Below are 138,697 nucleotides of genomic sequence, written 5' to 3'. Positions count from 1 at the left end.
ACTTCTGTAAATATTAACAGATATTATATTGACTTGATATTCTTATACTAGTGGAAATTAATTCATGTGCACTATAAAAAAACATCAGAATAACATGAACATGTATTTTTTTTACAGAATCATGTAGAATACTCAAATGATTACCAATGATGATCCTGAAATTGCACGTGCATCCATTGCATGCATACAATTCCATGAGAAAGAAGTCCGTCACACATTCACAATGCACTGGTACAAATTCAAACACAGAGAGGAAATCGTTGGTAGTGTTTTACATGTGAAAAACAACTTTGTTGACGGCCAAACCTCGTCAACATAATGTCGCACCTATCTGGAAATGAGGGGCTGCGTGCAGTTGGAATGTTTGAAACTGGAATCGTACAATGCGTTATTACTAGGCCTTTTGGTGATCATCGTTAAACCACGCCAGTCACTCTGGGGTCGGTACCATCACACTGGCAACACCAGGGACCGACCACGTTCTGGATGTCCACAGTAACGTCACGTCGGCAAGACATCCGTCTGGCTCTCCCATGAAATCGGATGTCACACTGCAACTCTGAAAGCCCGATTCCCTTGCTTACGTCCGATTAGTGCAAGGACTGTGAGGAATCGGTGACGAGAGCATAACATCCGACCACGACGTCCAGCCGTACGTCCACGTTTTCTGCTACGTCATTGAACTGGTTACATGACTGGAGCTGAGTCCTTCTCACAGATTTTATATTGACAGCAGTGACGGCCGTCAGTGTGTATATCTTGACAGCAGTGACGGCCGTCAGCGTGTATATCTTGACAGCAGTGACGGCCGTCAGCGTGTTAATCTTGACAGCAGTGACGGTTGTCAGCGTGCTTATCTTGGCAGAAGTGACGGTTGTCAGCGTGTATATCTTGACAGCAGTGACGGTCGTCATCGTGCTTATCTTGGCTGAAGTGACGGTTGTCATCGTGCTTATCTTGACAGCAGTGACGGTCGTCATCGTGTATATCTTGACAGCAGTGACGGTCGTCATCGTGTTTCTCTTGACAGCAGTGACGGTCGTCATCGTGCTTATCTTGACAGCAGTGACGGTTGTCAGCGTGTATATCTTGACAGCAGTGACGGCCGTCATCGTGTTTCTCTTGACAGCAGTGACGGTCGTCATCGTGCTTATCTTGACAGCTGCGGCGGTCGTCATCGTGTATATCTTGACAGCAGTGACGGTCGTCATCGTGCTTATCTTGACAGCAGTGACGGTTGTCAGCGTGTATATCTTGACAGCAGTGACGGCCGTCATCGTGTTTCTCTTGACAGCAGTGACGGTCGTCATCGTGTTTATCTTGACAGCAGTGACGGTCGTCAGCGTGTTTATCTTGACAGCAGTGACGGTCGTCATCGTGCTTATCTTGACAGCAGTGACGGTCGTCATCGTGTTTATCTTGACAGCAGTGACGGTCGTCAGCGTGTTTATCGATGTCTGATTGAACGTTACGCTGACGTGTTTTTTTATTAAGTTCTGCATTCGGTTGAGAAGAGCGGTGTATGGCATGGGAAGGCAATACTGTACAAACCTGACTTGTAAACTGCCATTTGACCCCACTCCACTTTCAACCTTTAAGCAGAGCTTGACAGTGTCCTCATGAATTCATGTTTCATGGACATCAATATATTGTTATGTTGCCAAATTGTTCTATGTTAGCTTTTATTTATTACCTCCCATGAAAATGATGCACAGGAGCTAGTATTTATATACTGGTATTAATTTCAATGTCGTAAATTGACAATTAAGATGTCATTGGAGTACAATATTCATCACGTATGACAGTGAGTGAGTTGGGTTTAACGCCACTTTTAACAGTATTCTAGTTATATCATGGTGTGTCAGCTTAATGTGGGAGGGAAGCCTGACGTGATGCAGGTCTCAGACAGTAACCACTTCGGTGAAACCCACGAGCACGGGCGGGTATGGTGCTGACCAACCTAGAAACATAATCGGGACGAACCGGGATTCGAACCCACAATGATAGGTTTCTGGTGGGCCCAAGGGACGCAACTCTGCACAGCGAATCGCAGCGCCTTAGACGACAGGGCCACCCGTGCCCCCTTACGTATAACATGTATGACGGATCAATAGGTAGAGCTGTTAAAAATAATGCCCCTCCGAGAATGGCTTCAATTACGTATCAGATACGTTTTACCCAATGATGTTTTTCTGCAAGCTCCAACTGCTCTGAGTGGTGCTATCACAAGCTTGTAAACGTAGCAGCGTGTGTCATACAACACTTTCATTGGTGTGCTTTATTACGGGATTAGGCGACCTCGAGTCACCTCCCTTGAAGGGGGATAACTCGAGATGATAGCCTGTGACCCCCCTGTTGTTGCTGAGATAACTCACATTCCTTTGTCTCTAATTGGCTTGAACCCTGACCCGCGCTCCAACACATGTCGGGATGTGGAAGCTGTGAGAACACCAATAACGCAACCTGCAGCTGTAATACAATAGCTGTTTCTATCAGAATGTCCTTGCTGCAAGGTTGTACTGAATGATAAGTCCATGGATGTAGAGTAATTCTATCCTGATAATCAGACAAGTGAAACTTGTTCTTATGATTTATTTATTCCCTTTAAAGTACGTTGCTATATAAGTGAAACAATCTTGAACGTGACGTAAAACCTCACCTTATCTAATTTCTGTCAGAATCTTATAATTTTTAGTTGTTTTTGTGAAGAGTTTCGTGCGTACAGAGACCTACACTTGTTATAAATGTAACAATCCCTGGCTTACATGTGATGTACAGTGTATACATAATCATTTTACAAACTTTGAAAAATTTTAACATGCAAAGATGTTTATCTACAGTGATTTGATATATATGAGATCAGTTTGAATTTTGTCCACACACACATTTATTTCGTGAAAGGCCCCTGTGGCCACGGCATTCACGACCGACTCGTGCCAGTCCGGCACAAGCCGAATGGAGATTCCACACCCTCGAAGAAATCCATATTGGCATATGAACATGAATACTACCATTTGTGACCAACTTGTGCCATTCCGGAAAGATGTGACCTTGAGTTCATGCTTTGTGTGTTTGGTGTGCTCGGCATCATGTGGTGGCGGTTCCATTTCGAATTTTGGAAAAGGCCCCAGCAAAGTTTAAAAGGCCCCTTTTGGGTCAGGAAGGAGATTTTAGTTTGGATTCGGGAATTAACTGTGTAATTTGGATGTCTGTTGTGTTGTGTTGTGAAATTCGTTTGGTTTGAAGGGAAAGAAGGTGTGTTTGATAAGAAGAAGATAGCAATGGTAGTGGGCCATGTGGACAAGGGGGTGAGGGGATGGCTGGGCTAGATGGTAGCCTAATTTCGTACGTGTGGAGTCAATACTCAGTTGCAAAGGGTACAGGAGTTGATTTAAACCCCATTATTTAGTCACTGGATCAGTGTTTCAGGCAGGGCAGGATGAACAAATACCAGAATAATTACCTGCAGTGGTTGGTACAGAATACAATCACGCATATCATTCTCGAAGGCAAGGCCAGTTATATCTTCTTCTTGAACATCTGTATAGGTGGTAAAAAATTCATCTTTTTCACTACAGTCAATGATTGGGCTAAGGTTAGGGAACTTACGTTCTTTTCTGCCAAGTCTTGATCATTAAGTCATCGGGCCTGGAGGAGGCAGACCCGATTTGCAGATAATATCTACAGATATAGAGGATAATATGCCATCTCTGGAGATGTCTTCAGGTGAAACACTCTGTGAATCAAGCATGGAATTGTCAGTGACTGAGTATGAGGTTTTGTGGAAGGAAAGAGTCTTGAGGAGATGTGCTTCATTTGGCCGTTGAGGAAGAAAACTTCTGTTGGCTGGGGGGAGGGGACAAAATCGTTGACCGTTTTGTTTAGTGTGGACTATGTTGTCGGAGGCTGTGGTGGCAAGTGATGTGAGATTTAGGCTGTCGAGAGTGAAGACCTTATTTTGCCTGCTTTTGAATGAGCATGTTGGTGAGTGGAGGCATTGACATAATTGACATAATGCCGGGAAGGGTGTAGACCTCATGTTGCCTACTGTGAAAAAGAGGCAGTCGAGAATGAATACCTCAAGTGACCATGGTGAAGAGGCATGACACTTTGGGGTTGCTTGATGGTGATATAAAATGTGAAAGTGAAATGGGTTAAAGTGGGGATGAAGCAGTAGCAGGTGTCTGTACAGAAGATGATCTACATGCAAGGTTTACCCTGAAGTTTTTGATATCTTCGAGTACAGCCAGGCATTCTTTTCAGCAGTATAGAGAGAGCGGCCACCATTACATATCTCAAGTTCTCTCCTATGAGAATCACGTTGCCGAAAGTGTACCCTTTTGCACTTGAAGATGCATCGGTTGTGACGATTTTAACAGTATTCCCAAGAATAAACGATTATATGTGTCATATTGAAGTAGAACAATCCATCAATGTTTTTACCTTTCACACACAGGTTGCCATGGTACCGAGGTCGGGTTTGGCTACTCGGGAACCTTGGATCTACATTACCAGAATCTGAAGAATCGGTACCAGGACTGCACGTATGTCCATGGTAACCTGGAAATCACCAATCTAGACGATCCCCAAATAGAGTATGACCTCAGTTTCCTGTCCAAGATCCGCTACGTCAGTGGGTATATTCTGATTGGCTTGGTGACGGAGATCGCGAGGATACCCTTGACGTCCCTGGAGGTTGTCAGGGGCAACAACACATACCGTGTGAGAGGGGAGGAGTACAGTCTCATCGTGGCTCTGACGTCACGATTCCCTGATGTCAACGTTGGTCTGAAGGAGCTGCATATGCCGTCCCTGAAAGGTCTGTGGTTGAACTGGTTAAGATGTGTGTCTGTGCTGGTTTAGATTTGCCTGCACAGATTGACGTAGGAATGAAGCTCTATGCTATATTTCACTATGGGATGTTTAGATACATGATCGGTACTCCACGTTGAGATGTTTAGATTCATGACCGGTACTCCACGTTGAGATGTTTAGATACATGACCGGTACTCCACGTTGAGATGTTTAGATACATGACCGGTACTCCACGTTGAGATGTTTAGATACATGACCGGTACTCCACGTTGAGATGTTTAGATACATGACCGGTACTCCTCGTTGAGATGTTTAGATACATGACGGGTACTCCTCGTTGAGATGTTTAGATACATGACGGGTACTCCACGTTGAGATGTTTAGATACATGACCGGTACTCCACGTTGAGATGTTTAGATACATGACCGGTACTCCACGTTGAGATATTTAGATACATGACCGGTACTCCACGTTGGGATGTTTATATATATATATATGATCTATACTCCACATTGGTATTACCTGTACTCAACGTTTGGATATATGAGCTATACTTCACATTGGGATCTTTAGATATATGACCTGTATTCTGCTTTGTGATGTTTAGATATACGACCTGTACTCTATGTTCGGGTGTTTAGATATATGATCTGTACCCCACGTTGGGGTGTTTAGATATGTGACCTGTACTCCATGTTGGGGTGTTTAGATATATGACCTGTACTCCACGTTGGAAGTTTGGAAATATGACCTGTACTCCATGTTGGGATGTTTAGATATATGACATGTACTACTTTGGAAGTTTGGAAATATGACCTGTACTCCATGTTGGGGTGTTTAGATATATGACCTGTACTCTACGTTGGAAGTTTGGAAATATGAGTTGTACTCCATGTTGGGGTGTTTAGATATACGACATGTACTCAACGTTGGAAGTTTGGAAATATGAGTTGTACTCCATGTTGGGGTGTTTAGATATACGACATGTACTCAACGTTGGAAGTTTGGAAATATGACCTGTACTCCATGTTGGGGTGTTTGGATATACGACATGTACTCTACGTTGGAAGTTTGGAAATATGACCTGTACTCCATGTTGGGGTGTTTAGATATACGACATGTACTCTACGTTGGAAGTTTGGAAATATGACCTGTACTCCATGTTGGGGTGTTTGATATACGACATGTACTCTACGTTGGAAGTTTGGAAATATGACCTGTACTCAACGTTTGGAAATATGACCTGTACTCCATGTTGGGGTGTTTAGATATACGACATGTACTCAACGTTGGAAGTTTGGGTATATGACCTGTACTCCATGTTAGGGTGTTTAGATATACGACATGTGCTCTACGTTGGAAGTTTGGGTATATGACCTGTACTCCATGTTAGGGTGTTTAGATATACGACATGTACTCTACGTTGGAAGTTTGGAAATATGACCTGTACTCAACGTTTGGATATATGAGCTATACTTCAAATTGGGATCTTTAGATATATGACCTGTATTCTGCGTTGTGATGTTGAGATATATGACCTGTACTCTATGTTCGGGTGTTTAGATATATGATCTGTACCCCACGTTGGGGTGTTTAGATATGTGACCTGTACTCCATGTTGGGGTGTTTAGATATATGACCTGTACTCCATGTTGGAAGTTTGGAAATATGACCTGTACTCCATGTTTTGGTGTTTAGATATACGACATGTGCTCTACGTTGGAAGTTTGGGTATATGACCTGTACTCCATGTTGGGATGTGTAGATAAATGACCTGTACTCTACGTTGGAAGTTTGGAAATATGACCTGTACTCCATGTTGGGATATTTAGATATATGACCTATTCTCAATTTCCATATCATAAACCCTAGATATCCTTTCTGAAAGTGACTCCAGTTCTTCCGCACCATGTTGTTTCCATACACAGTGGCAATGATTCTCTGAAATTATAAAGAAATTAATTCTTATTTAGACGGGTTTTTTATCATTTATGATAGACGAGAATGGTCTGCTGTCTTGTATCTGTGAAGGTATGTGTGCGTCTGTGTGTGGACGGATATTATGGTTGGATGTAAACTATGATCCAGTACACCAATACACAAATGCTATAAATGCCGATTCCTGTGTTGACAGAGGTGACTATGGGGAAAGTGTTGTTTTCCCAGAACCCCGCGCTCTGCTACGTCGACACCATCGACTGGGACACCATCACCCACGGCAGAAACAACTCCATCAACTTCGGGGAGCTGGCCTCTTCAGAAACATGTGAGTAGCTGTTAAAGCCTGATTCTATCCCATTCTTCAAGCTCTTGCCATTAATTGTCAATAAACAAGCTATAAGCGGCGTCAAACTTTACATCACGCGAACAACTACATCTTCGTTGTGGGGGCCGTAAAATCGTCTTCGGAGCAAGGAGGATTCAAGTCCATGCATTATGCATGTCGACCCATTTCGGAGTCTCTGGATCACCATGACAGAACATTGTAGACATGCTGTATGCACCTTATTGTATATTTCACTTGTCGTAAGAGTCGACAATGCTTGTCGTAAGAGGCGACTAATTGGATCGGGTGGACAGGCTCGCTGACTTGGTTGATGCATGCCATTGTATCCCAATTGCGATCGATGCTCATGATGTATATCACTGTATTGTCTGGTCCAGACTCGATTATTTACAGACCGCCGTCAAATAGCTGGAATATTCCTGAGTGCGTTGTTAACAAACAATCCTACACCATCTTTCATAACATGATGCTACGCGACGGTGAGTGCATGCTGTGTGGTGTGCGGTCACGACGATCAATAAGTATTCCAGAAGGGACTGAGGGTTGGTTGTATGAACAAAGATCCAATAGCATTCAACCATCACACGATGATGACTACCTGATCCGTCGAATCCGACTCTTCATCATTTTGTCCAAAGAAAATCCACAAGGATAAGGACAGAAAGAGTAAGTGAGTGAGTTAGTTTAACGCCTCTTTGAACAGTAGTTCAGTCATGATACGGCTTGACGATCCAATGTAGGCGAATAGCCATAAGTTCTTCTGATCCTTGACTATTCCAAGTGAAACCTACGAGGCATGGTTATACCAAGTCAAGGATAATCGAGCGAATCTGAATGGCATTGGCAACTCTAAGCCAGAAAGAGGCATACATGTCTCCGATCAAAATGACACATGTATGTGTTTGTTTGTTTGTATTTATAGTTTGGTATACGACATGCATATGTATTAGCACTGCACAAGGTCCAAAATGGTTAAAATGTATGCTGTGGTCGGGTAACGTGTGAATGGGTAAGCGTATGTTGTTTAACGCCGCAGTCACCAATATTCCAACTGTATCTCGGCTGTTAATCATCGTGTTTGAACCACACAAACCAGGGGTTGATATTATGAGCAATACATGATGTGGAAGGATGCCACGCAGTCAACAAAGTCACTGAGTCTGACCACCCGATCCGCTTATTATGAACTACGGATATAACGAACTAATCTCAATCTCGGGAGTTCGTTATAAGCATGTTCTTGCAGAAGTTACATTTACATTCTTACGTTCTTACTCTTAAACCCGGGATCATTCATTTCCTGTCTGGCACATCCAACATGACCAGAAATAGAACTTATTAAAAGAAATCACACACAATCGCCCTACCCTGCGGCAATATATCAGATAGCAATCATTTCGAGATAGGAAGTCATAATTGGCAAATTCTCACTGCTCGTATACAGTCCTGAACGTTTCAGTTTTGATAACATTGTTGACTTTATCACAACGGTCAATCAACATCTCACTCCGATAGATCGATTCGGTTGTGTGCGTCGTGTGGTAGCCATTTTATATCGAACAAACATTGAAGAATATCTGATTTACACAGAGATCGTTAAGTTTCAAAGCGAGATTTCAAAACACATCAATACCATCTCTACGAGTTTCGCAGAAAGACATTGAACACTTTGAGGGGTATACTAGGAAACCCAATTCGAAGTCGGTTGTCATGGCCGAGATTGATAATCGATGACTCGCCTCGTGAAGTTGTCTCCCTTTGTCCTAATGCTGATTAGAATCACCAGAGATCTTAGTGCTACTACTGTCGTAAGTCGATGTTGAAATATTCAGAACAAAGATTGCTTTCCGGAACGTGATTTTTTCACCTTGATATTTTGTTAGTGTCTTAACTTGGATCGGTGATATAATATCACGGAGTGTTACAGAGACGTCCCTGGTTTACGGCATTGCTGGGCTCGTGGTGGGGAAGTTATCAAGGCTCGGTGGCACTGTTGAATAATGATTTCATCAACCGAATGTCTGTGTTCGGATATGAGTTTATGGCAGTCGTGGCATAAATATGGTTAAATATGGTTTTGTGGCTATTGGTCATAGGAGCTGTAACCGCGTGGTTTGATTCATTGCCGAGTCAGGAGCACTTCCACTCGCATTCAATAATACTCCTCCTGCCACAAAGGCTGGACTAGTCAATCCGGTGTTTGATTTTCTCCATGCCAATATTTCCGAAACCCTGTAGCCCAGACAAAATTATTGAGCACAACAAATCGTAATAAATATTGTACAATGTCAACACAGATATACTGAGAGCAGACAGATCCGATGTTCTGTATTAAGAATATATATATGTTTTTTTAAAATACGATAAATAAGAATATAAGAAATATATCTATTTTATTATTTACTGAGCGGAACAACACGACACGTGTTTCTGTAGAGAGGAGTGTTTGATAGTAATTACCAATTACATTAATCAATTAATTTTATTCGAACTTCGGATCCTGACCTGCGCTAGGCTTGGCAACATATGACTGTGTAATTCATACGCTTGTAGCATAAAAACATGTATGTCATACCCCAGACATAAGTATGCAAATTTCATACCGGGCAAAGGCCCGTTTGACGCTGTGCAGAGTTTCAACCCATAGGCGTGCCAGAAACCTATGATCGTGGGTTCGAATCCTAGATCCGACCCTATGTCGACCCTACCGATGTAAAAAAATGTATCACTTCGATCTTTCCACCTTTTTCCTGTTGTTCAAAGTGGCGATAGACCAAATTCACTCACTCACAGCACAGAAACACATCGGGTCAAAAACCAAATATTGTTTGGTGGCAAAATATACCATTAGCCTTAGCATGCTGAGAGGAGACAAAAATGGTTGATTGGATGCTGGACCTATCTGATTTGGTATACAAAGTCCTGGATGGTCACTTATGCTATACATCACTTGGACCCAGACAAGGTGCGATTAAGTTGGTTACAAGTATCCGTAAAATATGTGTGACATGGCTAACTGCGGCGTAAAATGACATTAAACCAGAACTTTCTAGAGAAGAACTCGGAATACAGTCCATATATAAATGGCGTTTCTTGGGAAATTGGTAGCCTGCATGCTAGTGTGACTGGTCCAGTCTCGCCTCTGTATCCTCCTTTTCTCCAGTGGTATTACTCACATTGATGGCGTTGTGCTGTCCTTCACAGGTGACAACTGCTCTGACGAGTGTGACGTGGACGGCATCCGGCGGTGCTGGTCGTACGACATCTGTCAGGAGGGTGAGCCTTGTTCATGTCACTTTACTTGTGGATTTCAGTATACCTGGATATGAGAAACGACCGCAAGTGATGAGATTTAATATAGGGTATTGTATATGGGAGAACACCATACCAATTATAGCAAGTCATTCCTGGTGTAAACTGCAGGGCAAAAGAAAGTATACATCCATGTTTGATAGTAGCTAAAATTGAAACAAACAAGAAATGGTTGTTCGATGGTGATGTATTTGATTCGGGGATTAGAGTAGCGTTTTGGACTGTTTTCAGCCTGGTAACGTTTTGATAATGTTTGTAATTGTTTATTATATTCTATTTTAGTTCTATCTATCTATCTATCTATCTATCTATCTATGCTTTCTTTTTCCCTGCAGTTTACTTTAATAGGTGTATTTAACGCGTACTGTACAGAGTACTGCCTGGATTTGCATTTACAAATATAAGTCCATTATTGATAATTTTAGTCACTCCTTAGATTAGTAACATTTCTCTGTGTATTGTACAATTGCAAGGGTGTTTTAGAGTTGTTCTGTGGTCTGCAATAATGCACGCATATTTGCAGGATTTTGACACTCAGTCCTCTGACTCCCGCTGCCAATATTTGAAGAAAATCCGAACATGTGTTCTTCAGTTTTAGGCCAAAACATAATATTACCACACACAGATATTGAACGAAGCGTTGTAGAATATGCCATAGGCGAAATTTAGTTAGAAAATCCTCTGGACTTTGAGGTTTTCGCTTGAAACAAATACAGAGACCTTTGGGTCAATGATTGTTTAAATATCGTCTTATTGTCCATGCAGTGAACACCGAGAGATGTGAGGAGTCCTGCCCCTACCGCTGCTTCGGGCCTGAGGTGGGGCAGTGTTGTCACGCCACCTGTGCTGTCGGCTGCACGGGACCCACGGAGCGTGACTGTCTGGTAAGTGAGACTTACTTAGTAATTAGTGTGTGAGTTCGAATTGACCCGGCTTTTCACAAAATGTTCCTTACATGACGACGTGTCAGCTTGCTTTAGAAGGAAATCCCCCAAAGTGTCAGATGTTTGCCTTTATGGAGAAATCATTCGATTTGACGACCTGGGAACTAAGGGGCATAACTCTGTGAAGCAAGCTGTTTGCCTATCATGGCGGGTATCTTGGAACCGCATTTCTGTTGCATCACGTGATGTCGGACGAATGTCTGAAGTGATGCCGATCGTACCACATTGGTGCATCTCGCGATCACTGGTGTGGTGCAGCCGAACCTAGACTCATAATCAGGACGAGTCCCGGGTTCGAACCCACGATCATGGTTTTCTGGCACGCCTACGTATTTAAACTTTGCACAGAGAGTTGCGTTGCCTTAGATGCCCAACCATGGCAACAACGATAAGAGTCCTTCATCATTTTGAGAACCATCATCGAGGATTCAGTGTATTGGGTGTCCATATCTTTACAATAAATACCCTTGGCCCATTCATTGACACAGCTTCGTTGTGAGCCCGATTTGAATGTCTCGACGATGAAAATAGCCGTCCGGTCAAAATAACTCTCCTGTGCGAGAGAAATCCTGTTACCGATAGGAAAGAGGGAGATAATGACGTCACTTCCGAAACGAAATAGGTCCAGGGTATTTACGGTAATAGAATGGAGATATTATACTCAGGATAATTAAGGATGACAACCAAACACACTCTTGTAGGGCTGCCTTTAGGATGTGTGAGTAAGAATGAGAAAATGTTCAACAAGAAAAGGAATCTAAATGTTGATTCTGTTCGCAATCCTGATCGATATCGATGATGATTATGGCAATGTGGTTAACGAAAATCGTTATGTTTTTATTTCTCTCTCAGGCCTGTAAAGACTACCACTACAATGACCACTGTACATCCCACTGTCCTGACAAGAGCTACCCTCGCAACCAAGAGTGTATACCCTTCTGAGGGCAATGGTTGCAACAATTATCAATCAACAGCCTTTAGGTAGCAGTGAATTCTCAAATGTCATGAAAATCAAGACGAAAAATGAAATGACCACTTACTGCATCCATCGTAAAGAATATCGACCAACGTTAAAGGGAGTCATCGTGAGATACCCAAAGACTGGAAGATCTAAAGTAACACGTGACAAGAATACGTCACAATATTAATCTTTTTTTTACACCAGTCTTATCACAACCACTATCTTTATTGAACGTATCCCGTGAAACAACGATTATGCTAAAAATAATGGAAAATATAAGACTTGCTTGGGGATTGAGCAGCGCTTGGAATAAGCGCTCGATGTCTACCTTTAAAGTAGAACTAAGCTCCACGGCCTGCTGGTGCGAGATTTCCTAGTCTTGGTCATATAACATAACGTTGTAAATGTAACGCTGGAAGATTGTCATAGTGTCATGGAAATGACTGACTTACTGGTTACTATATAGCACAATGTGTGAGATTGCAGACAAAGAAAAGGGTGTTTTAGCGACTTGAATCAAAGGTGGCGATGGGATAAGACCCTTTTCCCAGTGGAAATGTCCACTAAAATTTTAAAGTTGCGGAAAACAAAGATATGTGGGTGTGAAAATTATCAAATGAACTATCCATTGCAAACAAATCGTATTGTACGTACTGACAGAACTAAAATTCTGGTATTTTTTACAACGTAGTAATGCATTTATATAATTTTAAGAAATCATATGTGTGACAGTTGTTATATTAATTACATATATTGAACATCATTTAATCAACTCTTCATCCTGCAAGTGTCTATGCAATTATTGTTGTAATCGTTGTCTGTATGTTGTAATTATTTGTTTTGATGTTGTATTCGTGCACAGTTTGAATAATGAATATATTATGGGTGAATTTCTGTATTGAAGAACGAATCAATTCAACGCATTTGTTACCATGTTTATTTTCTTACCACGCCTATTTATGAATTATCAGTTATAAGGATGGACACAGCCCTCTTTGTTGTAGGATGTCCCCAGAGCAGCGGTGTTAAACACGATGTTTAGGTACAAGCGTGCTATTGTAACTCAGACTTTTTTAATATTTCTTTTGTTTTTTGTATATATTAGTTTGACTGTTTTCAACACAATTCTAACACGAATGGGTTATTAAATTCACCCGGAGTAAAATGAATAGAAGTTTTCAGTCAGTGTTTATCTTTTCATAATTCAAATGGAACGACATTATTTTCATAAAATATTGTGTTTCAGGTACCGTTATGTGTTCATCATTTAAGGTAATTCAATTTAAATTTAATCGATTTGGGAATAGTCGATGAAACGGTTTCGAATTTATGCGTTCTTGTTCTCAAGTTTAAGTATTCTTAGTTTGAGTCCACTGACAGTAGAGGCATCTATGTTAAAGTTATTTTCTGATTGTGTTGACAAAACTTGTTGGAAGTGATGTTCAACCCAGGGCCCTGTTTCACAAGCGGTCGTATCGTTAAGAACTGTCGCGAGTCTATGTTGAACTATTGGAACTGGGGCCGAGTGTTGTGTGGGCCAAAATAAACTACCTGTTAAAGAAAGATGAAAAACAGTAATATTATTGAAAACAAATATTGTCGGTTTTGTTGAGGATTCGAACGCAATGAAAGTCCTTAGATTTATTTAAACGTCCTCCCTAACCAAAGGATTAATCATCAATAATGTGAACGTATTGTGTTGTTTATCGAGTTACAGGTGTAAACTTCACACGCACGTATCCAGACATTTTTCCATATGTACGAACCCAACACACCATGTTGTTGTTCTGTAATTCATAAGATTACTTTTGACTCAATAAACATTGATTTTACTTCTCTTGGGCGTTCTATTAAATGTCTAACCGCATGTTACGTAAATACATATTACACGAGTCACGAATCGATACGGGCCACAACGGAATTACTCACGCTTTGACAAAAACCAATAATGAAATATGCATGTTCATTTTATTGACACCCAACCTTACATGAAATCTACAAGCTGCGTCATTCAAGGCTAAAACACATCAAAGAATCTATTTCAATGATGTCATCAATGACGAATGATCGATAGATATCAATCACCTGAATGTCACCATCTTTATTGCTTCCAAAGCGGAGCCAAGATTGTTTCGCTATGCAAATCGAATCGTAATTTAATTGACAGTGGATTAGTGATCTAAAGCAACCGAAATTACAGGTTTGTGTTGTTACGATCAGGATCCGTGTTCGACGATTTTATTGACAAAAGATCAAGGTTAGGTTACTCATCAAGAAGAAGATAATTTGTGCTATGCTGCCAAACACCTGATGATGAAATTGACGCATGGCGCCTGTCAATCAGATGTAGCTTGGATTGGCGTGTGGCGATGCAACTGACAAGTGATGTCAGCGTCCTTTGAAATTCATCACACACGTGTAAGCGATGTATGATTAAAACGCAGAGATGAAACAAATTAGGAACTGGCACGAAACTATCTTGTTAATTTCTGGATTTGTCACTTTCATGCTATTGACAGATTACAAATGAAACATGTGCAAATATTGCCCAAGTTCTTATCATACACCCACGTGCACGCTTCCCTTCAGAGCGCGTTCTTTATCGTTGTGATGTTGACTGTTATTGTATAAAATAGTTCATATTTTCTGAAAATAGTTATATTTTTTATTGATTTTTGTATGCCAGTTCCATGAGATATAGAAAAAGAAGTTTATTTCGAAAAGGTAGTTATTTTATATAGAGAGTAAATATTCGATGTTTACAAATGTAAAATAAGACTTGGATCTCAATTTACAAGTATCAAATTGTCAAGTTGTAGAGTATTTGTCCACAATAGTGCTGACACCTGCACGCTGGACTTGGTATGACGTATGCAACGGCATATCAGAGAGAATACCGCAGATCTTGCATTTTGACAACGGCGATTGCACAAATATGATCACCTAGCATAGGACACAATTAAATATATTTCTATTCTTTGCTGATGAAAAGACATAAGATACACTAGATAAAAGCGACAAAACCATTTCCATATTCATAAGACATTTCTACCAAAAACGGGTTTTTTCGACTATATCATGAGCATGTGTTTATGAACCACTATCAAATAGTGATGATACCAGGTGTTCGCGAAACTGGGAGCGTATCCTGTTCCACCGGCGGATCTCGTCACAAACACATGCAAAGGCAAGTCAATTGTTAACCTAAAAACAAGGGAACATATGGTACAAAGATACGAAGATCATATTAACATCATTTTGAAAGAACAATTATGATGGTATGGGCCGTATGGTTTTACGGATTGATAAATCTTTAACTTGTTTGCTCGTCACGCCGAAGGCCAGTGGTCGAATCCCCACATGGGTACAGTGTGAGAAGTCAATCTTTGCTATCCCCGGGCTATATTGCTGAAATATTGCTAAAAGCGGCGTAAAACCAAACTCACTCAGCACTCTGTATCCCACTCGTCAAGATGTACACCCGACTAGCCTGTGTCCAAGCGTGTAAGATAGGGTCAAAAGAAAGCCACAACCCAGAGTTGCCTTGCTTTTCTGAACTGTTGTAGCCTTGCACTACTAACAAGACGTTTCAATTTGAAACTTTGAGTTGTCCAAATTCTGATTTATAATGTTCAAAATCTTTTGAGGGTATGAAATCGAAGACTCTATAAACCTTCAAAGAAAAAGAGAGGAGTTTCGTGTCACGTGCTTCTAACAAAATCTCAGTTTGATGTTAAGACCATATATAGTTTTGCCGTTAAGTACATGAAGACAGCTGCGACGCAGTGTAGTAATGAGAAGGTTGTACACTGCTTCTAGCAGTACTTCAGTAAAATCACGGCGTGACTACTGTACATGTGGGCGCAAATCCTGAAGTGACACAAGATGGTTGACATTTATAACTCAAGAGGAAGGGTTTCATTCAGACCAAAGATACCATTCCTGGCGAATCTTGGTTCGACCACAAAATCCCGTAGATCCTGAAACGACTAAGACGTGTAACGCCTACGACCAATGGCCTTGGATCATCAGTTAAGTCATCAACTATAAACACATTAAAAAAATAAGCACATTATCAAAAACAAAACAAAACATGAAAACATGAAAAACGTCACTTGAAAGGAAGCCTTGATATATCTCTAACGTACATTGACATACGATGACGAATGTAAAGAAACAACTGATGCAATCAGTGATGACATTGATTAGCCACCCACGTCACGTCGCATCCTTATGAATATTTTACAGTAATGTAATTGAACCAGAGAACGATGGTTGTATTGATCAGCTTCGCGAAGACCTTTCAACACGCAACTTTGTTTATATGTGAGAAACTGACATTCAGAGACACAAGTGAGTTTGTACAGATGTCATAATTAAATAACGTCCTGGTACTTCAGCCGATTGTCTATATAGTTTATGCATTTTGGGTGAATTGTTTCAGTAAACGCCTGTTGAGGTGTCGTTTTGTCTTAAACTCTCCCAGAAGTTTTTGCCGATATTGGGGGTTTAGTGAGGATTGGCTATGCACTGAGACAACACGTTGGGATGTCATACACTGAGATGAAGACCGCTCATCGACCTGAAGACTGTATAATGCAGGCCATCCCTGCAGGTCACCTGTCATGAGCTATTGTACGTCATCCTGTTAATACATCACTCGCGGTCTTGGTTGGGGAATCACTTTTCTATTTGATTTAGTGCATGTTGTTGAAGTGAGTGAGTAAGTTGGGTTAAACACCGCTTTGAACAGTATTCCAGTTATAATTGGGCGTTTCCGCTAGGTGTGGGAGCATGTACTTTGAGGCCACAGAAAACAAATTTGCTATATGACGTCGGTCTGTGACTATTCGACTGTTGGTCAACAAACCAGTGGTTGACTAGTTCAGGTGAGGTGAAATGCGGTTTAACGTCGTGTCCAAGATTATTGCATTTATATAACGACATGCATACACGTGTGTGTATGGCTGCTTGTACTAGTCCAGACTTATGCCGATTTTATCATGCTAGCCCACTGAGATACCAGTTTAACAGGAATACCCCAGTATACACAGTATACTATCTCCGATCCGACCAGTCCTTGTTTTAGCCCCTTAATGTTATGCCGAGCGTCAGGCAGAGTAACAGTACTATCTTACAACAACGTCTTTTGGTTAAGACGCAGCCGGGGATCGAACCCCGAACCTTCCGCTCTCCGGGCGAACGCTGTACCACCAGACCACGGAGGCGATGACAAGTTCAGCATCCGTTCATGCTGTAGGGGGCATGCATGGTGACACAATCAGCCAAACAAGTCAGCCACTGTACCCTCCCGATCCCCTTTAGTCGGCACTATACGATAAGAATAGGGCCCTCGGCCTCCGTGCCGCAGTGTCCCCAGAGGAGTTTAACATGCCCCTGGTATAGCAGGTACAGAAGCTCACCTCTATACAGTGATATCACATTAAAGCTGTGAGGACGTGCCAACCTAAACTCCCGGGCAAAGGAAATATACACCCATGTTTGACGGTTGCTAAAATGAAAACAAACAAGAAATGGTTAATCGATGGGGATGTTTTTGACAAAGATATCATAGTTGTGTTTTGGATCTCTAGTTTGCAGTGTTTCGGCGACTGTTTTCAGCCTAGTAACGTTTTGATAACGTTTGTAATTTTTTGGTCAAATCCAATTTTCAAGTGCATACTTTCTTTTGTCCGATAGTTTAGTTATGTTTGTAAGCAAGACATAATGCACAATAATTGGATACACTGGTTTGCTATAGATCCTCCGAAGATGTTGTGATAAACCTCATACTTTGTTGTATATTCTGTGAGAAGATTAATGTCCACAAGTCATTCTCCACAGTCTTATTTCCCTGATATGATTCCAGGGAAACTCATGTAAAACAGAGTCAGAGGTATTGCTGGATACTGACAAGGAACATTATTATGTACATATATATGTACCTGTAAGAACAACAAAAGTAATAAGTAAAGAAAAGTGGAAACTTAGCAAGGTGACGTTCTTACATATATATATATATATAATATATACAATATCTGCCTCTTCGCTTCATTCCACATGATGAAGGAGTATGTATAAACACCGAAACGTTGTGTTCCTCTGACATCCACAAATTCTCTTCCTATGTGTTTCACTTCCAAAATCCGGTTGCTCATGTTCAAATAGTATTTAGACACGTTTCTTCTGATAACGAGCAGTTGCGCTCCCTTCATTGCAAGGTTGGGTTCAGTTTGACGAGGTGTCGATTTCCATGGGGAGAATGATGGATGGGGTGTGTGTGGTTGGTTGGTGTGTGTGTGTGTGTGTGTGTGTGTGTGTGTGTGTGAGAGAGAGAGAGAGAGAGAGGGGGCGGGGGTGCTCTGGGGTAGATTATGATCACCTGTAGCAGTAACTACATGCTACAGTATGCAAGAAGTAACCAACTTCTCCCGTTACACTTGACCGCCAGATGACCACAAGTGATTAGCGGTGCCTTGTGTCAACTGACCATCGGTTGCCTATTTCATCCAATTTCAAGCGTGAAAATATGGCTCAGAATGATACTCAAAACCTGTCTTTATGGATGTGAATTACTCTATGACATCAAGGGTCAACATGCCGCTCTGTTGGAAGGCACGCAAACATATTTTGCACGCATTGTACAGGGTCTTGATAAAAGATCTCCTTCAGAATCCACTATTGCGAAACTTGGACTTTGGACAATTACTGCATATATTGATAAATGAAAACTTTTATTTCTTGGTCGTTTAAGCAATCTGAACTGTAATAACTTTGCAAAAAATATTTTTTGTGCGTCCATTGCAAGCCCTGTCAATTCAAAGACAATGTGTGGAGAACTTAAATCAACACTTGATAAATACAATCTGGTTACCTACCTTAGTAAATATACTCGGTATGGTACTTCCCCCCCCCCCCCCCCCCCCCCCCCCGAAATTGAAATGGAGAAATCATGTTAATGAAACCAAATGCAAATACGAAGAACAATTATGGCTCACAAATGTATCAAATAACGCAAACATGTCCCGTTATAAGAGAATTCATACGAAATCAACATACCATGTACTTTGACAATTAGCTTTTCTGTACCCGGAATATCTACCTGCTTTACAACTTTGTGTGAAAGTGAATGCAAGCTCTGTAATAGGAATGCTTTCGACTCTGACAGCCAGATTATTTTACATTGTGAAGCGCTTATATCAGAAGGAAATGCGTTTTTCTCTTCTCCCATTAATTTACGTTACGTTAAAAAATATGTTGATTTTGAAATGCAAGACGAAACAGATATGTTATCATTCTTATTTGGGGCTGAAACCAAATTTACTCTCAATCTGGATCAACACATCTGGGAAACTATTATACTACAATACTATATTACAAACTAAGGCATCTTTTGATACATACCTTTTAGTATCTATCTATCTCTCTCTCTCTCTCTCTCTCTCTCTCTCTCTCTCTCTCTCTCTCTCTCTCTCTCTCTCTATTTCTCTCTCTCTCTCTCTTTCTCCACACTTAGAACATATCTCTTTCGTTTTCACAATAATTAGGTTTAAACTTTAATTAAGTAAAAATTGAAAATTGGACGTTACTGAAACGTTACTAGGCTGGAAACAGTCGCCGAAGGACTTCAGCTTCAAAACACAACTATGATACCTGTATTAAATGCATCATCATCGAATGACCACTTTTTTGTTTGTTTGAGGTTTGGCCATCAAACATGGTTATGTACGTCCTTTAGCCCAGCAGTTTATACTAACACGTCACCCATGCCGCAACAGTGTAGAATAGTCCACAACTTAATATCCATGTGTATAAAAACAGATTTGACTGGCATGTATGGTACATTATACGATTTATGTGGCAGATACAACTTAAAGGAAGGAATCGACCCATATCCACGTCTGGGAGACTTAATGTGCCACATGATCTGAATATGTCACAACGTAATTCCCTTTTCTGTAGATGACACCAGTTAGAACTACCGGTAAGAAAAAACGGACGCTACGATAACTTAAGCCTCCATATTGGTTTCAGCATAAAGCTGCGCTTGAATTTAGCACTCGATAGTCACCTTAAATTCTTAAGGGTGAAATTACAATGGCAGTAATTTGGGATAAATTTGACGTGTCGCACAGATACAATATATGACCTGATCGGCTGATTATTCGTCATGCCACGACGGCGTGCGTCGGCGTTCATTATGTTTACCACTGGTTTACCGGGACCAATAAGTGGCCGACGTTATAGAGATAAATATTACTGAGTGCAGCGTAAAATAACAGTCACTCACTCATAAACGTATTTTCATAAGCCAATTCCGTAGCATCCTCTCCCATCCAAAACATAAATCTTGTAGATTTGGCCGATTTTCTATCATAAGAACCCATGGAGGTATCAGACATATGAAGTTATCATAAGTTAAAAATTAGATGTATGACCAACTATCAACACTCGCACGAAGTTTAAAAGTAGGAAATTGACATTTCACAATACCAGAATATTTTAAAAGAGATTAAAAGAGTATTAAAATCTGTTGTGTCACCAGAACACTGGTGTATTTTTGCGTTCAAAATTATTTCATGTCAAACAGTTTATCAAAGCTTACTGCACTTCGAAATAGTCTTGCGTCTATATTTCACCTTCAGTCCACAGCCCGTATACTCCCAGAAAGTGTTTCGTTCAAGGAGGAAGTCTCGCTTTGTTTCATGAACCTGTGCTGTCCAGTTCGGAGTGGAGATGTGCGTACACCTAATTAGCTAACAATGTAAGTAATTTATATGTACTTCCAAGTACCATGTTTTTGTGAATGTAAGTACTAACATATCGACCTGCGATTAATCAATGCATGGTGTCGGAGGTGATTCAGGGGACGGTTGGTACACGCACAATGAATCACTGAGCGGATTCTAAAGGGAAGATGGTGATGATGATAATGATAATGATGATGGTGATGGTGATGATGACAGATGATGATGAAGATGATGATGATGATTATGATGCCATGACCATGATGATCAAGACGTTGTTGTTGTTCTGAAAAGAATTTACTAGGCATAACGAAAAAATGGCAAAGGTAACTTGGTTTAAAAACTTGCTCCGTGCAGGTCTGCAGCTTATATTCATATTGAAGAACCCCGATAAAACGACTGGGCAACACTACATGAAACATCACGCGCATGAAGCGATAACGTCAGAATCACGACATATACAACCTGCCAATCACGACAGCGAATACCTGTCAATCATTCGCTATCAGTTTACCACCTAAGATATACCTCACCACTAACCACTATAATTTTTGTATTTCGTTACCACGGTTACCCATTGTAACAAAGCATGACAAACGTCAATGATGTCACGACCACGTGACAAGTCTGAGGCGTCATGAATAATAATTAATTAATAAGCACTTTAGTAGATATTTAAAAGCAGCCAAACTTTGTTCGCGTCACACATCCCGGTCCCAGGCAATGGCTCTACCTGCACGCAGCGATCGAAGCCAACAGAGAACTGTTTACAACGCTCGAAGTTCGCGCTCCTGTGATCACTGATTGATTTGTCTCGGCACAACAGATCGAACACTCCTTAATCATCAACAGCACACACATTTATAGTAGAATTGGGATTTCTAAGCTTGGAGAACCCAGCTTGAATATATTTTGGTCAGAAATATTCTATTCTACATATTTTGTTCAGTGCAAAGGAACACTTATTATCTAAGATGACACAAGTTGCTTTACTGAGCGCGTTGTGTTTGGGTACAGCCTTTGGTATCATCATTCAACCAGACATCGATCTACCCAAATTAACACTGGAGAAAGGTAAGCTATGATTCCATTTTGAATTATTACATTGTTTTCAAAATTACATTGTAGTAGACTTTCGTCATATTTCTTAACTTTAGTTCAAAGCAATTGGATCTCTTATCAGAAGGATGAACATTCAGTCAATTAAAGAACATTTAAACAAATGAGAATACAATAAATATTAATTGAAAGTGGGATTATCTGGATGCAATAATGTCTAAGGCGACATGCGACATGTCGTTATGCAGAGTTGCGTCCCTTAGACGTGACAGGATCCTATGATCGTGGGTTCGAAATCAAGATTTGCCCTGACTATGATGCTTCGTATAATACCTGTGCTTGTGGGTTTCATCAAAGTTTCATCAACATCTAAGACCTGCCCGCTTTCTCAGACAAACAGCTGATATGCCATGATATTGCTGACATAATGTTCAACCGACGTTAAAACAACTCCCTGACTCATTCGCATTTCCCCAACCTTACATATTATCAGTTTTTATTCAAGGGTTTTGTTCAGTTACATATGTTATTATACCTTTCATCAACATGTATGTTCAAATGTCAAAAACTCTTCTTTTATTAATTTTCTACTTATTGTGGTTATAACCACAGAGTTTTGTAGCACAGGAATTATCCGCTAATTCCTTATTACTAAAGAAGGCACAGGTGGCCCAGTCGTCTACGGCGCCGCGATTGTCTGTGCAGAGATGCGTCCCGTGGACACGCCATATACATCTTGCTGCTATTATTTGCGTTACAAGCCCCTGTAGTTCAACCAGTGTCGTCATCATCGTAATCATTATCAGCATCAGACCTCTGAATAACGATGGAGTTGATCACTCTCTCGCGGCTTTACAAATAACTATGTATCTATATCTTTTGCGATGATACAGTCAAATAATTCAACTATTTTGGTTGGGAAAAACAAGCAATTATCCATTTACTCACCATTACTATTTACACAATAGCCTGCCTTTTTTTTATCAACTTAACATTAAAAAAATCATGTATTTTTTTATTTTTTTTCTACTTTCCTTGGTTCTTTTGCTATATTTAATCCTAAACATAATAACCCAGGTTCGTCCTGATTATGTTTCTTCAAGTACATGTGGACGTCCAAGACCTGACTCACTTCGGGTTTTATCAAAATGAAGTCGTGATATTACTGGAATACTGTTCAAAATGTGCTTATCCACTCACTCAGAATACTAGATAAATTTGGTCTAGCCTACATATGACCAAATACATTACCTAGGTCATTCATATATTTATATTTTTCATCGTAACCATCATCAGCATTTGAAATCGATGGAGTCGTAGCGTTATAACCTACAAATAACTAAGCATAAAAATATTGGTGTCATACAGTCAAATGTCTGACACCTAACGCGCCTCATACGACAAGTACATCTTTCTGGGGTTCTGTTTTACGCCGGAACCCCCGCGGAGTCATTAAGAAACATACATGACGCAACATTCCTTATCCGATCCGTCCACATCAACAAACAACACAGAAACCAGAAAGACAAATACTGTCAATCCACACAATGTACGCCTACTGATATTTGTCAAATCGATGTATGTTTCTGTGCGATCAAACACACATATCATGACAGACATCAGATCATTTGATGTGCTTGAAAGAATACTTCCCAACATCGATTTCCTGAAATAAACAAATGTAACCAAGTGCTACTTGTTTTAAAAAATAAAACAGAAACTTTTTACTGTCCATAAAGTTTGTAACTTTCACTATTGCTATCTGTCAAATCGATATTGACAACGGTCACTTCCTGGTTGTCTATTTCAGTTTGGAGAATGCACCCTTATAACGCTCTTAAGATGTTGACAGGATAATCATATCTGTTGGGTTTTAATCTATAATAGCTACAAATATCTACCGAAATAGAATAAATGGATTAACTTTGTATGTCGTCCCTGTTTAAAAACCCTTGCTTATGTCGTCGTGTTGGGAAAGTCGCTTAAAGCTGTTGATCCCTTACTCACTTGTGACGAAAGAATTGATTTATTGTCGTGAAGTTTGTCAGTATGATCACGTGACGTTGAAAGCCAACACGTTTACAGGTAATTGATCAATATAATTCATTGCGTGAAGGAGATAACTGTCATATAATGCTTTCTTTGGCGTGTATAATTCGATAGAAACACTCAAATGAATGCATCACGGGTTTTACTTGCGTAAGACGGTAAGATCAATTTAATTGACAGTAGCATTAAGTTAAGTTAAGCTATATCAAAGTTGAATGCTTGAAACAATAACATAATACACCTACATCAACACTCACTCACCTACACCTACATCCATCCATCTTTATTCACCCATTCATTTATCATCCACCCATCCATCTTTATTCAATCATTCATCCATCCATCTCCATTCACCCATCATCCATCTTCATTCATTCATCCATCCATCTTCATTCATCCATCATCCACCTATCCATCTTCAGTCATTCATCCATCTTTATTCACCATCCGTCCATCCATCTTTATTCATTCATCCACCATCCATTCATCTTTATTCACCCATCCATCTTTATTCATTCATTCATCCATCCATCTTTCTTCACCAATCCATTTATTATCCACCATCCATCTTTATTCATCCATCATCCATCCATCTTTATTCATTTATCCATTCATGATCTTCATTCATTCATCCATCGATCCATCTCCATTCATTCATTCATTTACGGCCATTCAGTAAGATACGCTAAGGAGTATTTATAAAACAAACAGTGACAGTGACGTATGGTTTGGGAGGGCCATCTGGATGTGCACTGTATGGCAGTTGATCAGATGGTCTTTGAATGAACCAACGTACCAGACCATCCTGGTTGTGGTTGTGTCTCACAGGACATAAACGTGTTATCAGACACTGGTATCATTGATCATGATCCATTTCATGTCTTCAGCAACCCATGCTTACCGTAAAAGGCGACTATGCTTGTCGCAAGAGGTAGTCAGGCTCGCTCACTTGGTTGATGCATGTCATCGTACCCCAATTGCGTGGATTGATGTGCATGATTTCATCACTCAGTTGTCTTGTCTTTTACTTTGTCTTTGGTTCAATTATTCATAGTTACAAGCGGTTACAGTGTGTGGCCTAGATGATAGAGTGTCATCATACCCTTCTCCATACTTTTGTAGAAAGTTGTCAACCCATGCACTTTACCTGGATGAGATTAGTCTATTCACTGGCTGCCGTGTATTAATGTAATGTCGCTAGCTGGGGGAAATGAACTCACACATACACATGTCATCTTTACGTAAAATTCTTTCTTTTCCGGGTAAGCATGGTTGGCAATGAGGGGCTTGAAAATGTTAAACAAGCCATCCTTTTTCCTCAACTAAATTAAATAACCACACTGACGGAAATGCTTTGTTAGGTTTACTAACTTAGTGAATTTCATAGTCAACTCAGACACTAACATTTTAGTAGATTTTACTAATCAGTTAGTATTTTTTAACCCGGTGGCCTATCGTTACTAACTACAAAAGGTTAAGTAGTAATACGATATTCTTTCATTGTCAGCTTCCTGTATGAGAGAAATATTATTATGCATATAGCAACAGCACACTGAAGGACACATAGATTTTTAAACCTCGGATGGATTTGAAACTGCAACAACCTGTAGGTTTGATAGTCCGTCACGCTACCACATATGCTATAGAGACTGTTGTCGCCACAAGTGTAACTTTTCCTTGTCACCATTCGCTTGGTTTGTTCGTACATGTATATGTAAATATTGTACCAAGTTCGTTGTAAGTCCTAGTGGTATCTGTGTTATGCAAGTGCCTGTGAAGCTGATTTGCACAGCTACTTTCAATATATATCATACACTCATCTATATTAGACTCATCGACTGATGATATGCACTTTATTTAACACTGTTTAACATGTCTAAATTCTAAACATATTTAAAAATGTTTAAATTCTATTGGAATGTTGTGTTAATATATAAGGTGATGTTTAGCTAAGAGGCGATAGCTCATTTCATGTGTTTGTTGAACGTGTTCAGATAGAACACACCAAAATGTGCATACCGTTTAGGATTGAAAAACATTCCTAAACATGTCTTCTATGCCTTGTCACATTCTTAACACAATTTTACAGTGTAGATTTTACTTATAAGATAAGTGATATTTACTTATCTTCAGCATCTTTGTGAAATCTGTAAAGCAGGATAGCAAATTCGCTGTTTACTAACCTCCTGGTCGCTAGTTACTAATTAAGTTAGTATAAATCACTAGGCTTTTTTGCTCAGTGCAGTTCAAAACGAACGAATGAGTTAGTGCTGACAAACCTGGAAGCATAATCGGGACGAACCGGAATTCAAACCCATGACAATAGGTTTCTGCCATTCCCAAGGGACGCAAACGCACTTCAAATTGCTGCGCCACTCATTACAAACGAGCCATGTAAGAACCGTTATGAATATTCAATATGAAAACAATATCACAATGGAGACCAGCTTCACCATTTTCAGTCTAGACGTTGTACATTGTCAAATTAAAACATGTACCTAGTCTTCAACACTTCTCTATCTGTTTGCAGCCTGCCCCGGTACCCACATGGGCTTCAGCTATTCCGGGTCTCTCCGACGTCACTACCGGTACATGCAACGGCGTTACACCGGCTGCACATACGTGCAGGGGAATCTCGAGATCACGCACCTGCGTCACAAAAACATCAACTACGACCTCAGTTTCCTCCGCTCCATCCGTTACGTCAGCGGCTATGTGCTCATTGGCCTGGTAACGCGGGTTCGGGAGATACCCCTGACGAGTCTAGAGGTCATCAGAGGTAACCAGACACTTGAACTCTTCGGGAGACAGTTTGGACTTGCCGTAACCTTGACCTCCAGGTCGTATGGATCGAGGAGAGGTTTGCAAGAGCTCCAACTGCCGAAATTGAGAGGTAATAGGTATATGTTTACAGTCCATGATTTCATCTCCAGCATACTGTATTATACTACTTACTGGTTGAGAGGGATGTTGCTCTATAAGTCATGGATGAAGACAGATGACTTATTATATGTATATACATCTTCCCGAAGCAAGGGAGTTAACTGACTTTAAAAGTCCAGTTTCCACCCTTGCCGAACTAGGCTTGAATTCCCTGACTCGATCGTAGCGCCACCAGTGGTTATTATCTCGTATCACTTGCATTTGTTTCAGACAAAATGACGGCGCCCAGTCAAGACAATCTGATCGATAATCAAGACCTATATTGTGATAAAACAGGTCTTAAATCGCGAAGTGCATCAAATCACATGAGCACATTGATAAAAAACATGAAAGACTTCGAAAATATCTGTTGACAACGAGTTGGCGGTGCACATGTTTTGCAAATCCTGCAATCGACCGAAATCTGCACCACAGTTTACGAACGAGATTTCGATTTCGTTGTGCGATTTTGATTTGACTATGCATAGACTCGTTAGTCCAGCCAAACTGTAACTCCATAATACCAGTCTAATTCGGCAAGGGTGGAAACTGGATTTTTATAGTCAGTTAATTCTGTTGCCTCGGGAAGATGATCTATAGACAAATAGTATGAAATATCTAAATTTCCCTATTAACAGATAAGTATATAGTATACACATGACTATATATTGGATTGTTCCACCGTTCCTTAAAACAAATAGTATTCAATAGTAGAGTTCAACATAAATATAATCTATGTTTGATAAAGGTATGCTTTTGGCAAAATGGATAGTTCTACAAGCGCTATTTCTTCACATTGTAGCATTGATACATGTTTTCTACTTTGATCGTTTCATGCATGATAAAGTTATGAAATCCGACATCTTCTCGAAGTATATAGACACATGTTATTTACCCACAGAGATTTCTGGGGGCGATGTGCTGTTTGCAAACAACCCCGGACTGTGTTACGTCCAGACCATCCTCTGGGAGGCCATCATCAACGGTGGGAGGAAGGCCATGCTCAAAGGAGACCAACCACTCGCTAAACGATGTGAGGATGTAGTAGTTTTCTAATGTTTTGACCCCACCCACCACCTTTCAGAAATCTTATTTATCAACCCGCCAGTGTGTTTTCTCCTTGGTTACTTGTAACCTCCTTTTTCAAACCGTTTTTGGTCGTAAGAGGCGACAAACATCTTGGTTTCAGGCTCGATCTACGATACTCATGATGTCAATCACTGTATTCTCTGGTCAAGACTCGATTATTTACAGACCGCCGTCATGAGTGCGGCGCTAAACAATAAACCAGCAAACTGTCAAAAAATCTGGCCTTGTTGCAAGGATCGAAATTATCACTCATTCGTTTTTAATTAAAGCTTAGTTTGTAACATGCATAAGTTGTGTTATCATATCAACTCATTTATGGAAAGTTATCCCTGGGGCGGTGTAGTAGTAAGGCAGTGAATGCGTTCTCCCGCACTAGTATTATTTAAGAAGTTCATTTAGGGTATCGCCGCGGCAATTTTCTTCCCTCTGCATCGTCAAGACCAAACAGGCCCATCGGTTAAGTTTTACTCCAACGTATATTGTTAGACTTGTAAGCTTTGTCATGTGATGTCCGCATCAACAAGCTGAGTGCGTGTGTCTCTCTGCCCAGGTTTGCCGTGCTCCAGTCACTGTCAACAGCAAGGTACCAGGCGGTGCTGGGGAAGGGGGAAGCAACTCTGTCAGAAAAGTAAGTAACAGGGTCAAGGGCATCTTCCCGATGCAAGGAGTTAATTGACTATAAAAGTCCAGTTTCCACCCTTGCCGAACTAGGCTGGTATAATGGAGTTACATTTTGGCTGGACTAACGAGTCTATGCATAGTCCAATAAAAATCGCGCAACGAAATCGAAATCGGTTTGTAAACTGTCGTGCAGATTTTGGTCGATTGCAGGATTGCAGGATTGGCAAAGCATGTGCAGCGCCAACTCGTTGGCAGCAGATATTTTCTAAATCTGTTCATGTTATTAATCAAAGTGCTCACGTGATTTGATGCATTTCGCGATGTAAGACCCGTTTTAACACAATGTAGATCTTGATTATCGATCCGATCGTCCTCACTGGGCGTCGCAATTTTGTTTGAAACTAATGCAAGTGATACGAGAGGCTGAATCTGATTGGTCAGTAGGAGAGGCTTAGAAGGTAAATAACAGGTAATAACCACTGGTGGCGCTACGATCGAGCTCAGTAATTCCAGCTTAGTTCGGCAAGGGTGGAAACTGGACTTTTAAAGTTAGATAACTCCCTTGCTTCGGGAACATGGGTCATGGGATGTTTGCGCATAAAGGTCTCTATATGTCCCATGTTTGCCCTAACTTCTACTACTACTACTACTACTACTACTACTACTACTACTACTACTACTACTACTACTACCACCACTACTACTACTGCTATGCTACAAAACAACATTGACATAATCTCGTGGCCAGGCACCCTACTACTACTTCTACTACTACTACTACTACTATTACTACTACTACTACCACCACCACAACTACTACTGCTATGCTACAAAACAACAATCTCGTGGCCAGGCACCTCCTCCTACTACTACTACTACTACTACTACTACTACCACCACTACTACTACTGCTATGCTACAAAACAACATTGACATAATCTCGTGGCCAGGCACCCTACTACTACTTCTACTACTACTACTACTACTACTACTACTACTACTATTACTACTACTACTACCACCACCACAACTACTACTGCTATGCTACAAAACAACAATCTCGTGGCCAGGCACCTCCTACTACTACTACTACTACTACTACCACCACTACTACTACTGCTATGCTACAAAACAACATTGACATAATCTCGTGGCCAGGCACCTACTACTACTACTACTACTACTACTACAACTACTACTACTACTACCACCACTACTACTACTGCTATGCTACAAAACAACAATCTCGTGGCCAGGCACCCTACTACTACTTCTACTACTACTACTACTACTACTACTACTACTATTACTACTACTACTACCACCACCACAACTACTACTGCTATGCTACAAAACAACAATCTCGTGGCCAGGCACCTCCTACTACTACTACTACTACTACTACTACCACCACTACTACTACTGCTATGCTACAAAACAACATTGACATAATCTCGTGGCCAGGCACCTACTACTACTACTACTACTACTACTACTTCTACTACTACTACAACTACTACTACTACTACCACCACTACTACTACTGCTATGCTACAAAACAACAATCTCGTGGCCAGGCACCTCCTCCTACTACTACTACTACTACTACTACTACCACCACTACTACTACTGCTATGCTACAAAACAACATTGACATAATCTCGTGGCCAGGCACCCTACTACTACTTCTACTACTACTACTACTACTACTACTACTACTACTACTACTACTACTACTATTACTACTACTACTACCACCACCACAACTACTACTGCTATGCTACAAAACAACAATCTCGTGGCCAGGCACCTCCTACTACTACTACTACTACTACTACCACCACTACTACTACTGCTATGCTACAAAACAACATTGACATAATCTCGTGGCCAGGCACCTACTACTACTACTACTACTACTACTACTACTACTACTACTACAACTACTACTACTACTACTACTACCACCACTACTACTACTGCTATGCTACAAAACAACAATCTCGTGGCCAGGCACCCTACTACTACTTCTACTACTACTACTACTACTACTACTACTACTACTACTACTACTACTACTACTACTATTACTACTACTACTACCACCACCACAACTACTACTGCTATGCTACAAAACAACAATCTCGTGGCCAGGCACCTCCTACTACTACTACTACTACTACTACTACCACCACTACTACTACTGCTATGCTACAAAACAACATTGACATAATCTCGTGGCCAGGCACCTACTACTACTACTACTACTACTACTACTACTTCTACTACTACTACAACTACTACTACTACTACTACCACCACTACTACTACTGCTATGCTACAAAACAACAATCTCGTGGCCAGGCACCTACTACTACTACTACTACTACTACTACTACTACTACCACCACTACTACTACTGCTATGCTACAAAACAACAATCTCGTGGCCAGGCACCTCCTACTACTACTACTACTACTACTACCACCACTACTACTACTGCTATGCTACAAAACAACATTGACATAATCTCGTGGCCAGGCACCTACTACTACTTCTACTACTACTACTACTACTACTACTACTACTACTATTACTACTACTACTACCACCACCACAACTACTACTGCTATGCTACAAAACAACAATCTCGTGGCCAGGCACCTCCTACTACTACTACTACTACTACTACCACCACTACTACTACTGCTATGCTACAAAACAACATTGACATAATCTCGTGGCCAGGCACCTACTACTACTACTACTACTACTACTACAACTACTACTACTACTACCACCACTACTACTACTGCTATGCTACAAAACAACAATCTCGTGGCCAGGCACCCTACTACTACTTCTACTACTACTACTACTACTACTACTACTACTATTACTACTACTACTACCACCACCACAACTACTACTGCTATGCTACAAAACAACAATCTCGTGGCCAGGCACCTCCTACTACTACTACTACTACTACTACCACCACTACTACTACTGCTATGCTACAAAACAACATTGACATAATCTCGTGGCCAGGCACCTACTACTACTACTACTACTACTACTACTACTTCTACTACTACTACAACTACTACTACTACTACCACCACTACTACTACTGCTATGCTACAAAACAACAATCTCGTGGCCAGGCACCTCCTCCTACTACTACTACTACTACTACTACTACTACCACCACTACTACTACTGCTATGCTACAAAACAACATTGACATAATCTCGTGGCCAGGCACCCTACTACTACTTCTACTACTACTACTACTACTACTACTACTACTACTACTACTACTACTACTACTACTACTATTACTACTACTACTACCACCACCACAACTACTACTGCTATGCTACAAAACAACAATCTCGTGGCCAGGCACCTCCTACTACTACTACTACTACTACTACCACCACTACTACTACTGCTATGCTACAAAACAACATTGACATAATCTCGTGGCCAGGCACCTACTACTACTACTACTACTACTACTACTACTACTACTACTACTACTACTACTACAACTACTACTACTACTACCACCACTACTACTACTGCTATGCTACAAAACAACAATCTCGTGGCCAGGCACCCTACTACTACTTCTACTACTACTACTACTACTACTACTACTACCATTACTACTACTACTACCACCACCACAACTACTACTGCTATGCTACAAAACAACAATCTCGTGGCCAGGCACCTCCTACTACTACTACTACTACTACTACTACTACCACCACTACTACTACTGCTATGCTACAAAACAACATTGACATAATCTCGTGGCCAGGCACCTACTACTACTACTACTACTACTACTACTACTACTACTACTACTACTACTACAACTACTACTACTACTACCACCACTACTACTACTGCTATGCTACAAAACAACAATCTCGTGGCCAGGCACCTCCTCCTACTACTACTACTACTACTACCACCACTACTACTACTGCTATGCTACAAAACAACAATCTCGTGGCCAGGCACCTACTACTACTACTACTACTACTACTACTACTACTACTACTACCACCACTACTACTACTGCTATGCTACAAAACAACAATCTCGTGGCCAGGCACCTCCTACTACTACTACTACTACTACTACCACCACTACTACTACTGCTATGCTACAAAACAACATTGACATAATCTCGTGGCCAGGCACCTACTACTACTACTACTACTACTACTACTACTACTACTACTACTACTACTACTACTACTACTACTACTACAACTACTACTACTACCACCACCACTACTACTACTGCTAGGCTACAAAACAACAATCTCGTGGCCAGGCACCTACTACTACTACTACTACTACTACTACTACTTCTTCTTCTATTACCGCCACCACCACTACTACTACTATGTTACAGACAACATTGACATAATCTCGTAGCAAGGCACCATACATTTTGACGCAGGCGCCACTCATTTATTTGTCAAATGACTGTCGGAAATAAAGCATTGAAACTTTTACACGAATTACAGTTTTTAATAAGTGTTAAATTCTTCACCAACTGTGGAGGTTCCCGAAAGTTTCTGGTAATGATCGCTCACATTACCCATGAAGGAAGTATACACGTGTGACACCAGTGTATAGGAAAGGAGCTATGTTAAGAAGCATGCGATGTTTTCCTTTGTTCTGGCTTTGCAGATTAACACTGGTTAATGCCCCTCTTAACAAATTAAACTGTTTGGTTTATCTCATATTTATACACAATATAAACAAAATGGATTACCCCAAACATTCCAGTTTTGTCATAAGTATTATTACATAGATACAGAAAACACTTATTACATTTGATGGCCGGTGGAGTAGTTTAGTGGTTAAAGCGTTCGCTCGTCACACCTAAGACCCGGGTTCGATGCCCCACATGGGTAAAATGTGCGAAACCCATTTCTGGTGTCCCCTGCCGTGATATTGCTGGAATTTTGCTAAAAGCGGCGTAAAAGAATACTCACTCACTCGCTTATTACGTGTGATGTTCAGCTGTCATCATGAGTTGGCCACGTCACATACCGGCCACAAAACCCACCACCACAGATCTGGTACCGAGACGTCAACTCAGGTACAAAGACATATAACCGTTGCACCAGCAGCTGTAGGGAGTCTGACAAACGCACAACACGTGTACCCAATAAAATGAGAGAACTTGTCCTGTTCCAGTCGAGCCCTTGACCTGTGACCCCTCGTGTCCGTACCGGTGCTTCGGACCTGGGAAGGAGGGATGCTGTCACAGCCAGTGCGCCGCCGGATGTTGGGACGAGACCGAGGCTGACTGTGAGGTGAGAGTGAGGTTCAGACGTAACGATATCAGATTCATAGACGTCACTAATCTTGATGTCCACAACCACTGTAAAGTACATATGCTACCGCATAAATGTCTTTACTCTTGACAAACAAGAGATCATCATCACAATTATAATTTAAATTCTGAAAAAAGCTGCTTTCTAATTGGCTGATGTTGACTTCTTGTTAGTTGTTTCAGTGGTCGGTCAAAGTTCGCGAAAGGCCGTTCTGATGTGAACCGTAATGGGATGTCCTCTGATTTTAATGATATTGCTTTTAACTTCTTACCCCGGGACCCCAAAGTTGTAAATGTCACGAATGCCGTGAATGGTCAGGAATGGTGTAGTGTAGTTTAGTGTAGCGTATTGTAGTGGTGACGTTTCGTGACCACTTCGGACAAACAACTTCGTTTTAAACTTCGTTTTAAACAAAGATTACAAGAAAAACGCCTCGTCAACTAGCGAGGATTCCAGGATTCAATGATCCTGGGTTCGAATCCAAGTTTCGCCCTGATTATGATCCTCTTTCCTGTTGTTCAGGAAAACAGTAATAGTCTACGGCTTGCATCAGCTTTATTCTCGTATGTGGCTGACCCGATGTCGTCCAACAGAACTATTGTCCAAAGCGGTGAATAACTCAAGTGACGTGGTAAACGTCTTGGCATGCGTCTTTTTGGACATTACCAACTATCTTAGTCAATCAGCTTCAAAGTAAGCCTGGGATTCCAGGTTAGTGGTCAGACTTGATGACTTTGTTGTGTCATCGAACACCGACGATGTTCATAATATCAATCACCGGTTTGTCTGATGTATGATTTTGATTTGTAGACCGCCGTGATGAAAGTGCGCGGAGTGTTCCTGAATGCACCTTATAACAAACATAACGATTATCTACAAGTATGCAAATAAAATACCATTTACATTTGTTATATATCTCGTTTCAGATATGTAAAAACTACTACTACCAGGGCCGCTGTGTGGGCTGGTGTCCATACGCTCCCAACACGTATGCTTTCGGCTCGATGTGCCTTAAGTTTTAAATATGTGTCACCTCGGATAATCTCCCTCTGTATCATTCAAGGATCGATGTTCACGGAAATGATCGATGACTCATGCCTAAACCCGGATACCTCATGGACTTTGATCACAGAGGCATGACATTAAATGACATTTACTATCGTCGCCGTGCTCGTTTTACCCTATCAGATCAATAGTGACATATAAGATTGAAGTAACTGCACTTTTCGGGGAGTAGCATTTGCAGCCATTAGACAATGAGAGGAAACTATATTCCAAGTCGAATGTAAGTTGTACCAAAGAGCCTATGTATGTTTAAAGACCACGTAGGTACAAGAGGACCACGTGTAGGGACAAGACGACCAGCCGGTGCAATTCTGTCTATCTGGTGCACGGAAATGGGGCTTTCCAGGTGTATTGATATTACTAGATAGGGTAAAGGTTAATGATCATGCGGGCTAAGCTCTGGATAACCAAATCGCTTTTTCTGGACAGGAAAGACATCAAACCATTGGTGCCTGCTTCTCGAAAGGTCACATTGAAAAATACGCTTATGCACTCCAGTGCTGTTCATTGGTAATTTTGGATGAAAAGGCATGACGGACTTTGACGAAATTTCTATAACAGTAGTAAGATATCATATAAAGACCCGCCTATTGTCACTTAGAATCTATCATTACAAAACTGTTACACACATACTCAATGATGAACATCCGGGCATCTTAGGGTTCAACCATTTAATATTCTTGATTTTATAGAGACAGAATATTTTGTCGTCACTGGTACAAGATATACTATCAGTTTTCTCTGAAGAAGGATCCAGTTTGGGACATGGAGTGAACAATTATTTGTACATAAAAACGTAAAAAGCAAATTTGTTTGGGGGGCAGTATTTTCTTCAACCAATTTTTTCAAACAATGCTAATCGTAATAACTGTCTTTTGTGTATGAATTTCCAGGGACGCTTCCAGGGTCTCTCTTCCTATGTGATTGTCTCACGGGACAAATGTTTTCGATACCAGGATGAATACAATGAGAAACTGTGGGCAAATTTGATTTTAAAAGATCTACTCAGTTTTCGAAGTTGTCGGTTAAGCAATACCTATCTTGCGCATCTGTTCCTCATCATTGGTGGTGGTACGGCATATGTGAAGTTTATTCAGTACTTTAGTGTCGCTCTCCTGGTGTGTGCTTGCGTGCGTGCGTGCGCGCGGGGGATGTCGGGTTGCCCATCCGTTTTGTTCGCTCGTCAGTCAAGGTCCGGTTTCGATTCAAACACTGGTGAAATGTCCAAATCCCAAGGTGGCTTTAAACCATACTCTCTCACTCTGAAAGGGGGTCGCTGAACACCGGCTAAGGAATATTTGTGTAGGCATAACACAATCCAATGATACTCAACACCTTAATCATACAATAATAACAAACATTATGAGACTCGATGAGAATTAAGGATAGAAAATAAAATATCTGTTCAGTACATGGAATTGGGAATTGATAGGTATTGCTTCAGCTGTATTTATGAACTATGACACAGGTAGTTCGGGGAATGCTATCACGAGAAGAACTTCAGTTACATTGGATGTCGCTTTCAATAGTATCCGTGTATCTAAGAACAGCATAGTGTGCACTGTTTGCAGTACGCTGAGATACACCCTTAGTCCAAGTCGCTTGCCAATGATCTTTTTCACTTTTATTTTTTCAAAACGACCGCCGTACATGAGCTGAGAATATGCTTTCTTCAGGCCCACTTAGATATTTTATTGTTAGCATTTATCAAAGCACACTTAAAACTAGTCGATACCTCAAAGATGACATTTAACGCATATAATACGCTATTTTGTTCTTAGTTTTGCTCCAGTACACCAGTCATTGTCTCCATATCATGGTACAGATCGTTACATCTGGTAACTGGTGCCTCCACATGGATGCAGTTTATGTTGAAAGACAAAATGGATTTCAATAAATAAGTGTGTGAAAAGCAATCTTATCGTTTTGCATTTCTTTGTCCGGCCAACTGGGTGAGCTGGGTTTAAGGCTGCTTTGAGAAGTATCCCAGGTATATCACTGTCAGCTGAAAGTGGGAGGAAAGCCTGAAGCGATGCAGGTCTTAATCATTCACAAGTTTGTTGAAACCAACGGTCACTGGTATGGTGCTGACAAACCTTGAAACATATTTGGTGGGAACCAGGATTCGAAGCTACAATGATAGGTTTCCTGTGTGCCCAAGGGATGCAGGCTGCCATTGAATTGCAGTGCCTTAGACTGGTATACCTGGTGGCATGTTTTCAGCACCACTAGATATCCACCAGGACCAATAGATTTTTTTCTACCTACAAGAGCATTCCTTTGGACTACCAGCTAATTCCGATCAATGTCAAACACTGAAATGCCCCCATGACATGACTGCAATCATCACTTCATGTGGTAAGGGTAGGAGGTGAGGTGAAATGGGGTTTAACGTCGCGTCCAAGATGATTGCACTTATATAGCGACGTGCATGTACGTGTGTGTGTTTGTGTGGCTGCTTGTACTAGTCTGGACTGATGCCGATTTTTAGTGCTAGCTCACTGACATACCATGCCGCAGTTTAACATGAATACCAAACTCAGACACAGTATACTGACCTTGAGCCGACAGTCCTTGTTTTAGCCCCTTAATGCCGAGCGCCAGACAGGGTAACAACAAGTACTATCTTTTAAGGTCTTTTGGTATGACGCGGTCGGGGATCGAACCCCTGACATTCCACTCTCCGGGTGGACGCTCTACCACTAGACCACGGAGGCGGTCGGTAAGGGTAGGATGACACACTAAGGCAACTGTTTGTCTTCTGTAATCTAGCTATTACTCATGAAGATCCAGGTTAGGATTGATCTTCAGCAACCCATGTTTGTCAAAAGAGGCAACTAACAGATACGGTAGTCAGACTCAGTGACTCGTTGATGCATATCATGTTATTTTAATTGTGTAGGAAGATGCTCATGATGTCAATAACTGGGCTGTGTTGTCCAGACTCAATTATTAACAGAGGGCCGTCATATAGCTGGAAGATTGCTGAGTGTGGTGTTAAAAAATAAACAAATGTAATCCAGGAACAACATCACTGATATATGTGGTTGCTTTATTTTAGCAAACAATCAAGACAAGATGTTTACACTTGTGTGAAGATTTTAATCAACCTGTAAAGCAATGCTGTTTCTCTCCTTCAATACAAGGTCTGTGAAGCAGGAATGAGTGGGAATGGATAACAGGGGGACAACATACTGAAAATATAGCCATCCCTGTTCCAGGCGTAGGAACAGGACAGTTTGTTAACAACCACATACAGTCAGTATACAAGAAATATATATCAAAAGTGGAGAAATATAGGAAAATGTTTGTCACTTTTCAAACTGAAAATCCAACCTGCATATTAATATGTGAGTGAGTGAGTTGGGTTTAACGCTGCTTTTAACAGTAGTCCAGTTATATCACGGCGTGTCAGCTTAATGTGGGAGGAAAGCCCGAAGTGATGCAGGTCTAAGACGTTTACCTCTTCGATGAAACCCATGAGCACGGGTATGGTGCTGACAAACCTAGAAACATAATCAGGGCGAACCGGGATTCGAACCCACAATCATAGGTTTCTGGCGTGCCCAAGGGACGCAACTCTGCACAGCGAATCGCAGCGCCTTAGACGACTGGGCCACCCGTGCCCCCGCATATTAATATGTTATGCATGCATAGAGATATAGTTCACAATAATGTTTTTATTTGCTCCCCTGTTTCTGTTTCTAATTTAGTCTTATAATCTCCATTGTGTTATGAAAAATACACTGAACCCATTCACTACAATAGCTTCGTTTAGAGCCTGATTCAAATTACATGATGCTAAAAAACACCATCCAGTCAAATTACACTCATGTACTAAGTTTTTTTTGAAGTTGAGATGGTGACATCACTTCAGAGACTATGGTCTTGTGGCAAAACAGTCCAGGGTATTTATCACAACAGAAAGAGATATAATACACTGGGTAATTGGGCACTGTAAGCACGGTGAAAAGATCTACATCAAAACATTGTCAAATGCAATAAACATGAAGTTGTTATCCACAAAGTTGTACATTTTCTTACTCACCAACATCTAGAATGCCAATCAAACAATAAGAAGTTTGTCAGGTCTGGTCACAGACATTACTGATTCCCCTGTCAAAGTTGTTTGTCAGTGTTAATCTTACTGTTAGTGCCAGAAAAAAATATTGTTTGGTCTATTCATTCTTTCATGTTACTGTTTAAGTGTTTGCCCTCGTGTTGAACACATTGATGTCACCATCACTCTCTCCTCACTTGTTCCTCTTATAAAACACAGCCTTAGTAACCTTCAACACTTCAAAGTACCAGGAGTGGCTCTCACACTCATATGACATGATTTCAATGAGATTGGTTGTCTGGCTTTAAAACTTCACATCAGGAAAATCAAATCCAAAGTAAAACTACTGTTCACACGACACTGTGAGGTAGACGTGGAGTCAAACATGCACCCACCCCACTAGACTAACTATCTCCCATCACGGCACACCATAACTATCCAACAAGATTAGGCCCTGAGCAGAAACTGGAAAATAGTATTTGCAATACAGGAGATATATATATATATCCTTTGTAAGTACAAGCATATGTATATATACATAAAGTTTATAAAATTCAACTATCAGGTCATATTTAAACATAAATAAAAACTTGGGGAGTATATTTTATCCATTCACTAGGAGCACTTTCAGCTCATATGAGCCTCTTTAGCCACATACATTTAATCTGTTCACTGTTGTGCGCTTTTTGCGTAAATAACTAGATCAGTAAATGGCAATACGGCCAAAAGAAGTTTGTTTGAGCTAAAAGCATGGGCCAGTAAATCGATTCCAATTTCTTATTTGTACTTATTTAGTTATAAATATATATATGATGATGATGATGTTTCAACAGTAGTGAATGAGAGAGTTAAAACTGTGTGTTGTATCTGCATTCTTTCAGCCTCAAAGTTACAATGGTAACATTCAAAAAGACCATCAGAATCAACAACACAAAATGACATAATTATTTACCTAACATTCAGATCTGGAATCACAGGGGATTGATTACCTTGCTAAATAAAAGGTATAGAAACAGAAAAACAGCAACACGACACTAACAAAAACACAATGTCACAACACATGCTACACAGTAATAGAGATGTGACTGTTCCAGGACATAACTAAAACATCAGTTACTTTCCACACAACCCACATGGTCCTTACAATGGGCAGACTGTCATTTGTCCACATCATTACATCCTATCCAACAATCCATGTTAGAACCAAAGCAGGGCCCCAATGGCAAAAAGTGATCTCAGCACTAAAACTATTGTAAGAGTATGTCAAAGCATTGTAGTTACAATAGTGATAGTGTGCTGTGCAAAGTGGCCCAATTGATTACCTACTGTCCTACTTCTAAGTAATGGGGGGCACGGTTGGCCCAGTCGTCTAAGGCACCGCGATTCACTGTGCAGAGTTGCTTCCCTTGGGCACGTCAGAAACCTATGATTGTGGGTTCGAATCCCGGTTCGCCCCAATTATGTTTCTAGGTTTGTCAGCACCATACCGTGCTTGTGGGTTTCACCAAAGTGGTAAACGTCAGAGACCTGCATCACTTTGGACTTTCCTCCCACATTAAGCTGACACTTGGCGACATAACTGGAATACTGTTAAAAGCTGTGTTAAACCCAACTCACTCATTCACTCTAGGTAGTGTTTACCTTTACTTTGGCAGCATGCTGCCCCACCATCAAGACCTGCTTCTTTTGGAGCAGCAACTGTAGCACCGAAATTCACACCTCAGAGTGTCCAGTGTATGACAGATCCAGTCTGTTATAATAAATACCCTGGACTCATGTATCAATCACCAGACCTGTTTCCAGTCTGATTTTAATGACACAATGGTAAAAATAGACATCCAATCAAATAACAGCGTTCTTTAATGAATGAAACAAGTGATGACGTCACAAGTACTTGGCTCAACTGTTGCCTCACCTTGCCATTACATGTGTTGTAGAGTAAGAACTTCCCTCATCTGCCTAAGTACTCATCAAAGCATCTTTCATAGCTAAGATTTCTTTTGTAATGGGATCGTGTTCAAATTAAAATATTGAAAGCTTGCTCAGACCAGATTTTGAATGTAGATCTATACTGAAAAAATGTTTTGATTTCAAGATCATTAGCCAGATAAATTCTGCAGGTGACAAGAGAGATGGGGCTTGTGACGTCACCTCGGAAATGAAGCCATTGTGGAGAATGGATCCATGATATCTATTATAATAGATTGGAGATATGATACAATGGATAATCGAGATGTTCAGTTCAATATTTGTAAACAGTCTTATTCCACATGGCTAAAACTGTCAACAAATAACAAGATATTACATGATAATCAGCAGCGTGTAATGTTGTAAGTGTAAATGTTGACTAGTTCGGTGAGAAGATGTGGAATAATGGTCACCTACTGCTACAGTGTTGGGGCACGACACATCAAGCACAGACCTCACAACAGAGGGAACTGCAGCATCTACTCACACAATATTGTCATAGTCCTACCACCTTGCAACAGCCATTGCAAAGCTGGTGTAAATCTTACATTTGACTGAAGTGAAAGTTGCAGATTGCCAGTGAGTACAAAACATTGGTATACACTCCCTTTCAAAGTAAATGTCAGCCCTATAACATCTTGTGTTCAACATATTGCCTTATGCACCATAGTTGCAATCACTAGAAGTTTGTTTTGACTAGTTTCCCACAACTGTCTCTACAACCATGACCAGGGTGCAAACACTTTGATTCAGTCACAATAGAGGGGAGGTTCATTTTGAAGAGTAGTGTACTTTGCGTTTTATTACCTTCTTTTGTGTATGTAACAGAAAACAGAAGTAATTCACAACCACTTTCATTTAAGTATTTGTTCATAGAGATAGTGTTTGCTACTTGTTGAACGAACCAAACACAAAAGCAACTTTATGACAAGTAAATCTAGATGTAACAACGCTCTGAATGTACATGTACCAAATAAATGTAAATAGCAGTCTCAAAATATGGCCAGAGTACTTCATAAAGTTTAATCATGAAAACAATGAAAAAACAAGAATGAAAACATAAACCACAGTGTTAACAGCATATTGTTAAACACAACAATCCATTAACTTAACACTGCTGATGTTGCTAAAAAAGCCTTTACAAAAATGATGGTAAAAAAAGATGGTAAAGGGTCATTAAGCTGCAATAAAGGATTGTACACATGTAACCATGTTGAAGATTTAAAAAACAACAAACTTATATGGGACCTGAAAAATATAAGATAATAGATACATTTGGTCTAAACAAGGATTATCTGGGGCACAACAAATTCCAATGAGAACGAAATGATTGTGGTTTTCTGTTCAACAGTTATCCTGCATGATGCCCCGTGGGAACAGCACTCCTCTGGCCTCGTACACCCACCACCCACATGAACACGCCAGATAGACTAAGAGGCAGGTCAGTCCAGCATTCACTTAGCATACAACACTTCCATTAGTTCCAGTTCCCATTGTAATTGTGGAGCAACTGGATCAAACTCCTCTGACGACATTTAGTATGAACACCACAAAATATATTTACTTACACTAGGATGAGAGAAATTCAAATTGGTGTTTTCAGAACCATCATCCATTTAACATGAGTTATCATTGGTTGAAAATTATAACCATTTCAACAGAAATTCAACAAAAGTATGACTTTGTTACTGAGATTCTGATCAACTGTAAGGATTGTTCAGGAAACAATGGCAGACATTGGTCCATTGAATAGCTACAAACAAGGGATGGCAAGCTTCACTGATATGTTGGTTCAAGGCAAATTTACATGTAATCATATGATACATGATACATGATACACCCACCTATGTATTGATTCATGATTAAGTTCTGTATCGATCTTAAAAAGAAACAAAGTTTTGCAACGACCTGGCTACCATCACCTTACCACTTGTAAGGAAAGCTAAATCTAATTGCATAATACCATCAATCCAAGCCCAAATTTTACATTTATTGCAAGAAAGTTTGGTAGAAGGATTTCACACAAAAATGGCACAAATTCAGTATCATGATATATATCATCTTGACTCAAGTAAAGTAACAAGTCATGGAATCTGATATGTATCGTAATGCCCTACAGCAAGCAATATCCATCTACATGACATGACTGCAGGGATTACACAATGTGACTTCTGACATACAAGTCCTGTAATAGTGACAGTATTTGTCTACAAGTACACTGCTGCTCATACCGAGTTCAGGGGATGAAGTGACATTAAAATGGAAGCAAACATATTCCTTGCAGTAACATGAACAAAAATCCCCTTCCCCATGCAATGCCGGATCTCTCTGTTGTGTTGACACACTGTTGAAACATAGATGAATGCAGTTTAGTGTTGGCTCCATCATTTATATGACAAATGCCATTTCAATGAACTGAACCCTTTTGCAACAATTTTTCACCAATATTGGGAAAGTCATTTCCATGACTGCCTAAGAATACATTGCTTCAAATTTTGATCAAGGAAGTAGATGAAAAGTAAATCGATTTCAGATCTCTACCATGTCAACAGTTGAAACTGAGAGAAATGAAAACAGAAAATATCTTAGTCCATGTTAGACACATGGAGACATATATTCCCAGACCTCAATATATTCACTATCCATCGTTATTCTTTGATATATGTAATACTGAAAGCCCTGAGCATACATATAAGAACATCAGCTTAATAAAACTTGTATTTACATTAACATGATACAATACTCTACCCATCTTTCATCTGATACTTTCATACACAGCATTATATATACATATAATGTTGAGGCTAGACATGCTCAGTCTACAATATCCTCCAGATACGTCATCTCAACACAGATGCAGTGCCAAGATCAAATATCTTGCAAATGGTTTCTAGGAATTCAATTCCTTCTTAAATCCAAGGTGCCTATGTATCAACATGGTCATTGACCAAGTATTTTCTTTAGCACTGCGTTGACGACATCCATTGTCTCATCTTCCTGGATGACGATGTCATAGCTTTCCATGTAGGGTTTGAGATTTGTTTCCACCTGCAAACAAACAGATTATTTACGACGGAGTGAGTGAGTAGGGATAATCTGAAGTGTTGCAGGTCTATAGACACTAGGGCAACTGACCCTAAGGTAAATTCCTTCCTAATACGACTATGAATGAAACCCCCTGAACCCCCTTCTGTAGCATGTACTATTTAGTACCAGGTAACAAGTACTGAAAGGCTTCATAAATGTGGTAATCTTAGTATTGAGAAAGAAAATAATTTCTTTCATTTCAACCGCAAAAAAGACTATTCACACATTACCAAATTTTAGCAATCACCAGTTGGTAAACTGGTTGGTAATCTGTCTCTCCGTATACTACAGTAGTTATTGAGATATCAAATCAATACCATGGAATTGGGATTTGGAACTTGGTATTTCTATGTCATGTACACACCACAATGAACACTTCAAAATCAAACTTGTTGCCATGGAAACAGAAAAGAATAAATTCTAAAAATCTCTAAATAGCAACAGCAGTTGACAACCTGGTCTTTGTGGTGCACAGTTTTAAGAAAGAGCACTATTAGTTTTAGAGATAAGGTTCGCACACTAAGTTGCAAAAGGTACCAGTTAACAGCCTGGTCCCTGAGTTTGTAAAGTGTCATAAAAGGATACCTATTAGTTCTAAAGTTTCTAAGTCTCAAATTGTTACCATGGAAATTGAGAAAAATGAAAATGACAAAAATCCTCAAAAAAGCAAAAGGGACCACTTTAGGATCTGTTCGATATGTCTGCCAATTTTTGTGGAAAAATATTAAACGTTTTTTGAGTTACACTATGGAAACGAAATGATTACGGACGGACAGAAATTTCCAATCATCATTTAAGGAAACATTTTCTTTTTCCTACTATGGCTTCAGGAAACCATTTGCTTTTGCATATTTAGTTTAATTTCTTTAAATGACCGGTTTCTCAGTCTCTGAAACAAATAATATTGTCATTCATTCCATGAAAAAATATTAATAATGATGCCAATCTACATCCTTTCCTGAAAAGTTCAGCACACATGAAGCTTCCAAATACAAGCAAGTAATTACTCCAACACAACTAAAGTTCAGTGTGAAATATGAAAACTCAAAAGAAAGATGTCAAAGATTCTATGATCAATGTTATTTCAGCAAACATCCTGACCAGGAATCCGGAAATATTTGTTTGCCAATCGGACATTTGCATTTTGGTCATGCCCACCTCATGACTGAGGTGCTGGATGTTCATGCATGAATAAAAAGAATAAACTCAAGTGTCACTTTCATAACATATATATATAGAGAGTTCGCTCGCTATTGCACCCTTTAATATAGAGCTACCTCGGTTATAGCCTGCGGCAACACATGGCTCCCAAAATTTACTGACATTATTAATAAAGTCAAGTTTAACACTGACACCATGTTTTTCCCCCCATCTCAAAATACATTATCAGCTGATCACCATGAGCATTTAACACCATGCAATATAATCCCATTATAATGCTATCTGGTTATAAAAACGTGTTCACTGTATATCTGGACTTATGTTTGTAATATATTTTATTAATTATATTCAAAATTTCATTCAGTATTGTTTACATTAATTTTGGCGAAATCATGTGAGTGAGTGAGTTTGGTTTTACGCCGCTTTTAGCAATATTCAAGCAATATCAGGGCCGGGGCCACCAGAAATGGGCTTCACACATTGTACCCATGTCAGGATTCGAACCTGGGTCTTCGTCGTGACAAGCGAACACTTTAACCACTAGGCTACCCGACCGCCCCGTGAAATCATGTGTGAAGTGATCAGTAGATCCCACAACTCACCGTTACTTACAGCAGCCACGGTCAGATTACCGCCTTGAAACGAACATAAGTTGCCAGAGAATGGATACATAAATCACAAATGCTATACTTTGACTCGTTAAAAAGTCATATTTGTGGCAATGTGACTATTATATGTCAACATTACATTTTTGCAATCGAAATACATGTAGCGCAGGAAGTCCCTACGGTGTCAAATTGGTCCATACGTAAAAATATCCATATCAATCAGCTGTACCAGGGTAAGACTTACGGGTCTTATAATTTTAAATATATGTAGTAAAAGCTCTAACTAAAATGACACGATTTGGGAAAATATAATTTCTGATAAAAATGCATTTTTTAGAGTAAAAATATCATTTATACTTATCCTGACTCATACTTATTGCTTATCTCTCTCTCTTCCGAATAGGTAGTGGAAACGTCCTGTGCTGTTCCCAAAGAACAGAGAAAACAGCTCGCCCAAACGCACCCTCACTCTGCGCATGCGCACCGGAACCATGTGACCAAGCCCATTAACTCATCACTCTCTCTTATTTCCTACTTAATGGTCGGAACACATCAGTGGAAAGAGGGGAAGGCTGGGAGGGTACTCATTTGTATGAGTCAGGATAAGTATAAATGATATTTTTACTCTAAAAAATACATATTTTATCTTATCCTGACTCATACTTATTGCTTGAATCTCACAGTAGGTGGTGGGTTCCACCTGTATGTGTGATTAACGTCGATCTGTTCTATAAACCCCATAGGAACGTTGTTAATCTTCTGTGTAAATTCTTTATTTGGGGACCACCTTCCTTTTTTGTGAGCAGCAAAATGGAAGTAAATCATATAGATTTGTGGATTTATAAGGTTTCTAAGATTAAAATCTTGTTCACCTTAAATGATTAAAGTGTTAAGAGAAGAGCAATAATCTTAACACAATCATTTCTCACTCATGTGCTGAATTACATAGTAAAACAGGGGGCATGGACTCTCAGTAATTGGTTATGGAACAGTAACCTGACGTCAACAAGTCTATGTGATATTGGGTGAGTGTGATCTTCTAATGTCGTCTGGTAGGATTTGTGAGTAGTTGTGCCACAGCTTATGGTCCGAATTGGTGAATACCAGCTAAGTCTTCTGTAGCAAGGTCTCTGAGGTAGTGATTGGCGAAAACTGTATCTGATTTCCAGAAACAGCATTCCATAATAGTTGTTATAGAGCAGTTGTCGTGAAGTGCCAAAGTTGAGGCTAAGGCTCTTACTTCGTGAGGGTTGGAGGCTGAAGGGGGGTCCAATCCCACTGCTCTGTATGCTCTGAGAATAACAGCTCTCATCTAAAATGAGATAGTTGTTCTGGATACCTGTGTGTGTATTCCTTAATAAAGGAATAAATAGTCTCTTAAAACCTTGTCTTCTAGGTTTAGACTTTTGTAGGTATAATCTTAAGGCTCTGACTGGGCATAGTGATAAATCCTCTGTATCCTCTGCACCAAGGACGGAGGAAAGAGTCGGAACATGGAATTGTCTGTCTGGTTGGCCTGGTAACTGGTTCTTTGCAATAAAGTCCCATCTTAAGCCAAGGTGCGCTGATGAGTTGTTACCACTGTCAAATGTGATGCGATTGAAGTCTATCGCGTGGATTTCAGACATTCTGGCTGCCGTAGCTAATGCCAGAATAAATAGGGTTTTCTGTGTCAGGTGTTCAAAGTCGGCCCGTTGGAGCGGTTCGTATGCATCTCTGGTTAGGTGTTGTAGCACTATATTTAGGTCCCATGCTGGGGCTCTAAATCTTTTCTGTTGGTCCTCAAGTCTGAAGGATCTGAGTAGGGCTATCAGCTCGGGAACTTTAGTAAGTTTTATCCCCTTAGCCAGTGTCAGTACAGAACTGATAGCGGCCAAATAAGAGCCCAGTGTCGAACCTTTAAGATTCCTTGTACTTCGTAAGTGACATAGGTAATCTGCTACTTGTGGTATAGTAGCTTTGGCTGCAGAAAAACCCTTGGATGTTGCAAACTGGTCAAAACTTTTCAATTTATCGTCATCGAGATTCCTTGTTGATCTACGAAGTGCTAAGGAAACTGCCTTAGCTGCTCTCATGGAATATCCTCTTTTAACAAGACAGCTCTTGATATGCTCCATACGTGAAGTTCGTACTGATCTGGTCTTGGATGGACCTGATTGGAGTGAGGATGTAGCAGTAGATTTGGCCAGTTCGGAAGTTTTAATATTGGATTTCCTGCTAGTTATACGAGATCTGGAAACCAAGTTCTCGCCGGCCAGTAAGGCGCTACCAAAAGCAGTTGTAGGCTGCTTGTGTGTAGGATCTTTTGTAATATCTGTGGTATCACGGCTGGTGGAGGAAACGCATACGCGTTTAGTCCCTCCCATGATATTGACAGAGCATCGACTGACCAAGCTGGTGGGTCTGGCACTGGCGATACAAATGTTGTTATCTGATTGTTGAATCTGGTTGCGAATAGGTCTATCAGTGGGCAACCTTTTTCTTTAATAGCCAGTTGGAATGCTTCTGGGTGTAGCTTCCATTCTGTCGGTGATGGTTTGGCTGGGCTGGTGAAGGCGTCTGCTAAGACATTTGCCACTGCTGGTATATGTCTTGTCTTTATTGTTAAGTTCAGATTCTCTACTAGCTCGTAAAGTTGAAATGTCAACTTCAGGAGGGTCAAGGTTTATATTGTATGCCACAGTTAAGTTGTTTGTTCTGATCATCAGACGTTTTTCTTAACTGTGGGGTCCAGTGAAATAATGCACGGATTACTGCCTCACATTCCAGATAATTGATGTGGTAGAGCTTACCTGCTTCTAACCATAGGCCTGCTGTTACTTCTCTGTTGAAGTGAGCTCCCCAACTTTGAAGTGAGGCGTCCACGAATAGGTGGTTGTTGTAATCCGGCTCGTTTAAACAAGTTCCTGCGCAAACATTCAAATTCACTGTCCACCATAAGAGGTGTTTCCTCAATGTTTGTGGTAGTTGCAGTTTTAAATCCTGGTACTCTAGGTATGGATTTAGAAATCTCTGAATAGGGCGTAAGTGTAGTCTGCCTCGGACCGTCCACGCTGACATGAGTCAGCCTAGTATCACTTGCCATTCGTTGACTGAGATTTTCTTGTAAATTGCTGTTGGCAAACAAGTCTTGATTTTTATCCACCGATCTTCTTAACCAACCCAGTTGTGTTAATAATTTCAGGGTGAAATTTAGTTGTAGCTCTGTTGATTGATGGGCTTATATCCCATCGTCTAGGTAAAAAGCACAACGAATTCCCTTGTTGTGAAAAAATGTCACAATTGGTTTGGTCACTCGTGTAATTAGCCACGGGGCCGTAGAAATTCAAAAGGGCAGGACCGCTCACTGGTAATGTTGTCCTTCAAAGAGGAAACGTAAATATTTCCTGAAAGTCTGTTTTATGGGAATGTGTAGGTAAGCATCCTGTAGATCGATGCTTCCGAGATAGTCGTGCTGTCTTATCATTTGTTGAATCATTCTGAAATCCTCCGGTTTTGGGAGGTATTTCTTGTTGAATTTTCTCATGTTCCGTTTGAATTCTTTTTGAGAACCAAAAAATCGGCGAATAGAAACCCGGCGTATAGTAATTCTGGATGAATTATCTCGACTGCGCCCTTGTTGATACGTGAATTGATTGCTTCGTTAACTTCGGCAACAATTCTTTCCGATAAGGTATTTCCGGTGGCTTGCGAGATAACGGGGATTTCTTGAGTAAAGTCGGCTCGTAGCCTTTCTTAGAAAGTTGGAAACAAATTCGTCTCCTAGAATGTCCCAATTCATCCAATATCTTGCCAATCTTCCACCTACTGGGGAATGCTGTACATGAACGGCTGTTGGGGGGAGTTCCCTGTCGTTCAAAAGCCCATATTCGCTGGTAATATTGCGAGATCATCTCGATCTGCGGCCGCGGTCGGCATCACGTGACGTGTCATGTGACTTGCGAAAAGCAGATGATTTCCCGCCTCTGTACTTGTACGAGCTTTTCTCTTTGATTTTGCGTATGTTACCATTAAAAATGGTTGGGGCCTCCCAAGGTTGTCTTAATAATTCTTTGATATAGGTATACCAATTAGAATTATTTATAAGACCTTGTCGCCGTAGTAGTGTTAAACCTGCCGACACTGAACTCATACGATCAGAAATAATTTCTTCATTTTACTTTTGATTGACGAGAGCTGAAAGTAGCATTCTTTCGTGGTCGTTCTGAGGCTCTTTTAATTCATAGAACATAGCTTCGTTCATAGCGCGTGTTGTCCAAAGAATGCATGTCTTGTAGTCGTATCAAGTTGTGCAATTTTCTTATCCTCACTGCGATAAGATTTTTTACTTTTGGAGTCTGACATGAGTGAGTAATCTTCATCAATCTCCGGTGAGCGAAGAAATTGCGACATGGCGTGCATGGGGAATTTCTTAGAATTAAAGCTCGGTGTTTGAAGTCCTTGTGATTTCGTGGCTTTCGCAAAAGAAACATTAAGATTCTCTGCAATGTTGGAGATTGGTTTTATCGGTGGGATGGTTAGTGTGTCTATATCGTCCCCTTTGATACAGTATGTATCAGTGGGAGAAGAATTTCTTGACGGTGATGATATCGGCAGTCTATCTGTAATCCACGCCATTAATTCATGATCCTCATAAATTTAAGGGTAATTTTCCCCCGATGTGTCATCATATTGAGGGGGCTCGAACATATCCTCCTCTCGCAGAAGATAGGAGGCGTTAGGATTCGGAGCCGTAAATGAAGGCTGTGACATCTGCGAGCTATTGTGTGAAGAGGTAGTAGACTGCGTGCCAGGTTGTTTACACATTTGTTGTTGCATAGCCATTACGACTTGTTGTGTGATATTTGCTATCACATCTGTATTAATAGCAGGCGTTAGCAAAGTATCTTGTGTAAAAAAAGGTAGGCTGCGTGAAGGTAACTGGCAGTGTAAACATTGAAGGCTGCACGAAGGCGGGAACCTGCGTGAACGCTGGCGTCTGTGTATACTCTTGTTGATTAATAGCCTGCGCGAAGGTAGAGGATTGCGTAATTGTTGTGTTGGGCTGCGCGAAGGCCGGTATCTGCGCGAAAGTCTGAGGCTGATTGAGGTATATATCGGTTGTATTTGTAGCCGAATTGGATGACACTGCAGGCTGCGGGAACCTCTGGGGTTGTGCGGACGTAATTGTCTGCGCGCAGGCTTTCTTCTGGTTAGAAGAAACAGCTGATTTTCTTGAAACCCCCTTCATGACTGCGGATGAAGTCTGTGGTTTTGTAGAGGTAATAACCTCTGCAAAAACATGCTCTCCCCTAGGGGAAGACGGCTTCAAAGTAGATGATGCAGCACTCTTTTTCTAGTTGTTGTAGATTGATAGCCTTACTGAAGCGTTCAGTAGGTTTATTCTTAGACCCTCTAGACTTCTTACTGGTAGACGATATTCAGCGGGATAATTTCTCTCAAATTCCTCTGACGAAGGGCAGGGCGTATTCTCACCTCTTCTTACTTTTAGCCGTCTCCGTGGATGATAACGAGCGTGATGACTCACGTCGTTTCCGATCCCTCTTTTTCCTCAGCACTGCAAAAAGATAATTACTAAATTCTTCCTCCCCAAAGGGGCGCAGAATTTGCATCTATTCTCTGCAGTGCAGTTCTGTACTGTGCAGCTGGTACAGGTTGGATGAGGGTCCGAATCTGAAAAACGTAATTTACATCGGTTACATGTTTTCATGATCTCCGATAGGGGCTGCATTTGAGTCCAAATTACGAAAAATTCTAATGCCAAATATATAAAATAATCGTTAGATATGATGTATAGAATATCACAGAAGATAATCCTAGCAAAAGATTTTGTTAAAATGGGTGAATTTTTATGGAAAGTTTGGATTATGATGCAAAGAAAAAATAAATAAAAAATTTCCAGCTGCCAAGATGGCGCGAAAAAGAGAGAGTGATGAGTTAATGGGCTTGGTCACTTGGTTCCGGTGCGCATGCGCAGAGTTAGGGTGCGTTTGGGTGAGCTGTTTTCTCTGTTCTTTGGGAACAGCACAGGACATTTCCACTACCTATTCGGAAGAGAGAGAGTAAGCAATAAGTATGAGTCAGGATAAGATAAAATTAATAATTTCTGATACAGTTTCTTGACTTTCCTCCGACCAGTGCATCAAAATTCTTTGAAGTTGTATCATTGGGTACTTTATAACTCAATCACCAGTAGATTGGGAGCAAACGTGTGCACAGCTGATTGCTATTTCCGGCTTAGTTTACGAGAAAATACATACGATAATCTTAATCTCTCCATATAAAATAATGCCTTGGAGTGCAGGAAATACAAATAAAATTGTAAATCATCATGTCTAGTGATGTTTTATATCAAATTTAATATTTTTATTGACAAAGTTTGTTACACCTGTTCGTTCACCACAATTCGCTGAAGGGATAGATCTACGATTTGTTTTAAAGTGCACAACACTCAATAGATACATAGTTCTAATATAAACAATTTCAACCTATCAGGATGTAGGTCAGTAATTCTAAAATGTCCGGTTTGCACTATTTCAAATCGGATATTTTGCAGTCACAATCCGACAAGTCCGGCGCACCGACTGATTTCCAGATGCCTGGTCCTGACAATGGTTGAAACTCACATGGTGGTTGAGGAATCCGATCTTGAGCATGTGGGTGACCTCAGCACCCTCGGCCATCCTCAGGTCGCCCAGGGAGTCGCCCAGCAGGATGAGGTTCTCGTGGTGCTTCAGTCGCTCGAAGTAGTCTGACTTGTGGACAGCGTTCTCGTTCTTGTTATAGGTGTGAATCATCTCACCTTTGAAGCCAATTAGTTTACCCTGAGGAAGAGAAGTACAGAATTTTTACTGTAGTTATGTAAGGGACAGGGAATAATCTCACTTAGAAACATCCTTTTACTGTAGCCCTGTAGAGTGAGTGAGTGAGTTTGAGTTCGGGGTAATGCTACTTGATCACGTTTGAAGCAAGTGAAACAGGTCATACTCGTAAAGGCTTACCACTTTGAGCATGAGGGTAAGGATGAGGCTGAGGATGGCACTGACAAATCAAGGACAAATATTATGGTAAATTTGGGATTCAAACCCACGACAGCAGATCCTGACATGATAAGGGAGGCTACTCTTCAAAGGCTTTTGGGGGTTACAACTGTCCTTGAGTTTACTAGAATAATAATATTGTAGGCATGCTATCTGTGCTTAATTCAGCTGACTAAATTCTACAAAAAGTGTGTCTTGCATTTAGAATTCTGGATAATTTTACTTTCCCTCTAATCAATTTGACTTATAACCATGATAACAGGTGAAAGATCTTTCTTATCATCAGTCCAGTAGTTTGTCCAATACATGGTCATGAAATCATGGAGCAAAAGAGAAAATGGTGAGCAAGTCTGAAAACACATAGAAATTTAACCTTGACATTCAACATGTTCAACAGTCACAAGGATGAAGACAGGGAATCTGAGTCAAGTATCTTTCACTTCATCATCTGTGTTGAAGCAACATTACTGTCAAGGTCCTGGATCCTGCTTACCTCACTATCAAAATCCATAAAATTGGAGACAATCTTCATGTTGTCGAGCATGCGAGCCTGTTGCGTGATGACCTCCTCGATGATGTCGCCTATCCCGGCAGAGAATATCAGTAAGGGGATGCGGTGCTGGTGCAGTTCATCGAAGAACCACAGGCAGTCATCTCTGTTGCAACAGGGAGATACTCTTATCATCACCAAGATCAGTCACACAGACTTTTACAAAATTTCATATATACTTTATCAATAAATCAATAATTATCTTGGAAAACTGGAATACACACACCTGCTAGTAAATAACTAGTCCAAAACAAGCATGAAATACTCATATCCCCCGCCAATATGACATGTCCGGTTGTATGCAATGCATCAGCTCCTGTGAACTATGTTCACTGGACCTTTTAGTAATGGCCTAATTGAAGCACTTAAAAAGTTATTACTGGTGTTGTTTTGCCATCTGCAGTTAATGATAGAATACGTAACTGTATTTGTAATGAGTAAGGATGAGACATATGGACGAACAACTTCTTTATCACAATTAGGAGCGACATTTCGGTGTAGGTTCTAACACCGTTATCAAGCAAGTGAAGTACAGAATATGGTTGACAAGAATATATACATGATAGGATGCAATGCAGCGTTTATACAGTTGAGTAGGTTTAAGATGCATTTACAGTTGTATTTGTAATTAGATGTGTTATAACTTAAACAATAATCAGAGAATTAAGGGAGTTCTTGCTTTACTTAGAGATCATTGAGAGCAGGGGTCACCATGATGTGTACTGAGAAGTACAGCACCAATCATCTGATGACCTGAGTAGTAGACTGGAGCCTGGAATGCTACAGCACTGGCATGATCAGTAAACAACAAGTCCAGTGTAGCTCCTAGACAGTGAGTTGAAGAGTGAATGAGTTGAGTCATTTTCCGCACATGAAAGAAATCTTCAAGTTTGAGTTTTTCACTCAGACCCAGTAAATAGGACATGTTCACATTCACGCTGCTTGGAGAGATCCTGAAGTTTCTGCATGAAATGTGACAACTGTGTCCATGACACTTTTGGAGGAACATACACACAAGCAATGCAGAACTTGCCAACAAGAAAGGAAATATATTCAATACTGCGAGATGACACTACATCACATAGCTGGACACTGTTCTTGAAACTTGTTGAAACATACACAGCAATACCATGTGTAGTGTCTCCTGGATAGACTTTATATCCTGGCAGGTCTCTTTCACTTTAATCATTGATGTGTGTTTCTGTGAAACACAAAACATCTAGCACACCAACAAAGTTGTCCTTCTTCACATCTTCGAAATAAGCACTGAGGGATCGAACATTCAAGTGAGCCACCTTGAGTCCATCGCCATGACTGTTCTCTACAGGGTGTGTCCAGGTGAACAGTCTTTCATTCCGCAATCTAGTCATCTCATCCAATGCTTTTTTGTTTACTACAATTTTGTATTCATCAAAACCTACAAGCTTTAGGCCTTTCCTTGATTTGACCCTACTAAGCATCGTATACACTTGACCAGGCTGGGCTTTAAATTTACTTCCTTGTGCAATTGTCATGTTCCCAATCATCTGCTCACAGGTGCTACCTTGAGACTTATGGATTGTGAGGGCCAACGCTAAAGTTCCTGGATACTGTTTTCTTTCAACCATGACAGATTTAGCATTGTCTGACACAGAGAACAAGGCTGTTACAGCAGTAATTGGTACTGCATGTTTCAAATTGACAGGACTCAGGGATGTTAGCAGGTTTTCCCCCCCAAAAAGAGGTAAAGTCCAGGGGGGTCTGGGGGCATGCCCCCCCCAGAAATTTTCTAACATTTAATTGCATTTTAAGCAATTTCGTGCTGTTTGGACAACATTCACACCAAGAAATGTAATAAGTCAATGGCAAAAGTCAATAAGTCAAATAAACTAGATGGCAGATGCAGTAAAATTTTGAAGTTAAATCAGTACTTTTAAAAAATCGGGCATAGCTTCCGCGCACCTGGACTTCGCTTTCTTGCATCACGGCAATGAGAGGAAATAGGCTGGTTCGGGTGTCCCCGTTCATGTTACAGGTACCAACTGTGAGGAAGTAGGCTGGTTCAGGTGCCACTTGAAAATTGTGTTTTCACAATAATTCACCATATATCTTGTCAAAGCCCCTTTGTCAAGTGGTATACACTTACCACAATTTTCAGTCTAGGTCAAGCTCGTTGCCATGAAAAATTGAAAAATAATTTTTTTTTAAATCCCAAACTATCAAAAGGCACCATTTCACCACTAGACCTATCTATTTGCCAAGTTTGGTGAAGAAATATTGTACGATTTTCAAGATCTGCTCCGGAAATGAGGATTACCACCATTTTTAGTCTAAGTGAAAGTCGTTGTCTCGGAAACTCGAAAAATAATTTTTTCAAAAATCCCAAACTATCAAAAGGCACCAGTTCACCATTAGACCTATCTATTTGCCAAGTTTGGTAAAGAAATATTGTACGGTTTTCAAGTTCTGCTCCGGAAACGAAGACTACCGCCATTTTCAGTCTAAGTCAAAGTTGTTGTCTCAGAAACTCGAAAAATAATTTTTTCAAAAATCCCAAACTATCAAAAGGCACCAGTTCACCACTAGACCTATCTATGTGCCAAGTTTGGTTAAGATATTTCCCACGTTTTTTGTGTTTTTGTGAAACGAAATGTGACGGACGGCACCCATTCCTATATCCCCCTTCCACTTCGTGGCGGGGGATAATAAGCTGTGGGCTAGTTAAATATGACCAATGCAACTCTGGGCTTCCACAGGGCCCCCTCAATATAAGAAAGTTTAATATTACCAATGATGTGCACCCCGGTCTAAGGGATGTAACTCTGCTCTGCTATATGCAGCTGGGCTTCCACCAGGGCCCCCTCAATGTAAGATAGTTTAATGTGACCAATGACGTGCACCCCGGTCTAAGGGATGTAACTCTGCTCCGCTATATGCAATTGGGCTTCCACCAGGGCCCCCTCAATGTAAGATAGTGTTAATGTGTATCAACATATACATTGGTAAAGAGTTAAAAACTATATATGTAACTCAAGGAATTTGTGTGTATCTTGAATAATTATTGTACATTTGTATCGTGCCATACAAAACAGAGGACAGACAAGAAATCAGACAAGACAAAAACAATGGACACCACGGTGATAAATAAGATATAAATATAACACATGTATAATGCATCATCAACATAATTTCTATGAACCATGTAGTTTTAATCTGGGTCAGTGACATCAATGATTCACAAGTTGTACCTAGACAGGAATCTCTAGGCAACCCCAGACACATCAAGTCTCATATATCTGTGTGCAGAGTTCACACAACATTTAGACAGTGAGCATTACAACTCATAATCTTTACAAGAGTGTTTCATTCCAACATCATTTATGTTTGTTTGCAGTTTAAAATTAACAGGTTATCTTTTTACTGGAATGTAAATATGTTATTTTCTTAAGTAATCTGGTAAAATCAGGGGAGGCAATTCAGCCACTTCCTGTGACATTGATATGATCATTAAAATATAAAGGTCTATCTACCTCACCACAAAACCCACAACCCACAACACCATCAGATTCACCCAACTGAAAACCAGTAGTTGTCTATTAAAAGACAAGAGAGCAAAGAAAGTAAAATACAAAGAAACAAATAATATTATATTCAGTCCATTGGTATCATACTTTCAGAGAGGCAGCAGAGATAAATCAAGATAACTTGTACATTGTCATGACTAGATATGTAAACAATTATAAACTCTACCAGAAGAGACTAAACACCATAACATGCTATCTTCATGCATTACTTTCTAACAAATATACTGATCATATTTGTTGAAAGGCTAACTAATACTATACTTCAGGTCATAGACATCAAAGGGCTCCCACAGAACAAAAAGATCCTCACATCATCATGATCATGCTTTATAACATATCATTACCCAGGAAAATAAACCTAAATATAGCCCAGGAACATTTTACTGCTCAGCAAAAGACATTGCATTTGACCCCCGAGACAAGCAAACATGTACGGCCAAAATTGACCTACACATAAACACATAAACTGCCGAGCCATTAGATATTTCCAAGATTAAACAATCAATTAATGCAACAAAGATGCCAAGCTACCAGTGTGATAAAAAGTGATAAAAGAGTGATAAAAAGAATTGTTCCACTGAGAACATATTCCCAAGGTAAGGGAGTTAACTGACCATGCTGACTATGAAAGTCCAGTTTCCACCTTGCCGGATTAGGCTGGAATACCCATACTTACTTTGGCATAATGAGTCCAATCAAAATTGCTTAACGAACTCGACATGCCGTTTGTAAACAACATCGATTTCAATGTGTAGATTTAGGTCGCCTGCAGGATTTGCGAAGCATGTGTACCGTCAACTGGGTGTCAACAGATATTTTCCAAATCTTTTCAAGTTTTTAATCAAGATGCCCAAGTGATTTGATGCACTTTGCGAGACAACATAGATCTTTATTATTGATCAGACCGTCTTGACTGGGCACCACCATTTTGTTTGAAGCAAATGCAAGTGACATGTGAGGTGGAACCTAATTCAACAGGAGGGACATAGAAGGGAGTTGTAATATAGCCACTGGTATTGCTACGATCGAGCCACAAAATTCCAGCCTCGTATGGCAAGGAAGGAAATGGAACTGTCAGTTAATGCCCTTGCCTCTGGAAGATGACAAACTCGGAATGTTTAATAAAATTAAACCCATGTATTTTCAACCTGAACCAAATCAGAACAGAAGCCAACCCAAAAACATCATTGACTATCCAGTGTCTTATATCACCAGGTTACTATAATAATGTTAACATAATAGGATATGACGTAATAATTATCATAGTTCCCTTCACCTGTTCTCTACCATGGCTTCATTTCAGAAGAGACATCGCCATTTCTACTCTCCCTTAGTAACCTCCCCACTTCTCTCACATGAGTATAATTTGCTTTTACAGCTATTTACAACACCATTTTATTCAAATTGGACTCAAAATGAAGCTTTGGTAGTGAATGGGCCCCAGGACCTGTTTCACAAAGTGATCTTAGCGCCACAATTGTCAAAGGTCTATGTTAAGGTATGGTTATTACAATCAACTTAGCACTAAAATCACTTTGTCAAACAGGGCCCAGGTCAGTATCCCAAATTAAGTGTGATCTGGGGCCCTTTTTTTTTTTCCTACAGTATCAAAATCAAAGGATTCTAAAAATCTTTAAAACTTTTAAGCTAAGGGATAACAAGGTTAAGACAAGCTTATGCTTAATTTGACACTGCATGGTGACTAACAACAGAAAGGATATATAACAGTACACTGGATAATCAAGGATGCTTTGAAATGATGTACAAAAGAATCTCCTCCCATCACCATTTCCTGACCTGTGAGAGCCCTAACATGTCTTCCCTCTCCCACAACAAGGACCTCACCTTAACAAAAGCTTAGCCTTAGCTACCGATACACTGATGTCCTGAGACCTGATGCCAGAGCCAACGTACATCGCTACACCAGCTTTATACCTGAAGAAAACAGTAGAGAGTGTGAGGGGGGGTTGTCCTGGGGAAACATTACCTGAGCCGTGAGGAGGACTCCTTGACCATCTGGACAATGCCATCCTTAGATATTTGACACTTCATCATTAGCTCGTGAGCTGATGTCCACCTATGGTAGAAAGAGGGAAAGTTGGATATGAGTTGACAACTTGACATCACATATAGAACATGCTTCAACATGTTAAGAACATTGCAGTGCCTACACTATGTACACTCAAAGCTATAACCTGAGCATGCTACGGCTAAAATGATTAAACGGTGCACTTCTTTTAAATTTCAACAAGTATTTGTCACAAAGTGACGAAATGTCCCCCGCCTGTATATACACCATAGTTCCAAATATGAAAACAATCCAGCGATTAGTTCTTGAGATATCGCGGCAACACCGTTTTCTAACTCCAAAAGCAGATTTGCCTGCTGTGACCTTGAAAATAGGGTCAAGGTCACCAAAACCGACTGGTGTCTGCGGTCTGTATATACACCATAGTTCCAAATATGAAGACAATCCAGTGTTTAGTTCTTGAGATATCGCGGCAACACCGTTTTCCAACTCCAAAAGCAGATTTGCCTGCTGTGACCTTGAAAATGGGATCAAGGTCACCAAAACCGACTGGTGTCTGCGGAGTCTGTATATACACCATAGCTCCAAATATGAAGACAATCCAGAGTTTAGTTCTTGAGATATCGCGGCAACACCGTTTTCCAACTCCAAAAGCAGATTTGCCTGCTGTGACCTTGAGAATGGGGTCAAGGTCACCAAAACCGACTGGTGTCTGCGGAGTCTGTATATACACCATAGTTCCAAATATGAAGACAATCCAGAGATTAGTTCTTGAGATATCGCGGCAACAAACAGGTGGGACGTACGGACGTACGGACGGACGTACGGATGTACAGACGTACGGACGGTCGTGAATACTATATCCCCCGCTTCGCGCTTTCGCGCAGGCGGGCAGGTGACCCATATTGAATGCCCATCTTCAAAGATACCTGCTTGCATTTAGGCAGTATAAATATTGAAAAATTGTGAAAATAAGAGACAAATCACATCTTGATTCAGTTGAAATAATGCAAACAATAATTTGAGACAGTACAAGGAGTTGTAATAAAGCTGAATACATAAGTAGTCTTAAAATTATCTTCCAGACAGTTGGAGGAAAATTTCATGCAGCCTGACAGAAAAGTTCCCAGCCACAGGCAGGTAGGCAGGCTGCTATTTTGGACACTGATTATCATATTGGCTTTTTCTTATCAAGTCTACCAGTATTGTGTGTATCAGTGTTGTCCTCATAAACCAAGTGATGATATACATGATATGAAAACTGTACATGCCATACACAAGATATATGCATGGTATATGCATGCTCTATGTACATGCTATACACATGATATATGCATCTGATGTACATATATATACATTATATACATGATATACACAAGATATATACATGATATATACATATGTATATGATGTATATGATATACATGACACATACACACTATACACGTGATATGTATATGCATCATATGTAATCATGATATGATATGATATACACTTTTATTTTCCTTGTTATCATGGTTATGGATATATCAAACATTTTCACTTACTTTAACCATTGTTAACTCCTATGTAGTGTAGTGTGACACACATTGTGTCTGGAACAAAGCTCCGTGGTAGGATACACAGTGTGACTTCACTGTACCGTGTTGGCCATATCATCATAATCGCCAGCATGATTACAATGAACAGTAATCTAGCTTCGGGAACTAGTCTTCCATCATAGAGCCTCTCTCTATCATTGTGTATATAAATAATGATATAAAAATAAATGCACAATTGCCATATACATACTGAAATAATGTTGTATTCAGCAAACAAACTACCGGTATAATAAGAAATGTTATAATAAGAAATTAAATTTCTATCAACAGCGATAGAAACTAACAGATTTAGTCCACTAGTCCTTATGATAATAACATACAGCAAAACCCATAAAAATGGCAAATTTCTACTATTCCTTATGATACCTTAAACTACTGGGCAGTTTGGCAAGGACTACAGGACTAGAGCCAATTTCTGTCACTGTATCAGTATTTCATGGTATATATATACATATGTCTTACCATAGACCCTAAACTAAGACGTAATGAAATGTCCAGCATTATAGAGGAAAGATGGCAGCCGAGAGAAATTGTTGGCATTACTTATACAAACTCAGGCTTCTCAAGTCTGATAAAACGTTAAATTAGTTAAAAAATTCTCACATAAGATATGTAAATGATAGATTCACTATATATGGCACTGGTAGTCACATGTCACTTGAGTGCATGATCGAGTTTGGTTTAATGCTGCTGTGAACCGTATTCAAGCCAATTCACAGTGTGGGGTATCTACCACTTTGGTGAGACCAATTAGCATGGGTATGGTGCTGACAAACCCAGAAACATAATAAGGGTGAATCTGATTTGAACCCATGATCATGGGTTTGTGGCACCACAAGGTGGCGCAACGCTGCACATATTTCGGCACCTAAGATGAACGGCTCCGTTGGAGAATCTTGTTGACAGTGTGGGGATGAACTTTGTCCATTTACATCAACAATGTGATCATGGAAAGTATTGTACCAGGGTACATATCCTTCATAGTTAGGCTCAGCCAACCTTCCTATAACAAGCACCAATAGTCTTATTGGTGAAACTGTTACCATGGTTACCCTGATCGATAACAAGCAACACCTGCAAGCAGGCCAGGAAAAAATACAATGTAGATGGGATAAAGCTGATGTTCATAGTTTTGTCCATTATTTAAATAATCCATGATGTATATAATATTCACAGCAGTGAGAAAGCTGAATCTATCAGTGTAATGAATCCCTTCTCTCTGCTGAATTACAGAAAACCAATAGTGAGGTCAGCATGGTCAGATACATCTTCCCGAGGCGAGAGAGTTAACTGATTTTAAAAGTCAAGTTTCCACCCTTGCCGAACTAGGCTGGAATTCCTGGGCTCGATCGTAGCGCCACCAGTGGCTATTACCAGTTATGTCCTTTCTATGCCTCTCCTATTGACCAATCAGATTCAACCTCTCGTATCACTTGCATTTGCTTCAAACAAAACGGTGGCACCCAGTCAAGACGATCTGATCGATAATCAAGATTTATATTGTGATAAAACGAGTCTTACATCGCGGAGTGCATCAAATCACGTGAGCACCTTGATTAAAAACATGAAGAGATATAGAAAATATCTGTTGACAACGAGTTAGCGGTGCACATTCTTTGCAAATCCTGCAGTGGACCGAAATCTGCATGACACTTTACGAACTGAATTTCGATTTCGGTGCGCGATTTTGATTGGACTATGCATAGACTCGTTAGTCCAGCCAAAATGTAACTCCATAATACCAGCCTAGTTCGGCAAGGGTGGAAACTGGACTTTTAAAGTCAGTTAACACACTTGCCTCGGGAAGATGGGTCAGATATCAACACTCTGCAGAATGTCAATTGAAAATGTTGTCATCAAACACAACTCTTGTTCTATCGGTCATGTAACTCACACAGGCAGTGCAGTCATGACATCTTAAGGCCATACATTTTTTATTGCTTTGTTTCATGGGCCCGCAAACTACTGGAAAGCAGCAATCCCAAGAAAAATATAAAACATAACAAAAGTGTTATCACTATCCCCCATCATGGGGCATATTAGAATTCTGTTTGTTCATATAGTAGTGAACATAAACTATACAAAAAGAGTCCTATAAAGCCTTAACATCATCAGATCAAATGTGAAATTAATATACACAACAGGCCCTTACTCTGGAAAAAAAACTCAGTCTTGATAAGTATCTCTTAGATAAGCTAGCTTCAATAGTTTCTGAGAAAATTTGTCTCCATTGCACACACTATGCACAAAGTAAAATAAGATTGATCAAGGGCCATAACTCTGAAAACTTAACATAACTTGAATAGCTATTGAAAAAATTTGTCTTCATTGAGAAATGGACAGATGGACGCACAAACTCCGTTCTTATATCCCCCATCCCACTTTGTGGCGGGGTATAACAATAATCATTTTGGTTATGTCTCCCGCTAGTAATATAGACCCTATTATATGATAAAAGATTTTACATATAAATTCCATGTCTACATCAATATCAATGATTCAAGAAGCCAGCTGCAGCTCTAACTCCACGGCAGAATAAATAAAGAAATAAATTGACGTGGCTATTTATTTTTATTTTCCTATTGACCAACCTTGAGAGAAAAAGCTGGAATACATCCGTGAAACATAAAATTTAAAAAATGTGGCCTAAACCTATATTCACACAAACAGTGCGATCTTGACATCTTAAACCACTATTTTTACTATGGACATTCTGCTCACAGTTCATTGTCATTTTATTATCAAATGCAGTCACAAATAGCATGTTTTTTGTAGTAATTTCCGGACATGTTCACATGCATTTATCAATTCATAAAAACTGAATGTGACAAAAATCACATTACAATTGCGAACCAAATCAATTGTCTTAGGTTTTTGTTTGATGTTTAACGCCGCACGCAGCAATATTCCCGCTATATGACCATGATGATGGTGGTCTGTAAATAATAGAGTCTGGACCAGATAATCCAGTGATTAATATTACTAGCATCGATCCACCCAATTGGGATACGATGACGTGCATCAGCCAAGTCAGTGAGCCTGACCACCCGATCCTGTTAGTCGCCTCTTACGACAAGCTCAGTCGCCATTTACGGCAAGCATGGGTTGCTAAAGACATATTCTGCCCCGGATCTACACAGGTCCAATTGACTTAGTAGTAAAATGTAGTACAAATACATCATTTACATAATGGTTCTTCCTTTTCTCTTACTAACATAATACTGATAGCAGGAATATTTGATATTTTATGCACCCTGACCGTTGAAATTTATAGTCATATGATGACGGTAGGATGTCTTTAAACAATGTTAAACTGTATTACAAAAGGCTGTAGAAAAACCCTCAACTATTTAATATTATTAACCTGACAAAAAATCCCATTCATTTTGGCACACAGGTGATTTTCTCCCCTATATTTTCCAGGGTAAACCCTGGTAGTGTCAGTACTTGGATGAAACAACAGCTGCCTCACATACATTGTACTCTCAGTTATAGTAATGGGACATATATTACCATCATTATGAATAACCACAAATGAAATTATTTATCTTTTATTACACAGTCTAGACATGATAAGGTGCAAACCATGCTAACCAACAATTGTAAATTTTACAATAAATTGTATATTCATAAATTATAAACCTATCCTATCTCAAACTATGCACTTCTTGTTCGGTCCTGTGTGGAAACACGCTTGAACAAAGTTGCCAACTTCTAAAAAAACAACCCACCCGAAGACACCCCTGCATAACCATGGTCACCTCCCAAACCAGCAGGTGTGTGTTATCCTGTGCATGGTGACCTACACAAGCTGATCTCCTTTGTCTGTAACTTCATCTCTTGTCTATGTTGTAAGCTCACCAATATCAGTATACTGCCTAAATAACAGAAGCACTAGCAGAGACTAAGCCATATATAACTTTATGACTTGTTTACAAAACTGACCAGCATAAGTAACTTGAAATTAGATTTGTTTTTAATTGACTTTGAAAAACAAAATTGGGCAAGCCAGCTTGGGTTTGCCATCTATGTAATCAACAAGACTGACAGCTGCTTTAAAGACAAAACCACTTTCTATTTACAAACTGATGGCTCCTAAAGCAACGTCAGAGTTAGCAATCAAAGCCTGAATCAACACACTTATCCTCCTTGACTTTCATTGTAAATATTTGTGGGTGAAAAAAGATGACAGAATCTGTGAGACTAGTGTCAAGCCATTGATTACCAACACTGCTCTCATTGCCCTGTCAAGGTGAAGGTTATCTTTGTTTTTTGGTCATTTTATTTGTTGTTTAACACCTCACTCAGCAATATTCCAGCTATATGACGATGGCCTGTAAACCATTGAGTTTTTCAGTCATTTACCTTGTTAATACTACTGTCGGGTTACTTTGGACATAAATATTTTGGTAAACTTGTTCTTGACCATCTACCTTGAAGTTTTAGACAAATACATTGATTTAAGATTGCTTGGATCTAATATCATCTATACTAAGTTTCAAAAGAAACACAAATCTCATATTGCAACCTCCAATCTCAATAATATCCAATAACAGTATTTGCACAACAAAAGACATACCTTGTTCGAAAACATGTCACGGTACATACGACTTGTCGTATTTTGATGCCATTGTTTTTTTGTTTTTGTTTGTTTGTTGTTTAACGCCACACACAGCAATATTCCAACTATATGACGGCAGTCTGTAAATAATCCCATCTGGACCAGACAATCCAGTGATTGACATCATACGCATTGATCTATGCAATTGGGATACGATGACATGCATCAACCAAGTTAGCGAATGTGTCCCACAAACAGGCGTGCATACATCAGGCATGTACACCTAGACATGAGGACAATCTGCACATACTAGTCAGCACTGTCACAACATGCCATGCCTGTGAATTCAGGGGGCATATAATTCAGTTACCATCCACATCGTGTACTGATAGCTTTCTTTGGGTCTATTGGGTCTTATTAAGCTCACAACAGTGATCAGGGTTTTACGCGATGCACGAACATAGAGAATGGATGCAGAAAAAAATATACTACCTCCCTAGGGATGCACAAGTCATTGTACTTAAAGCATATCAGGGGCAATTGTGGGTGTCCTTTACTTCATCCATCAAGCATGACCCATGTCCAAGATTCATTACAGACTCTTAAGTTTCATACAATACAGTACACCATTTCATAATTTTAGAGGATCCTCATATTGCCTGCAAAGACTCTTTAAATTAATTATTGAGGTCTGTTGGATGGATGTCTGCGTGTCAATGGGAAATATAGGTCTGTCAAGACTTATGGTATGCCAAAGGCTACATTGGACAATTATCTTAAGTGTTGTTAGACTATTAGGTTTCCTAAAACTGTGATTTTGTCATGTTTGAACACAAGGAACTCAAAATGTATTGTGGTATGTTAACATATCTTGTCTATTTTACATAGATATGCAGGTTATCTCACTTCGTCTGAATCTCTGGACTTAGAACTTGGAATTAAAGTTAAGTCCCATCCCATGTCGTTGTAGACTTACCATTCTATCATAAGGGGAATCTTCTCTTCTACAGTGAGATCATGACTGAATTCTAGAGGCATGTATTTATTGCGGAGTGCAGTGGCCTGAAATAAAACAAATAATATCATCTGATCAGCCTTTTCCATATCCTGTGTACACATATCAATGCTAGACATGATGGCCACGGTTACATGCTTATGTCAATAGATAAGGGTAACATTATCATCAGCAAGGTTACCATGATTACAAATAGATAAATCAACAGAAAAGACACTCAAAGACTTTGAAAAGATTAATTTATAATATTGTTTGTTTGTTGTTTCAAACCGCACTCAGCAATATTCCATCTAAATGACTGTTGTCTGTAAATAATCTCTCTAGACCAGACAATCTTGTGATTGACATCATGAGCATCGACCTACACAATTGGGATTTGATAACATACGTCAACCATATCAGCAAGCCTGACCACCCGATCCTGTTAGTCGCCTCTTACAACAAGCATAGTCGCCTCACACAGCAAGCATGGGTTGCTGAAGACCTATTCTCACCCATTTCTTCACGGGTCTAATTGATATAATAAACAGTACCTGATCTTTGAAGAAATCTGGCATGACATGGCTTTCCTCCAACACATCTGAGAAAGAGCAAAAGACTGTCTTTGATTGATGCTGTATGACATGCAACATGTATGATAATAAGGGCGACACTATTTATCAGGGTATTTTCATTACTAGAAGCCCAAGGTCAGCCAATTACTGCCTGAGGCAGGGGGGCAGTGGAACAGGCTGAGGGCTTCTGCAAATGATAAAGTCCTGAAAAACAGCACTCCTGTTATTATTGTTAACATAATGAACATGGATAGAACTTGTCCTCAGTGCGAAAATATGCATCAAACAACCCAAGCATTGTTTCATTCAAAGTTGTTAATCACATGAAAAACACATCACTAGACATGTTAGAGGTAGTGTGATGTCATTCGAACTTTGCCCTCGATTTACTATGGTAGATGCATTTACCTTCTATCTGCACAAAACTGCAGTCTGGCGAGTATTTCCTGATCCAACATCCCTCGAATGAATTTTTTAACGAGTTTATATTTTTTGTGTATTTTATGAAATAACAACAGTAGATGGCACTGCATTTGAAACAAATTGTGCAGAACATTTTGTTAGGAGTAATCCAATCTGAATACTAATACCATAAGGATGTAGCTCACCCACAAAAGCCTTATACAAGGAAACTAATTACAGTTATAGTTAAGTAAGATATTGTGATATTCTCTGGAAACTGGAGGAGGAGTAGATTTCATGAAGCTCCGTAAAACAGGGGCAGTAACTCTATCAAAATTTGTCGAAATGAAACAGGACTGCGATATGCATATCATCAACATGTCGACTTCTTGTGTGTAGTGTGTCAGGGATATTCTCTAAAAGCTGGAGGAGGAGTTGATTTCACAAGCTTAGTACCTCTCACACAATTAGGCAAATTAAGCTCTGTAAAACGGGGTCAATAACTCTGTCAAAATTAGTCCAAATGAAACGGGACTGCGATATGCGTATCATCAACATGTCGACATCTTGTGTGTAGAGTGTCAGGGATATTCCCTGGAAAGAGTAGGAGGAGTTGATTACACAAGCTTAGTACCCTCTGTGGGACGGACAGACAGACAGACAGACAGACTGTGCCACGACATAATCCCCCTTCGGCCATTCTGGCCAAGCGGAGGATAAAAAGCGGCGTAAAACCATACTCACTCACTCTCTCACACTTTGCCTGATAAATTGTGGGACATTTTTAACTAATTCCATCCAATTCAGCTATAATACAAAGTTACCTAATGTACTCACACTGACTGACATTTACTGGACTGTGTGGACTAGCTAACACAGTCACGTTGTTGAACAAAATGATCAGGAATGAACAATGAAGAATTTGACAGAAAAACATGCAAAATGAATATCACCAAACCATTTTAAACCTTAAATCTATTTCCTGGCTGGCCTGGTGTTTATTGTTCCAAATTTACTATTTAAAATATTTTTTAAGAAGTATTTCTGATCACGTGTCATATAACCATCCCAAATACGCTAAAATAAGGTCTTAACTTTGAGAACATTAAATTGTAACATAACTTCAGCAGCATGTTGCAAACACAGTGATGTCTTCAGTGGGCTTTGAAGCGTATACCTCGATTACATCATTAAGCATGTTAACATGTTAAGCGCATGGTTACACAGCGTTAGAAATTGGCACTAGTCCTATAAGTCCTTGCCAAACTGCCCAAGAGTTAAGGTATCATAACGACTAGTAGAAATTTTCCCTTTTTACGGGTTTTGCTATATTTTTAGGACAGGGGACTCAAATTGTTAGTTTCACCTGCTGTTATGTATTGATTAGGGGCTAGAAAAGAGTTGAGGCTAGAAAATGTGTGACATAGGGATACACCATGATCACTCGTTTCTTTTCAAATGATTAATTTCAAGATAAATAAAAGAAATGAGCTTTCTTTGATAATGGCAAATCAATGTGGACACAAAGTCGTGCTCATGGGATATACACGATATATCTCTGCTGTGATCACTGCCTGAACATACTTACTGTGACATGTTGCACACACTTGGCCTCGGTGCTTGTGTTTGGACAGTGTGCTGTCAAAGTCAGCCACCACCTGAAAGATTTTACCATCTTTACACAATGAGCAAAACATCTCTTCGTAATCCTTGAGTAATCAGTAACATGCCAGTTTGGATCAAAGCGACCAATTCAGGACATAAATATACACACCACAGTATTGAGATTAAGGGGTGTTTTTTATACCATGGCAGTTCTTAGACATAATCTAGGCTTTAAAACCAACCATGCACTGATAAAGGCAATAAATGTATAACAAAAAACCCAAACATGGTCATGATGGTTGAATAATTACAAAACAATAATAAACAATTACAGAATAACAATATTTATGATACCGAACTGTACACCTTCCTCTGTCTGGACAAATGCTCTACCACTAGATAATGTAGGCGGTCTACAGGTGAACAATGGTATACCTGTAGTTTACTTGCTCCATCCTTAGTCATGTGTTCAATGGCTTTCTTCACAAACTCGGGATCCCTGATGTGGACATGCTTACTTTCCAGCTCTGGCACCTAGAACATGGAGACATAGTGCAACATGAGAACTGTCTGTCGGCTGACCAGTACTTTAAAACATGAAATTATCATTCAAGTTGACTAGCACATATGAACCTTGACAAATCAGAAGTCAACATGGTCAAAGTGAACTGTGAGTGATAGAAAAATAACAGGTTGATCATGTATCACGGTCAAACACTTTTATCAATATGATATAAACTAGGCAAGCATGGCCAAAATACATTTCGATTCCATCATGCCCATATAATCTGCATTTTCTTTGAATCTTTGCAAGTAAAATATATATGATTTGCTTAGTGAAATTTTTTTGACACACCTTCCAGCAGTTCCATGTAACATCAGAAGTGCAGGTCATTGCTCAAAATATTCATATAGAAACTCAGAGCTCTAACATTGATCACAGATTAATTGTAATTACAGTGGTCCCTCACTACAACGCTACCAATGGGGTCTTAATTATCATCATGATCATGAACTAAATACACTACATACACAACTGAAGTATTTAAGGTTTGAGAAATGCTGTATATAAATAGGTAGATGTGACCTTGATGCATAAACACATATCTGCATAGATGATAGATTTAGATATTAACATTATAAACTAATCAATCACTCTAACACCAAAAATGGAAACAGCAACAGAAACTCATTTTAGTTTCTAGCCCTCATGAAAATGTAGATAAGGAAAAACATTAAATAATGTTAATATTAGTAATTCCTAATAGTCCTATCATGCCTTCACTTTTGTTATTTGGAATTGGGACCAACAAAGTTGGAGCCACAATACAGACAATGTGTATCCAGTCACCCCGGTCCAATAGAAGAAAAGGTAGTTGTAGTCCTTCCATTTCTGTACTCAATGTAATATGCATTAAAGTGCATCAGTTGTAAAAAATTATCCTCCAACAATGAGTATAGCTTCTCTCAAAAATCCATATATCTAACATACATGTCTGAGTGGGACACAATGGGAAATTTGATGAGTAAATATCAGGGTAAAGTTGTTCTTAACATTTGTACCTCTGGAGGCCATATTGCAGGAAGAGGTTATCTGGTTGAAAATAAACACCTTTTTGTTTACTTGTGTTTATACCATCTTACATCCACTGCTTTTGCTTGACACAAAAATACCCAATGAGAAATTCATTGGCATGTTTGGAATAGTGGTCTCTTTTTCCAAATTTCTCAAAGATACTGTTTGCTTGAGTTTAGAGCCAGATCAAAATCTAAGCATGGTGAATTTACAAAAGGCCCACAAAAACTAGGTTTGACAAATACAGCATGTTGAGCAATTTTGGAAAGAGCATGTGCCAATGATTGAGTTCACAGTGACTTGGTCGACCCAAGGGCACATTCTGTGTAATTTGACACTTTAATTTGTAACTTCCAGTTAGAATGCAATTCTTGGGTCTTTGGGCATGTGGGCACCTGAAGGCTTGTTGCTGCAGCAATTGAATACAGGTTTAAATCCTTATCCTTATAAGCATATTGTATGTTTAACATCACATCACATTGGCTTCACTGCATGTTTATTACATCCAATCTTATCATGGTTATACATACATAATGGCATGTGATGTAAGGGAGAGCAACACCATGTGGGCACCAGGCCCCTTTCATCCTTCACAATACATCTTAGCCACGACTCATACACCACATAGTGTCTAAGTAAAGAGGGGTCCTGGGGTTCTTGAGATTTTCTGCATTTGGGACCACTTACTGCTATTACCACTTTAGCACAAATCACTGACAGTTGCATATATGAGCCGACAAATGACAGGACAAATAAAGTAAAATACAAATTGACAGATATCATGAAGTGGCCATGATAATATATGATGTTAATATTATGAAATGGTGGATGATAAATTTCTCTATGTTAAAGGGGCACTGATCTAAAGCAATTCCCCGGGACTGGTTGTTGCCTTTGTTATTGTTTTTTCCCCGTGAGTACCCAGATGATACGCAACGCAACTGAGCGTGACAAGAGACTGGGCTATTGTCTGCAAGGACAGCAAAAGATCTTGGAGGCAATATTTGTTTTACCCATTTTTGAACACTGATTGGTTAACCGTGATCTATAAAGATTTCGACAAAGAGTGCATGTTAATTAATTTCTTCAGCCTAAACAAACAGACAAAATGAAAGGCAGAGCTCATCGGTTGTCGTCATTTGAAAATACCCCTGATTGTTATAGTTTTAAAAAAAGTATCAATGCAGTGAAAGCATTTTCGGATATCAGATTGCGTCGATAAAACGATTACTACTCCCTTGTTGTCATCCACGTTTTCTGGTACAACCCTAAACTTGTGTATTTGTCGTCATTCACTTGATGCTCAGTTAATGAATTTATTACAGGTATAATTAGTGGTAGCACCACTCCGAATACCTGACGAAGGTTCCCATTTGGCATTTATTGTGTCTGGGGTAATTATTCAATCTAAATCCAGTTTTGAAGTCAGGTGAAATGTGTGTTATGTAATATGCATGAGGCAGCCCAGCAAGAGATGAATGATCAGTTGATTTACTTTTTTTTGTAAATCAGCAGATCGTTTGTAGTCATCAAAGGATTAACAGGAAATACATTGATTGATTAATCACTGTTATCTTGCACGTGGATATGTCAATAGTGAGTATCTACTAGGGCTGTTACGATTCACTCGCATATTCAGCATGTTCAGTAAATCGAACCGTAACAACATGAACAATTCATGAATTGAATTCGTTTTCATGGCCACAAGAATCAAATATTTATTAATATGCTATCATGTATATTTACATACCCTGTAACTAAAAATATCCATAACAACATATTATATGCATAGATTTCTAGATTTCTTTCAATGACAACACTCTAATTATATTTAATTTGATAGAATTGTTTTCACTGGTCATTGTTGCATCTGAGCAGATACTAGTACTTGGATAAGTGCAGTATAAAAATTTATTTTATATATATATATATATATATATATATATATATATATATATATATATATAATAAAATCCACTTTAGTCCATCATCTTCTTTATATCAGTTTCAGACATAGTACTTTCGCTGTCTCATGACAGCTCTTCAGTGTAGATAATTAACAAACCATGTCAAATAAATATTGATGTTATTGTTTCACTGAATATAATAAATAACACATAAACTGATGACTTGTTATTGTAACTGTGAATTAATATTCGTATTCGTTACCCTATATTCGTGATATGAATCGTATTCGCCCCATAGTGTATTCGTTGCAGCCCTAGTGTTTACATGTCTAGGTTTACTAAAACAAAGGGAATACACTCATATCCTTACGTGAAGTGTTGATGTAAAAACAACATACTTTGTTCAAAGGTTAACCGATAATAATGGGATTTTGGGGGGAACCGTGGACGTTATGAAAATAGTTGTCATGTGGGCTTTCTCAGCCGACCTTTGAGACTTGACACCTATGTGAAACACCTGAAACAATCTAAGTGATATTTTAAGATATTTGATTGTTACAGAGACACGCATACACGCATATTCACGCATACATTCCTCGAACAAGGAAGCTGCCTAAAATTATACACATAAATTTGGTAGGTTCTAATTATGATATTCGCATTTTGTTTTCCTTCATTTGCAGTAGCATTGGACAGATTCATTCTTGTTCCCCTATGTCTTGGTTGGGAAATTCTTCGATGCGCGACAGACGTTGTTTTCACAAGTCTTTTCCTTTATAAATTACAGTCAATTTGTAAAATGTGATTCTCTCAGGCAATTTATATAATGTGTAAATATTTCAGTCATTTTGACAGAAAAATCAATTTGTAAAATAACTGAATATTCAGGCGTTTAATAAATTTCCTAAGTGCAAATTTTGCACATTTTGACTGTAAAAATATAAACATGATAAAATAAGCAATGCTTATGAGAAATATTTACTTTGTGTTGCAAGTCAAAATAGTGTAAACGAAAATCGCACAATTACCAAGCATGTGAGTTATCAAAACTTCGTCACCATTACCGATGCTACCCACAAAGATACCTACATTTCCTTATTATTTCCAATGTGACATACACCTTTATACTATCAATAAAAGTGACAAATGCACAGGCTGCGAACTAGTCTAGGTTTCTGCTATATCATCCGGGTACTCACAGGAAAAAAAACAATAACAAAGGCAACAACCAGTCCCGGGGAATTGCTTTAGATCAGTGCCCCATTAATCACAAAGGTAACCAGCTAGTAACCATGGTTACGACTAAAATTAATCATTTGCGTGTCCATAATACTGTACTGCATTAGATCAAGTGAAATCATCAGTATCTACATACACACTTCTACAACGCAACGATCTCAGGCCTTGTGGAATTCTCAGTCATCACATCAAATATTAGTGTGATTAGTGTAGCTGCAATATACAGATAGCCTATAGGACCTACACACTACACGTAGCAGAACAGAAATATGAACTACCAAATATTGTCTGAACAAACACGATAAATGCTTAATACACTTGTATCCAGCACAAAACTAGACATATTTACCGCATCCTTAGTGCATTTCCAAAAATGGACTTGCAAGAGCGTTTGAGAACTCCTTGAGACAGTGAGTAAAAGTTCGTTTTTTCCTGATCTAAGAGTAAGAGATCGAAAAGCACTTAGATCATGTATAAACATGCTCACCATTTCCATTTCGCCAGCTACGTGCAAACCTGCAGTCGGTGTCTTTCCAGTGCGAGAATATTAGTATTGTGAACCAGATTGGAACTGTTAACTAGATCAATGATCAATGACAACATGCAAACTACTAATGTAACGACGAGTATTATAAAAATGACTTAAGACAGTATTGTGATTATTTATTCATATATTTATGTGTATAAACATTCATTGGTCAATTAAACTAAAATATGGATATATCATTGACAAAGTTAGGTGTCATAATTGTACGTTTTCAAAGCTAATATTCCTTCTTTGCAATAGAAATACTCCTATTTTGTTATTAGTCGTAATACAAAGAGTGTTTTCCTGGAAGGGCAGATAACTCCGAGAAACCTATTTCATTTCAGCGAAACAAATTTGTTTCGAAAGGAAAACGAAAGCGCATGTTCAAAACTGACATGTCACTGTGGAATGTCATATCAATGTTATCTACAATATAGATATTAAATATATTTGAATAATTTCTTTTACATTTATTGATCGAAATGAAAACGTGTTTTCTCACGTGGACTTACAAATACGAACGGATCTATCAAGATGTCATCGAGGAAAAAAAACCTGTCGTATTGAACAACACCAGACCGAGGCGGCGAAAAAGTCAGCTGAGGCAGACAGATTAATAGTCAAAACAACCAACATCCACTTACTACGGTGTCACAAACTATAGCGGCGATTTGATTTTGCTCTACAGACCTGATTCTCAGCTGGGTACTGTCGGGGAAATATTCATCAGATGTTTTGAATTACTTTAATCACGGACCTAAATAGTAGCCTGAGCAAAGTTCCTCATGAAAACTTGATGTCGTATACCGTACCTTTAGCATGTTCAAGATAAATAATGAAATACACCATTTGTTTTGTTTGTTTGTTGTTTAACGCCGCACTCAGCAATATTCCAGCTATATGTAATAATCGAGTCTTGACTAGACAATCCAGTGATTGACATCATGAGCATCGATCCACGCACTTGGGATACGATGACATGCATCAACCAAGTCAGCGAGCCTGACCACCCGATCCCGTTAGTCACCTCTTACGACAAGCGTAGTCGCCTTTTACGGCAAGCATGGGTTGCTGAAGACCTATTCCACCCCGGATCTTCACGGGTCGAAAGGCAAATGATACCGTGAGACCGTGAGAATGATAAACGACATTATACCATCATAACTTAACAAGTAGTTACTGTATGAACACACAATGCCATTTTGAAAGTGATCAAATGTAACAAATGTTATATTTGGGAATAACACTTCCTCAGTAAAATGGGGCGGTCGGGTAGCCTAGTGGTTAAAGCGTTCGCTCGTCACGTCGAAGACCCGGGTTCGAATCCCGACATGGGTACAATGTGTGAAGCCCATTTCTGGTGTCCCCCGCCGTGATATTGCTGGAATATTGCTAAAAGCGGCGTAAAACCAAACTCACTCACTCACTCCTCAGTAAAATACAAATTCTAGTACTTTTGTGGGTTGAGTCCCATCCGGGTTTCGAACCCATTCTCAGGGTGAGGCACCTATTTGCAAGTACGCAAAGTCAGCAATCTAACCCACTCAAAAATGAAAGTCCGACAACAATGTCTAGATCACGTACTTTGTGTACCCCTCTGATAAATGTAAATAGTTACTGTATGTTTAAGGCTTACAGTGCAATGCAGTACTTTGGTACCCTCTGTACGTAGAATCGTTGCTACTCAACAAAAATATCTCTGTGAATAATGACTTGTGCATTATGAATGTGTGGATGCTCTGTTACTCAACATATCACACCGTGCATATTGATATGCATATTATGAATACTGTTGTAAAGGCTTTGTATTCATGTGGGGAAAAAAGAACAATATAATTAAAAAAAAATTGTTTTCATATATTTGATAAATTCTGCCACCTTGATCCGCTTCCTGGTCCGGTTAGGTTCAAGGCAAACTGGCGACCCTGACCGGCCCGATTTGCATGACACAGCCTCATTTCAAAGCGAAAGTAGCTATAGCACTGCCTACGTGGCTCGATCTACCGCAAGGGCATGTCCCATGGCTCCGAATACCAATGACAGCGAAAGGTAAAGCTAAATTCAAACTGTTACAGTTTAAACATTTACTTAATATACCAACGTATTATAGGATCTTAGTTAGGATGTCAGGCGTGAATATCATACTCATCACGAAAACAAACTATTACGTGTTCCCACTATGTAGTGTATATATGTAGTAAATTAATCAAGCAAATGACGTTTGATTACACATGAAAAGTTATCACGACAGTAGGGAATCCATATAAAAGTCCTGTTTAGACCCGGTAATCGAGTTTTGTCGGCCTATTCTCGATCAGACTACAGAATCTGTATGACGGAACCCGTGCCCAGTAACTGAGTAGGTTTAGGAACGTCGAAGTTTATCATAATTCGAGAATATCTTTCTGCCACAATATAGACCCTGATTTTTGTTGATGTAACGTTTAGGTGCTAAATATCGCTCCAAGGAACGGTTAGGTTGCTTGTAATATTTGTTTTGTTCATCCTATATGATTCCATCCGGTGTTTGTTCGACGTCTTATGTATGATTTTACCACCGCTTTAGGTGTATTATCTCCCTTTGATCACCTGCATAGAGAAATGAACAAAACGCCAAGCATCGTCATACGAACGCTAACCAATTCTGTAATGTAAAAGACCGAGACTTTTTTTTAAACCGAAGAATTTTGGATTTCTTATATATATTCAACCGTTTATTGTGATAAATGAGTATTTAATTTCGTAATGAATTCAATGCCATAGTAATTTTGTCTCTTTGGCAAAATTATTTACGAAAATATTTTATATATTATTATTAGGTTCTTATCGATTTCCTAATGGCATTCTCATGATACATTTCTACCCATTAACAATTATTGATTATGAACTAATCCATAGTAGGACCAATACACAATAGAGTACAAATTTTGAAACATATGAGAGATAAAATCATGAAATATATAAAGTTCAAGGTATAGATATGCCTTTTATTATGCAAAGTCATGGAAACAGCTATAAAAATGTATCTGCTTAAGCTATCTCCATAGGAGATTTTAAGGTTTTGTTGTATTTCTCCTTTTAATAGTCAGAAGAGTCCTTTTTTTATGTATGCAGATATAGTCTTGTCCCTGGAAAGGCCAAAGTCACCAGAGATTATTCTGTTCAAGTAACAGGCCCCACAGACAACGCCTTGAGGCATGAGTGTCCTCACTTTTATTTCTATACATTACATACTATAAAGCTGTTGATAGAAATTCTTTGAAAAGAATCTTTATGATCAAAGCTACACAAATAATAGGATTTATGACACATTGTTTCTTCTTTAGATGGAACACTGCAGAGGGGAGGTGTTCAGCATTCATGGCAGAAGGGGAATCGGGATGATAGTCATGATACTCCCTCCACAGTGCACAGAGATCAACTCGGGAGACCAACTGTGTACAATGATCTTGCACTCTGCCCATCACACACTCACAATATTCCCTTGAATAGGACCTTCTGGTATTAAAAGTCATTAACTGCAAACTGGAGATGTGTGACCCTAAATCCTCCAAAGACTTTGTTCCTCAAGCCTTGACAGATACTGAACTTCAACTCCAGGCAGACTATGGCCCTCAACCCCTAGCAGACACTGGCCCCCAACCTCATACAGACACCAGCCCCCAACCCCAGGCAGACACTGGCCCCCAACCTCACACAGACACTAGCCCTCAACCCCTGGCAGTCACTGGCCCCGAACCTCATACAGACACCAGCCCTCAACCCCTGGCAGACACTGGCCCCCAACCTCATACAGACACCAGCCCTCAACCCCAGGCAGACACTGGCCCCCAACCTCATACAGACACCAGCCCTCAACCCCAGGCAGACACTGGCCCCCAACCTCACACAGACACCAGCCCTCAACCCCTGGCAGACACTGGCCCCCAACCTCATACAGACACCAGCCCTCAACCCCAGGCAGACACTGGCCCCCAACCTCATACAGACACCAGCCCTCAACCCCTGGCAGACACTGGCCCCCAACCTCATACAGACACCAGCCCTCAACCCCAGGCAGACACTGGCCCCCAACCTCACACAGACACCAGCCCTCAACCCCTGGCAGACACTGGCCCCCAACCTCATACAGACACCAGCTCTCAACCCCTGGCAGACACTGGCCCCCAACCTCATACAGGCTCCAGCCCTCAACCCCAGGCAGACACTGGCCCCCAACCGAAGGCAGATACTGACCCTCAACCTCATTCAGACACTTGCCCCCAACCTCATACAGACACCAGCCCTCAACCCCAGGCAGACACTGGCCCCCAACCGAAGGCAGATACTGACCCTCAACCCCATTCAGACACTTGCTCGAAACCCCAGGCAGATACTTGCTCTCAACCTCAGGGAAAAATGGACCTGGTACACCAGGCAAACACTGATCCCCGTTCACCCCGATATGCTGATCCTAGGCCTGACACAGAGTCAAGCAGAATTCTAAAGTTTGATGCAGTTTTACTATTTGCAGAAGAGGATTATGAGCTGGCACATAAAATACAGACTAAGATGAATGACATTGTATTGGAAGATGGACAGAAGGCAAAAGTATGGTTATATGATCATCCACAGTTTGGGGCTGTAATTCCTGACAAAGCCAGTGAAGTGAAAAGGAAATGTAATATCGCCTTTGTATTACTTACAAAGAATACAAACTCAGACCAGAAATGCTGTTATATTTCTAAAGAAGCAGCAATGGATGCTTGTCTTGGCCAGGAAGATCCTGAAAGTCCACATATTGTATTCCCTCTGCATACCAAACCTAAGAGTGAGCGTGATTATGTCATTCCTAAAGGATTTGTAAGTTCAGACCATTATGACTGGTTTGAGCCCTTGCCTAATTGTGAGGAGAAGATTAAAGTCCTGTTTGATCATTACCGAAAACCTGCTCACCTCCGATCAGGACATGGCAGTATTGGTAAGTTGTACTGTACTCTACTCTACTGTTTCAGCCTTCATGATTGTCCAGCACACATTGTTTTCACTGGAACTCCTCAAAGCCAACAATGCCAGGTTGCATAGCATCACGTGGGGAAGATTTTCAGATGATATAACTCGGCATTTGTGTTCTCTGGTATATACCCGATATTGACCAGTGAAGTATTTCTGTATTATAAGCACCTTGCTTCAAATACACTGTTCGGTCATTTGCAGGATTTGGAAGGCATGTGTACCATAAATTTACCGTCAACATATATGTTCCAAATCTTTTCATGTTTTTAGACAAGGTGCTCATGATATTTGATGCACTTCGTGAAGTAAGACCTGTTTTATTACTATAAAGATCTATATCATAGATCAAATCGTCTTCACAGGTGCCGCCATTTTGATTGAAGCTTTTGCAAGTGATATGAGAGGTGGAATCTGATTGGTCAAAAGAAGGGACATAGACGGGACATAACTCGTAATAGCCACTGGTGGCAATACGGTCGAGCCCAGAAATTAGTCTAGTTCAGCAAGGGTGGACTTTCACAGTCAGTTAACTTCCTTGCCTTGGGAAGATGATAATGACTGTGTATTATAAATTGCCACAATATGGGGGAATGATTTGCATGGTTTTTTGTTGTCTTTTCCAGGAAATCAGAACCAACAGAGCAGTTTGGATGGAAATGCCAGTGACAACAAAGTCAACTCTGCTGCTCCAGAAGAAACATTCCAACTAAGGCGAATCAAGGGTGAGTGTCCAGGATTTGAATGTTTTGCCATAGAAGAAAGTGGAAAGTGGAAAGTGGAATTGACAAAGTGAAACCTGTCATTATTGTCAAGTTTGGATTTTATTTGTCTATCGTGGGGATGAGTGATGTTGTTAAATAATTCATGAAACAAGACGTATCCCAGCTATATCAGTCCAAGTTAAATACAAGCCTCTTAAATACATATTGAAATACCTATTTATGGTCACTACATGACCATTTTGTTTGTTATATTAATTTGTACCCAACACAGTCATGTTCAACACATATTTTAAATTTTGACCCTGCTCTTATATTCTGTAGAAGTTCACAGAGATCTGTAGATAACAGTTTAAATGTCAACAAACGTTTGCAAATGTTGCTGTCAGCATTGATTTTGCTATAGAACGTCCAAAGACTGGTCAATAATTACTGGCAGACAGTTTGCTAAAAATATGTATATACTACCACCAGTAACAAAATGTGATAAAATAAATACCAGAACTTGGAAACAAGGTGTCGGGGAAAATATGTCACAGTTGCAAATGGTCAAACAAACGAGATGCAGAGGATCACAATACACGTATATAAAATACAATAACAAGTTTATTAATTATCTGCCGAACTGAAAACATGTACATGCTTGTAGGGGCACTGATCTAACGCAATTCCCCGGACTGGTTGTTGCCTTTGTTATTGTTTTTTCCCCCGTGAGTACCCGGATGATACGCAACGCAACTGAGCGTGACCAGAGACTGGGCTACCGTCTGCAAGGACAGCTAAATAAACTTGGAGACTGGAGGCAATATTTGTTTTACGCATTTTTGCATAAACACTGATTTGTAAACCGTGATCTAAAAAGATTTCGACAAAGGGCGCATGTTAATTAATTTCTTCAGCCTAAACTAACAGACAAAAAGAACGGCGGAGCTCTTGGATGTCGTCATTTGGAAATACCCCAGATGGTTATAGTCAACACTAAAACAAGTATCCATGCAGTGAAAGCATTTTCGGTTTTCGGATTGCGTCGATAATACGATTACTACTCCCTTGTTGTCATGCACGTTTTCTCGCATAACCCTACACTTGTGTATTTGTCGTCATTCACTTGATGCTGAGTTAATGAATTTATTACAGGTACAATTAGTGGTAGCACCACATAGATTACCTGACAAAGGTTCCCATTTGGCATTTATTGTGTCTGGGGTAATTATTCAATCTAAATACAGGTTTGAAGTGAGGTGAAATGTGTGTTATGTAATATGCACGTGGCAGACCAGCAAGAGGTGAATGATCAGTTGATTTACTTTTTTTTGTAAATCAACGGATCGTTCCTAGTCATCAAAGGATTAACAGAAAATACGTTGATTGATTATTCACTGTTATCTTGCACAGTGGATATGTCAAAAGTGAGTGTTTACATGTCTAGGTTTACTAAAACAAAGGGAATACACACATATCCTTGCGTGAAGTGCCGATGTAAAAACAACATACTTTGTTCAAAGGGTGAACTGATAATACGTTGATTGATTGATCATTGTTATCTATCACTCAATGGATTTTTTAGGAACCGTGGACGTTATGAAAATAGTTGTGGGCTTTCTCAGCTGACCCTTGAGACTTGACACCTATGTGAAACACCTGAAACAATCCAAGTGATCAGTTGAGTAACGAACACGGGTTATAATATCCCGAAACGATATATATCTTTTAAAATATGTGATTGTTACAGTGACATCGAATAGGTTTCTTTGTACAGCTGCAGACGAATGGGATATTGTTCCTTTGTGTGGATATTCACGGATAAATTCCTCGAACAAGGAAGCTGCCTAAAATTTATACACATAAATTTGGTAGGTTGTAATTATGGTATTTGCATTTTGTTTTCCTTCATTTGCTGTAGCATTGAACCGATTCGTCCTTGTTTCTCTACGTCTTGGTTGGGAAATTCTTCAATGCGCGATATACGTTGTTTTCAAGCGTGTATATATTACCGTCAATTTGTAAAATGTAATTCTCTCAGGCGATTTATAAAATGTGTAAATATTTCAGTCATTTTGACTAAAAAATCCGTCCAGATTGATTAAGGCGATCAAAAGGGCCTACAAACATCACAACAGATTATTATGTAGGATTAGAAGCCAAACAACATAGAAATGTACTTTTCAACGTAACATTTTCAGTCTCTTGGTGATGACATTAAACATCAAAATGTTTGGAATTCGTTATCATAATAATACAGATGGAAATGTTTTTCAGTCACTTTGTTAATGACTGAATATTTAGGCGATGAATAAATTTGAAAATGTTACACATTTTGACAGTAAAAAATATACACACTATCAAAAAGCAATGCTCAGGTGAAATATTTACTTTGTGTTGCAAGTCAAAATAGTGTAAACGAAAATCGCAAAATTACCAAGCAAGTGACGTATCAAAACTTCGTCACCATTACCGATGCTAACCACAAAGATACCTACATTTCCTTATTATCTCCAAAACTGTATTTCATTTTGTTGATCAATGTGACCATATGCCCTCTATATTACTAGCCATACAAGTGACTAATGCGCTTACGAATGGCGCAGCAGAGGTCGCGAACTAGTCTAGATTTCTGCTATACATCCGGGTTCTCACTGGGAAAAAACAATAACAAAGGCAACAACCAGTCCCGGGGAATTGCGTTAGATCAGTGCCCCTTTAAGTTCTTGAGACTTGATACCCAACTGTCAACTGTACTGGAATCATCTTTCGCGTGGTATTATCTGAATATTCTGGCTTTAGGCTCTAGTACTTGTCAATAACTCAGACATTTGATATACCGGTATGTAAACTGTTGGACCAGTAAAACTTTTATGATAAACTTTGAAGCTAGAAAGTGTATGAACTTGGCTAAAACTGGAACTGGCTCCATGTGAACAATACACTCCAGAAGTCACAGGACCCAGAGGGCATACTGAGGAGACCATGCCTCATACAACTATCATCCGTGGTGTAGTGGATATAGGGCATATCTGACCGGAGAGAGAAAGTACTGTGATTGAACTAAATAATGTGTCATCATAAGCAGAAACAGACATGCAAAATTTCAGCATCCATAGTTTTGCAACTTCAGAGAAGTTTACATTGCCAAATATCCACCATGAAATAATTTTAGACCAAGGTATGTCAACAGTTGTGTGTTTTTAAATCATGCCTGAAATAATTTCCGAGTCTTGACATCACATCACCGATTCAATTCTCAAACCAAAACAATGGACCTCCGCACAGTGTTAAGCTGACAACGCAAGCGCTGCACAGAGTAAACTGGCTTCAGCCGTGTTTCTTATTATAGGCAAACTGAAGAGAAAGCTTGTGTAGTTTTCTTATGGCAGAGTTACAAAATACTAATTGCCAGCTTGGTTAGATTAGAAGCAAGTGTTTATCAAAGCCTTGACTACAATATAAATATGCCTCAGTCGTATGAAACCAATCACATTCCCACCTAGAGTTCCTTGCAGCCAGCCAGCAGAGTACTTCTCTCACATGGTCACATCTTCCACAATCTGTTCGTGTGTCTTTCATCTGTTTCTACACATTTAGATAAACATACGTCATGAAATGTTTAACTTTCATTGTGAAAATATACTAAAACGTGAAAACCTATTTCCATTTGCATATTTATCCATCATATCTGGTCATTGATCCCTTTGGAGAGCTAGCGATATACGGTCACTTTGTTGTGCAAAACTTTATTGTCATGCACCTCAATATCGCAGTCGTAGTAGTAAATTGCTATTATTATGCAAAACAATATGTAAAGTGCACTGAAAGGTTTGAATTAGGCACGCTCCTCTGTTCTTATTTCAGAATATGTGCATTTCTTTACAAACAAGAGAAAAGTCTGGTCACATGATAAGCTTACAAACCCACTGAAACATAAATGGAATAAAGCGAGCAGAGCTGAATAAGCTCAGGGTTATCAGCTATTGTTTACAAACAGAGATTCAGAACGGTCAACGTCCTGTCTCTTTAACACAAAAAAAATAAAGGTAAAATCAAGGTTCCTATATATAATATCGCAAAAAAATGATAAGACATGGAGTCCCTCTTCTGACTACAAAAGCCACATTTCACTACATTATGAAGAAAATGAAGGAGATGATGTCTACAATGAATGAAACAGATGATAATCAAATAACATTACATAACCTCACTTGCCTTACAGTAGGATGAGCTAAGGATGCATTTTTGTCTCTGCAAGCATCTTCTCTTCTGAAATTGGAATGTATGTTTCTTCTTTTCATGACGTCATATTTTATATGGAAGTAACTATAGGATTTAGCTCAATGGCTGGCCCACACTGAAGCAGCAGTGTGCTCTGCATTGGCAGCAAAATAATCATGTCATTAGCTACCAAAACATCAGTGCATATACATAAAAAAACCTTGATCACTCAAGAAGTAATTTGTGCTGGTTTTTCCTTGTCCCACAGGAGATATAAAATTATGGATGCAGGATGTTTGTTTCACTTTCATATTTATTTGTCTTCTCCATTAGAAATATATGATTATTGAGACATTCTTCTAAGGCATTTCACTCTCCATCACATTTGGCAAGGTTTTCATTGGTTCTACTGCATTATACAACCAGCATTCAGGAAACAAAAAATATAAATGCCCATTTTAACCTTTAATGCTATTAAGGTTGTTTTTTTAAATGCTGGTGTGATGCGCAACTTGAATATAGGTTTAAATATTGGTGTGTGTCGGCCTTTAGGTTCTGTCATAGGTGTTAATGTAGAAATATTTGAATATATCAGTTCCAACAATAACTTTTGTTAAGTGACTGTTTTTAAAAAAGATTATAAACTATTTGACTACACATCCAGGTTAGCAGCACTGCTGTGGGAGAGCTCATGTCATTATCCCCCGCCCCAACGAAGTTGGCGGGGGATATAGAAATGGGTTCCGTCCGTGTGTGTGTGTGTGTGTGTGTGTGTGTGTGTGTGTGTGCGCGTGTGTGTGTGCATGCGTGTGTGTGTGTGTGTGTGTGTGTGTGTGTGCGTCCCGAAATCGTTTCAGGAGCATAACTCAGAAACCGTTAAATATTTCTCTACGAAACTTTGCATGTCTATCAGACTCATGCTGAACTGGTGCCTTTTGCTATTTAGGAATTTTATAAATTTTTATTTTTTACGTTTCCATGGCAAGTTGGATTTATGTTCTATAAGGGTGCTGTTCGTTTCCGAAGCGTAACTCAAAAAACGTTAAATAATTTCTTACAAAACTGTGCATGTTTACCAGACACATACTGAACTGGTGCCTCTTGCTATTTAGGAATTTTATATATTTTAATTTTTACGTTTCCATGGCAACAAGTTGGACTTAGGTTCTATAAGGGTGCTGTTTGTTTCCGGAGCGTAACTCAAAAACCGTTAAATACTTTCTTACAAAACTTTGCATGTCTACCAGGCACATACTGAACTGGTGCCTTTTGATATATAGCACTTTTAGAATTTTTTATTGTTTATGTTTCCATGACAACAAGTTGGATTTAAGTTTTAATATAGGATTGGTTTACTTAAGTAGTATAACAAATAAACTGTTAAATATTTCCTTGCCAAACATTGCATGTCTATATATAAAGCGCATACTGAACTAGTGCCATTTGATATTAAGGAGTTTTAGAAATGTTTATTTTAGAATTTCCATTGCATCTATTTTGACATGGGCTAACAGAAATGTTGGGTCAGTTACCTTGTTTGGGACCATAACGTGTTAAAATGTGCGGGGGATATAGATGACTTTTTTTAGAAACAAGATTGTCATGAGCACAGTCCAAGGAAATGGTCCTCGTTATGTGTATACGTTTTATCCAACATATTACGATTAATGTCTAATCTTTTTAGATCTTTCTGTTTTGAAGAAGCATCAAAATAGTCTTTAGAATCGATAGTCCTTCTGTTCAGCTTTCTTGTTATGTTTCTATCATGTGTTGCGAAAAGGTAAGGATACTGGGAGGTATTTATCCCCCCGACATATAATGACTGGGGGATATAGCCGTCTGTCTGTCTGTCTGTCTGTCTGTCTGTCTGTCTGTCTGTCTGTCTGTCTGTCTGTCTGTCTGTCTGTCTGTCTGTCTGTCTGTCTGTCTGTCTGTCTGTCTGTCTGTCCGTCCGTCCGTCCGTCCGTCCGTCCGTCCGTCCGTCCGTCCGTCCGTCCGTCCGTCCGTCCGTCCGTCCGTCCGTCCGTCCGTCCGTCCGTCTGTAATCATTATTTGTCCGGAGCATATTTCCTAAACCGTGCAACCTAGCTACACAAATCAGGCAGTAGTGCCTTTTGCAATTTAGAGATTTTTAGAATTTTTTTATTTTTGTCCTTTCCATGGAAATATGATGAAATTAGGAAATTTGAGGGTAGTGCTCTTGTCTGGAGCATATTTCCTAAACCGTACATCCTAGCTTCCCAAAACCTGGTACACTTAACAATCAGGCTCAGTAGAAGTGCCTTTTGCTATTTAGAGATTTTTAGAATTTTATATTTTTGTCATTTCCATGGAAATATAATGAAATTTGAGGGTAGTGCTCTTGTCTGGAGCCCCAATGCTGGGGTCATAATGACTGATGCTCAGGAGGGTAGGTCCTATACTCGACTGCCCCAATGCTGGCCCAGGGTCATAATGACTGATGCTCAGAAGTGTAGGTCCTATACTGGACTGCCCCAATGCTGGGGTCATAATGACTGATGCTCAGAAGGGTAGGTCCTATACTGGACTGCCCCAATGCTGGGGTCATAATGACTGATGCTCAGAAGGGTAGGTCCTATACTGGACTGCCACAATGCTGGGGTCATAATGACTGAAGCTCAGAAGGGTAGGTCCTATACTGGACTGCCCCAATGCTTGGGTCATAATGACTGATGCTCAGAAGGGTAGGTCCTATACTGGACTGCCCCAATGTTGGGGTCATAATGACTGATGCTCAGAAGTGTAGGTCCTATACTGGACTGCCCCAATGCTGGGGTCATAATGACTGATGGTCAGAAGGGTAGGTCCTATACTGGACTGCCACAATGCTGGGGTCATAATGACTGATGCTCAGAAGTGTAGGTCCTATACTGGACTGCCCCAATGCTGGGGTCATAATGACTGATGCTCAAAAGGGTAGGTCCTATACTCGACTGCCACAATGCTGCCCCAGGGTCATAATGACTGATGCTCAGAAGGGTAGGTCCTATACTGGACTGCCACAATGCTGGGGTCATAATGACTGAAGCTCAGAAGGGTAGGTCCTATACTGGACTGCCCCAATGCTTGGGTCATAATGACTGATGCTCAGAAGGGTAGGTCCTATACTGGACTGCCCCAATGTTGGGGTCATAATGACTGATGCTCAGAAGTGTAGGTCCTATACTGGACTGCCCCAATGCTGGGGTCATAATGACTGATGCTCAGAAGGGTAGGTCCTATACTGGACTGCCCCAATGCTGGGGTCATAATGACTGATGCTCAAAAGGGTAGGTCCTATACTCGACTGCCACAATGCTGCCCCAGGGTCATAATGACTGATGCTCAGAAGGGTAGGTCCTATACTGGACTGCCACAATGCTGGGGTCATAATGACTGAAGCTCAGAAGGGTAGGTCCTATACTGGACTGCCCCAATGCTGGGGTCATAATGACTGATGCTCAGAAGGGTAGGTCCTATACTGGACTGCCCCAATGTTGGGGTCATAATGACTGATGCTCAGAAGGGTAGGTCCTATACTGGACTGCCCCAATGCTTGGGTCATAATGACTGATGCTCAGAAGTGTAGGTCCTATACTGGACTGCCCCAATGCTGGGGTCATAATGACTGATGCTCAGAAGGGTAGGTCCTATACTGGACTGCCCCAATGCTGGGGTCATAATGACTGATGCTCAGAAGGGTAGGTCCTATACTGGACTGCCCCAATGTTGGGGTCATAATGACTGATGCTCAGAAGTGTAGGTCCTATACTGGACTGCCCCAATGCTGGGGTCATAATGACTGATGCTCAGAAGGGTAGGTCCTATACTGGACTGCCCCAATGCTGGGGTCATAATGACTGATGCTCAAAAGGGTAGGTCCTATACTCGACTGCCACAATGCTGGGGTCATAATGACTGATGCTCAGAAGGGTAGGTCCTATACTGGACTGCCCCAATGCTGAGGTCATAATGACTGATGCTCAGAAGGGTAGGTCCTATACTGGACTGCCCCAATGCTGGGGTCATAATGACTGATGCTCAGAAGGGTAGGTCCTATACTGGACTGCCCCAATGCTGAGGTCATAATGACTGATGCTCAGAAGGGTAGGTCCTATACTGGACTGCCCCAATGCTGGGGTCATAATGACTGATGCTCAGAAGGGTAGGTCCTATACTGGACTGCCCCAATGCTTGGGTCATAATGACTGATGCTCAGAAGGGTAGGTCCTATACTGGACTGCCCCAATGTTGGGGTCATAATGACTGATGCTCAGAAGGGTAGGTCCTATACTGGACTGCCCCAATGCTGGGGTCATAATGACTGATGCTCAGAAGGGTAGGTCCTATACTGGACTGCCCCAATGCTTGGGTCATAATGACTGATGCTCAGAAGGGTAGGTCCTATACCGGACTGCCCCAATGTTGGGGTCATAATGACTGATGCTCAGAAGTGTAGGTCCTATACTGGACTGCCCCAATGTTGGGGTCATAATGACTGATGCTCAGAAGGGTAGGTCCTATACTGGACTGCCCCAATGCTGGCCCAGGGTCATAATGACTGATGCTCAGAAGGGTAGGTCCTATACTGGACTGCCCCAATGCTGAGGTCATAATGACTGATGCTCAGAAGGGTAGGTCCTATACTGGACTGCCCCAATGCTGGGGTCATAATGACTGATCCTCAGAAGGGTAGGTCCTATACTGGACTGCCCCAATGCTGAGGTCATAATGACTGATGCTCATTCAAGCTGCTTCAAATCCTGGTGATGCTCACTCAATGTACATGTGGCGTTATATTCTTGAAGTGTGCTCCCGATGGTTGGGCATGTAAGCAGTGTCTATTTAACAGGGAAGTGTACACGCAAAAATCACTTTCTTTCTTATTTGAAACAAAACGCAATTTTGGATTTCGTTAACATCATTGTTTGAAAATAAACACTCATTTTTCGCACAGTGAAAGTGAGAAGCTCACAATAAGTGTGAAAATGTTATGCCATTGTGAGGCCCTCGTTTTCCAAGCTAAACAGGCCTGAGTTATCCCCCTTAGATTATGACGTAATTGGTGCCAATTTAACTGGGTCCCTGTCTAGTCTCATTGCAACAGATATCAAGTTCCAGTTTATGTTGAGACGACATAGCATCCGATGCATTGTCTGATTCTCAAGAAGTTCCCTTGACCCATCAAGAAAGTGTAAAACCATACGTTTATGAACCAACACAAGCCAGTTTTGCGGTTATGGAAAGATGAACATGAAGAGGAAACAAGAGAAGACCCTCACAACCTGTTGTGTCACCCGACCCGACTCAACATCTCCACAATCACCAGTGACACCATGGTAAGAATAACACTTTGATGTGTGTGTACCTATATGCTCATAATTACATTTTCAGAAGCGGAAACATAATATTCCAAGAGATATTTGTCACGCCTGGTAACCTGTATTTCACACCAGCACCAGCACCTGCTGGACAAAACCTACCCTATTGTAACAGTAGATCACTCAATTGATGAGTTTAGTGTCAAAATCAGTTAGGCCTATATTTAATATTATGATTATTGGTTGTTCTGACAAACATTCAAAGAAAATTCAGGTAAACTATTTATAATCTAGCATTAGGACATCTTTTGCAAAAATGTTTACAAACTAAAAAGATTTGAAATGTCAAAAGTATAATTAATTATTAAACACAGTGGGTTGTTGAATTGAGTGGACCAGAAATATGTAAAATGTTTACAAAAAGTTCATTTTCTGTCACTATCAATATATAAAAATTATCCAAAATACTATAATTAAAACTTGTTGAGAATATATACAAAATATTTGTAACTGTAAAAAATTTATTTTTAAATTCGGACCTCTGGACAAAACTTATTGGGCGAAACATCTGTAAGCACCCCCCAAAACTCTGTCCTAACTGACTGGAAATAATCACATGCAGATCTACCCCATAACCATGATAAGAACTAGGATGATGTTTTTAATAGTTTTTATCGTTCATATATCATGGATGCTATACAGATGTGTGTTCTTAATGTTAAGGGCGGTCGGGTAGCCTAGTGGTTAAAGCGTTCGCTCGTCACGCTGAAGACCCGGGTTCGATTCCCGACATGGGTACAATGTGTGAAGCCCATTTCTGGTGTCCCCCGCCATGATGTTGCTGGAATATTGCTAAAAGCGGCGTAAAACCATACTCACTCACTCACTCACTCTTAATGTTAACATACCTTATATCATGTGGTAAAAATTCAATCTCCATAACAGATACAGTATGTGGTATTGTTTAATTTTGTGTTTTCACTAAACATGCTTAATATGCATTAATTCTGTTATATATGTATATATATATATATATATACTAAAAATATTGAACCATTGTGGTCATTAGGATCATTTATGTAAAATTATGTGATATAATACATATTAAATAATATATTATTATCCTGGTGCAATAATGTTACAGGTGTGCTTGTTGTTACATGCCCTGAAATCTTTGTATAAATTCTTTGCTCAGTGAATGTAATGTAATGAAGTTTCCAGGATTCAAATACTCAAGCAAATTGGAAAGACATGTTTATGTGGTAAGGGAAACCCTAAACCCCACAATCAAGGAATGGGTAAATCATATAATTCTTTGGTGATGTTCACTTCAGCAATCATCTGGAATGGTTTCAGACTAAATAGGTTTTGCAGTTGAAACTACCATCTTCCAGTTCCGATTTATGAAGTATTCAATTAATATTTTATATGAACACATGAAATGATTTTAGAATACATATATGATTTACTTCCGTCAATGACAGAAATTTTCACTTGTTTATTCTAGACTGGAGCAACAATTTGTATTAATTATTGACTTGTCTTTGGTTTTTTTTATTATGCATTTGAAGATCTATCATTCAAAACAAACAAATCTGACAAGTAAAGTACATCTCCAATACCATAAATGTTTATTTGCGAGACAGTTATGTAAACATATGTAACTTGTAAGGTTATTTTATTAAATAAGTGATACTGAATCATGTCCACAATATTTCAATAAGTATTCAAGCCAACAGTAATAAACACACCATGTCAACATGATAGAAAACTATAAAATGTTTTGGTTATTATTGAATTATTAACGTGATATATTTAAGAGAAATTACCGTATGCATATGTCATCATTGTAAATTACTCCTTACAAATGCATCGCAGCGGATTGAATGACACAAATACATATTTAAATGGTATGATATTCTTGTAATGTTTTGTTTTGTAAGACTAAAAAATGACACTTTTCATTTCAGATTCTATCTACACCTTGTAAACCAGATGTTCACTTTTGGGGTTTGCAGAAATAGTTGAAGAATCAGAGGAAAGTTACTGTAAATTTGGACATTAATGAGTCTCCAAATTAATGTGACTGCTGACCCCTACCAAAAATGCGATTCAATATCAATGCGACTCCCCCACCTAATCCCCAGTGGAATGATGCATATCCTTACCTTTATAAGTTTCTGTAATACAGGGTGGGTGATGCTGGATGAGGGAGTGTTAGCAACGGCGAAGGCCGGGGAAAAAGGTTCTGAAGAAAACAGCACAAGCGCTGACTAAATTGCTCAGTGGCCAATTGTTAATGTAAAAGTTGACCATTTCAAAAGTACAGTTCTCTTGATGTCTGAAGCTCTGTACCTCACTGGACACACATATTTTATGAATTGTAGCTCTGCATGAACAAATTTGCACACAATAAAAATGGATCTCAACACCAGGACTTTCTTCTGCTCTCCTTTTCGTGAACACCTGGTATCATCACAATTTGGTGGTGATTCCTTAACACATCTTCATGATATAGTCTCTGTTTTTACTTTCTATGTATATGGAAGGTTTTTGTCACTTTTATTTTCTTCCATATGATCATTCCAGGGACCTGAAAAATAAGACTTTTATTTTGTTGAATTTGTCAAAATAACATGTACACTAAGATATTGTAAAAGTAGGTGGTAATGGTCATCAGGTGTGTAAGGCACGTCATGCTTACTTTAGGCCTCACTGGGTGCCTGAATACAAATGTCATCAGTTTACAAAGCACTAATTGTATCAGATCTATACTTTTATATGTCATCCACACTATCCTTTAATATGTCATCCACATTACACTTCTACATCAAAAGACAATCATGTTACAAGATAGAATATAACAGATCTACAAAATACAGAAATTCCTTGTCCATAGTATTTACATTGTGTGATTATTCATTGTCAAAATATTATTTTGTTACCTCATACTGTGAAGCACGGTGTCCCCATGTTTCTGGTGTACACTGGACAGCGACTGTACACCATGACGTACTGAGGCTCTTCTGGGTACCTGTACCCTCTGGGCATCAGTGTCTGGTAGGACTTGCTTCGACACTACGTATTTGAAAGATACAACATAGAAACATTGACACTTCTGTCATCTATATCTCTCACTATCACAAAATAAAACATGGTAACATTATTTGTTCCAAATATCAATGTACTATAAATTGTATATGTATGTATTTGCATCCAACATGAAATATGAGGACAGACCATTTCATATTCTAGGGTGGTGGGTGGGCTGGGATTTTGTACAGAGACTGGATATTTGGCACCTACAAACCAGCAAAGCCAGATATATCTTTTTAAATAAATAGTATAAGCCTAAATAAATAAACACCATGTTGGAACAATGTATTTTTGTGGCTTTTTGCTTCAACAGTCTGACATATTATAATTATGCATGATTATTAAAGAATATCAATGTGTTTAGATAATATAATTTGTTTCACTGTATCATTATGAAGTTTAATAATTACCAAAATGGGATGATTTGTGTCACCTCCAGCTTTCGCTGCCCTACTAGCTGTGTATGTGTGTGTAACAAGTGAGCTTCATGGCTCGGTTCTTTGGATGAGCTCTCCACATACTGACTGCCCTTGGGCATTGAGGGGTTGTGATTCTCAAAGGGGTTGTGATTCTCAAAGGCATTGTCCCCGCTTGTGAACGAGAATGGTTGTAAAACTAAAAAAAGCCATGGAAATTACTCAACACACAACTTTCTCCAACACAATTACATGAATTAACAGCAGACTGCATTGATCAGCAGATCACTGAGTATCGATATAACCAGGAAGCGAAACCTGTGAACAAGACAATCACGGATATTTATGATATTTTATCTAGAGAAAATATGAAAAAATATTACTTTAATCCTGCTAAAACACATTCCTTAAATACTACTGTGATTTTATCTGTTTAATAACTATACGGCAAACTTACCTGAGTTACTTCAACTTTACGGTATTTGTTTACAAAAACAGCCGAGTCAGGGTCTTGATGAAAATGCTGTCCCTTTAGCCCATTTCAGTGTAAGAAGGGTACACCATCTGCTTCCGATCAGTTTCAGAAACATCTGGTATAATCTCTCGCGTAACATGAAAGCAACCTAGCATGATTTAATATGCACATCACAAATGAACGAATAAGCGCAATTCATACAAAGGACCCTTCCAACAATCGTCGCAAATCTGACGGTATGTTATCCATGAATTATTGTCTTCTCAGTCTTGATTTTGGAAAACTAAATATCTTTAGAGTAATTGTGCTTAGCGTTGTATTTTGAACAGCGCACACTGAACAAAACAGTAAGCTGTGCACCTGAGAAGATATTATCACACACCTGTACCTACACCACATGAAATGGGTCTAATAAAGTCTTTTGACATCATTCCTTTATCAATTGGCACCAGTGACGTGATATTGCAAGGGGCATAAGCCATGGTGTGTTTATTATGGAAATAGAACTCTCAGTAAATGTGAAAAATATGAACCGATTTTATGAATAAAATAATTTAGTTACTGGTGATATTTGTGTTTTTTTGACTATGGAACTACTTGGTAAATACTTTTCATGATGAAAAAGTACAAGAATTTTTTTTTTATTTTTCGTGTGAACTTGCCCTTTAAGGTTGATGCTCAACCACAGGTTTCATTGTTAAAGCTGTAGCTTTGCTTGTAACATGAGAAACATGGAAGTGCTCGTTTTAGTGCAGCTAGAGGCATAGGTCTAAGTTGTACTGTATTTGACAACATCAGGGCTCAAATATGAATTTAGATAGATATTGGTCAGGTGTTTGGTAAAGTCAATATGGTTCCTGACAAATGTTTTGGGTGGGAAAGTTTGGGTGCATTAAGATAAAGGGTTGGGATGCTTCTGTTTTTTGCATGTATAGCAAAAACCTTTCATGTTGAAGAACATTCATTTCCATTATCTTTCCCAGAACAAACTCGCTCGATTCTTGAGGAGTGTCCTACACTGTTCTGCCCAACCAGAGCTATCAGGGATGCTCGAGAAACACTGAAGAAGGAAGGGTCAGTTTTCCTTGTTGGACGATCAGGAGATGGGAAAACATACAGTGCATACCACATCCTCATAGAACTGAAGAAGGAAAACCCATCCTATGAGATATACATTGTGTCCAAACCTGAGGATATGGAGCATATACCACCCAAAAACTCTGTTGTATTTATCGATAATATATTTGGTGCTAGCAGCTTTTCATCTGTTCTTTTTGAAAAGTGGAGGGAGTGTTTTAGATATATGGAGGGTTATGTTAAAGCAGGTCATATGTATTTTATTTCAGCTTCACAAAACCATGTGAGAGATGAGTGCATGAGTCAACTGGACAACCTTCCCTTACTGGCTCACATCATTGATATGTCAGATGAGTATTGTTTAAGTGTTCAAGAAAAAGAAGCCATGTTGACAAAATTCCTGCACCATTATAAGGTCACTATGACTGAAAAAGACAAACAGAAGGCTGTACATTCAAAATTGACTTTAGGCTTTCCTCAGTGCTGTAAGATGTATGTGATGAACCCTGAAGCACAAGCACATGGACCAACATTCTTTGAAGGATCATTCCCCTTTCTCAGCAATCAGATCAAGAAACTGAAGTCAAGTGCAACTGATTGTGATAAACATTTGTATTTGGTTCTTGTAATGGGTATTTTTGAAAAGGGAAAAATATCTTTTGAAAGGTTTGACCCTTTTTCAAAACCAAGTGAATCCCAAATCACTCCTGAAGTCATAATGCAGGTCTGTGGTATTGAGAAAAAGATAACAAAAGATGATGTGGTAAGTGCCTCACACAAGCTGTGTAAAATGGGATACCTAAGATGCATTGAAGTAAATGCCTTGTATGTGTTTTCCCATCAATCTATCTATGATGCTGTTGCTGTCATATTTGGAAAAGTGTACACACAACAGATTATTGACTTATGTCCTTTAAAATTCCTTTTGGAACATACGACAGTTTCAGATGGGAGTCAGGTGGAAAAAATGAGTGTTATAACTGTTAAATCTGAACCTCTCATTAAAAGAATAATAACAGAACTTCAGCGTGGAGAATTCAGTGTATTAGGGCTTAGTGCTCTACAGAAGGAACCATTTGTGACTGAACTCTTTTTTCATGAATTGTTTTCGCAAACAGTAAAGGATGTATTGGACAATTTTCCTATGGCCCAAAAACTTGTGGAATCATATATTCTATACTTTTTAACAGCATCAAAGAAGTATACAATGTTCATGAAGAGGTTTCTAGAGGCGTTAGAGAAATTCCGCAAAGATAAAAGTGTTCAAGATACCGTGTGCTATAGCCAAGTTAGTGCTCTATCAAAGATAAGAAACAGAGCATTGCATCAAATCCTAGAGGGATCTTGCACTGCTGGGGATCTTATAATTTTTGGGAAGGTGTTTTCAATGAAAATGATAGCACCCTGTCAGCAGTGTATTTTGAAAGCAGCTGATAGTCCAGTGGATCATCCTGATATAATGACAAGGCTCCTTTTGAAATTGTCCTTAGAATATGGTACAATGGAAAGAGTTGTAATCTCACTTATTGAGAAAAAAAGACCAAATACACTGAAAAGGATATCTAAATCAATCACATGGAATCTTTTTAGAGGAAAAATAAAACAGAAAAATCTGTTTACATTAGCTTGCTTAAGAGGAGATTTTGAGATGTTTCAGCTGCTCACGGAAATGATTGGACCACCATATTTGAAACAAGACCTTTTGTTTCCAGCTGTAAATGGTGGTAACATGGATATTCTTGAAGCCATAATTACAGAAGACAATGTAAACATTGTGGACACTCATGGTAGAACTATTCTACATCATGCCTGCATGAAAAGGCAAGACCTTTGTGAATTCTTGATTAAGAAGGGAATAGACCAAGAGGTAAGGGACAATGAAGGAGCTCAAGCCTTCCATAGAGCATGTCAATATATGGATGAAAAATCCATTAGCAATCTGATAAATCTTGGATTGAAGGTGACAGTTACAGTTGATGGAAATAAACGGTTGTCTCCCCTACATATGGCTGCTAACAGTGACAAGGGGGCATCCTTGGTTGGACTATTACTGAAAGAATGTTCTGAAAGAAAAGACATGATTAATTTCTCAAATACAGACGGACTGACACCATTACACATTGCAAGCAGGCACCCTCATGGCAGGGACTTTATCATTGAGTTGATGACGAGAAAAGCAGACCATTCACTCAAGGACATGACAGGAAAGACTGCTTTGCACTGTGCAGCAGCAGAAATGATTCTAAGTAACATTGTGGCTCTGATAGATAACAGTGCTAATGTTAATGCTGTTGATAACTCTGAAAGAACACCGCTGCACCATGTTCTTGACAAGAGAATTGAAACCAGAGATGAAATGGAAGCACAAAGAGACTCAGTTGTGCATCTGCTGAAGCATGGTGCAGATGTTTTGCTTGTTGATAAGAATGGGAATACAGCTATGCATATAGCAGGGCTTTGCAACACCCCAACAGAGACATTTAAAAAACTCACTGAAAAGCATGTATCATTTGACCTTAATAATGATGGTTTTTCAGCTCTTCACCTGATGTTTATATCGAATGCATCGGTTGAATTTGTGACACAGTTGGTTGAAAAGTACCCTAAGTTACTTAAAATCAACTCCAAATCTGGAGAATCAGTTCTGCACATTGCCCTATCCAGTTTCGCACCATTTAATATGTTCAGATTGTTGACAGACAAAATTCCTTGTGCAAGAGAATCAGTTGAATGGAAGAATATTAAATTTCAAGCCCTGTTTCGATATGAATCAGAGGAAGTGATTTGTTTCTTGGAACAATGTGCAGAATATTTCCCCAAACCAGCTCCAGCAGATCTCTTGCATTTTCTCTGTGACAGCAATATGTCAGATGAGTCCTGGACACGCGGAATGGATTGTCTAGAAGTGGATAAATCATCCCTTTCTCGAGAGAATGTTCAGTGTCTATTACACAAAGTTTATTCATCAGCAGCAAAGATTGCCTATCTTGTTGAGAACGGGGCGAATGTAAATGCCAAGGACAGTAAGGGAAACACACCTTTACATGTTTCAGCAGCACAAGGAAGTCATGAAGGAGTTGTGGCCCTATTGAAGGCTGGTGCTGACATCAACTTATTCAATGACAATAAAGAGACTGCCCTTCACATGGCTTTGTTGGGTATTGAATTGGATTTTCAGAATTATAACCCATTTACCATAGACCCCATGTTTTTATTCTCAGGTGTACTTGGTGCCCAGATTCATACTGACATGGACATGTGGAATAAGCATTCAAAACTCCTTCTGGAACAGAAGTTCTCAGCTCCTAAGAATGACAGCCAGTCTTTGCTTGAATTACTGGTAGAAGCTGGTGGAAATTTGGATATGACAACAAATAATGGATTTACCTGTCTCCACTTTGCCTGCTTGAGTGGGGATAACATTGCAGTGAGTTACCTCCTTAAGTGCATGTCACCTTGGCTTGCCAATCCTAAGGAAAAGAAATGTGAGGTTATGAAAAAAAGCAAGGGGGTAGATCAAATTGACAGAGAAAATAACATTCTTTTCAAAGAGAGTAATGATGGCATGCTCCCAATACACTGTGCTGTGATAAGTGGTAACCTGGTTGTTGTGAAACTGGTGACTGAAGCTATGAAAGCTGTGGCGGGTAAAAAGCTAGGTAAACATTGTGATACTAGTCAGATTAAACAGACCAAGAAACACAAAACAACATACCGGTATGTACCTGTAACTCCAAGAATGGAGGGTAAAGGTAAACTGGTTAGAGCAAGAAGTCAAGGAGTGAGCCCCTCTACGATTGGAAGTGAACAGTCAAAGACATGCAAGAGTCAATCCACACCAAAACCTGGTTACAGTGATAGTCAACAGCCAAATCTCCAAACGACTATGGTAACTCATGAGAAAAAGAACAAGAAAACACTACTTCAGTATGCTGTTCAATTCAGCACTGTTGATATTATGCAGTTTCTTTTGAAAGAAGGATGGGATTTGAACCAAGCAGATGAGGATGGTAATACACTCTTACATTATGCAGCCAGGTGTAATAGAAGGGAAGTAATGGAGTATTTGATCAAAAAAGAGCTTGATGTTAATTGTTTCAACAAGGAAGGTTTGACACCATTACATGTTGCAACAGAGAGTCATCACAATCAATGGCAATGCATTGAACTGCTACTGGGACATGGTGCTTGTGTCACTGATTCTACACAGAAGGAGAAGAGAAACCTCTTACATCTTGTATGCAAAAACTCACCGGTTTCGCTCATAGCATATAGCATGCATATTCTTGATGTAGAAGTTAAATATTCATTAACATTGATGCCACTACCATGGTTACTGATTGAGAAAGGCTGTGATGTGAATGGCAAAGATGTAGACAACATGACACCTCTCCACTTTGCTGCAGAGGCTAATAACGCTGAGCTGGTTGGCATCCTGCTGGAAAATAATGCAAACATTGATGCTGTGGATATTCAAGGCAGAACACCGCTACATATAGCACTACAAAATTCAACTGCCTTTCATCCTTTCATTCGGTATTCTGCTGCTTTACTTTTAGCACAACAGGATGCTAACCCTCATGCCATCGTCCGCTGTGGCGAGACACCCATTGATATACTGATGGCAATGGACAAAAGTATAATAAAAATGAGTGAAGACTTACAGAAGATCTGCCAGTTGTTTAAGATCAGAGAGGAAGTGAGACCAACCTAAGAGTACCTTCATGCATTGATCTTATTTTACCGCTTTGTTCTTCCAGTCATATTAGAATAATTGTTTCATGACATTTGGGATGTTGTGTTTCTAAGCATTCATGCAGTTTGTCTCCTTTAGAACTCCCAAGACCGATGCAGTGGTTGTTCAGCAGATTGGGATGAGGGTTTGGTGTAATGAGTTCATGATGTTCTCCTCTGTCACTCCCTTTTGAAACTTGCGTCCTTTATCATTATGGACCCCAAAAATAAAAAAAGTAATGTCTTCATTTTATTGAAAAACAGTAAACTACATTTATAATGAAACACGTTTATAACAAACTGTTCTTTTGGTCCCGTCCATTTGCCATATATTTTATCATATAAAGTTGATTGACATAACGAACACCCTCATAAAGGATATAGCGAAATCACCTTGCGGTCACGTCTGTACTCTGTCAACGGTTATATTTAAATGTATAACAAACTGTTAATCCCTGAGCTGAGCTCGTCATGTATCACCAATCTGCCTATCAAAACATCTGAGGTCAAAACGCTGCTTTTCAAATCGTCAATAAACAATTGAAGGAATGATTTACTCTTAAGTGGTGATATCTTGTCCGCAAATTACACCCTCCATTATCAATAGTAGCACATTGATTGAAGTGGATATATTCTGTACATAGCACACTTTTGTTATTTATTGAGTAACATGATGTCAGACATCGTAAAAGATGTCTGAAGGTCGAAATGCGTATAACAAATGACGGATACAACAAACTAAAAATTAGTGGTCCCTTCGAGTTCGTCATAACCGTAGTTTACTGTATATGTATATTGAACATAGCAACTTTGCAAGTTTAGGGCAATTTATGATTGTGGGTTTGAATTCCGGTTCGCCCCTGCCCTTGGGTTTCACAGAAGTGATAAACGTCTTAGACCTGCTTCAATTCTGGCTTTCCTCACCCGTTCAGCTTGAAACGCCATTATATAACTGGAATACTGTTAAAAGTGGCGTTAAACCCAACTCACTAACTCACTCACTCATGGTGTCAATCACTGGACTGTCTGGTCCAGACTCAATTATTTACAGACTGCAGTCATATTGCTGGAATATTGCTGAGTGCTGTGTTAAACAACAAGAAAACACAGAAGGTGAAATTAAAATGTGACACACACCCTATCCCCCTTTGAAAAATCATTATATTGAAGCTTTTAATTTGAAATGTGACATCCCACTTTGAAAAAGCATTATCTTGAAGATAAATACATGTACCTCAAATGTGACACCCCTCTCCCCCTTACAAAATCATTAACTGAAATTAAAAAAATTACATGTTTTATGTACTTTAATCATGGGTAAACTAGGTATGTTGAAACATTCTGCATATCTCCTATGCATAGCAGCAATTTGCAGATTAGATAATATTGTTTCAGCTTATTTTTCATGTGGACATTTGGTCATAACTTTATGTGTATGGTATGCATCCTCATAAATTCAGGTATGCATGTTTGAATGTCTTATAGCATGTTGATATAATCTTAAGCTTCCATGCAGTGTGAATGCTCAAAAACTGTTCAAAAGCACTTTGATTCGCAATGTTTCTAAAGTAACTATAAAATGACAAACTTCATAAGCTGCATAAGTATGGAGCCATGGCAGTCAGGATGGATGATTACATGTTCCTGAAGTGTTTCTGAATATCATCTCCATCTAATTGTTTGGAGTGATCATTTTGTTATGACATTTTGTGCTTGTCTTATATTATATCACCTGTGGACTGCCAAATATGAGATTTCCAATGAGGTGTCTGAGGCAGTGGCTGCATATTCTGTAGTTGTTATAGTGCTCAATACACTTCACACACAGACTCAATATTCAGCACAAAAGCATCCTGACAGTTGCCTCATGATACCATAGTCACACCCAGATGAGAACACTCTCTTGCATTATTATAATATTGTGATATAAAATTAAATTATCTATAAAAAATGGTTCTTTTCAGTGTTGTGGCTTAAGCCTGTGATAATGTTAACTATGTTGTACATATTAGTCTCTTAATATATGCAGCCTCTGTGAGAGGTGGCTCATCATTTTGCTTCGCTGTAGTTTTTTGCGAAAAGAATTATTAGAATGCTGCACATAACTGTCCATCCATTCATTCTTGTTGGCATGTCTGTTAAAGAGCGATTCAATTTATAGTAATGCTTCATGCAATTAGCAATTATCTGGACTAGTAAGCTCACAGATGCTGTGAATGAAGCTTGTTTCAGAAATATAATACATGTAGTTGCTTACACAGATAAACCCATGTAGGTCTCAAAATAGGTCTCAAATATGTATATAGTAGTGAATGTAAATACCTGTAAATATCTTCCCAATATTTAAATAAGTAGTAACATGTTTTACCTCATATTTGACATACTTTATTAATATTCTGAAGTGTTTCTTATCTACACTTTGTTAAACATACTAACCTAATTGTATGTCCTGTGTTTTTATGTATACAATTCAATAACCTGTACATAGTTTGAGTATAGTTTTTAGATGCCTTTGCATCTTAAATCTTATGTTTGTAAAGTCACACATATGTAATGTTAACATGCAAGATCATCATAATAGTTTCATACAAAAGATTTCAGTTTATATTAAACTAGTGATTTAGTAAATATTTAATGAAACAGCAATTGTATAGCTATGCATAGTTCATGATGGCAATGATTGAACAAATACACTCAGGCTACTATTTTATTTGGCTTATGGATCTGCTAACACTAAATACTGAGAATATGGAAAGTAAATGTAAAAAAATATAAAAAATTAGAAATTGTTCATCACTGCTGACCAGAATAAAGAAATAAAAGAATAAAAATATATTTATATATTTGCCATCCAAACTTGCATTTCTCACCCCTCCTTGTCATTTATAACGCAGTTAAAACTAATATGCAGTTCACAGAGAATAAATGTCATGTATCTTTAAGTAGTCTAAAAGAACTAGCTCCATTGTCACAGTTTTAAAGGGCAAAGCTCATATACAGGTGTATGTCATGTCAGAATTCCATATGCCAACTTAATTTTTTTAATTTTTTTATTTCCCCCACCAAGCCTGTTTGTTTTTTAAAACCAATAAACCAAACTAATAAATAAGGAGGCCTTATCTGCTTTGGGTTTTAATTGATATGCTGGTATACACTTGGGTTTGCTATTAGAGGCCATCTTTGAGGTGACATTTGGAGGCTTCAAATACAATTTGATATTGCCTGTATGCTTTGATTTCATATTTTCTTACATTTTCATTGACTTTCACAAAACTTATTTTTTTATGGAATTTCTAAAAACATTTTTTTTATGGCAATTATCCTGGCAAATTGACAGGTGGACAGTTTTGTCAAATCTGCTGCCTAATTAGATGCATTCCTTTCATCAGTAAATATTTGTTTTGTAATGAAATATATTTTTTTAACAATTGTAGAACATTCTCTGAATGCATATATTTTTCTATGTTGATGTTTGTTTTGAGATTGTATATAATGTGATTAAAAGCTCAATGTCATTCAGAAGGTGTTTGTTATTAAGAATGCTTTACATTTTCCAGTGCCCATTTATAATGTTGCACTGATCTGTTATGTCTCCCATTGTCCTGGCAGGAAATAGTGTCAGCATGCCCGTCTGTCTGTAAATGGTTTCCCTAGCATAATGTATAATATTTCGAACATCCATGAAATTACTTTGCATATTTCCTGGATTAAATGCCAGACCTCGAAATAACGCTTGGATTACGATCATAAACGCTGGCCTCCATCGGTATGTTGTACAACTTTTTATGCACAGAATTCTCACCATTATTATTTTTCATGAAATCAAACAATATATTGGAACTACATGAGTACACAAATACAGATGCAAACACAGCAATTGGTGAACTAAATTGAACACATATGCGTGTGCTACGTTTCGTGACGTCAGTGGTTTCGGCATGGGCATGTGCAACATCTTTGTGCATGTGCATCTCGATAAAGTGCATAGAGCACATGAATGTCAAAAACTCTCGATTGGGGAAGCTGATAATTGTTTGACGTTTGATCGTTCAGAAAATTAAACGGCTAATGAACCGCACATCATACCACGACTCACGACTGCACAACGTCATGAGGCTATTGGGATGGTCCTTCGAAGAATGTCTCAACGTCAGGTGACTACGCATTTCCACTGCCACCGAAACACCACTTGAGCACTGTTGTGACATAATCAGAACGATAATGAAGTTGCCGATCGCCCACGCGTCACAACGCCGAGACAGGACAGATGGATAGGGTGACCCATCTCCGGCACAGGTTCCAAGACTGCAGTGACTACTGTTCAGACCATTCCAGGACTTATCCACCCCAACACAGTCAGGAACCGCTAACCCCATTACCGGATACGACCCCATTGTCTCGCCATACGGCCTATCCTGTCGCAAACTGTCAAAGGTGGTGCCGAAATCACGTCCGTCAACCTCGGTTGTGGTGGAGGACTGTTGTTTTTACAGATGAGTCCAGATTTAACATTCCCCGCATTGACGGACATCAACGTGTCTACAGACGCCTTGGGGAGTGTTACGCTCAAGCCTGTATCATAGAGAGGAATCGCTTTGGGGGTGGTTCCGTGATGATTGGGGTGGGATAAGTGCACGTCAGAGAACCCCCTCAGGGCCATTTTACAGGTTTTGGCTACAGAAGTCGGATTCTTGGACCAGTGGCAATTCCGTTTCTTCAACGTCATGGCCCAGGAGTGACATTCAAACAGGATAATGTCCGTCCTCACATGGCTAGGGTTGCTTTGGCTTTTATTCAATACCACAATGTTAGGGCCTTTTTGGCCTGCAGAGTCACCGGGTCTCTCCCCTATAGAGCATGTGTGGGATGAAATGGAGCAATGTCTACTTTTCGGCAGTCTGTCGCTGATATGTTATCACCTTATGTATTAGATAGTGACAGAGACCAGGTTCCACTTAATATCGAGTCTGCGGTAGAAACTTTGGTTGATGTATTTCATATTTGTGCTGAGTCTTGTGGTCTTTTAAAAAAGAAGTATAGTACTGTTTGCCGGACTAAGGATAGTAAGAATTGGTACGATGATGAGTGTATGAAATTAAAAAGACAAAAGTTTAATAAACTTGATCTATTCAGAATCTCAGGAAGTAAGGAACTTTTGAAGGAATATGTTGTAATTAAGAATAAATATAGAGAAATGTGTAGACAGAAGAGATTGAAGCATGATGAACATTGTATAAATGATCTGGTCAATAATAGTAAAAGTGGTAAATCCTTCTGGAGACGCATCAACAATATTATTTCTTCACCTTCTGTGACAGGGAACCCAGGTATTACCAATATGCAGTGGACCGAATATTTCCAGCATGTGTTTAATTTAACTGATATACTTGTGGATGAGGACAATCTAGATGAGGCAGAAACTTTTATGAACAATCATGATATTAATGAGTGCAATTACTGTAATGATGATGTTATGAATAATCTCCTTAATGCTGATATAACTGAAGAAGAAGTATCATCAGCTATACATAACTTGAAACTGGGTAAATCGGCTGGACCGGATGGAATTCTACCGGAAATGGTGAAATGTTGTAGTACTTCAATCATATCATACTTAACTATAGTTTTTAATAGGATTATGCAAAGTGGTGTATTCCCTTACGAGTGGGCAAAGGGTATAGTAGTTCCCCTGCATAAGAAAGATAATATAAATGATGTCAATAATTATAAAGGAATAACGCTGATGGATGTATTTGGAAAGTTGATGACAACAGTATTAAATAATAGACTCAAGACCTTTGCCGACGTTTATGATACAATCCGTGAATCTCAGGCAGGATTCCGAAGCGGATACAGTACAATTGATAATATATTTACATTACAATGTTTAGCACAAAAATATCTCTCTAAACGTCGGGGTAGATTTTATTCTTTGTTTGTTGATTTCCGTAAAGCATTCGATTCGATTAACCGAAATCTCTTGTGGTATTCATTAATGAAAAATGGAATACATGGTCGTTTATTGGTGGTTTTGAAGGATCTATACTCTAAGATTCAGTGTGCTGTCAGGACATCAAATAACTCTCTTTTAGATTATTTCGAATCACTGAGTGGTGTAAGACAGGGCTGCGTGTTGAGTCCTTTTCTGTTCACGATGTTTATCCATGAATTACAGTCAATGATAGAAAGTAGTGATATGCGAGGGATTTTTATTGGAGAGGAGTTTATGGACATATTACTTTTACTATATGCAGATGATTTGTGTATTTTTGATGACACAGTAATAGGTCTGCAAAGAAAAATTGATATTTTATCCAATTTTTGTAAAAAGTGGGGACTTGAAATTAACATGTCTAAAACAAAAATTTTGGTTTTCAGAAGAGGTGGTACTTTAAGGTATGATGAACGATGGTTTTTGAATGATAAACGTATAAATGTAAGTACTTACTATAGTTATCTGGGTGTTCTGTTTTCAAATAGATTGTCTTGGACTAAATGCATTGATACTCTCAAGATAAAAGCCAATAAGGCTTTTTTAGCCATTAAACAATTGCAATTTCACTTTGTAAATATGCCAGTTAACATTTTATTTAAATTGTTTGATATTAAGATAAAGCCCATTCTTCTTTATGGTGCTGAGATCTGGGGCTGCAAAGGTAGTCAAATTGTCGAAACTTTTCATACTAAGTTTTGTAAATTTGTTTTAGCAGTTGGTAAATATGTATCAAGTACGGCAATATTAGCTGAATGTGGAAGAAATGGTTTGCATGTGGATTATCATATGAAGTGTGTTAAATACTGGTGTAAACTGATTAGAATGAATGATGAAAGATATCCCCGACAGTGTTATTTGTTAATGAAGAAGCTGGATGAATGTGGTAGAATTACTTGGGCAACTCATGTTAAATATTTACTCGACATATATGGATTTGGTAATGTGTGGTACGAACAGAATATTGGTGATGTTAAGTGTTTCTTGCAGCTATTTAGACAACGTTTGTTGGATTGCAACAAACAGAGTATACAGATGAAAATTTATGAGTCTCGTAAATTAAGGTATTATTCACACGTCAAGATATTATTGGATATGGAATATTATGTTACAGCTTTCAGAAATAGAGACCATAGACGTATGATGTGCCTGTTGCGATTAAGTGAATTGCCTATACGGAGTAATCTGGGCAGAAGAGAGGATATTGATTCTTCACAACGCTTTTGTCGGCTATGTAACAATGGTTGTATTGAGGACGAAGTCCATTTTGTGTTTGTCTGCCCGTTTTACGCAACAATAAGACAAAAGTATATTCCTGTAAGATTCTATAACAATCCATGTATTAAGACTTTTAGTAATCTCTTAAATAGCAAAAATGACTGTATACTCAGAAATGTAGCTAAGTATGTGAAGGAAGCCCTATTATTACGTACCAAGTCCTAATATTATACCCTTAAGATTGTTTGCAATGTAAATTGTCTCAATTGTATATTACTATATATAACTGAAATGTACATGGGCCTATGGCCTCCCATACATGAATAAACACACTTTGATGTCTACGCCGTGTACCAAATTCGCCAGTGAACGTTTGTGCTGTGGCAGCAGAGTTGCAGAGAATATGGCAAGCCATTCCACAAGCCTTCCATGCCCATTTGATAGACTCTATGCGTCAGCGAAGCACAGCTGTATTCGCTGCTCCCGATGTGCATGTCCGTTATTGTTGCTCTATTACCCCTGTCCAGCATTTGGACTCTTATCGTCAATGTTATGGACATTAAACATGCTGTTCTGCCGTCTTCATATGATCTCAATATCCATCTTTTAAAATTTAAATGGAAACTTTTCTTTGTTGTTATATTTTCAAATTAGAAAGAATTTTAACAGTGCACAGTTTCTTTTTGTGGCGAGTATAAATAAATGCTCAGGCATTTAATCATGGAAATATGGTATATATCAACTTAGTAGTAGAGTCGTAAAAGTTTGCCGTAAAGGGATTTTGTGAAATTCATAATACATATATTTAGTTTTTTTCAGGTATAGATTTAGACACAACTGACCCTTGAAGATCCGGGGTAGAATAGGTCTTCAGCAACCCACGCTTGTCGTAAAAGGCGACTATTCTTGTCGTAAGAGGCGACTAACGGGATCGGGTGGTCAGGCTCGCTGACTTGGTTTCATGCATGTCATCATATCCCAATTGCCTGGATCGATGCTCATGATATCAATGACTGGATTGTCTGGTCCAGACTCGATTATTTACAGACCGCCGTCATATAGCTGGGATATTGCTGAGTGTGGCGTTAAGCAACAAACAAACAAACGAAACTAAGATCTGATATTAATGTAATTATACTTCGAGCCACTGCTAGGCAAACGTCCATGCTCGAACAATACCTTCCATGTTCTATTTTCTTAAAAATGTTTAAAAAAAAGACATCAACCAAAACATTATCAATAAGATCTCCAGGCTACAGAAACATGCATGAACATCGAAGGGAGTTGCGTACGTGTATGTACCATACAGCCTTCCAAGCTTTGTGTTTTCTTGAAGTAAATGGTAAACCACTGAGGAAAATGTAATAAAAACCAATCAACAAACAACGATTTTAACAAACCATATTCTTAAAATCGGAGTGAAAATAGTCTTTATTTATGTTGCCTAGAATGGACTTTGAGAGAATTCAAGAGCATTGAAAATAGTTAAAAATGAAAATTGTTTCGCAGTGGTTTTTCAATATAATCCTTTTTGACTTTAATACACTTAGTCCAACGATGCCCCAGCTTTGCTATCCCTGCTCTATAGACGTCTTTATCATCAGTTTGTCGTTACTGGTAAAAACTATACCACAGATACATGTTTCAAAAACACAAACTGCAGCTGCAGCCACTTCCACTTGTGTCGTGTCCTGAAGCCGTAGATCTCTCAACTGACGTACTTCTGTGGCATTGCCAATCAATACACAACACAAAGGAATATCTATGTGGTCACAAACTTTAAATTTACCCTCGTAGTTGCCACAATTTGGGACAAGCATTTGAAGCTGTGGCTTCATTGATCCAACGGTTTCTGAACAGCATTTTGCCAAGCATGCGTACACTACAATTTATATCAGGTGAGTAACACATACTTCCGGAAAATTATATTGATGTGTTATTCAAAACACTATCTCACCTCATATTGATTCTTTTTACAAAATATATCAACATTGATAGATGTAACAATGACATCTATCATAACAGGGAGTCTACATGATATGGAATACCGTATTATAACAAAGCAAAACGTGTCATTCATCAAACACATGCACACTCCCCTCCCTTCTACCTAAAACCGAATGTACATTAAAATAATTCTTTATGCGGTTTACACATAATATCCGCTAGTTTAATAAGAAACTAGGCAAATAAGTCAAGATAACATGTCTTCACGTAAAACATTTAATAGATATTAAACAAACAATGCCAAAACTGAAAGTCACGAATTTCCGCAAAAACATACTCTCATTCTACTCAGTGTTCATATCCAGACTGTAACTGTAACTGTGCAATCAACAATGCTGGGTTTCTTGCCAAAACGCCTACAACTTATGACACGTGGGACTCGGGTAAGAATATAGGTCCTCATTAACCCATGCTGGTCGTAAGAGGCGACAAAAAACATCGGGTGGTCAGACTCGTTGACTTGGTAGACTGCATGTCATCGTATCCTGATTGCGTGGATCGATGCTCATAATGTAAATCACTCGACATGTACAGACTGACATTGTACTAGATGGCAGCATCAAACAGCAAACAAGCAATTCTACACCTTAAACAACAAATGACAGTTAATCTCTTGACCATTGCCCTGGCTTAAGAATGGTTTAGTCTAACATGCTGGTGTGAATACCACAAACTATCGTAATAAGGACAGCACGCAGCGTTCGAAGAAAGAGAAATTTCTGACTGCCACATGGACACTGTATAGAAGCTTAGGGCCAGGGACCAAACTCTAAGGTCCTCATTTAAAAACTGCAGCTTGTTGTGACATATAAATCAACACGTACATTTACTGCAGGTCAAAAGGACCCTTATAAATGTGAAACTATGAAGATCGCCCGGTTTGTTTACATAAATATAAAATATAAATCTGATATTTAGATTTTACAGCACACCAACTCATGAAGTAGTACCTACGATTTTTTAAAATATGTTTGTTTGGAAATGTTGCTTGAATGCTAAGATTTTCGGCGGTATGGGAAAAGGCTGAATTTTGAAATTAAACATTACTAGAGAAATGATTTGTTTTCCCGTTTGTTAGGTTTGTCATGTCTTTATAGTAGTGGTAGTTTGCCAGACAGAAGATGAAGGGAAGTTCGTGATGTGCAGTCCTGGTCACAGTGCAATATTTTGCGACATTGTGTAGATGAGCCTTGGACACTGTAAAGGTGAGCCTTGGACACTGTATAGATGAGCCTCGGACACTGTGTAGATGAGCCTCGGACACTGTGTAGATGAGCCTTGGACACTGTAAAGATGGGCCTTGGACACTGTGTAGATGAGCCTTGGACACTGTGTAGATGAGCCTTGGATACTATGTAGATGAGCCTTGGACACTGTATAGATGAGCCTTGGATGCTGTGTACATGTGCCTTGGACACTGTAGAGATGGGCCTTGGACACTGTGTAGATGAGCCTTGGACACTGTGTAGATGAGCCTTGGATACTGCATAGATGGGCCTTGGACACTGTATAGATGAGCCTTGGATGCTGTGTACATGTGCCTTGGACACTGTAGATATGGGCCTTGGACACTGTGTAGATGAGCCTTGGACACTGTGTAGATGAGCCTTGGATACTGCATAGATGGGCCTTGGACACTGTATAGATGAACCTTGGACACTGTGTAGATGAGGCTTGGACACTGTGCAGATGAGCCTTGGACACTGTGTAGATGAGCCTTGGACACTGTGTAGATGAGCCTTGGACACTGTGTAGATGAGGCGTGGATGCTGTGTTCATGAGCCTCGGACACTGCGTGGAGGAGCCTTGGACACTGTATAGATGAGCCTTGGACACTGTGTAGATGAGCCTTGGACACTGCGTACATGAGCCTTGGACACTGTGTAGATGAGGCTTGGACACTGTGTAGATGAGCCTTGGACACTGTGTAGATGAGGCTTGGACACTGTGTAGATGAGCCTTGGACACCGTGTAGATGAGCCTTGGACACTGTGTAGATGAGCCTTGGACACTGTGTAGATGAGCCTTGGACACTGTGTAGATGAGGCTTGGACAATGTGTAGATGAGCCTTGGACACCGTGATGAGCCTTGGACTTGAGATGAGCCTTTGACACTGTATAGATGAGCCTTGGACTTTGACACTGTGTAGATGAGCCTTGAGCCTTGGACACCGTGTAGATGAGGCTTGGACACTGTGTAGATGAGCCTCGGACACTATGTATTTGTATCAGCAACATTTAATTGTGTTGGTTGATTTTGAATATATTGTTAATTTGATTGCCCATGTCAGTGACATTGATACACGCATTTTGAGCATTTTACTCGTTCTTCTGATATCGTATTTATGCGGTTGTGATTTTACGCACCGGATCTTTTAGCCACTGAGCTTTATTTCCTCATACGCCGGTTGTATCAAACAGAAAGTACGTTATACGGCACAAGTTTTCACAATGGAGAAGGTAATTTTGTTTGAAGTGAGAATGATCCAACCAGGGAACTGTGCACTGAGTGGAGAGAGATAATCTGAGGGAATCGGACAGAAGGTTGGTCATGTTTCGTAAACTCTTTTTTCCACCAAGGATATAGTTTGAACTTACTACAAGCACATACTTGACCCTGAATTTAATATGAAGGCGTATACATTAGACTTCCGGGTTCTTATGTAACAGTGTATAATGTGTGAGCATTTGTTCTTGATATGTATGTTGTTTCGTTAAATCGTGTACCATTACATCATTACAGTCTATATTTTGTAAAGTGAGTCTGAAAATGACTCTTCGGTGTCTCTTTTTGCTCATGTTGAATATGAATATAAATACATAACAACAACAATCTTTGAATTTGTTGCAATCGGGCTAAAGACAATGAAAACTACTCTCCCCCATCGTTGAATGAACATGATAATACTATATTTTCTGATGTTCAGTGTATTACTTTATTCGCTGAAAAGTAGGTTACGCATCAATAAGCCGCTCTGGGGCAATCGCCCGGATGTTTACGTATGACCCCGGTAATATCGAAAGAGAAAGTACAAAAACTGTTGACGTAATCAGAATTTGAAGGTAGCACTGTGCGACAATATCTACATGCGGATTGCACATGGGAGGCAATGTCAAGGTACATACTGTCTCCTTGATTATATAGGAATCAAATTTACTGCATGTCGAATCGGCACCTGCACAGAGCTGGTACTGCATATAATGTAATATAGGCAGTATTGATAGTAACCTGTTAACATAACCGCCAACGCCCAACATATTTGACGACCAGGATGCTTTCTTGTTTTTAATTAGTCACATTGATAGGTCATTAACATAAAAGTAGGTCAATTTTGTTTCGGTGGCGTAGTTAATTTGTAATCGAATTTTATGATGGGGAAAATCAGTCACAAATCGGAAAAAGATGTCAAGTTTAATTTTCTTCTTCAGTTTTGTGAAACATAACCAGAAATACAAACCATATGCCACACATATCTAATTATGTTTTAATTATATATTATATTTATAATGTAATTACCAGTACCACAACGACTCAAAACACCTAGAGTAAAACATAACGAAGTAGTTATCTCCCTTTTCGAAAGTTACACACCTGAACATCTGACACGGAAAGACTTATTTAATATTATATTTTCCTTCAAGGGGGTATACGGCCACAAGTCTTACTCACTCATTTAATGACTGACTTAATGACTTCAAATTTGAGAAGCAGACAAGTAATAAAGTAGTGTTTGTTTTCATTGTTAGTTGGGCCCCTCCCTCCTGTGTTCCCTACAGAGACAACTGAACATATGAAAAATGTTCAATGTTTGGTAGTTTAATCATTCACTTAAATAAGTGCACAAGATTTCTGGGATTGCAGGTCTGTAAATATGCTATACTGTGTCATGAGAAGCAAAATGCCTAATTATCCATGTAGTTCATTAGACAGTGCTTGCCCCAAAAGATTTTCGTGAAAAGGGCCACAAACCCACTGTCAAAAGGTCCAAATCAAAAGGTCAAAAGGGCCATAAACCAAATGTGGTGTTATTATAAATATATAAGTTTACGTTTTGTATGGTTGTCTCAGGGACCAGTGGCTAGGGTCTAACATAATCAGCACATGGCAGTTAGCTCTTCTCATTACCAGTGAAACAACTTAAGGAAGGATTCAACAACTCACCTAATTATAGCAGCTGGTGTGCTAAAGTTGACCACCTGGCAAAAGGAATTTGGCATTATATCCAGGGAATCAGAACTGAGAATGGTTGGCGATGGTATTATAACTAGTTTGGCATTATAGCCAGGTAACTGTAATGGTGGGAATAATCTCATCTGGCAACCTTGGGCATTAAAACCATTTTGGCATTATAACCAGGGTAGACTGTATGTTGTATCTTTATTGATATCATAACAAGTATGTTTCATTTGGTCTGTACAGGGTTATTAAAGTATTTTTTTCTTTCTTACTTGCATTTTAATTTCCATATTCATTATCATTGTCACCCTTTGACATTTTGGTGTGGCCCTTTTGACCTGTTCCCGCCAAAAAGGATGCATGATTCTATATTCAGGGGTCACTGATCAATGGGAATATTCTTTCATTATAGGAGGACATAAGCAGTAATTGTTTCATCCTTGAATGTTAACAAATGAGTATATATCACTCTCCCCCAAATCTCTTACAAATTCTCTTTTGAGAGAAAAAAACACTTAGAAATGAAAAAATGTGTAAACAGTAATATAATAAATGGACCTTTTTTCCTGGTTCTTCTCCAAACTGTATCTTTACTTCACAGCCCTTACCGAGAGCCTCTCCACATTCTCGTAAAATTTGATATAGTCACTATATGGCTGAAATATTGCTGATGCGACTTTAAATATAAACTCACTCCCTCACCATATTCTCATAACATGTACTGCTTCATTATTATTGGAGGGGCATATATGACAGATATAACATTCTTCATCCATTCACTTGATGAATGTACTCACTGTTAACAGCAGGGTTTTACAGGATGCAAAATATTGCATCCTATACTCATAAAAAATATGAATGGGCATGCAGGTACCTTTGAATATTTGAATGATTAGATCTTATCAAAACATGTATGTTAGATTAATCATATATTTCTGATGCGGGTAATTCATGCTGTGTAATGTTTCACTTTAAGTGAATTCCCCTTTCTATGACCCTTGTAGTGCTGAACAGGCTGAAATGACACTGCAGACAGATGGCCAGGATTGTTTATGTTGTGTTGGTCTTAGAGATTGACCATATATACTCTGCACACAAAAAAATGAAACGTAAAGTGATTTTAGATGTAAATGAGGTTATTGATCCAGTGCAACCCCTAAATGTTTGATTGGGTTGGAATCTTTAGACCTGGAGGGCCATAGCATGACCTGCATGTTGTGATTCCTCAAAAAGGCTGGCCGTGCGAGGTTGGTGTCTTGTTGGAAAATGATGTTCGCTTGTTGCATAATGGGGATGACATGGAAGATGAATATCATCCATGTAATATGCCGTTAAATTTCCTAGATTTTGCACCAAGTGTGTTCTACCAGAGTAGGAGATGGCTGCCCACATCATCACACTACCACCGCCAATCTCTCCACTTCCTGTATGCAGTTTCAGGAATAATGTTCCCTGCGATGCCTCTAAACACGACATCTACCATCCGCAAAGTGAAGCATAAAACATGACTCCTCGCAATAACAAACTTGTCTCCATCACAGTTGTGGCCATACTCTGTGACCTTGACACCATTGACTTTGCAGCTGACTATGCAGGTCCATCAAAATGACACCACGAACTGGTCATCTGGCGTGAATATGTTCAGCATGTAAACGGTTCCTCACTGTCTGGGCTGATGTCCTATGCAATCCTGGTATTGCTGTAGTTGTAGAGGTGGCCGTGGTGGTTTTTCACATAAATCTGTCCTGTGCACTGGTAGTGATTCATGGTCAACAGGATGCATTATCCTGTGTGTCTGATAATGGTTCCACTGTCTTGTAATGGTGCTTCATGTTGCATGGCAATGGTTGAAGATGACTCTCCTGTATGCAGTCAGCCAACAGTGTTGTTGCGCTAGGCTTCAGTTGTGGAATGGTTCTGTTCCCTTGCTGTAAGATTGTGATGGCATGCAAATGAAAACCCACTAAAGCACATGCAGGTCATGTTAGTGTGTTTCAGCGCCAGGCTCTCACGGGGTTGTGTTTTTGCGTTTTTTCCATCTTTTCACTAAATTTCTGCAGTACCCAATTTTTTTCACATGAATCAATCACAATCCATTTGTGGTAATAATTTTGTATGGATGTCAGCACCACTCTGTCAGATATTTATTATTTCACATGGGTACATTGTGTGAAGCTTATTTCTGGGGTTCCAGCCGTGATATTGCAGAAAGCTGTGTAAGACCATACTCACTCACTGTTTGTATCTTAACTTGTGCTCCCAAAATGCACACTCCTTTTCCAAAAGCTGTTTCCTCGCTTGAATGTCATGTGTGTATTGCGTCTGTGTTGGTAGGAGGACCATGTCTAAACGTCCACCTTTGAGGAGGGACTCTCCCACAATGAAGGTGAGGAGAACACTTGGGGATGGAGGTGGAGAAGAAGCTCCAGGTGAAACAATGGAGGAGGAGGAGCTGCCATCCACTTCATATGCTCCTGAGAGACCCACCAAAAGTACCGGTAACTGATATTACAACCAACATCTTTCATGAAGTGCTAGGCCAGTGGTACATGGGTGAGGATTTGTTTTACAGATCCACCGGTGCTTTTATTTGAAATTGTGAAATATAATGTGATGCAGGCCCCTATGAAATATATTTATCAACATATGCATTTGCATTATTAGGTATATTCAAATATACATTGGGGGCTTCTGGCTGTGCAAGGTTGACAACCACTGGGTTGATTATATGCAGGCAGCCATAAAACAAATGGAGCATTGCTGACTGCAATGTATTACCTATATTCATTCCACAAAACCCCGATCTTCTGAAACTTAAAATTTATTGCAAGTAGTTATGTTTCAGCAATGATATACACAAATCACAGTAATTGCAATGTCAGCCAGCTGTTCATTATTTAACACTAAGTACTAACACTGCTTATCCTTTACGAACTGAAGTAAGCAGGGTTGCTGACTTGACCTTATAAACTTTTTTTATGTATTATGTAGGTTCTTTAATATGTTGATAAACTTCAAATGTATTCATTAATTAAGAAACCCTGAGCATTCACAAGGAAATGCCCCAGCTTTAATTGAATTGTGAGACCAAGGCTTTCCATTTAAATTTCATAAACTGGCCTTTTGATATTAATGTAATGTTGATTTTGGATTGGTTAAAAGTCAGAATTTGTTTCACACAAAACTTCCATGACAGGAATAGAACCTGCAACTTCACATATAATGCATAGTTTTGTAACTCATTGTTTTCAACTGAGCCACCGGGGCAGGTGATGAAAGGGTGTTTAATCTTACATGTCATGACTTCAGTTGTGTGTATGCTGCATGTGGTCGTTCTCTTTATACAGCGATGCACTGTATTGTTTCACTGTAAGGCATGCCGATGTCTTCTTATTTATTCTGGTATTTCTTACATTAAGACAGTTGATAAGTTGGATAAAAACCTCTACCTTGATCTTGACTGAGAATGTTAACGCAGGGCAGAGAGATATTGGGTAGGACCTCGGAGTCATTTTTTATCCTTTACTATAAAACTAGGGTCCAGAGGACCACCTATTACTGCTTTCAAGAGTCCTTACAGGAAATATGAGGGTCCTGCAAAGTAATGATATGGTGTAGTGTACTGTACTGTAGGATTTAATAAAATTACTTTAATTACAGGATCTTTATATTTCAGGTCAAGAATTTGGTTGGTGCACAATGAATATCTCTCCGGAGGCAAAATATATTTTTTTCTGCATCCATTCTGTACATTTTGCAAACTGGACACACATTTCTGTGTTGCGTAAAATCCTGAGTACTATTGACATTTTGCTGAGTATTCTTGATTCTTCAATCCTAATGCATTTTTATTGTACAGAAATCCATCAGACTGGAGCAGCTGGGAATGCCAACTTGACATCAAGTAATGCATCAGGAAAAGTAGTTGGTTCCCAACAACATGGACCCATGCCATTACATCTTAACATTGGCAAGTTATATATATAATCTCACATTCAACATTTTTCAGTAACCAACAAAGTACATAATGTATCAAAACTGTAAAATGAGTCTAGGTATTATTTTTTTTTTTTTTCATCAGGGTTGCATTTTGATTTTCAAAGGGTGTGGTAGGGTTGATGGGGGAGGTTGGAATACCATCGTGAACACCCACAAACAAATGTTGACTTATTAACAATTAGTCATTGGTCCGTAAGTAAAGGGAAAGAATTTGGTATGCTTCATGGGACGATACAGGTTACAGCTCACCAGAACCGAACACTGTTCAGACTAACAAGGCTGGGTTCATCAATAAATCTTGTTTCCCAATAACTACCGGGTAATACGATTTCATATATGGAATCTGGAATTGATAAGAATATGTATCCCTTGTTCTGTCTATGATGTCAAAGTCAATAGAAGTCAGATTATCAAACATGAAACAGTAGGAACTGTCCTGATAATGATTGGCAGGGATTGAAAGCCGAGCTCACTGATGATGTGATACAGTCCAACACCAATGTATCGAACATTAATGTGGTGAATTTATGGTTGTCTTGAAGTAAAGTGAGTGAGTGTGGTTTAGGCCGCTGTTAGCAATATTCCAACAATATCACAGCGGGGAAAACTGGAAACAGGTTTCACACATTGCATCCATGTTAACAGTCAAAACCAGACTTTGGCATGACAAGCGAACACTTTAACCACTAGGCTAACCATCATGTCTTTTGACATGGCAAAATTCTTAGAAAGATTCATCAGAATACAAAGCCTTTTCAATAAATTAATGGATTTATATAATTTTGTTATTTCTTCAACTCTAGTCTTCACTTAAATGATTCTTAAATATTACTCTCTTACGTTAGAGAGGCTTGGTAACTTGGTTGCCTGCATGTCATAATAACCTGGCAGTCAAGTAAACTTATGTCATGGCCTGCTTGTCCGTTGTCAATTGTCGGTATAGCCATCAGTAAAGATCTTCTGCCCAGCAACCACTGGACCAATGAAGCTGAAACTTCAAACTTCACATGCTTGTTCCCACCAATTATGATCCCAAAATAAGTTTTCAGTATGGCTGCAATGGCCATTACTCAGCCATTTTCTGTGTGTGTGTGTAGTTAGTAGTGGGACTCAAGATGCATGTTATACGATATAGTAAGTTTTGAGCTTTATTTTAAGCTTAAACTTCACAAGCTTGTTCCCACCAATGGTGACATCTGAAATTACACAAGCGATTTGAATCGTGAAGGAGGCACAATGATATGTACGGTACCAAATTCTTTACAAGAAACATGTGCGTCCTGTAATTAAAGTAATTATCAAATCTTACAGTTCACTGACACTTAACGATGTCATTACTTTACAGGACCTTCATGTTTCCTGAAATTAATTATTGGGTCTTCCCTAGACCCCTAGTTGTTTTTATATATGGCCACGGTGAAGCCATTTCAGCTCAATATGTATTCTTAAATTCTTGCAAAATATATTTTTGTTTCTGATATTAGCAGACCTAGGAAGCTGAAGTATGGCCTCTATGTTTGTCTTATGATGACATCCCATTTTGTTCAAACTATTAGGATTTTAGTATTGATTTGTAAAACAATTGGAAAACTTTATGATATCTGAAATATTACTTTCCTAGAAGGTATATATGTCTCAGAGTTGAAACCTTGTGAAAAGTAGGTTTAGCTGATATGTATTGGAACAATGTTCTACAATTCATTCTTGCAGATTTGGAAACACTGTGGAAATTTAGATACATATTTTAGATTTGTTAATACTGACTTGTCCTTAATATTTATGCAGAAAATATCTAAATAGCAATACTGGCAGCAGCTTTTGTTAAGTGACTGTTGACATTTTAAAATGTGAGTTAAGCTAACCAGGTGAGCTACAGTGCTGTGGCACTATCTTTTTATGTCTAAGCATAGGTTATGTATTTATTGTTACAGGTAACATGATTGGCGATCTTGTGATGCAACCATGCATGTCTCAACACAGTAATTCACAGGTATGTTCACAGGTATGTACTCCTTATCAACATCATACACTACTGTGCGCAACATAACATATGACTTCTGCATCATAAGACTACTGTCTGCAACAGAATACACTACTGTGTGCATCATAATACAACACTGTATGCAACATAATAAACTACTGTGTGCAACACAATGCACGACTGTGTGTAACATAAAACACAACTGCATGCAACATAATACAACACTGTGTGCAACATAATAAACACACATATGCACCAAGATAGCTTATAAACGCAAGGTTTTATGTTATAACAAAGGAGACTTTGTTAAATTGAATGATCTCATAAACCTTTCTAATTGGCCTGTATTATTTAATGAATGTACGAATGTTGATGATATGTGTGAAGTGTTGTATGAAAGATTGAATGATTTTGTAACACAATGTATTCCATCTAAAATTGTCACTATTCGACCTAATGACTAACCCTGGTTTGATTCACATTTAAGAAAGGAGTGTAGGATAAGTAATAGGTTACGAAAGAAACCAAAAAGGGGTTATAAGGAGACAGATATTATAGCATACAACAAACAACGCAATAAAGTCAACAACATGAAAAGTTATGTGAAAGAAAAGTTCTATTCTAACATCGATGAATTTCTTTCAGAATTATATACAGTAAATAAACAATCATATTGGAAATTATTATGTCAAAAACTCTGGAACATCTTCGAGTATTCCCCCATTAAGGACACAAGATATGGATGACTGTCCCAATATATTTTCAGATTTCGAAAAATCAGAGAGATTGAATGAATATTTCCAATCCATATCTACCCTAACTGAAGAACGGGAAGAATTACCATATTTCAAGCAAGGCACTACGAGTATTTTTGATAAATTAACTATCTCAGAAAATGAAAGATCTGACGTTATAAAATGTCTTCAAATTAATAAGGCATCTGGTCCAGACAGAATAAGTCATAACCTATTAAAGAAAACAGCATTAGTATTGTCAAAAGCATTGGATCGTGTCTTGCATAGAGGGATTATGTACAAATTAGAAATGTATGGTATAAAAAGGAATTTACTTGAATGGCAATAGTACTCAATCAGTGTTTGTAAGCAGGGCTCTATCCAAGCCAAGGATTTTGAAGGCTGGCGTTCCACAGGGGTCAATGTTAGGTCCCTTTTTAATCATTATATTTGTTAACGAAATTGTTGATGAATTAGATTGCATAGCAAGACTCTTTGCTGACGATACAGCACTCAGCTTTTCTTCACCAGATAATATCAACTAGTTGAATCAACTTGAAATTTAAATCTGAGCAAGCTATGTAACTGGGCAAAACGCTGGTTAATTAAATACAACCAAGATAAAACAAAAGCGGTTATATTTTCATTAAAAGATGAATCAGAACTTATTACCCTTTTCTTTGATGAATGTAAAGTTAAGAATGTTCAAAATTATAAACATTCGGGTATAACGTTTGCATCAAATGCAAAATGTCACGTAGATAACATAATTAAATCAACATCAAAAATGATAAATTCAATGAGAAAATTAAAATTGATATTGAACAGAAATACATTAAATAAAGCATATATAATTTTCATAAGACCCTATTTCGAATATGTGTGTGAAGTGTGGGATGGGTGTAATGTAGAATTATCAACTCAGTTAGAAAACTAGAATCTGCCAGAATAGTTACTGGGCTCCCAAAGTACACTTTGGACAAACATCTGAATTATGCAACAGGATGGGAGACGTTAACAGAACAAAGGAGGAAACGTAAGCTATGTTTGTTCAACAAAATACAAAATAATATTGTCCTAACTCTGTCTTAAAGACATTGTATCAACCACTGTAGGTTAAAATGTATCATATAATTTAAGAAATTCAGGGAATATTGTGATTCCATATACTAGATTAAAACACACAACGTCTTCTTTTATTCCATCAACTGTAAGGTTATGGAACACTATTCCTGCAGCAGGTAGAAATTGTACATCTACATCCCATTTCAAGTCATACATACAAAAAGAGCAAGGTATTGCACCTCCATAGTTTTCTTATGGTGTTAGAAAGTGGTATATCATACTCGATTAAGATACATGGAAAGCCAGTTAAATTATGATTTATACACAATAGAGATCAAATGTGATCCAATATGTCAATGTGGTAATCCATGTGAAAACGCATTTCATTATTTGTTAGGGTGTCCATTATATGTCCACCAAAGAAAATCTATGTCGATAATAATTCAGGACATTTTACAGAACACCCTGAACAACAATGTTAAATTAGATTTAAGTTTGATGTTAAACGGAAATGAATGTCTGTCCATTATCGATAATCAACATATCTTTAAGGCAGTGCAAATGTTTATAAGTCATACAAAGAGATTTGGGTAACATTTTTATGTAAATATACTAGACTCTCTTTTGTACATTTCTTTTATATGTATACACTCATCTTCTTTTCTGTTTTCCTTGTACATGTATATGATTTTCTGTACAAGCTTTTGTAAATACCATGGAGAGGGAGTCCTAAGTTGGATAACTTGTTCCCAATTCATTTCAATCTGAATAAAATATGTTTCAACAAACATAATAAACTACTGTGTGCAACATAATACAACACTGTGTGCACCATGATACACTACTGTGTGCAACATAATACACTACTTGTGCAACATAATACACTACTTGTGCAACATAATACAACACTGTGTGCAACATAATACACAACTGTGTGCAACATAAAACTGCTATGTGGAACATAATGCACCACTGTGTACAGCATAATACACTACTGTGCAACATAATACATGAGGGGGTGCAACATAATACACGACTGTTTGCAACATAATACACTTGCAACATAATACAGCACTGTGTGCAACATAATAAACTACTTTGTGCAACATTATACCCCACTGTGTGCAACAACACACGACTGTGTGCAACATAATACACTTCTATGTGCAACATAATACAGCACTGTGTGCAACATAATAGACTGTGCAACATAAGTCACAACTGTATGCAACATAATGTAACCTTAGGTGTCGGGTACTTTACCCTTCTACCTTTGGTCACTTGTACTTATCAACCACTCCTTGGTTCTAGGGATGATGTAACTCTCTCAAAATCACAAGTCAGATGGTTTGCTCCAGTCCATTTATTGGTGATGGTAGTTATTGTAAATATACACACACAAGGTCCTCAGGTAAGTTCTTGTTGTTGCCTGTATTACTTAAATACAACACATACCTAGATGATGCGTTGAAGATCCTGATAGATTTTCTGATCAACCTCTGATCAGAGAACCTCTCTGTTCAGCCGTGAGCTCCCGAATTCCTGCACCACTCTCGGACAACTAACAAAATACTATCGATGATAGTTTTAGCTCCTCCCACCAAAATCATATTTGACATCATGAGAAATGAGTCATAATGCTCATTTCCCAGTGAACCCCAATTTCCATTGTAATCAGTTTTACTATCAGGCTCTTCTCGACTAACCAACTTTATTACTTTCCTAGGGTCAATGGTCAACTGGGACATACTCATGTAATCAAATACCATCAAATACTCTGTCAGACTTAAAGGCACCAAAAAGATACCTAATCATGTTAGTCGGACATTCCAATCAAGCAATAGTACTGAGAAATATTTGAAAACATCAAGACTGACAATTTGTTCCATCCATTCATTCCCTTCTGGCACTTATATTGCAAGACCGGATTCTACTAATTTCATTTTACCAATGAGTGAGTGAGTTAAAATTTAACATCACATCGGCATTATTTCAGCCATATCGTGATGATCATTTTACCAATGAAAAATTATCTCTATCACTAAGAGAAGCAAAATCAATCATCATTTGTCCTGGGGGTGATGCCCTCACCCAGTACAGTCACTTCTCTCATATGTATCTATATTTTACCCTAAAGCTTGATTTAGTAAACTACATTTTAAGTAAATATCAAAAACCCTTTTTCCAAAATACCCTGGTTATAATAATACACTACTGTGTGCAACATAATAAACTACTGTGTGCAAAATAATCGATGAATTGTGCATCCTAAGACTACAGTCTGCAACATAATAGACTACTGTTTGCAACAAGATACGACTGTGTGAAACATAATAGACTACTGTCTGCAGCATAATACACTATGGTGTGCAACATAATACACCACTGTGTGCAACATAATAGGCTACTGTGTACAACATAATAGACTACTATCTGCAACATAATACTCCATTGTGTACAACATAATACACCACTGTGTACAACATAATACACTACTGTCTACAACCTAATATACTACTGTGTGCAACATAATAGACTATTGTCTGCAACACAATAGAGGTCCGTTTCCCTTTATCGTCATTATTATAATTTCAGATTGGGCCTGGTGTTGGAGATGATGACACTGATACTGGTAAGAGGACTAAACATATCAAACATTGAAATATCCTACTTTAAAGAACTGGGGATCCACAAGTAAATGTTTGGTCAGAATACAGAAAACAACTAAATGTCAAGGAAACAGTCCAATTGAGACATTTTCCTCATCTCTGAAAATATTTCAGCAGGAATTAGACCTTTTGGAAGGGAAAGACTGTACTGGTCCACAGTTCTGCTGTATGTTTTTTAGGCAATAGATACGTTGTTTTGCTAAATATATGTTCAGAGATCATCTTCAGAAAGCTGAAACTTTGCATGGATCATTAAATCACCATTAGAAGGGCTGTTTGTTAAAAGTCGCATATTATAAGTAGGCAGTGGTGAAATTGTATGGATTGAACTGATTTGTTTTGACTGTATGTTTGAATTGAAAACTGAGCATGTTCATTTAAATCAATAAAATATGGATCAAAAGTTTAAAATTTCTCCTCCAAAAATAAAGGCAATAAGCATAACATTAAACATTTTACAAATATCCCAAAATGTTTTCCCGAATTATATCTGTCCAAACGTTTGTTGTGTATATTTATAGCTACTATTATCGATAAAGCTTTTTTGGTCATTGGTCCTTGTCTACACAAATCAGCATCCATGAAATTTTGTAGCTTCAACTTTTTTCACTGAAATCCTAACAGCACAAAGCTGATCATGCATTGCATGGATGGTCCTATAGATAACATAGCTCACTCATATTTGTTGAAATTATTTCCATCCAAAGTATTGTTTGGTTCTCCTGGCAAAATTAACTCACTTCTTCTGTTATGAAATACAGTTGATCCAAAGGCTATGGAGCCAAAAGTAAAATTTAACTCAAAGAGAAGACAGCTGGGTTTCATTGAAAACATATTTATTTACAATTGTTTGATTGGCATTCTAGAAGTTGGTGAGTAAGTAAGAAAATGTAAATAGTCTGGATAACTATTTCTGGTTTATTGCATATGGCGACGTTTCAATGTAGATTCTAAAACAGTTATCAAACTGGAGTGACAACAAGTGAACAGAGGTGACATGTATATGCATGACATGTTGTGATAAGAGGCAGCTTAACATTGACAACAACAGGTAATCAATAACAAGTAGATACAAGTACAGATAATTGGATGAAGCCAAATGTACAGTGAGAATAATAAATCACACACAGGTAATGGAGCAAGATGTACAGTAAGTATAAGGATGAAAAGAATTACACAGTTGTGACAAGCTGATTAGATCCTAATTAAGGTAGTCTATTCTCTGATTAGAACTTCATAGGCAGACGAGATGTACACTTCATCTCTGTTGACCAAAGGTTTGTGACTCTGGATTTCTATAGCTTCTGAGAGTTTTCTTTTGGTAAAGTCCTGATGTTTGGTTGAGAGGATATTGACTTTGTCATCCTCATCCTTACTGTACGTCTGGCTTCATTACCTGTGTGCTTCATCACCTGTGTGCTATTTGTTATTCTCACTGTACATTTGGCTTCATCCAATTATCTGTATGCTACTTGTCAACTATTATCTGTTGTTGTCAAGGTTAATTTGCTGCTTATCACAACATGTCATGCATATATACCTCACGTCACTTGGTTGTTGTCACTCTAGCTTGATAACGGTGTATTAATCTACATTGAAATGTCACTACATTCAATAAACCAGAAGTTGTTCTCCAGAAAGTTTTCTTACATATTTGTTCATAGTCAAAATTTGTCAATTCAATTTGAAACACTTTTTGTGGACAAACATTATTAAAACAAACACCTATGTAATCAATAAGTATTTGAAAATATCTTGAAAGGTAATCTGTTTTCTCCCTGATCATTTAGGTTTTTACCCCCTTGCTTCTTGGCATTTTGGCATCAAAACTCCATGATGCAGAGACATAATTGTTTGGGCCATATTCATGATCAGTTGAAAGTAGTTCACAATTTCCCCAGATAATGATAACTGGATAATTTCTTAAAATCAAAATGTTAAATCTTGAAACAGGTTATCAACACAGACATTTATCATTTTTCTACAGATTCAGTGTTGGCCACTTATGGAGTGTTGGGCGAGGAGCTCTACAAATGTATCAAGCAAGAATTTGTTGACAATGTCGACCCAAAATACCTACTTACTCTGCTACCTTTAGGGCCTGCTGTTGAGGTAATTTTGTTTCTGTTTGTTTGTTTGCTTGTTTGTTGCATATAACAATATCACATATAGTACCGATATGGGTAGCTGTTATGATACTGGTTTCTTGAGATTTTTAATTGATGAAACTTAAATCTGAAAGTATTTCTTATCAAGGATTCCAAACTAAGTACCCTTGACAGGCAAATTGGGGAGAGATTGTAATTAAGTAGCCCTATGTAAGTAGGGATGTTTTAAGATTTTGCCTGAATTTCACCACTGCCCCCACAGCACTTTGTTGTTGAAACTATAAATTTTGGGGATATCATATAATGCATATCTCCAATAATTACCCATGTTGTGAAGATACAGGTGGTAAGATACTAAATTCGTACATCACACGTGTGTTGTACAAGGTTGACCTAGTTTTATTCATTTTGATTGGGTAACCGTGACCTCTGCCACACAGGAACTACTTTTTGCATTCATAAAAATCATGAGACGTCATTCACTTTCACAAAACGGTACGAGACAGAACTGAAGGAATTTCATGACGAGATATTTACAACACTTTATTAAATGAAACAAGATAGTCACACACATCAAATTCGCTTTGCAGTCTATATTAGTTATGCATAGAGCTTCTACAGACATTATATAATCGAGTTATATCAATGTACGACTACCAATAGATCGAGGGTCCCTTTGAGCATGACGCACCAGACCACTTTCGTGACTTTCAATTTGATTTAACGTTAAAGGTTACGCGTGGTGAAATGAAGTCAGTTTAAACTGTCTCTACAGATACCTATGCTTAAGCAGGATGCTCTGGTTGTGCCATCAGTGTCCTCTTTGAAGCGTATTTTGTGACATTGCTTCCAAAGGTGTTAATTGTTCATGAATGAACATACTAGACTGCAATACCAGATCATTCAAAGTGAACAGTTCCAATACAAATCATTCGAAAACTCTGTGGAAGTGTGCCTGACTTCTGATTTTGTTGCCAAAACATCCCAAATGTGAACAATAACAGTTCCTATTGATCTCTAGGCGTAAAACACTGTGAGTATATCACAGTTGTCTTTTCTTATTCCAATGGTGACCTTGCCCATCGTTCGAAGCTGTCACTTGATTTCCACGTCTTCAGCATAGGGTCGTAAGTTAACATAAATGTCTTTGGCGAGCACTCTGGTTTCCCTATTCCAAACCTTAGACGCGATGTTAAACCCCATTTCACCCACCTCACCGTCAACACAACAAAGTGAGAAATGTCTGCAGTTCATTGGAGCTCTCTTCAAGCTGGGCATGATGTTGATCGCCCCAGACAGATGGACGAAGGGACAACATTTCATGCCGTTGGCACTCAGACACCCTCCTCACATTCGCCAATTGGACAGAAGAGCTCTGAGTGTCGTACCTCATGATCCAATCAAACAATCTCTCTGTCTTCTGGGATATCAACAACATGGGCTCCACCAAGTCTGCGTCCCTCCAGTCTCTGACGATGGCATTTTTCCAGTTGATCGACTCCCTGGGCATTCAGGTCCGAGAATGACACTTCCCAGGGATCATAGCAGATTCCCTATCCAGACCAGACCATTCATCCCCTATGGAATGGGGCCTACATCCAATGATTTTCCAGTAGATTTGCTGCCGTTATCCCTGCCCAGACATCAACCTCCTTGCCACCTGGTTCAGAAATGGGCTTCACTCATTGTACCCATGTCAGGAATCGAACCCGGGTCTTCGGCGTATTGAGCGAACGCTCTAAGCACTAGGCTAACCGACCGCCCCAGCAACAATGGCTAGAGTCAATGAGATTCATGCTCTTGATGTCACAAGATTTCAGTTTGAGAGGCACAGTCATAAGTCTAAAACTTACATTCTACATTATTTTGTATATGAATTTACTTATCCTATCTCTCATTATATGCCTGGCCGACCATCCCCGCATCACAGTTACACCAGCCAGTCAGCTCTGAGATAGAGAATGATTTAGCATTGGGTGTCAGGTGATCAAACCACTAAGTTCAGGCCACACGTGATTACAGTGTGTGGCCCATTTGTTTGGGTAGTGACTGTTGATGCGAGGGGCATTGTAATTTAATATTGCATTCAATGCAATACTGTTAAATTATTTATTAAAGCTTTTTCCTCTTTATTGGTGCTGTTATCAGTGAAATAGAAGTCACCTTGATGAAGCCATCACTTTAGCTATAACTGTATTAACATGAATTAGGAAAAGTTGTATTCCCATTGGGGAATTTGGGACCGAATATTGACATTTGAGGAGGTCTAGATGAATCCCTATCAACTTTCAATAAGGTGGTGAGCCACAGTGCCCATGTACATTTATCAATTTCAGGAGAGACTTGGTGAAATTAGAGATACACATGGAAGACGAGAGGGTGCCAGAAAGTTGCTCCTGGAAGTGATGAAAACAGGTCCTGATTGGGCTGATGACCTGGTCAAAGCACTGAGGCATCCAACTATCAAAATGGACTTCCTTGCTGATATCATAGATGAAAAGAGAAGGCAGCTTCAAAGTGGTAAATGCCTCACATGAAATTCAGTGTTTCAAAATAAACATGAATGTAAAATCATCAGGGTTAGAAATTTCTTCCTTTTCATTTTCACTAGTCCATAAATATGATCTACTGCATCCCTTCTCCTTTGTGGAAAAAGTCCACAAGGAAGTTTCCTGAATGTTATGGACTAACAGACTTACCGTATTCGACGAAATAAGCGCCCCGCTCTAATAAGCGCCCACAGTGATATTTGCTAATATATTGGCTAGTGAACAATCCAAATTAGCACCCCTTCCGATTGATCAATGTACACAAGACTTATTTATTTGCGTATAATACGCACTTGTGTGTTTTATGCACCTTAAATATGGGCAATTAAATTCTGAAAAAATATATCTGTCATATATAAACATTTCAGGCTGTCAGCATAAACGACAAAATTTATCTTTCAACTCTGTTTTTTTCCCCAAAATAATATTCTTATAAGAGCCCCCATATTTCTAATTTTTAGAGCGCCCTGGGCGCTTATTACGTCGAATACGGTATGTCAATTTTGTATCCTGAAAAGGGTCCTTGTTACAACTCTTTACAGATTTAAGGGTCCCAGATAAAATACTATAAACAGACTACTGTGAAACGACCGATTCCGTGGTCTAGTGATAGAGCGTCCGCTCGGAGAACGGAAGGTCCAGGGTTAGATCCCAGTGTGCGTCAAACCAAAAGATGTTAAAAGATGGTACTTGTTGTTACCGTCTGAAGCTCGGCATTAAGGGTCTAAAACAAGGACTGGTCGGCTCGGAGTCAGCATACTGTGTCTGAGTTGGGTATTCATGTTAAAATGTGGCATGGTATCTCAGTGAGCTAGCACTATATATCGGCATCAGTCCGGACTAGTACAAGCAGCCACACACACACACACAAACATGAGCATGCACATCGCTATATAAGTGTAAAAACCTTGGACGCGATGTTAAACCCCATTTCACCTCACCTCACCTACTGTGAAACCCTTCTAATTAGGTTGGGATTGTTTCACGTGAGATCATCTAGATGATGGCCCAATGAAACTTCACTTGAGATATGATATCGCCACAGAAAAAATATATGTCAGGCAAAGGACTGATTATGGTTTTTTTATGATAGCCAATTCTTCACAGCAGTAACTGAAAATGATGGGCAAACAGTAAGCATTGATGATGTTGTGGTGAGCTGAAGACCAGAATCACTCTTAAGAGTATTCTCATCACCCTGGGGCTATGATTCTGTAATTTGTTTGTTACAAATTGTGTCTGTTCTATAACAATTCTTCTTGTTGTACATAGGCTTATATGCTTATGGCCTGTAGATTAAATATATTTGGTCCAGCTTTTTTTCCCGACCAACATTAATTGTGTGGAAGACTACCTCTACTGAAGAGTTTTCACTATATTTTTATGATATCTTAATTGAATAATAGCAGCTTTTGTCCGAAACATAGCTTCTTCTTGATCTGACTTTGATGGGTTCAGGATCAGGAAATGCTATGTGAACTTAAAGTATAAATAAGCAATAAAATCCATTCAGTAAGCATATCTATATATCCATAGTCTGTTGTCGTTCCATAGAAATTGATGCCTGAGTAAAATATGCATGCAGCTTATTGATCATGAGCATGTACATATAATCAACCACAGTTTCATACTGTAACCATTCATTGTTGACTTGTTTTCTAATCTTTGTCTTCAATGGGACAAACAATTGCTTTTATTACATTACTACTCCATCATACCTGGGTGTTTGTCAACATTTGTGACTGCTAAATTTTATATTATTTCTCCTTTGAATTTTTAACCAAAAATATTTTTGAAAGCTTTTAGTAATAGTTACAATAGGTACCTGACATCAGAATATAGAGAGTGAGCTTAGCTTTCACATGGGACTTGGTGATGTTTGAAGCTATTGCATATATAATCAGGTGAGCTACAGTGCTGTTGTCGTATTTTCACCATTGAGCAAGAGTAACAAAATGAAATTTGCGTTGTGATTATATTTCTGAATGTTATGCTAGTAAAGTTAGTAGTAACCATATGGTCAAATAACATTTCATTGTCACTAAGCCATTCCACAGATAGAGCTACAGCTCTATTCCTCTGTTTGCAGAAATAAGAAATATCACCTCTCAGCAAGGCAATCAGACCACAAAATATGAGACGCCTGAAAGCAGTAATGCACCATTGTATCAACAATCCAAGGAGATGGACATTATTATTAGTAAGTCAGATTATTTCTTTCCCAAACACAACACATTGCAATTTCCTCCTGGACTTCAGAACCCCAAACAATGCCCTTCCTCCTCCATAAGGCATTACAGTGCCAGAGAATTTTAGATTTTCAGTAAGTGAAGGTTGTTTTAATCCTCATCCGTCCTAACTATATGACTGTGGCCAACCATTATGTAACCAACCACAATTTATCTACCATCCCCTTTTATTTCTCAGGTTAATCATGATAACTCACACATCATACACATCTGTAAGACTGTTAGATGTGTGTGCATACAGCACCTGTTCTATAACAGCAATTCTTGTTGTACATTGGCTTATATGCTTATGGCCTGTAGATTAAGTATACTGAACAACAAAAGTTCCTGTGACATTGAATAAGATTAAATGCAAGTTATATTTTTTACCAAATCTGAAACAATTTCGGTTTGCAATAGAAAAAAGACTCCTGTAAGTGTTCAAATGGTTTAGTTGCCATACTGACTTCAGAAAATGCATGATATCATAAAAAACATGAACATGCCAAAATGTCAATTTACAAATCAATAGCTTGTGTGTCCACCTCTGGTTGTGATGCAAGCAACACATCTTCGTCTCATGGAATGAACAAAGTCCTGTGGGATATCTGTCCATATCTGATGGAGCATGTTTCGAAGTTCCTGGAATGTCTGTGGAACATGTGGTTGACGTGGAAGGGGCCGATCCATCTCATCCCACATCTGCTCGATTGGTGAGAGATCAGGGGAGCGAGCCGGCCAGGGGATGACATTCACGTTGTTTTTTTTAAGGGAATCCTGAACAAGTCGAGCAATATGAGGCCGGGCGTTGTCATGTTGAAAGGTAATGCCTGGGCCGTAACGACGCAAAAACAGTAGAACAACAGGGCTGATGATCTCGTAGTGCTGTCCTTTGAGATTTCCCTCTACCACTATCAAACGGGTCCTCTGTCTTGCTGTAATCCCACCCCATACCATAACACTGCCGCCCCTGAACCGATCTTCTTCCATGACACAATGATTGACGTAACATTCAGCTCGATGTCAGTACACTCGAATCCGTCCATTGCTGTGGCTGAGGTTAAAACGAGACTCGTCAGTGAATAGAACTTGTCCCCACTGCATGGCCGTCCAGCGTAGACACTGTCTGCACCACTGTAGATGTGCTTGAAAGTGGTTTCCTATCAAAATGGGATGTATGGCAGGTCTTCTGGCGACAATCCCTGCACATCTGAGGCGACGACGTACCGTTTGTGAAGATATTCGTCGAAGGCCAGGGATGTTTCTTGCAGTCACTGTTGCTGGCTGGAATAGTTTCGTAGTTGTGTTGTTCGAAACCAGTTGTCTTGTCGATTATTAGTTATGTGTGGCCTGCCACTCCGAGGATGGTCTCTGACTGCATTCGTCTATTGCCAACGTTGCCATAAACACCAAATAGTGTTTCTTGTAAATTGTCTTGCAACATCACATTGACTTGATCCTGCTTCAAGCATACCAATGGCTCGCAGACGCTAATTTTAGGACAGGCGTGGCATTTCGTAATGTTGAATAATTGCGTAATTTTGTTGTTTTTCTGAGTGGTTGTTGTCAGCTCGATGCTAAACAATGCATATGGAATCCCGTTAACGCACATGTTTTTATACGCATTCTTGGGTAGTGAAATGCATGGGGCTTGCATAAAAGTCAACTTTTGCATGGAATGCATGCTTTTCTGTAGCAGTTGCGTTTTTGTGACTTGATTCCATACATGTACTAAAATAGTGAAAACCAAACTTTACTTATTTGAAAAATACACTAAAATATTGGTGTCACAGGAACTTTTTTTGTTGAGTATACATGTATATTAAATATGTACCATGAAAAAATAAATCAGTTAGCTTATAGGAAATATTTAAATGAGACACCCCTACAATATAACCCTTGTATACATGGTTTTCATTAACTAAGATATTGTTTATATTTTCATACAGGAAGAAGTGACATTTATCGGAGAAAATGGCAAAAAGAACTATTCTGTCGAACATATGCCACTACACAGGCCATGAAAACACTCAGGAGTAAACGGTCAGTGTTCCTTACTGGGCGATCTGGAGATGGGAAGACATCTACTGCTTATCATATTCTTGAAGAAATGATGAAGGAAACTGAATCATATAAAGCATGTGTTGTATCTGAGCTTGAGGAGATACAACATTTAGCAGCAAACGAATCATATATCATACTTGTGAATGACATATTTGGTACAAGTACCTTTTCTCTTTTCCATTTTGAAGCATGGAAACAACATTTCCAGCTTATAGAGGCATTAGCTTGTGAAGGAAAAGTCTACTTCATTGCCACATCACCAAATCACATTGAGTTTAAAATTCAAACATCAGACATTCCTGTTCTGAAAAACATCATTGACATGACATCAACAACATATATGCTAAAGAAATATGAAAAACTTCAAATGTTAACAGAATATTTAGGAAAATATGACTTGACCATGACAGCAGCTGACAAAGACACTGCAGTAAGATCTGAAGTTTCAGTAGGATTTCCCCAGTGTTGTAAGCAATATGTTACAAACCAAGATGTCCACAAGGATGGATCTAAGTTCTTTCAAAGGCCCCTTGAATTACTCAAACAAAGAATATCATATTTGAAAGAACATGACAAATTTGCCTATATCATTTTGCTGATAGGTCTTCTTGAGAGAGGTAGAATCTTTTTGGACACTATTTCTGATCCACCTTCACATGTTGATCACTTGATTCAGCTTTATGGTGTAAGTGAAAGTGCTTTTAAACAAAATATCAAAGACACAACAAATAAACTGTGCAAGCTTGGCTACTTGGTGCGCCATGAAAGGGATGACACATTTGAGTTTTCACATCAGTCAGTTTATGATGCTGTTTGCTTAACTTTTGCACCAATGGATGAGAGAAAATTACTTGAGATATGTCCAACAGAATTTTTAATTGGCCACACAGATATTTACACAGAAGAGAAAACAGAGACAACCATGGTTCAAATAAAAGACAAATGCAGAGATGTTCTCATAGAAAGAATAATAAAAGAATTAAGAAATGGTGAATGCAGAATAATTGAACATAAATCATTTTGCAAAAAGGAGTTTGTGGATGTTATCTTTGGCAAAGAAGACTTCACCAAAGCCCTTGTTGATATGTTGACAAAAGCTGAAACCTCAAAAATGTCAATCAAAGTTATAAAAACTATCACTGAAGTGAAGAAGTATACACCATTTTTAGTGAAACTTTTGAAATCGCTTGATCAAAGTGAAGAACATGTGAAAGCTGAACTTTTACATGACATCCTTGAAGGAGCATGTCATTCTGGAGACATAAATATGTTTGAAGTAGTCATTGCAAGGGGTGGGCATCCTTGTGAGAACTGTTTAATGGTAGCTGCAGAAAGTACCAGAGATCGTCCTGAAATCCTGCGACGATTGACAAGAAAACGTGAGAAAACATTTCAGAAAAAGATTGTCAAAGTCCTTGTGAAGAAACAACGTGTAGAGACTTTGAAAGACATAACAAATTCAGTTAACTGGTTTCCTTTTCACATACCAGCAAGGACATTTAAACTTTTTAACAGTGCTTGTGTAAATGGGAATTTCAAGATGTTTCAGTTGCTAGAAGACAATATCAAAATGCCTGTAAACACTACTGAGCTATTAATATCAGGGATAATAGGTGGCAACAAACAAATAGTGAAGAGGTTATTGAATGCTGAAAACATCAATGATGTTGATGATCTTGGGAGAACACCTCTTCACCATGCATGTTACAATGCACCTGATCTTTGTCAGATGTTAATCGATAAATGTGCCAGCTTATCTCAGACAGACAACAGAGGAGCAACACCATTCCATATGGCATGTCAGACAAAGGACAGTAACACACTGAGGCAACTACTGGATCTTGGTTTTCAAGTGACTGTAACTGACATTCCAAAAACGGACACCCAAGATGCGAAGAGGATTTCACCATTGCATCTTGCAGCTTTGAATGAAAAGGGATCTACTCTTGTTGAACTCCTGGTAGAAAATGGACCAAGAAATATTGAAATGATAAACTTTGCAAACAGAAATAACTCCACTGCTTTACACATTGCTAGCCAGATGCCACATGGAGATAAGATGATTGTGAAGTTGATGCAGAAGAGTGCTTCCCATCATTTAGAAGATACACAAGGAAAAACACCATTGCATCATGCAGCAGAGGCCAATATTCCCAAGAACATTGCGTGTCTGTTAGATTGGAAAGCAAAAGTTAATGTGTGTGACCATGATGGTAAAACACCTTTACACTATGCACTTTGCCAAAAAGATATATCAAGAGATGAAGAGGATGCTCTGGCTGATTCTGTAGACTATCTGTTGCAACATCATGCTGATGTCAATCTTTCTGATTCACATGGAAATACTGCTTTACATATTGCAGCTAAACATCAAGCCCCATTTCGGATTGTCCAGAAGCTACTGCAGCAGTCTCATACAGATGTCATTCTCAACAAAGATGGGCTGTCACCTCTGCATCTTTATCTGTCCCCAGTGGCACTACTAGATGTTACTGATTTACTCCTGAAAAGGTTTCCTCAAATACTCAAAACAAAAACAGGTGATGGGAGATCAGTGCTACATGTTGCTCTAGTTAAAAAATCACCTTATGACATTGTAGAACTTTTGCTGCCTGATTCAGATACAAAGTCAGTTGGTTGGGAATCTATCAATCTTGACTATTTGTTCAAGATGTTTGATGAAGAACAAATCATCTATTTCTTGAGGCATTGTGCACCTCATTTCCCAAAGTCAACTAAAGTAAATATTATGCACCAGCTTTGCAGCTTGGAGATGTCACATCCGAAATGGGTGGAAGGAATGAATCTGCTAGATGTCAAACTTTTTGTGTCAGAACCGGATAAAAGTGGGTTAAGTGTTTTACATAAAGTGGCAACATCATGTTTAAGGCTTAAATACCTTGTCTGTATGGGAGCTAATGTTAATATAACAGATCACTCGGGCAGCACACCACTACACTTTGCTGTAAACAAGGTGGATGCTGTCAACTATCTTCTGGATAATGGTGTTTTTCCTTGTACGCCTGACCAATATGGCAGTACACCTCTCCATGTTGCTTTAGAACATGGGGTGACTGATCGAGCTGTGCTTAAAAAACTTTATGAACCTCTGATGTCATGTTCAACAGACATTGAAAAATTCTTCCCATTTCTTCACACAGCAGCAAATTTCTCCACTAAAGAGGTGGTTCAGATGATAATTAGCCTACAACCTGTGACAGAAAGAAAGCTTTTCATGGAGGACAGAGATGGCCATCTCCCCATACACTGTGCTGTGGCTGGTGGTGACCTGGAGGTGGTCAAAGTGCTGACTGCAGCCATGAAGGCAGCAAGAAGCAGCTATCAAGCAGCTGCAGATGCACCTGGTCAGGACGGAGGCAGTGAAACTTGCCAGCTCAATCTACAGGAGATAGTTCCTTTGGGAGAAAATGGAGATTCACTGCTGCACGTTGCAGTTAACGGTCCTTCTCTTGAAATAATAGGATTTCTGATTAAGGAAGGATTCCATGTGAACAGTTGTGACAAATCTGGAAATACACCACTACACAGAGCCATGTTTGGAATGTCACAGTATGACATGGTAATGTGTCTGTTGAAGGAAGGAGCTGATTTGAATTGTTTCAACAAAGAGGGATTGACCCCTTTTCATATAGCCTTGACTTTGGTTGGTAAATCTAGAAATCTAGATTTTGAACTGCTACTAAATCATGGGGCTTCCACCACTACCTGTACGCCGCATGATCAGAAAACCCCTCTACATCTCTTGTGTGAACCATTTGGGATTCATCATACCCAGATTTCTGACAATTCTTACTTTCAAAGAATGTTGAGGTTACTGATAGAGAAGGATTGTGATGTTAATGGGAGGGATTCGAAAGGTCAGACCCCCCTCCATGTGGCTGCTGGGGTTGATAATGCTGAAGCTATTGACATCCTACTTGACAATGGAGCAGAGATTGATGCAGTTGACAATGAAGGCAAGACACCTCTCCACCTAGCCTTAAACAAAGAAACATATGAAAAAAAACATTACTGCCATCCATGGACTTATGCCGCTGCTTTGAGTTTGGTTGAGCAACGTGCCAACCCACATGCCATCGTTCGTTGTGGACAGACCCCACTTTGTATACTGGCATCACTGGATAGTGGGTTATTGCCACAGCAAAAACGATTAAAGAAGATACGCCAGTTGCTAAATGTCTGGGAGGAGTTGAAGGATGTCTAAATAGATGTTTTCATTACCTAAGTGTCCAGTGTTCATATAGTCATCTACACGTACACAAATATTTGTTACATACCAGTGATTGTTCAATATAGAAAGATCTGGCTCTGAAAATCCTGACAAAATTGACAAAAGTTGCTTTGAAGGTGTCCTTTGTAAACAACATTTCATTAGTAACTGTCCTTTGATTTTTCTGGACAATTGGAAGCTGAACATGTGAGAAACAGAGTTCGGATCTTTCTTGTTCCCTTTACACACAACAGTTGTAAAAACAGTTCACCTGTGCTTCAAGGATACCTCAGAACTTTAGATATAGCCTCTATATATTGAATACCTATTGGTTGTGAGCATGTACATAGTCTGTTTGACATGTTGTACAGCTTTATTACAATTACTTATGTGTTCTTCCTTTGAATGTTATTATTTGTGTTTCCTTTCTTCGAGAACTTCCATTTTACAATTCATATTTTCAACTTATGCCCCAATCAAACATTTAGTGTGTTGTACATAAGATTAGTGGTATTTTCTTTTATCATGGTATAGATAAGTGAGGTACTTTGAGGATTGGACTTACGATAATCTGTGTGTTGTGCAGAGTTACATCCCTTAGTTTGAATCTCTGATTATGATCTTCTGTTTATCATCACCATACCCATACTCATCCTTATTACAAGTCACTTTTGGTTGTTAATCAAGAGGGGGCATGGGTGGTCCAGTCATATAAGCTGCTGAAATTGGCTCTGCAGAATTGTTTCCCTTTGGCATGCCAGAAACTTATGATCATGGGTTCAAATCCTGGTCAGCAATGTTATGTCAGCACCATAACCATGCTTGTTTCACCAAAGTTGTAAACATCTGAGACCTGCATCTGTTCAGGCTTCACTCCAGCATGAAGGTGGAACGCTGTCAGGTGACTTGAGGGGCTGTCGGGTAGCCTAGTGGTTAAAGCGTTCGCTTGTCACACTGAAGACCTGGGTTCGATTCCCTACATGGGTACAATGTATTAAGCCCATTTCTGGTGTCCCTCACCATGATATTGCTGGAATATTGCTAAAAGTGGCGTAAAACCATACTCATACTCATGTAACTTGAATACATTTAAAGCGGTGTTTAACCCAACTCACTCATTGTCAATCAAGAATAAGTTTGATATTCCTAAAATACTAGCTTTTCCGCATCCACTCACTCCCCCGACTAGGTTATATTCAAACCCTATTCATGTTTTATTGGTTAAATGTTTGTATATAGCACATATAGCTTATAACCATATGTTGTTTAAATTGTATCAGCAATATTCTAGCTATAGGACGACGGTCTGTAAATAATCAAGTTTGGATCAGACAATTGATTGATTGAGTGATTGACATCATGAGCATCGATCTACGCAATTGGGATATGATGACAGACATGGACAATGTGAGTGACAGTGAATATCATACCAGTTCACCAGTATGACAACTGGGGCATCAAAGATGAGTTCACATACATCTATGTACTTAGTTAATGATATGTCATAATTATCGCCTTTGCATTATTTTTTGGTGTATTTACTCTGTAAATAATATTAATATTAATAATTAATCTGTATATCAGATCGGTTCTAGGACATTGACTAATTGTCATCCAAATTATCCAAAAGATGTGTTTCAAGTTTTGGTAATGACAGAAGAATGTCCTATCAAAAGTCAATATGCAATTGGTCAGTATTTGGTCTCCAGCAAAATCACTACTTGCTAAAATTGTGATTTATGTGATTGTGAGATATATGCACTATCTTATGCCAAAGTTTCCAATCTCTCAGGTTACTAAAAACACAAACTATTTATGGAAAATAGTTTGTTACAACTACAAGGGGAAATAGTAATAACGGTAAACAGAGGTTATGTCTGCTGTGTTTTGAGTATAGAGATATGTTATTGTAAATTTGATACTTCTAAATAATATTTGAAAATGAATGTTTATACCATGATAATAATAATAATAATAATAATAATAATAATAATAATAAAACATACTGTAACAATGGTATCAGGGCAACTCCTCCTTGGAAAACTGCCCCAATTGGTATATGGATCGAACCACCATGCCACCAGAACAAGCAACATGTAGGGATGGCATTCAAGGGTACATGGCTACCTTCAGAAGTCTTATCCTAACATCAATGAATCCATAAACTCCCTGAGACACTTGAAACAGTGGACAGAGCTAGGAAGCTGATGTATGAGCATGGTGCAGTACCACCACCTCAGATGAAAGTCTGCCGAAGTCAAGCTAGCTAATGGAGAGAAGACAAACCTTGAAAACACTGATGTGGTAGGTCATTTTGTGAAGCATTGACACTGAGAA

The 138,697-nt window shown here is 39.0% G+C and overlaps 5 protein-coding genes across 10 annotated transcripts in view; 4 read left to right on the top strand and 1 right to left on the bottom strand.

Annotated features, from left to right (window-relative positions):
• LOC124149869 (epidermal growth factor receptor-like) overlaps positions 1-14,157 on the top strand; it is a 16,367-nt gene extending 2,210 nt beyond the window's left edge. The window contains exons 3-7 of the mRNA XM_046521699.2: positions 4,457-4,819; positions 6,951-7,082; positions 10,308-10,379; positions 11,181-11,299; positions 12,212-14,157. Coding sequence (XP_046377655.1) covers positions 4,457-4,819; positions 6,951-7,082; positions 10,308-10,379; positions 11,181-11,299; positions 12,212-12,301 — 776 coding nt within the window. The 3' untranslated portion in view covers positions 12,302-14,157. The remainder of the gene's footprint in view (positions 1-4,456; positions 4,820-6,950; positions 7,083-10,307; positions 10,380-11,180; positions 11,300-12,211) is intronic.
• Positions 14,158-21,763: 7,606 nt separating this feature from the next.
• Positions 21,764-37,156, top strand: LOC124149870 (epidermal growth factor receptor-like). Its single transcript, XM_046521700.2, has 6 exons — positions 21,764-22,141; positions 26,706-27,068; positions 27,999-28,130; positions 28,737-28,814; positions 34,040-34,158; positions 35,106-37,156. Exons 1-6 carry the CDS (start codon positions 22,042-22,044, stop codon positions 35,199-35,201), a joined length of 888 nt encoding a protein of 295 aa, XP_046377656.1. The 5' UTR covers positions 21,764-22,041; the 3' UTR covers positions 35,202-37,156.
• A 3,926-nt stretch (positions 37,157-41,082) lies between these two features.
• LOC124149871 (cytosolic 5'-nucleotidase 3-like) lies at positions 41,083-74,370 on the bottom strand. Of its 2 annotated transcripts, none has more exons than XM_046521701.2 (9): positions 74,258-74,370; positions 69,484-69,582; positions 69,032-69,101; positions 67,021-67,067; positions 66,449-66,534; positions 59,269-59,358; positions 53,662-53,824; positions 52,755-52,952; positions 41,083-44,320 (listed from the first exon to the last, which is right to left on the bottom strand). In XM_046521701.2, exons 1-9 carry the CDS (start codon positions 74,264-74,266, stop codon positions 44,213-44,215), a joined length of 870 nt encoding a protein of 289 aa, XP_046377657.1. In that variant the 5' UTR covers positions 74,267-74,370; the 3' UTR covers positions 41,083-44,212. The 2 variants fall into 2 exon arrangements, with proteins under 2 accessions (XP_046377657.1, XP_046377658.1); XM_046521702.2 differs by lacking the exon at positions 59,269-59,358 and adding an exon at positions 59,127-59,216.
• Positions 74,371-76,264: 1,894 nt separating this feature from the next.
• Positions 76,265-102,853, top strand: LOC124149872. The gene is made up of 4 exons (XM_046521703.2): positions 76,265-76,348; positions 77,626-79,259; positions 79,918-80,016; positions 94,511-102,853. The coding sequence occupies exons 2-4, from the start codon at positions 77,831-77,833 to the stop codon at positions 99,316-99,318; spliced, it is 6,336 nt and encodes a 2,111-aa protein (XP_046377659.2). The 5' UTR covers positions 76,265-76,348; positions 77,626-77,830; the 3' UTR covers positions 99,319-102,853.
• An 8,090-nt stretch (positions 102,854-110,943) lies between these two features.
• On the top strand, positions 110,944-138,312 carry LOC124149873. 5 transcript variants are annotated; one of them, XM_048381951.1, is made up of 9 exons: positions 110,944-111,099; positions 115,067-115,230; positions 116,592-116,702; positions 118,663-118,733; positions 123,107-123,143; positions 125,168-125,292; positions 127,625-127,808; positions 129,927-130,037; positions 132,015-138,312. In XM_048381951.1, the coding sequence occupies exons 2-9, from the start codon at positions 115,074-115,076 to the stop codon at positions 136,352-136,354; spliced, it is 5,136 nt and encodes a 1,711-aa protein (XP_048237908.1). In that variant the 5' UTR covers positions 110,944-111,099; positions 115,067-115,073; the 3' UTR covers positions 136,355-138,312. The 5 variants fall into 5 exon arrangements, with proteins under 5 accessions (XP_048237908.1, XP_048237906.1, XP_048237907.1 ...); XM_048381949.1 differs by lacking the exon at positions 110,944-111,099 and adding an exon at positions 111,599-111,673 and having other exon boundaries at positions 115,067-115,224; XM_048381950.1 differs by lacking the exon at positions 110,944-111,099 and adding an exon at positions 111,599-111,673 and having other exon boundaries at positions 118,663-118,721.
• Positions 138,313-138,697: the final 385 nt, after the last annotated feature.

The sequence above is a fragment of the Haliotis rufescens genome, unplaced genomic scaffold (genome assembly GCF_023055435.1).
Source record: "Haliotis rufescens isolate VD_foot unplaced genomic scaffold, xgHalRufe1.0.p SCAF_4, whole genome shotgun sequence".
Classification (NCBI taxonomy): Eukaryota; Metazoa; Mollusca; class Gastropoda; order Lepetellida; family Haliotidae; genus Haliotis; species Haliotis rufescens.
This window is presented reverse-complemented; position numbering and strand designations above follow the sequence as displayed.

What these genes read in the sequence shown, in the direction of transcription:
- LOC124149870 (XM_046521700.2), top strand. Translation starts at nt 22,042, where the DNA reads ATGACACAAGTTGCTTTACTGAGCGCGTTGTGTTTGGGTACAGCCTTT. An exon ending in CCAACTGCCGAAATTGAGAG is followed by an intron (nt 27,069 to 27,998) that starts GTAATAGGTATA and finishes ATTTACCCACAG; the next exon opens with AGATTTCTGGGGGCGATGTG. An exon ending in CCAACCACTCGCTAAACGAT is followed by an intron (nt 28,131 to 28,736) that starts GTGAGGATGTAG and finishes CTCTCTGCCCAG; the next exon opens with GTTTGCCGTGCTCCAGTCAC.
- LOC124149871 (XM_046521701.2), bottom strand. An exon ending in ATTCCCCTTATGATAGAATG is followed by an intron (nt 59,359 to 66,448) that starts GTAAGTCTACAA and finishes TTTCTACCATAG; the next exon opens with GTGGACATCAGCTCACGAGC. An exon ending in TTATGGATTTTGATAGTGAG is followed by an intron (nt 52,953 to 53,661) that starts GTAAGCAGGATC and finishes TCTCTTCCTCAG; the next exon opens with GGTAAACTAATTGGCTTCAA.
- LOC124149873 (XM_048381948.1), top strand. An exon ending in GCCATTACATCTTAACATTG is followed by an intron (nt 116,703 to 118,662) that starts GCAAGTTATATA and finishes TTATTGTTACAG; the next exon opens with GTAACATGATTGGCGATCTT. An exon ending in ATTCACAGGTATGTTCACAG is followed by an intron (nt 118,734 to 123,106) that starts GTATGTACTCCT and finishes TTATAATTTCAG; the next exon opens with ATTGGGCCTGGTGTTGGAGA.
- LOC124149872 (XM_046521703.2), top strand. Translation starts at nt 77,831, where the DNA reads ATGTGTGACCCTAAATCCTCCAAAGACTTTGTTCCTCAAGCCTTGACA. An exon ending in ATCAGGACATGGCAGTATTG is followed by an intron (nt 79,260 to 79,917) that starts GTAAGTTGTACT and finishes TGTCTTTTCCAG; the next exon opens with GAAATCAGAACCAACAGAGC. An exon ending in CCAACTAAGGCGAATCAAGG is followed by an intron (nt 80,017 to 94,510) that starts GTGAGTGTCCAG and finishes TATCTTTCCCAG; the next exon opens with AACAAACTCGCTCGATTCTT.